Here is a 133,844-nt window from a genome sequence, read left to right on the forward strand (position 1 = left end):
AAACCCAAAAACAATAAATTATTATTATTTTTTTGAGTGAAACGATAGCATTAGTAAGTTAAATGTTAGATTAGACATTGACAGGGTTCGAACCTAAGTCGTTATGCAAAGATACAACACATTTTCATCACTATGGTAAAGGATCACTTGCACAATAAATAAATTAAATTTTTAATTTAACTTACAAAGGTCAATTGCCACCAATATACAAAGATAAATTTTTAATCTTAATTCAATAACACATTTAATTTTCTTAACATTATGCATAAATAAATAAAACAACCGTGTAATTCATGACAAAAAAAAAGAGAAAAGGAAAACCGGTAATTTCATAAATTTAGTTTTTGACTTTGACCAATCAAATTTACCACGCTGGGATATTTTTTATTTATTTTTGTTGCACCACGCCGACACGCGGGGCATAATAAACAGGCAAAATATCTTCCAAAAAAAAAAAAAAAAATAGGAGGCCAAATATCCCCCAAAAAATGACACGTTTCTTGTTTGCACATTCACTATTCGACTCTTCGCATTCACAACCTAACCTACACCCAAACACCTCTCTCTCTCTCTCTCTCTCTCTCTCTAACCTTCTTTGCCGCACTTCTCCAATGGCCACCGACACACAGAAGCCCAGCGATCCCATCACCGCCTTAGAAGCCCCTAAGAAAACCCTAGAACCCTCCGCGGCCCCACCCACGGCCACAATTCCGGATCGACCCGATAACCCGTCCGCTGACACTCCATCTGATCCACCTCCGTCGTCCGAGGTTGCCTCCAAAGAAAACGGGTCCAAGGCTGACTCTGAGGATCCCAAGACTGACTCTGCCACCGGTGACGCGGCTGCTCCGGCTACCGCCATTGAGAAGAAGTTGCGCCGTGCCGAGCGGTTTGGGATATCCGTGCAGCTCACAGAAAAAGAGAAGCGCAACTCTCGCGCTGAGAGGTAATTGGGATTTGTTCTTTTGGGTCAATTTCTAGGGTTAGGGTTGTTTTTACGCTTTCTGGTTTTGTTTATATTTGGTTAATTGAAAGAGTAGAAAATCACAGAATGCATAAATAGGCCCTTATAAGCAGTGTTAAATATTAGTTCATGATATTATAGATTGTGATTTTATTAATTAGGTTGCAAATTGTTCAATTACAATCTGATAAAACGAATTGAAGGATGATATACCAAAATTAAATCTAAATTAGGATCTTAACTTCACTAAATATAATTTATTTGTTTGAATTAGATGAGGATTGGACTTAATTTAGTTGTAGTGACAATACATTCGTATATTATCCCCTGAGAAGAATTGCGTTTCTAAAGAAGGTGTTTGATATTATGTCAGGTTTGGTACTGTTTCTACATCACACGGATCCGAAGCATCTAAGAAATCAGAGGACTTGAAGAGGAAGGCTAGAGCAGAGAGGTTTGCGTTCCTACATTACAGAATTCTTCAATTTGAATTTTAGCAAATGTCGGGTTATTTGTTTGTTTTGTGATAAAGATCGTCATTAGTTTCTTTCTTGTAATCAGGTTTGGGCTTCCTGGCCCTGCTGTGGTGGGTGATGAGGATGCAAAGAAGAAGGCTCGTCTTGCTCGGTTTGCTCCTAATGCCAAACCAGATGCTAAAACTGATCCTCAGGAAGAAGAAAAAAGAAAGGCGAGGGCTCTCAGGTATGCAGCACCGCAAGCTATTTATTCATTATTTTAATAGATCGTTAAATGTTTTAGTAGCTACTGAAGCCCTGATGGTTATATTTTCTTTATTTTCTCCGTTGAGGTTTCTTTTTTCAGTGTTTTAATTCTCATAAGACCATTTATATTATCTTTCTAGGTTTTCAAACACCTCGAAAGGTTCTCTTACTCAAGTGAATGATAAGGGTAATGTTGAGCAGGTAAAGAAGCTCTTGATTTAATTTTTTTTTTTTTTTAGAACATTTTGAATGACTTTTTTCCCCTTCTTCATTCTGCTTCTTGCAGCTGATTTTTGTATTGTTTTTTATTTTTTAAATTAGAAGGCAGCCATAGCAGGCAGCGCTGGTGGAGAGGTTTGAAGAGAAGTTTCATTTCTTAGTAGTAAGTTAAATTTATGAAATTTGGGAGATAGGTAGCCAGTTTTAATCTACTTTCGATTCTGCTCCTGTCTTGTTTGGCATACAAGTGTTTTATGATTTTGTTACTTGAGGTGCTTCAGTTTTTCTTATACTTATGTTTCTTTTGCAGGTATAGGATTCTAACATTTTGTCGTTCCCTCAGAGCCGTCCGTACCCATAGATATCTCTGATTGCATGGATTATCAGGTGGAGTATTTTTCCAATGGTCAATAGGTATCTTCGACAAGTTGCTGAACTCAATTTGGCAGTGTAGGGGAGTGTTATTTCATGCTTGGTTTGGGCTCCTTTCTCAAATTTCCTGGTGAGGCTTTCAATAATCAACAATTACCTACTTAGTGTTAACCTACCCTGCAATTTTACCAAGAATGTCAGAAATTCAGTATTTACAATCTAGGGAAATTTAGTACTAGAGGATGCTTTAGTGGCAACTTTTGGTTGGTCACTTATCCAACTGATGTATGACACAAAGATAATATCTTGTAATTGTTTAGCTTGCATAAGCATGATGCAGTGTTGAACAGCAGTAATATGAGTTTGGTTTGCTAAGTCTACACCTTCTGAGCTGTTAGTACCTGTGCTGATAACCAACTTCAACCATTAATGTGGGGTCTAGGTCTTAGTTTTCTAATCAATCGATCCTTGTAATATTAGTTATTGGTGGTCAAATTATAAACTTTTGATGCTGTGTTGAATGGTAAAAACATGTTAATTAAGAATCAAAAGAGTCGAGCTCATGCACAGTTGAAGATGGCTGCAATAATGGAGTTTCGTTAGGGTGCTAGATATCTAGTTTGTTACAGGACCTGCATAATTTTTTGACTTGTGTGCTAGCTTAAGTGAAGTGGGTTTTTTTTTTTTTTTTGGTTTTTTTTTGTTGTGGTGGTGGGGGGTGTGGGGCTTATTATTGACTATATTACATGACAACTCCTCTTCTCACCATCGTGGTTCCGATTATATTAGTTCATATTTCTTAATGCCACTGTGTCGGATCAGATTAGTTGAGGTGTATAGGCAAATCCTACCAAGTACTGCTGTCCAACACTGCCATGAAAAACATGTATAAGATGGATATAACTGACCTGAAGCTAACTTTTGCTAGATGGAAATCTTAATATGTATTAGTTATTCATATTTGCTGAACAGAGGATTTCTCGAGATTGTAGTGTTAGAATTTCTGATATTCTTGGTCGGTGATTTTGGGGCAAGTAAACAATTTGGAGGTGGTTGTTGGTTTTCTTAAGCCTTGCTGGGTGAGTTCTGCAATCTACAGGTAGGATACCAGGAACGGATTGAACTCGTTAATACTCCGTCAGTTATTGCTGTGTAATTTTTAAATTTTGCATAGGTAGGTTCCATTGGAAAAACATGTAGAAGCATCCACCTCATGTGGAAAATCATGTTTTGTATTAACTTAATTTTGAAGGGAATCATAAAATGTTAGTTTATATTCTTCGTCTTTTAAGTTGTCAAATTGCTAATTTATATCTCTGTTATTGTCGTGTTGATGGGTGCTTACTCCTGATGAGTTATTTTTCATCGGATATCTAGTCGGAGTTTTTTTATCTGATATCTAGTCGGAGTTCCGTATGTATAGTGATTTCTGCTCGCCCCTTTCTTCCACATGCACTCTCCTGTCATTGTTTCCGTCCCTAAACCGAACTTATAACCTGTGAAGTGTGAACAAATCAAAGGGCGGAAACGATGAGGGAGGGGTGTTCTGAAGGGGAAAAGAGGAGTGTCGAAATTCTTACCCGATTCACTGTTCCACCGGTGGTTGTGCATGTGAACAAGGGAAGCTGGTATTTCGAAAACGACAATTATAGTTTTAGGTGTAGTTTAATTATTGGGTTTTCTTTTTTTTTTTGTTTAAAAAAAAAAAAGACTAATGACATGCAAGTTAGATGCGAGTTAGTGCATGTTTGTCGGAAGAAGAACACGGTGGTAGATGACATTGCCAATTGGAGATATAATATGGCCCTTGGGTACTATTATTTTAAGAATTCTCCTAATTGGATTTGAACTCGATTATTTGATAGAGGCATTTTAGTCTTTTTATTGGCTACCATTGTGGTAATCATTTGGGTTAGGACTCGATCTTAGGACGTGTTGTGTGAAACATTGACTTGAAATTTATCGCCAATGTTTAAATTACCTTTATTAGTCTCAAAACTCAAATTTGCACTCTGATTTCATGGTTTGATTTTAGATGGTGCCGGAACCCTCCTTTGTTGCGGTGTTGTAATCCTTTCCAAATATTGTACGTTGCCCCCTGTTATTAATGAAATTGCTCTCAATAAAATACTTTTTCCGGTTCCTACGTCTGTCTAGATTTTTATTTGAAAATTCGAATCTGGTCTGTCTAGACTTTCATTTGGAAATACGAACCCATCTTGAGTGTAAATGTGAATGTTTTTAATGTCATGTCATTTGAGTTTTTTTGTGTTGAGAAATTTTTCATTATGACTACATGTTTTAATGGAAGTGATGAGAAATTTTATTTTTTAAGTTATTAACCTTTTAGCGCACATATCTCACTATTTGTATAATGACATATGATGTACCATCCATTGTACCCATCACAAAAAATATCTCCTTTGTGCGCGTTGGAAATCTGACAATTCAAAGTGTCAAATCAAAGTTACTAAAACACGTATTTTTTCGAATCCGACAAATAGTGTGTCAAATCTGAAGGCTGAAGTGCATACTGGGGTTCTAAATTTGTTATCTACCTTAGCATAACAATGAATATGATTACGTATAACCCCATGTAATTGGTTATTGGGTTTTAAAATCCGAGATGGGGAAGTATGATGCGAAGATTAGAAAGTTTTTTTTTTAGCGATATTCTAACTTAATCTAAACAACGGAACACAAATTTGAGCTTCGGTACAAAGTGGGGAATATACTACTCTTGCCTCACTTAGCTACGCTCAAATATGTAATCCGATGTTAAAACTATAGATTGCAATTTACAAGAAGGAACCGAGTTACAGAAATATTTTTGGTAAAAGCACTTGGTTGCCATTTCCCAAAACAGGATAGCATTATAGCAAAACGCCGATCTAGAAACTAGAAGCTGGGTTTTAATGAAAACTGAGACTTGCGGGGGGAGCTTCCATTTTTTAACAGGCTTGGATTTAGAAACAACACCACCACTGTGATGTCGTCGTGAAAATGTCGTCGTACTCCGGGCTCGATAATCCTCAAGTCTGTGTACCTCACTTCCCTTTTCTTGGCTGCTGCTTGTAGTGCAGCTTCAATCAGCTTCCTTGCTATTCCCTGCACAACAAAGTAGAAAATGTTCACCATTAAGCTCATCTTGCAAGTGATGATACAGTGGAATCTAGTCCTTTTTCTGCTTTTTTTGTTTTCTTTCGATTTTTACTCTCGGTTTCTTCTTCTGCACTTTTCTCATTGTTTCGGTCCTTTAATTGTTCTTTGAAAAGAGGAGTGTGAAAATCACTTTCAGAAAAAGTGTGCAGAAAAAGTGTTATACAGATGGTGGAATATGACCTTGCGGGGGTAATTGTTGACAATGTCGACGGCGTCATGGTTGCTAAGATGCTCCCACAGACCATCAGAAGCAAATATGAGAAACTGATCTTCCGGTCGGAGTTTAATTACTGATACTTCTGGTTCCGGGATTAGAATTGGCTTGAGAAAAGGTTCAGGTAGCCTATATTTTAGAGGTAGAGGCTCTCTGTTGAACTCTGCGTTCTTTAAGTACGCGTCACCAATTGATCTCGAAACCTGCAAAGTAAGGATTTACTTTCAGTACTTGAGCTCAAATCTCATGGACGACAATTTTGTTGGATAAAAAAGGAAAGACGGGTACCTGAATGAGGCCCTTCACGCGCCAAACTTGGTGCCTTAAAACGACAATCTTTGAATCGTGCGGATGCAACGACCGCAGCTCCTCTCTCACTGATTCTATGCTTGCATTGTGCTCTGCAGATAATTGAATAGCCGTGACTTCTTTAGTTTCCCTTTCTAGTTTTCCTAGAACCACTCTAGAGTCCCCAACATTTGCTGTGTAAAGCAGTCCATTGCATATTATCCCCACCAAACAACATGTTCCTGTTAGATGCAATTTGTGGCTTGCTTTGCCACTGCTTCTTCACCACCGATAGAAAACTCTCCTCCGTTGCCAAGTACGCCTTCTTGATCACGTTTTCCGACATGCATCGATGCTCAGCTGCAATCCCTGCTTTTCCAATTAGTGTTAGAAACCGGTTAGTGATTTTAATGTTCATCTTTTAGCCTCTACAAGCGCAAAAAAAATACTAAAATATTCAGTTTGGAGTGCAGACGGCTAAAAGATGGCTCATGAGGGAAATTAAAAAAGAGGAACACTTTGAACATACTTTTTAGATTGCGGAAGAGATTTTCATTGACATATCTTGAAGCTTCAGGCCCTCCATGTCCATCATAAACTCCAACGAAAGTTCCCAGACCAGATTTTGTTCCACATAAAGGACCGGATTCGAGCTGGCTTTGATCCTCGATAACAGAATTGGCCTGAACGGCAGCCATTGAGAATTTTCCCCAAGCATGCTGCCCAAAGTCGTTGTACCACAACAAACCATCAACCTGGCCGCTGGTTTCCCCACCACGTCGAGGTCCATCATCCACTGCAGATGGCCTCCAACATGACCTAACCATTTTTCCAAGCAACCACTTTATAACACACAACAAAACTTTTGTATCATATCATTGTCCAATCGAGCCGGCAATAAAAAAATTGACCAAATCGATATCGAGAGGAACGAGAGCAAGAATCAGACTTAACCCCAGCTCAAGTTTCTGTTTATGTTCCAAACCTGAAACCCCATTCTCAAGATTCTTATACCCTTCAAAACCAACCATTCATATGAACAAAAATTTAAGAAAAATGCCAAAGGGGTATGGGGGGCTAAGGTCAAGTCACAAATGTGTCTTGGGACCAGAAGGCAAATAGTTTAAATGTTTGTTCAGAGAATATGGAGGCCTGCTGGTTCTGTGTATCTTGAATTAGGGTTAAATACTTCCGGTTTTTCGATATGTGCCATTGTTGAGGAGCAAACTTAGCTGTAAAAGCACATACAGATATGGAAATTGCAGAGGTTGGTCTGAAATCAGAGTGATCAGAGGGAGCACTAGATAAGAAAAGGGTTTGGAGTTTTTTGACAGGAGATCTTCAAATTGTGGTCAGATGAGATGTAAGATGGGAAATAATAAGATATTTTGTGATACAAAGCTCTGACATGGTTTTTCTTCTTGTTTTTTATGTTTATTTTGGGTTTGTAAGAGACCTTCCAATTCCATGGTGGAGGTTTTCAGTTCTGTGTGACCTTTATTAGTAAGTAACCCAAAATTTTAGGCAACATTTTGGGCAATGAAGATAGTTAAACTTTAAGGTAAACTGTGAATACGCGTAAATAATTACCATAAATTTAAACGCGTTTGGTATTTTTATTTGGGGTTATTTCTAGTTTAGTCGAAGCACCTAACTTTTAAGTAGTTATTTGTGACCTTCGCCCTAGTGGATCTTGCACTCTCATGAGGCTGAATAAATCCAATTATCCAAGCTCTATCTTTTTCAGTAACAGATCGGTTTTTACCAATCAAACCTAACAATTAAGGACTCATTTGGAAATAATTTTAAAATGACTGAAATCGCTTTTAAAGAAAATGTTTTTAGGTTCAAAACTTTCATTTTTACTAAGAATTGGTTCCAAAAACACTTTCAAACATTTTAAAATGCACTTCCAAATGAGCTCAAAGAGTCATGGTCTAATTTCAAACACAATCATCGTTAATGAGTTAAGCATGCAATGATTTCAAACCAGGCCATGCTTAATCTATTTTATCACTAGTTGATTTAGACGTGATTAAAGCATTGTACTTTCTCTTATGCATTCAAGTTCAAATCTCTCTTCTCAAATTTAAATTAAATTAATATAGTGCTCGAATAAAAAATACCCTTTCACTATAGTTCTTCTCCAACTTCTAATTCTAATCTCTCTTCTAAGGGGAGAGATTGAATATTTTATAATTGATAAAAGTTGCTGTGTATTATGGGGTCAGTTGACTTGAATTGATGTGTATATGTTTCTTGATGGGTGGTTCTTGGTTGGCAGTTTTCATAGATGTAATGAGAGAAGAAAAGAAAACTCAGTGGCCCATGATCCCATGCTCTAGCTAGGTTGGCACATCAAAGATGAAACAAATTTTTCAATGTTTTTGAAACACGGGATAATATAGTATGTGTTATTATATAAGTAATAAGATACTTGTGTTAAAAAATTAATAACTTGAATAATAAAACTTTATTTCACTTGTATAATTACTCGTGATGTACTACTTTTGTTCTGAACACAATGAAAAATTCTCCAAATATGATGCATATGCGCCCTTTTTGTGGATGGGGAGGCCCCTAAATACATGCATATAGAGGTTCTAGTAATTCAAAAGGCCAAGTTTTCATTTTTTTTTTTAAAAGAAAATATTTTAAATTACTTATATTACAAATGATATAACTAAGTTGAGTTAATTTGTATGGGAGACGCACTAAGGTGAAGAAAAAAAAATCCTTATTCATCATGCCAATCACCATGTGAACTATAAAATTATGATCAACTAATTCAACTTACGGATGCTCTAAACAGGGTAAGTATAAGTTTTACATTTTGTCCAATGCATCAAACTATAATAAAACCATCAAAACTATAAAAACTAAACATTTGTACATATACAAAAAAGTGAGAAGGCGAAGTTGAATGCAATGTATGCGTGCATATCCGAATTTTTGTTGCATGTTCTCAATCTCAAGCAAAAAGAATGGATCCGTTTTCTTTGGCATCACGAGAAGATGATTAAAGCCCAAGGTATGACAAATTTTTCAGTGTCTGGTGCATCAAGTGTCCTATGATTAAGTGCTTGAAATTTTTTTTTTTAAGTATCCAACCATTTGTATTATGATACTTGATTGATCCAACAGTATTTCCGACACCCTTAAAATCTCTCATTTATAATCTACAAAATATAATTTAAATAGATGATCACTTTGACATCACTGTTATCTTTAGTGTCGACCACCATAGATAAAGCTGCGGCCTAACTTACCACTATGGTTGCCGTCCAGTAATGGCTGGGTCTACCCATTTCGAGTTTTGTTACAATAATTTCATAATATCACAAATCTGGTTCAACATACGTGGTAAAAAAGCCCAAATGCTTAGCACCTATCATCTGATTGAAAGATTAAGTCACGTTTTATATTAACTTTAATTTATCAGAGTAGGTGGAGTTTGGCCATTGGTTACTTTCTGTGGACTAATAAGATCACTTCCAATGGAAAATGTCAAATTTTATTTTTATAGTTTTTATTTTTATTTTTAAAAAGTGAGACAACTGGTAATAAGTTACGATTATTCACTCTTCCTGGCTTAGAGAGGCTATAAGGAATTTCACACTGCTCGTGACCGCAGTCAAGTAAACTCACCAACTCAGAATATTAAAACCAAGACCTTCCATTTTTTTATATTTATTTTTATAGTTGATGTGGCAAAATAACATTTTGTAAACTATTCCAACCAAGATTTTAAATTAAAATGTCTTTTAGCTATTAAAAAAAACCAAGTGCATCAGAATTTAATAATCAAATAATCAACAAGTGGAGAAAAAAAAATGTGGGGCCAACGTTAAAATAAAAAAAATAAAAAATTGACGTTGCTTTGAAGCCAGAAAATCTTCTTCTTTTTTTTTTTATTTTTTAATTTTTTTTAATTTTTAATTTTAATTTTAATTTTTATAAAATAGTCCACCTAAAATTTCTATCAAGATTACATGCGGCGGCGGGTTATGTTCTAAAAAATTTGTGATGGTCAGGTTGTGGGAGCGGGAGCCTTCAAATAATCAACATTACATTTGGTAAGGCAACGGGCCTGAAAGAAGGGCTTAAGTTTGTTCAGTCCAAGGGCTTCCAAAAGCTTTTATTTTTATTTTTATTTTTAAACAAACGATATTATCTACACTAAAAAGAAGATGTTAGCTTAGCTAATGGGCTAACAGAGTAATGTGGTTTAAATTTGTATTTGACAATAATCAAACCTAAGACATTTCACTCATAAGTGAAGAATACTACTACTAGACCGTAGTATTAAGTGGATTGATCAGTTTCCTAATTAAGGGATGCTTATTACTTTCATCTCGTTCCTCTAGTTTATGTATTAAATCTCCCTTGTATTCAAAGAATTGAAATCTCATCACTCAATATTTTCTCTCAATAGATTAAGGGGAATTGTATAGACTTTGGGTTTGAAAACGACTACATATGATTGAACCCAGGTTCGTTTTCTCTTGTTTTTTTTTTTTTTTTTCTTTTCCGCTGATGATCCATTTTTCTGCAAACACAAAAAACTTCTCCTTTATTTTTCAAAGAATTGTGCTAACTAGGATAGGAAAATCCATGAGAATGGAGAATATATTGCTATAGCATTATCCCTCAAAGCTTAGTCAAATGATACTGACATCGGCTCTGACGAGGGAGGGGTGAATTCTCAAGTGGAGGAGGACTCAGTTGGGTGATTGGAGTCTCTTTTTACTTTTATTTATCTTTATAATAGATTTTCAATTTTTATGTAATTATGAAAGCATTAAAAGGTAAATTATAACTAAGAAATCATAATAAATCTTACTACATGTCATATTTTGATTGAATTGTATTGTCATTAGCCCAGTGACACATTGAGCCCCGCACAAAAATGAGAGAACGAGACCTGAAGGTGGAAATATAAAACAAAAACTAAATAGAAAACTTGCTACAATTTATTTTCATTTTTAAATTTGTCACTTTGTAACTCTTCCGTGTACATTGGTCCAGTTTCCACCACTCTTTCTATCTTTGGCCGTCCCTCTTTTATCCTTTGTATTCCCCTTTTTTCTCAACAAAAGAAAAGAAAAAAAAAACCAAACACGAAAATTAAGTGGCGAATTGTTTTAGCATATAGGGTGTTACTCTTCAATTCGTTGTATTTTGTATACAAATATTTTCTCTTTCTAGTATTCTAGCTTAAAGTAATAATATCGTTTATAATAAAAGATTAAACATGAAATATTTATTAAACGGGCTCTTATATTCTTGTTTATAGAAAATCAGAAGTTTACACTTTATATTATTACTAGCTTTGTGCAAGTTTGTGCCTTTTTATTTTTAGGGAGTTTTAACGAAAAACCCGCGATACTGTTCACTTTAACGAAAAACCACATTTTTACGCTAAAAAGTCAAACCTGGTACTATTCACTTTACCCTTTATTTTGTCATTATCGTTAAAACTCAAAGTTTTCAAGCCATTTTCATTAGTTTTCCTTTTTTTTAAGGGAATCTTAACAAAACACTCATGGTACTATTCACTTTTAACGTTAAGGATATTTTTACCTTGAAAAGTCACTCATGGTATTGTGATAGCCTGCCCCGAATTATTTGTAACGTTAGTGTGAAAAGACGATTTTACCCCTGTACGTTAATTAGCGTTGTAGGGTGTTTGTTTTGTTTTTGGTTGGTGGGCTACCATCTGGACCACACACTCACACACACCCATCTTTTTTTTTCCTATGACTCTCTTTCTCGGATTTCTTCCATTCCTTTGCAAGTGTACGGACAAACTTCAAAGCCAACTTTCCACGCACAGATCGAAGGTTTGAAGGTTGGTTTTGGACTCCTAGCAAGCCCAAGAACTCATCCATACCATTTTTAGAACTTGAAACCCTCGAAAACCCTAGAACCCAGTTTTCGTGCACTGTTCATGCACTCGTGATTGCAAAGGTTTCATCGAGTTTTGAGGTTATAGGGAGTTTTAGAACCTTCTCACGAAGCTCGGGGAACAAGTTTGAAGGCTTTTGGACGTTGGGATAGCGAGTTCTAAGGTTGGCCAGATTTTGTGGACTTTCTTCGACGAGATTCCAGCGTTTTTGGTGCTTCAAAGTGGTATAAACTTCTTCTCCTTGTCTTAAGCTTCATTTTGACATAAATTTCATGGAATTTGGTTGAGAAATGAAGAAGATATGAAGTTTTGAAAATTTTTCCAGTTTCTGGTGACGCAGACGGCAATCAGCGGCGGCTCCGGCAATGATCACCGGAGAAGACAAAGAATATTCCGTCAACTCTGACGGAATATTCCTAACGGCATTTAACGGTATATTTCATTCTTGGACGGAATATTCCCTAACGCCGTTAAGGTCTCCGTCAGTGTGCCTGGCACGTGCCCGCGCATGACCGGCGCGTGGGAGGTCGGAAAATTATTTTAAAAATATGGGGGTGTTCGTGGGATTGAGTAGAGCATGTTGGTGTATTCAAACACCCCATTTGAGCAATGCATGAGAAGTTATTACCTAAGGTTGGTTATGTGCGTTAAATTGACGGTTTTATAGTTGTTTCACATATAGGTGAGGACTATCCGAAGGACGAGCACAGCCACGCGAGGCTCGGGGCTTACGACCCTTCTACGTATCAGTGAGTGGGCTTTTGTTTTAGTGTGTGTATATATATATATATTATGATTGGTATCTTTCCAGAAATTACATTTAAATGGTTTTATAATTGAAATGCCATGTCGAATATCGTCGATATTATTATTGTGATTGTGTTGGTTATGCTTTGGTGATAGGGACGCTCAGGTAAGTCAGGTGAGTATATTGTTAGTGATAGATGTGGTGTTGATGAGATTGAGTTATAGCTTATATTCCTGCACCTCGGTGATTGTGCTCCGCCGGAGTAGGGCCTAGCCTTCACGTGATCGTTCACCTCCCACATCGTACGCTCACCTTGGATCCAAGGCAGTGCGAGTCTGTCGTACAGACCACTATAGGTGGTTTCGACTCGTAGGTGACTTGCGATACATCGCACAGCCTTCACGTGATTGTAGCACTGAGCGTAATTAGATACACCAGCCTGTCGTATAGATCACTATAGGTGATTCCGACTCGTGTGCAGGATAGTAGTTGAGGGCTATAGATTTAGCCGTATAGGTCACGTTAGGTGACTCCGGCTGACGCACTGATATTATCGGCATATTATGATTTGTTTTATCTCACCTGCTTGATGCTTATACCGTTTGATTGGATATTCTGACACGGCATATTTTTGGCATGACATATTTGAGCTTTATCGTTTTTAGCATGATTTGATATACGAGTGCGTATAATATTTACTTGATATTGAAATGGTTTGAAAAACAAACTTTGTTTTTGCCCACTCACGTTTTCTGTTTTGCGCCCCTCCAGGTTAGGTAGTGAGGATGTGGGTGACGAACATGGCATCAAGACAGTTCTAACAGAGCACCTTCCATGTAGGATTTTCTAGTGATCACTTGTGTAGTGTTTGTTTATTTTGGACTACACCTAAGATACTTGAACTCCTACTTTGCGTTTTTCCTTCCGTGTTTGTCACTAGCACTCATTGATCTTTTTATTGTAAATTATCTCGTCGACTTTATTTCCTTGTATTTTCACTCTTTTACTTCCGCATTGCGCACTTGGCTACGTCACCTTCACGTGACAGCCAACACACCCCAATTTTTGGATCGGGGTGTGTCAGTAGTATTCATTTACACATTTATTTTATCCTTTTCATTAAGAAAATTGTTATTGGCACTCCAAAAATCTCATTCTACATCCCAAACTTTCTATATTTGGAAAGAAAAATACACTTATGAGGAGTGTAGAATGAAAGTTTTGAAGTGCCAATAATATTTCCCTTCATTAAAACAAAAGTTTTTTAAAACTTTTCGTTAGTTTTTTTTTTTTTTTTTAATTGTGCAAGAGTCCCAATTGTTGGATTCAATATATTATTTTTCGAAAAAAGAATAACTTTTACATATAAAATTTAGAATTCCATTGTATTGCATTGCATGTGTGCATTCTTGATCATGTGATGGGCTGCATGTCAAACCAAAGCACCGACTTGACTGCAAGCAACACTGGGGTTTACCAATCTCTTTGTTCTTTTATGGCCTTTTTTGCCCACTCACGTTTTCTGTTTTGCACCCCTATAGGTTTTAGGTAGCGAGGACGTGGGTGACGAACGTGGCATCGAGGCAGTTCTGACAGAGCACCCTCCATGTAGGATTTCTAGTGATCACTCGTGTTATGTTTGTTTATTCTGGACTGCACCTAGGATACTTGAACTCCTGCTTTGCGTTTTTCCTTCCGTGTTTGTCACTAGCACTCATTGATCTTTTTATTGTAGATTATCTCGTCGACTTTATTTCCTCGTATTTTCACTCTTTTACTTCCGCATTGCGCACTTGGCTACATTACCCTCACGTGACGGCCAGCACGCCCCAATTTTTGGATGGGGTGTGTCAGTACTGTTCATTTACACCTTTATTTTATCATTTTCATTAAGAGAATTGTTATTGGCACTCCAAAAATCTCATTCTACACTCCAAACTTTCTATATTTGGAAAGAAAAATACACTTATAAGGAGTGTAGAATAAGATTTTTGAAGTGCCAATAATACTTCCCTTCATTAAAACAAAAGTTTTTTAAATTTTTCATTAGTTTTTTTTTTTTTTTTAATTGTGCAAGAGTCCCAATTGTTGGATTCAATATATTATTTTTCGAAAAAAGAATAACTTGTACATCTAAAATTTAAAATTCCATTGTATTGCATTGCATGTGTGCATTCTTGATCATGTGATGGGCTGCATGTCAAACCAAAGCACTGACTCGACTGCAAGCAACACTGAAGAGGAGGGGATCCATGTCTGGGGTTTACCAATCCCTTTGTTCTTTTATGGCCATTTTTCACTCCATGCACAGATCTTGGCACAGGGCCCAAGCTTAATTGTCAATAGAGGAGCTTTGTTCTCTTAACTATTAAGACCATAAACAACGGTTGAGATTTAATTCGTTCTTGAAAACTAACATGCAGAGAAAGAATCATGCGTTGATAGAAAATGATTTCCACACTCTTTTTTCTTTTAATTGTACTCTTCTTTTCCATAGCTATTGAAATGAATAAATTAAAGAAAAATTAGAGAACACACGCGAAGAAAGAAGTGTAAAAGGAGAGAACAGGAATGCGAAAATCATTTTCTATAATCAATTAGTTTTGTTGAGTGGCTTCGAAAAGTGAAAGTTTAAGACCAATGATAAGAAGTTTTGAGTGCAAATATCACAGCTACAGGTGTCGAGAGATTTTGGCCAAGTCCCAACAAGAAAGTCTTTAATATACAGGTCACAAGAATCAAGCTGCCATAGCCAACCACCTGCTAAAATTCAATTCCACTCAAGAGATTGCTACAATATAAAGTAGAGAAAACCAAAAGAAGAAAGTGGCCAAGAAGTCGGGGTCCAAATCAGAGCATCAATGTTGCAACAAACCCCACAATTCACATGCCCTCTATGAGTGAATGTACCAGATGTAACAACTTTATTACCCACATCCACAAATATTAATCCATCCAAAAATACACGTGACTAGAAATTTATCAACTTTTTCTTTAGCACGCTTACATACTTCATACTCCGATATTTAGAGCCATGCAATTCAAACAGTAAGTATAACTAGCACTAATCATTTCATCTCCATAGGATGTCACATGAGCATTAATGATCACTATTTGCATGTTTGAGATTGGTGATCAAACGGACCAAATCAAATCATATGCCTCTTCTCCATTGATCTTTGAAGATTTTCTCTGGTATTCCTTGTGGCATCATAAGATTTTCAGCAACTGGCTTCAATTCAGTGCTGGTGTGACAAGTGGCAGGCATAGTCACAGGTACTAATGCAAGTGTGTATCAACATAATAACCCCAAGTCACCATTCTCAATCTCTGTTTAAGGTTGAACAACTGAAAAAAATTTGCAAATTTTGTTCTAATTAGCTTAATAAGAAAATCCCAAAATGGAATGTCAAAGATTATTTCTAAACGCTAGTGATTTTAACACTCTTCTTTTATCTGCATGCACTTCTGAGCGCAGAAAGATTATTAATATTCAGTTTACAGTGCAAATGGTTAAAAGCTGAGTGTCAAAATCGCTACCCTAAGTACGGACACTAAACCTGATAGAACTGGTCAGGTTAACTGGACTTGCATACCTATTACCATCTTCGATCTTTGGATCTTCAGATTTATGACTTGGGTTGTGGCAGAACCCTTTTGGGGAAGAAGAACATTCTACGCTGGAACTAGAACTGGAACCAGAAGTGCTTTGAGAAGAAGTGTTTTCATCAGTGAAAGTGCTTTCATGGCTTTGCTCAGATGTGATGGAGTCTGCTGCATTTTGTCTTGATTCTTCTGGGATTTCTGACTCTGCAACTTTGGATTTGGCTTCATGGGTTTCTGGATGATTGGATCCTGATGAAGTAGTAGTGGATTGTGTACAAGATTTTTCACTATTTTTGGAGGAATTATTCAAAGATTCAAGCTTTTTCTTCAAATATTTGAGCTTCTTTTCCGCCTTTTCCTTTAGTTTGATCTCTTCTTTGAGCTGCTTCTGTAGTTCTACTAACTGTTAACATTTGAAACATTACAATGTGAATGACAACATACAGATATGTGAATATATAACTGGTTAGCTCTTTTGCGTTCCTAACATATTTACACTAAAGTTTTAACTTACCAATTAGTGTAATTGAAAAGAATAACAATTATGGATCCGATGTTTACTAATCCGTAATCGAAATTTGAATACATTTACCTTCTTGCCAATGAGTTCTGCATCCTCTTTTGCAACCCTTGAAGCTTGCCTCTCCGCCAGCAGTCTCCCTCTGAGGCACTCCAAAGTCCTCAAACTACCATCTTCTTCCATCTTGTCACTGATACAAAACCCATATCCCGCATTGTCAATTTTGATGAGAGAGAGGAGAGGAGAGAGAGAGAGAGAGAGAGAGAAACCCACCTGCATTTTCCATCTTCCATGCCAGTAGTTGCTGTCATTATTATTTTTAGGTGGAGAATATAGACTTGAGCAAGAACACAGCTGCTTGATTGTCAGTGTCTAGAAAACCAAGGACTGAGAGCTTTGGACCAGGTGGGCGACATATATTTAAAGGAGTGACAATGGCTCTTGTACGCAGGTTGGTAACCGTGATCATCTGCCCAAAGTGCGACATCTGTTATTTATCCCCCTCACCCAATGTTTTATTTTGTGGTGTTACCTCTTCAGTTTCATTATTTTGTTGTCTTGGTCCTCACTCCATACATTTTAGTAGGCCATGTTTTCCCTTTTTGCCTAGAGGCTCCTTCGCTAATAAAATGTCATTTTCCCTATATACTTCTAAACACAAAAAACTGGTACAATAATGATATTTTTACTTAACTATAACGAGAGAACTCGAGAAGAATTCTTCATGAGATCCCTTTAATCGCTGGTTGTTCAGGTATTGGATTGGATTTCCTGAAGTATTATGATACTCACATGCTTTTTATCCCGTATGTGTTAGAAAATAGCAAAAGAAATCAAAACTCGAAATAAGTTTAAAACTGGATTGGAGCAATGGTCCTTGAGCTTGAATCTAATTGGAGCACTGACCTCTCAACTAAATATCGTGATTATTTGTTCCTAAACTTATCACAATGTTCCTATAACAATGGTCCTTTAGGTAACTCCAGTACAATTGTTGCCTTTTTTTTTAGGGATAATTTGATATAGATCCAATTTTGTGAGTCATTACTATAATTAGTCCATTGCATTGAAATAGGTCCAATAATTGATATTCCACGTAAGCATATTTATAATTTGTACCATATTTATCCCTTAAACTTATAAATTGTAGTAAATATTCAAAATTTCTTAATTATATCATTATTTGTGATTTAACTAATCCCTTAATTGTAGGATTAGTTATAGCAATAAAATCTCAACCCCAAGTCCGTTTCATCCCTCCTTTTTTTTCTTCTTCTAAACAATTTCCTTGTTAGATCATGGAATCAATCATCCTCTTTCTTCTCTCATATTTCATGGGTGATTATTTTGTGTTCCCCCTCCAAATTCTTCAGGACAATTTCAGTTTTTACATAGCTTTCACAATTTTTTTACATATTCGTTCGGCAATACAGTATCAATTGCAAGCAATAATACAGTATCATGCTTTTATATTTGCTCTATTATATTTTGTGCGTATCATAAAGGTAAACTAAAACTTCGTATTTGTTCCTTTTTTTTTGTTAGTAGTTGTTCCTTAATAGAGGTTATTATATCATAGTTCTATTCTAATGTTCTGCCATGGAGGTTCAACATTTTCTTCCTATACAATAGGTAGTTTATTTTATTTTGTTGGTAGATTATATCTGTTTGTAGGTATAAAGCATTTTTCTTCCTATACAATAGGTAGTTTATTTTGTTTTGTAGGTAGATTACATCTGTTTTGTTGGTATAAAGTATTTTTCTTCCTATACAATAGGTAGTTACTAAATTATATCGGTTTTGTAGGTAAACATCATTAGGTGGTTACTAGATAATATTTTAGTTAGTATTTAAATATTCAAAATTAAAAAACTGAATAAATGATACAAAAATTAAAGAATTTAAATATTTTTATCTAAAATGGCAAAATTGGTATAAAAATATGTAATTGGATAACTGGACTTAGTTAAAAAATTACCTTTGTTTTTGGACCTAGATCGAAAAGCCCCATTTTTTTAACCCCTTTAAACCTTTGTTTTGAACAGAATTTCTCTCGGTGTTATTCAAAATGACCAATCTTCCACACTGTGACAATTTCAAGAATAAATACTCATTGGCTTTTAGTTCAAGGACAATAGCTCCAATTGACAGACCAATGCTCCAATTTTCTCTAATTTTAATATCCTTGTGTCAGTAAACAGAAGAAAAGTTAGAAACCAAAATAATTTTGATTCTTGCTCTAGGCAACAAGAATTTTTTAGTGTGCTGCGAGCATAGTTTTGTACACCAAATATCATAATACAATTGGTTATAATTTTTTTTTGGTTTCCAACTAATTGTATTATTACACTTAATGTATCCGGTCATATTTCCAGCACACTAAAAAATTTCTCCTAAGAAACAAGAAATTCCATATAAGTGTTTAGGGATGGTTTGATTTGAAAGACCTTGTTTATGCATGTTAAATCATAACCAAGGCTTGTTAGAATTTTCTTTATATAAAAAAAATGGTTTTAGTTCTCTAATGCAGAGAATTTAAGACCATTTAAAGTATCGGATATGTGAGGAATTAGACCCATGTAGTTCCACCAATATTACAGAAACATGAATATAGGCAGTGAAATTTGAAATGCATCGCTATCATCGATTTTAGTTTTTTCATGCAGAAATCTGGCTGTTACTGTCACGTGTACTCATCTCACTGAATTGTCTTGCTCCTCCTCGTCCATCTTGCTCATGATTTTGTTCTCATCATCTGTCATGCACAGTTTGGAATTGGACTCTTGTTTGTTTGTTTGTTTCTCCACGGTTAGCTTCGGAGATTGATTTAAATAGAACAGATTCACTGCTGTCACAACATCTTATTTTAATAAAATAATGTTATCTGTAAGTTTTTACCGCATGACATGAGATTGTTTGATTAAATTGAGACGTTACGTGCCGACAGACCCGTTTTATACAAGTTCATGTCTCGTAACAGATCCTTGACTATCCACGTGTCATTCAGCAGCTTATATTGCAGACATAATTAATAGAGCCGCGTACTCACATGCCTATGCTATGATGGACCAACATCTTTGGTAAATATTGAAGACACCCACCTCTTTTCTTAGTTTATACTAAAGATGATAACACACTTTGTGTGTGTAAACAATTTCATTTTATTTTTTGTTTTTGATTAAGGAGTGTGATTAGTTTTTAAAATTTTTAAAAAGAGTATGAGACAATAATGATGAGACAATTTCTCTTAATAAGAGCATATTTTTTCTTAATATAGGATAAAATAAGGATATGATTGTTATTTTCTCAAAAGGTACATAATTAATGTTTTGTCTTCCTTATGTAAATATTGTGAATCAAAAGTAAGGGTAAAATAGAAAAAATATGGATATGATTTTCATTTAAAAAAAAAAGATAAAATAGGAAAAAGAGGGATATGATTGTCATTTTCTCAAAAGAGACAAAATTACTGTTTTGCCCTCACCATTTCAATAGTATGTATAAAAAATGAGGGCAAAATAGGAAAAAAGGGGACCAAAAGTTGACAAGGAGGGTTCTCTTAATAGAATAGAAGATTCTATCAAATTCATAACTTATTTTTCCAAATGTAGAAAGGGAAGGGATCCTCTCCGGATCCCTTCTACCTAATCCACTCAATCCACAAATATGAACCCTTGAAATTTGATCCAGCGGCTACAAACAGGGACCCACTTTAAAAGTTATAATAACTTTAGCCGTTAAATCAAATTTCAAAGGTCCGAATTTGTGGATTGGGTGGATTAAGTGGAAGGGATCCAGAGAGGATCCCTTTCCATGTAGAACGGATTGTTTCAGTGACATATCTAATTAGACTGAATAGGATTCGAAGAGCTATCACGGTCATTCACATCAATTTCAGCAGGCAGGAAGGGCGCCGAAGCAAGCAAGGTAGCTTGCTTACTCTCCTAGTAGCGTATGTTGACGGCAAGGAAGGAGGCATTAGGACCATACTAAAGTAAAGAGGCAATCCTTGTAAAGTTGACAACTCCTTCTGATAGCTAGTATTTATATTTATTTATAATTTTGGGAAAAATGATTTTTTTTTTTTTTCCCATTACCAACTGTTCTATTTATGAGAATTAAAACTCATAATCTATTCGAACGAAGTAGAGGTGCTTAGGTATAAATCACAATCAGACGAAGTAGAGGTTTGCAGCTTATATAACGGGAATAATTTTGAAAGCATAAAGTGGCCAAGTCACGTCTATAATCATCATTAGATGTGTATGTTTGGTGTAATTTTCTTTACAACAATATATTGTTGGCGGAACAACAATTAGAATCAATTAAATTAAGGGTTCTTTAGATATAGACCCTTGAAACTCCTATTTTCCAAATAAAAACCCATCTAAATTTAAACATTCAAATAAAACCCAAATTTCAAATAGCCTACCATGTAGACAAATATATGACCAACTATTACAATACAATTACAACTTATGCCATAGAATCCTAATTTGGTCAATAAATGTTATTACTCATCCTAATTATGATGAGCAATTAAATCCATATGGATATTTTACCTTTCTTGTATCATAAATATTAGCAACATATATAAATTAATTACCAAATTTAAAAGAGAAAGACAATCTTGTACGGAAAAATAATATTGTTTTGAATTATGTAATTATACTTACATACAAATTAATTTACCTACTTATAAAATATTATACTAATAAACCTGCATTTTGAATCATGCAATTACCTACATATAAATATTATACTAATTTACCAACATTTAAATTAATTTACCTACTTATAAAATATTATACTAATTTACCTACATTAAATTAATTACCTACTTATTAATATTATAACTAATTTACCTACTTATTAATATTATACTAATTTGCCTACATTGAAATTAATGTACCTATTCCAAATTATGAAATTAGTATTATTATTTTCAATTAGCACGTTATAACATTTGAAAGTTAATACATTGAATATACAATGAATGGCATGAATTATTTTGTAAAATATATAAAATTAATTAAATGGATATAACAAGTAAACTGATCCAAAAACCCCATCCAAGTATTAATAGGGGTAGTTTAGGCATTCAAAAATACACATTTGAAAAGTCAAACTAATTAAAGAATTTGTTTGATTGAGGTTAGTCAATGGGCTTTATTCAAGAAAACAAAAGGAGATGGGTTTTAGTAGAGGAAAATATAGTTTCAAGGGGTAATATCAAATTTTCAGTTAAATTAATGGATAATTTCTAATACATGTAGTTATACATACAAAATAGATATGTATATAATCACAAAGAATAAAATTACAGAACGCAATGAACTAACGGATTTTGCTGAATGAGGCTTGCGGATTTGCAATGTCCTTGAAACAGAATTTCACCTCTACTCACTGCTTGTAGTTCTTTAGGCGTTTGCTCCATCAGGATTCAACTAGGCGTCTGTTCTATCAGGATTCAACTATCTATGATCAAGGTTTTAGCACCAAAAATTTGATTATGGCCAACTTCTGTGTGTTTCTCTCTCAGGAAGTATGTATGAATAAGTATGCAAAATTGACGTGTTTGATGCAAGGTTAGAAATATATAAGTAGTAAGATGGCGTTTCATTGTTTGATTCAAATTCAAACAACCACAATTGTTTGAAATAATCTGAAAGTTTAAAAATTAAATAATTAATCCCTAATAAAACATTTAACCAATCAATGTTTTAATATGGAAAAATGATGTAATTGGAATTTGTGTCTTTGTCGGCCGAGCTCCAAATAGGGTTCGCAATACCTTTTCAGAAAGTAAACGACGTCATGAGCAATAGTCATCGCCCTGCCATGATGCACGATGGATTTTAGCCATCCAAGGTCGTTTATCAGTCCAAAAACGCATTTCAAGTTTTGTAATGAAAATTGGACTTTCCGTTTCACATCCCTTGTTTGTTCTAGATACTTCCATACCTTTCTAGGGTTGAAATCTTAACTCAAACATTGTTCTTTAACACCAACATATATTACCATAAGAGATGGATGAATAAATTAGTATCCGTCCGTTGTTGTCTTTAATCTAGTTGTAGGAGGGTGGTCTGAAACAAATCTATGCACTTCAACTTGAACACTATGACGGCTAACCTGGCTATACAACTGAAGATTTCTCATCATTCAAGAAATTCAGACTTAAAAATATTAAATGATACTTCGGTGTGAAAATTGAAATCATTGTATTTCATATACTATTCATAGCAAATCATTTTTGTTTTAAAGTTTTGAAAACTAATTAGCTTGGTTTGCACTCAAAGAAATGGCTAAGCAATTCTTTAAGTATTTGATCATGCGCCATCAATACTTCTGCTTTTACCAAACTTCATTTCCCTACTGAATGTTTGAAACTCTCTCTCTTCTCTCTCTCTCTCTCTCTCTCTCTCTCTCTCTCTCTCTCTCTCTACACACACACATATTAGGAATGCAAAAACTTTAACCACGCTCATTATCATTAACCGGACCAGTCCAATTATTTTGAGTGGGGCCTGGGTTTGGCACCTTTTATGTCCCTTAACTTGTTTATATTTTCAATTTAGAATAAGAAATAATTATTTGGAGAAGGATAACAATCCATCACAAATTGAAATCACAACTATATACTCTAGTAGAACTGATGTAGCATTAGATGAGTTGGACTACACATAAGAGCTCAATTGTCTAACTATACTATTATAGCGTATTAGCCTCAACTTAGAGCAATTGGAGTGAATTGAGAGTCCAAGACCCCTTATGTAACTAACTATACTATTATAGCATGTTAGCCTCAACTTAGAGCGATTGGAGCGAATTAAGACTCTGAGACTCTTTATGCAACTAACTAAACTATTACGGCGTATCAACCTTAACTTAGAGCGATTGGAGCAAATTGGAGCAAATTGAGAGTCTGAGACCTCTTATAGGAAACAAAGCTTCAACAATGAAATCTAGAGGATCTCTAAACCATCTACAACAACTGTCAATATGTAACCAAAAGCGCACAAGGCAGTCAGTAGCTTTGTTGACTCTTGGTGACAAACATATGTAGAATTATTTCCAGTGATTTGAAGCAATTGTAACTTCATGTCCTCATTGATGCATTCATAGAGATGAATATAAATTCTAATGACGTCTAAGTTGAAACAATCTAAACAAGAAAAAGAGTAACACAAACACCGCAAAATTTAGACATATATTGTTTGAGGAATTGATGAACTTGAATTCATAATTAATTTATCAAAAGAATCCGACAAAACTAAGCTCTTGTTCTTAAATTGTAAACTTTGAGGACTCAAGTTACAACATTTGAAACTATAAAGATTGAAGTGGAGCTTCACCTAATCAACGGGCACTTAAATCTAGGGGTGTGCCTTTGAAAATCAAAACACGGATCAAATTGGACCACATTGAACGGTTTGAGTTTTGTAGTATTAAAACAATTTCGGTTTGAAACGAGACTGCAAGCCCAAAGAAGTTTGGTTTCGGTTCCTAATTTCGGGAACCGAACCGACACCAAACCAAATTGCATAATATAAAAAATTTAATTTAATAGCCAACTAAATTTGTTTTGTTTTCTTTCAAAATTTTCCAATGTGTTTTGTTACTTTCGTAGATTTTTTAAAGTTTAATCCACTAATGTAATTTACATTGTTTATATTTTTGTATTGTGTAGAGTTGACCAATTCGAATTCAAACATCGTCTTTCTTACTCTTAATCCACAACCACAATTGTTATAACTAAAACTTAAGGTTAGCTCTATACAAGGATTACATGCTATTTAGAACAAGATCAATATATATATATATGTGTGTGTGTGTGTGTGTGTGTGGGTGTTAACCACGTACCATTGCATTTATATATTTGTATATTCAAGGTTAATACTATACAATCGGGTCAAGCTTTTATGAATACCACGTTGAGTTGAATGAACGAGAGGAACCAGTTGTCCAAGGAAAGTCTTCGGGCTGGTTTGGTATTGTTGTGCTTTGAAAAAAAGCTGCTGTGAGAATAAGCGCTGTGCTGTGAGAATAAGCGGCTGTGAATAAAGCAGCAAATTGTTTGGTAACTTTTTTGTAAAAGTGCTTTTGGAAAAAAAAAGCAGTATGATAGTGTTTGGTAAACTTTTTTGTAAAACAAGCTGTGACTGTGTGAAATGACCAAAAAGGGATAATACTAGATGTGCTATTAATTTATTTTCTTAACAAATAAAAGTGAATTACTAATATATTTTATTTTAGAAGAAAAATATTTATAAACTTTATCTTAAATATTAATTAGTATGACAAACTACTTTAATAGAAATATTTTAGAGTGAATAGCTAGGATTCATTAGTACAATATTGTTAATGTGATTGACATTGTGGGTTTGGGTTTTACATGTCCTTTTAAGAGAAAGAACTACAGACATCACAAAATCTGATTGACATTGAATTTCAATATTTGAAGATTGGGTTTTATACACAAAGATCCTTTCTTTTTTTTTTTGTTTAAATTAACACTTGAATTAAACAAGAAAACAAATTTAAGTAAATAATTCACTCAAAATTCTTAAAAGCTAGGCAGAGATAAATTTATGCCTATCATCATCTTGAATCCCAAACGATATCTGCCGAGTCATCTTTGGATCTCTCAGGGATAATTGGCAGAACAATGAACAGCAGAAGAGGAAGAAGAGAGGGATTTTTCTTGAAAATCTTTTCGAATTCCCCATAATACTTCACCACATTCTTTCATGGAGGGTCTTGACGGTCTTAGAGGTGCAAGGCACTGTTGAGCTAGCAACAGGATTTTCTCCAATACCATGGTTGACGCCGGATTTCTCCGTAGCCTTGGATCCATGACAAGTATCGCATCTCCTCGTTTCAACATTTGGATTGCCTGCAGATGTAAACAACAATTCATTTGTGCTCCGATAATCTATAGGGATCGGAAACTTTCTTCACCAGTCTCATGAATTTGAAGCTAAAGGCACATGCATTTTCAATCATTACTAGAATTATACAACTACTAGTTGTAATTCGAATGATCAAATTCTTCTGTCTCTAATTTTGGAATTTGCTTTGTCGGTTATCTGATATGTGTTAACATGGTTAGGCTGATGTTTGGTTCGTACCACTTCTAATGCCTAATCTTTGTCTATAACACATGGGAACAGGACGTCGAAGAGGAGGATGAACTGAGCCACCGCACCTGTAGCGGTTTCATTTGATGAGTGTTTCATGTGCAAATGCAACACAGGAACATGGTGGATGTTACTAGAGCATGAATGACAAAATGTCTAAAGTTCAACAGAAACATGTGATGAATGTCGGAAGTCAAAGAAATCGGGGAGATTAACAGTAAAACAAGACTTTAGCGATGGCTAAATCATGTAAGGTGGAAATATGGGAAGATTTTACCGCAAAGCAACATACAGAAACAGACATCAATCCCAACAAATTTCCAGCTTCATGTTGGTTTAGTAATGTAAAGAATGCTTAATCAGTTATACTCTTACCCATCTTGCTGTTATTCTTTCATTGCTTGGCTTCTGTGGTTCGATGGGTCGTCTTCCTGTCATAAGTTCTACAAGCAGGACACCAAAGGAGTAAACATCACTCTTTTCAGTGAGTTGATATGTCTTGAGGTACTCGGGGTCCAAGTATCCTGCAGTTCCTTTTATTTGAGTTGAAATATGAGTTGCGTTTGGGTCTGCAGATGCTCGTGCAAACCCAAAGTCCGCCACTTTAGCCCGAAGTTTCTCAGTGATGAGGATGTTTAAAGATTTTATGTCTCTGTGGATTATCGGAGGATCTGTCAAATACATGAGATGTTTTATGTTGTCAAATTCCCAAGTCTAATCAAACTAATTGGGAAGCAAAATGAAAAAATCTTTATCGGTCTAGTACTCTGGATCGAAAATGATATACATACCTGTATACATGTGAAGATAGGTGATTGCATGAGCCACATCAATAGCAATGTCCAAACGTTCCCCAGTTTCAAGTTCATTTCCAATGATACCTTCATGAAAAGATGACTATTTTTATAAAGAACATTTCTGTATCGAAGTACTATGTTATTTCTTATCTAACTCTTTTTGTTATTTGAAATTTTGAAGTAACATTTCCAGTTTCTCAGCGGAACTTACATATTCCACCCGATGAACTTATGTCTAACAGATACTCGGGTAAGTTCATACACAAAATCTATCAGACTGCCCACTTAATTTCCAAATATTGAAGCTTTGAACCTACAATCTCAGTTGCATATATCAACAGTCTTAAAGTCCTTCTTTTTCTTTCCTGTTAACCAATTTGCTCCTACCAAAACTTTTTGTTCGTACTATTTTCTGGATATTTATACGAATCTATTTCATCACCAAAATATCATATTCCCCAAAACCCAGAATTCGAAAAACCCAATTGAAACAAGAAAGATACATAATTTGAAAACCCCAATTGAACAAAATCGAGAGAAGAACAAGTTTAGAGGAGGAGGATACAGTTCGGGGTCTTTTCGCCGGAGATCGTCGAACATCTGCTTGTAAGGTGTGCCAAAGTCGTAAACATTGGGTTCTCTGAGGGAGGGACCAGGGAGCTTGACGTGGGCTCCGGTGCCGTACGACGCGACGTCGAAGCCCTGCCGCTTGAGGAGCGAGTGAGCCTCCATGCTCCGATTCTGGTTCGACGAACACACCATGCTCCATACCCTCATCCCTTTGCTCTTCCCACCCCTCTTTCCCTAATCTCCCCATCCCTAATTTGAAAAATCCAAACAAATAAATGAGAAGCTTACCTGGAGAAACCTGGAGAACGAGAGAACGAGTTCGCTAGTTTTTGGAACGAGAGAACGAGAGAGAGCCTGAGGTTCGGGTTATGCGAGAGAGCTCTGAGGTGAAGAGCGTGCGAGAGAGTTCTGGAAAGGTGAGAGCGTAGGTGAAGGGAAAGGGAGGGCAGTTTTGGGTTATTCATATTTCATTAAATGTGTACACTGTTCATCCGTGTGTGGGTGAAAATAAGCTGCTTTTGGAAGCTGCAGATTGCAGCTTCTTGTCATCTCCTGGTTTTGGGCTTTTTTTCACCTTCAACTTTGAAACAAAGCTGCTTTTCAAAGTTTACCAAACACCAAAAATTTTCATAACTTTTTTTCATAGTAGCTTTTTTTTTAAGCACCTCAATCCCAAACAGGCCCTTCTACTCACTCATAACTCTATGTGCCAACTAGTGATAGCCCTAGTACCTTATGGAACGTTAGTCTTTGGTGAGCAGGGATATCTCCTTATACGGGCAACACCTTCAAGCAATCCCTGCTATCAAGGGATTTGATAATGCCCGCATATTTCTGAATACCAAGTAGTTGGATCACCCACTACTCTAGCACGTATGACCTTATGTCCTACTTTAAAGGATCTAAGTTCTTCTTGTTGAACTTGACTCTTAATTAATTTAACTTTATCACTATCTAAACCATATCATAAAATGTGAGAGTCCAAATAAAGAGTCCAAAATTTCAAGCTTCTAGTTCACAATCCTCAATGGCTTCTCATCCATCGGTTTCATTTTCAAAAGGTCCAAGGTCTTCACAAGTATTGTCACCTCAAGCTCCAATGCCTTCTCAAGTCCGTTAACAAGCTCAAGATCTCTTAAACCTTCGTAAAGTAAGTGTCCAAAAAGAAAGGGAAAGGAAAAGGGTAGGACGATTGTTAGTAGTGACTTGAATTAATGTCATAAGGCATTTTGACATACAATTTTGTTTGAACTTTAATTTTAGTATGATTAACTTTTTCAATTGGGGTTGTACTAATGCCACAAGACATTTTGATGTTCAACTTTGTTTCAAGTTGAATTTGAGGTGGGGGGGGTGTATTCAATTGGAATTTTGAGGGATTTTAATAGATTTATAAATAATAGATTTTGTAGTTTAATTGATTTCTGGAGATTCTATATAAAATTTTGAGTACATTCCTCAAATTCTTAGGGGAGAGGCGAGATTTGAAAATGCTTAAAATTCACTATAAAATCTCTATAATTCCCCCGAATTCCCCAACTTTTCAAAATCCTTTAAAATCAGTTTCTAATTGAATATACCTTAAATGTTATAAAATCCTTTAAAACTTGATTAAAAACACCTAGACTTTCAGAAATAACTTAAAATCCTAATTGAATAGCTCTTCATTTGTAAAACGAATTAAAATCTCTCAAAATTCTAATTGAATGTGATCATGATTTTTTTTTTCTAGTTGAGTTGTATTAAAGCAAACATTTAGTTTGCAAATAACTAGGTTTTGAAGTTTTACGTTTGTTTGAATGTTGAACATTTATATAATGCCAATTTTTTAATGGGCCTACAAATTGGACCCAAACCAAAATCGAAATCTAATGGTTTGATTTGAGGGTAGTATTGGTACGATTACCATACTAAAATCCATGTACCAATTTCCATACCAAAGTTTTGATATGACAAAATCTATTACCATTACCGTGCCAAACTTTCGATATATCGAATTTTGGCATGGTATGGTAATAGTAATTACTACTTTGTTTTAGGCCATTCTTTTGGGCCAAAATTTGAATTTTTTTTTCCAACCCAATGCAAGGTCCAAACGTGTTTTGGCCACTCCCTTTGGGTTTCTAAAACCTTTTTATTTAATTATGAGAATTTTATAGAGATTCATTAAAGAAACAAGAAGTAAATAGATGAAAGAATTGCTAAAAAAACCCAATATCCCTAAAAAAAATAGCACAAAGATTCCTAAATTCCATCTATGCATTCTTTAAAATTGTACAAAAATTAACTTGATAGATGAAGCCAGGGAGAAAGACATCCCAATTTGATGAAGGAGAAGATGAGATGGACTCCGGAGAGAAAGAGTCGCCAGAACTGGAGCAACAGAGATGAAGTCGGTGGCTAGATTAGTGAAAAGATGAAAAGTTGCAGCGTAAGAAGACTTAGATTTTTTTATTAGAAAAAAAGAGGTTAGAAGGTAAGATGATTGGATACATGACTACGAAAAAAAAAATGCATATATAATGATAATAATACCTAATTATATATAAATGAATAAATAAATAATATAATATTAATAGTAGTGGTACGGTATGGTATACCACTGGTAATGATTTTGAATACCATTACTATACAAAAAAAATGTACAATACGGTACAAATACCATACAATTACTAATGGTACAAATTTTTTGACACAACTTTAATATAGTACAGTTAGTAATTCGATTGGTATGGTAATTTAACAAAAAATCCCACCCTTAGTTTGATTCCATTTTGGTTCGCATTGCAAAACCAAACCGAAATAAATCGAGCCGTTCTCACCCTTGCTAGAATCATAATTTGATGTAATTTTTTAATGATTTAAAAACGCAAGCAGTGATGTAATTTTTTTGAATTCTTGCCGCCCGGGTGGCGCAAACCACTAAATCGGCGCGGAGAGCAACGACAAAGTGGAGCTTCGTGGCTTTCCTGTCGAGTAAATTGTCGCCGAAGTCATATGCTTCTTTCCTCTTCTTACTTTTCGATCTCGTGAGATCGATACGACCTTCGCCTGAGGTAAACAACTCTACGATTTAACTACGATTCAAATCGGTTCATTTTTCTAGGGTTTTGATTTTTTGGGAAATTTATCAATTCAATTTCGTTTCTGCGTTGTGGATTTAGGGTCTTCTAGTGTTGTTGCGTGTCAATTGTTCCCATATGGAAGAAATCCCCTTCGTATTTACCTTTGACCTAATTTTCACAAGCTGAGTAGCGATTTATGTATCCCCTGTTATCTTTATTTTTCGTATTCAATTTATAGGTGTGGAATTTAGATTGATACATGTTTGCTTTGATTTTGGTTGGCTCAGTTCTTGGTCGACTCGATTATTTTCATGCCTACGTTCATGGTTTGCCTTAATTCATGATAGCTTAGTGCTATTTGTTGCTCAGTTATCCTGATACCTGGATTTAGGGTTGTCTTGCTTGGGTGATTTTGATACCTTGATTCATTGTTGCTGCGGTCTATTTTTGTTGAAGTTCTAGTTGCCTCAATTATCTTGATGTCTCGATCCATGGTTGCCTCGGTTATATAAATACCTCGATTACTGGTTGCCTGAGTTTATTGTTCGTTGAATACATTGTTGCCTCATCATGGTTGCCTCAGTTGTATTGGTGCCTCGTCATGGTTGGTTCAGTTAATGGTTGCCTCAGTTTATTCTTGAAAAAAATATTGTTGTCTTGATTAATGGTAGCCACAGTTGACTTCTCGATTAATGGGTGCCTCAGTTTATTGTGGGCTTAAGACATTGTTTCCTTGGTTTATTGCTGCCTCAGTTTCTTTGGTGTGTTGTTACCTTAGCTTATGGTTGCCTCACGGTTATCTTGATGCCCTAATTTATGGTTGCCTCAGTTATCTTGTTGCCCTAAGTCATGGTTGCTTTGGTTGTTTGGATGACCTGACTATTGTTGTCATAATTATTTTGACACATTGTTGCCCATATTCAACTCAGTATATTTTTCTCACAGCTGATGGTTGTCTATGATGTTTGATGCCAATTCTTGGTTGTCATGAACTCTCAGTTTGTACTGATGTAGGACGTATCGATTCATGGTTGCCTCAGTATATTGTTGTCACCACTTATACTTCCTTTGATTATCTTCATCTCTCAGTTCACTGTTTTTATTATGCATTCAATAATAGTTTCCCTCAGTTTATTCCGGGCTGGCCTCAGTTTTTTTCTCGTATATTGTTGCCTTAGATAGTCTCCTAAGTTATCTCAATGCCTTAGCTCATGAATGCCTAGTTATCTTGATTTCTTCATTCATGGGTGCTTCGATAATTTTGATGCCTTAATTCATGGTTGCCTCGTGTTTTTTGCTGCCTCAATTTATGGATGCCTCTGTTTTTGTTGCCTTATTTCATGGTTTTCTTGGTATGCTGTATCAACTCATAATTGTCTCAGTTATCTTGATGCATGGTTTCATGGTTCCATCGGTTGTATTGATTTATCGGTTAATTGCTTAGATTCATGTGTGCTACAATTGTTTTGATGCCTTGATTAGTGGTTGCGTTGGTTGATCATTAGTTTCAATCCACTGTTGTGTTCTGATGCCTTGATAATCACTTACTGGGAATATTTACAGTACGGGGAAGAAATTCAACCTAGGCCCTACTATTGTATTGGGATCTTGCAAAAAAGAGAGAAGATACTAGCATCGGTGATTGTTGCCTTCATTCATGACAGATCTTAATGCCTTAATTCATGGCTGCCTTGGTTAATGATGGTTTCGTTGATTATTGAGGCATTTATTTACTCTATTTTCATTTCTTATGATTCTATTCATGGTTGCCCCTGTTTTTGTTGCCTCTATTCATGGTTTCTTTGACTGTTTTGATTTCTTGGTTCATGGTTGCTTTAGTTTTGTCACTTGAAATCATGCTACCACAAAATATTTTGGCTTCGTGTGATGGCTTTCTCTCTTTATTACCTCGATGCATTGGTTCATTATAGTATTGGATTCAGTTATTTTAATTCAGGGATGCCTCGATATCTTGTTGCCTAATTCCTAATGACAAGTTCCTGTAACGTTTCTTGATTGTTTATATATGAAAGTACAAGTAAAAAGATGATTAGGTCACCAAACTTGTGAAACCCAATCTCTGCTTAGAAAACCTGCATGTGGTGTGCATCTTGAATAAAAAGATACAGAATTAGGCAAATTTTATAAAAATAAAAGAAAAGAAAAGAAAGAAATTTGGTGATTGTTATCCCGAAAGTATAGACTGTTTGTTGTATGGGTTTTGAACTTGCAACTTCTTCTCCTTGGTTTATTAGGATAGTTTACTCCCAATGAGTTCCTAACAATCTTATTTTATGTGGAAATTATAGTATGATCCGGATTTAGCATAAGTTATTCTTTGAAATGATCTCAATAGAATGCAGGAACTTTTTTTTTTTTTTTTTCACTTTCCAGTTAAAAATGCAGGAACTTTTACTGGAATGTCATTACCATAAAATCTGAGTTTCTATGGCAACAAGAAGGGAGCTTATAAGTTGCCTGCCTCTTTCTATTTATTAATTTTTCAACATTTCTACTCTTTGCAGAAAGGAACCGAAGAAAACTCACAGCTGCTATGAAATATATCCTGAAACTTTGCAAGGTTGGTAAATATGCCTCGTTCTCTGACCTCCTCTGTGTCCTTGTAATTTTTGAAGTGTTTTCTTTCATGGTATTTATCTGATGCTCCATTTAAAACTTTAGGTTTTTGTTTGTGTTAGTGATCCTTTTAGTTTTTGACCTTGCTCTTCTTTTAATTGGTCCTAGCCAGCTGATTAAATCCACGAATGTTTTTATTTCATTTGTGTTGGTGAGATTTATTAATTAAATGGACTGCCTTTTATCTTTCCTTAGCCCTTAGTTAACTTAGCCATTTGCATTATTGGGTACTAGTTTGTTTAAAAGTATTCTAGTTTAAGTGTGGGTGTGCGCTTCCAGGACTTTTCTGATATGTTTCTGTCATGTTTTATTTCATTGTAACATCATATCATGCACGTCGAAAATACGATAAGCTTCCCATAAGTTCATGAGATTGGGTAAATTATTTCATACAAACTCTGAGAAATGAGGATGGCCATATATCCTTGTCTGGCTGTCTGAATTTTATGATTTTATCTGACGTAAAATTGGTAGTATAGTTGTGATTTGGTCATCTAATTTATTTTCATGATGACCCATGTGTAGGATTTTCTAAACATATATAAAGAGATAAAAAATGTGATGTTATCCTTTATAAAAGTACGATAGGCGAGCAAATGATCCCACATACTGGTCTGAGTTTACATGCCCCATGTTTGGTGAGCAGGACACAAGTCTAAAACAAACAGGAGGGATTCAGAGACCCATGCTGCGATGGGTTTTGAGCGAGCCTCTTCTCTATTCTGTGCCTCGCTTTTCCTTCTCTTCTGTCCATGGTTTCGAGCCCGCCTCTGCGTCTGATGCTGAGTTTGGGTTTGGCTTAGCAAGGTATCTTCCTTTTCTCTATTTTATCATTCCTTCAAAAACTGCCCACCTATTTTCCGACTTATAGTTTTATCTGAGTTCATTTCGACTTAAGTTTTTATCGGTTTCCATGTTTGCTCCAAATTTTGAACTAGTTTGGTTTTCGTTTCTCTGAATCTGACTCTTTGGTCGATGTGCGTTGATCAGACCTACGTCCTAATATTTCAATCTGTTCTTGTGAGTTTTGAGTTCGGTTTCTGATTGATGGTAGGCTACTAATCTCATCTGTTATCTGCTGCCTTAGACAGGATTCCTTTTACCTCTATTGGGTCGGTTTATTGAAAATGTATTCGCTTTCATGAAATGTGAAAATCAAGTACAGAAGTAATCAGTGGTAATTGCAAATGAATTACCAAGTAATTAATTGCATCAAATATCTCTCTGTCTCTCTCTCTCTCTCTCTCTCTACTCTTATTTATCTAGCTACATATATATGCCTATAAGGCTGTAACCTAGACCACACGTGTCCATATCAAGTATTATGTGTGATTCTCTGCAATTCATTCATCACATCCATGCAAATCCACACAATCCCTTCACAGCCAAGAAATAAAATCCAGAATTCCACTCTGATCGTCACACGTGTACACGGTGATTATCACCATCATGCTACACTAATTCCTTCTCACCCCTCTTAACCAAAATCTCCCACAGCCGTTGGATCTCCCCGAACACATCGTCAGTGGGAAGCGTAAATCGGCAGCACGGACAAGTGTTCCTCTTCCTCAGCCACCGCAAAATACACATCCAGTGAAACAAATGCCGGCACGGCAGCTCACACACGTCTCTGTCCTCTCTCATCTCCTCTTTACATATCATGCACTCGCTCCCGCTGCTGCTTACCTTCACCGACGGCAGCGCCACCACCGCTGCTGGTGATGCCGCTACTTCTCTCCCCGCCTTCCCGCTATAGCAAAAGCCCATAACGCTGACAAATCTCAAGCACCTCGTCAGCACCTCAATATAAGAAACCAAAGCCGACCCGTTGTAGACTCCCATGCCGGAAACTGTTAGCATGGTGTCGGAGTACAAATTGGTTAAAATTTCGCGCCATTTTATAGTTGGTGCTTGGAGGGCTTCCGGGTTGTGCTGGTGTACTTCGCAGAGTAAGAGGAGGAGCAGAACGGAGTCGAGGTCTCTTTTTCTGACAACACGTGGCGGTGGTGGATTGTTGTAGGGGTGGAAGTGGAGTGTGAGGTGGTAGAGGGAGGAGAGGAGGTGGTTGGCGATGAGGACAGTCTTGTGGGGGAGGGGGAGGGAGTTGAGGCGGTGGAGGGTGAGAGAGAAGAGGATGGGGGAGGAGAGGAGGGAGGAGAGACGGTGGTGATGGTGTTGGGTGTGGGAGAGGATGGTGTGGGTGAGATCTGAGAGTTGGGGTGGGGTGAGGGTGGCCAGAGCAGCCATGATGGTTGCTGTTGTTGTTTCTTCCATTATGGGATCGTGTGCTTTGCGGACTTTTGCTTTTAATCTTTTTATAGAGCGGGGAAAAAATGATTTTGAGGATTGTTGTGGCTTTTTATGTGAATTTTTGCTTGGACTAATTTACCCATACTGGTCTCTTGTAATGACTATTGTACCCCTTTGATATTTGCTCCACTCTTGTTCTAAGTACTTGTTTGGTACTGAGGTGCTTTTATAAAAAGTGGGTATAAAAAAAAGTTGAGCTTAAAAAGGTGTTTGGTAAACACTTAAAAACAACTTATTTTCACGGTTTTGGATGAAAAGAAGCTAAAAATGTGAAGCAGTAAAAATAAGCTTATTCTCATAGCACAGCAGAAACAGTTTTTTTCCAAAGCACAGTAATACCAAACCAGCCTTAAATACTACAAAAAAGTGATTTTCACGTACATTTTTCTCCTCATGCGCTTCTTGCATTTGATTGAATAATCAAAGAAAAATGAATAGACAAAATCAAACAGAGGTATGGAGAAGAAGAAAGAGTGTCATAGTTATTTTCCGTGCTATATTAGTGGCCATGATATTTGTAATGGGTTCAAATCTTACAATAATCATCTCATTACAATCACAAAATCACGTTTATGTGAAACTATGGTCATTACATTCACATATATTTGAAATCTTAAATCAGCATTAGTTTTGTTAGTGTCAAGTCATAACAACTTGTTTTTGCATTAATGATTTTTCTTTACAGGTAAAGAAGATATCGAGAGTCGAACTCTGAATTTTATCCTGATCTGGACAAAACGAATGCGAGAATCAAACTCTTAACTTTATACTGATGTCAACCAAGAGAAGATCGAGAGGCGAGCACTTAATCTAATCACATCTTTGATGTGAATCCATCCTTCCACAACTGATATCAACCAAGAAAAGAGCGAGAAACGAGCTCTTAACTTGGTCGCATCTTTGATGTAAATCTCCCCTTCCACAATATCCAATGACAACAAATGCAATGTGAACGTGCATTTGGGGGTGTAAGGTAATGATGAATTGAATGAGGTCAGTGGGTATGTAGGTTTGTTTGTCCACAAGTTGTGTGTCCAGTTCAAACCCATTTGTCCTTCCTATATAATTATATCTATAACTTTAGTATAATCTTTAATTATTTTAAGAAAAACAAGTAGAAGAGGAAAAAAACCAATTGGCCCATGCATGGCTCGTTCTCCTTGTCCCCCTGCACTCTTAATAATGCAAATGTGACGACGATGCTAATATATCGTTTCGCTTAACAAGGATCTTGTCGCCTTTTACATTTACATCTACCGCCTGCACCTCCGGTTAATTTTCATTTGGAACTTGAGTAAATTGTGAGACTGGATCTGATAAAGAGAAATGCTAAGAAGATTCTTTCAAAAGTGAGATTTTCGATGAAGTTTTTGATATTTTATATTTTTGTACAATGTTTTATAATGTTTGCACTGGAATTGTGCCAAAAACATGAAGTTGCGGACAATCTACTTTTAAGAGAGTCTCCTTAGCATTTATCTCTGGTAAAATAGCCTAATAACCATTCAGTCCCTTGGTTTTGACTTCTCCTTTTGGTATTTGGGGTTGAGATTATGAGCTTGTTTGCAGTGCTTTTAAAAATGATGAAAACGTTGTTGGTGAAAATATTATTGGAACCAATCTTTAGTAAAAGTGCAAGTGAATCATTAAAAAAAAAAAACACTTGAAGTGCTTCTTGCAAGAAATACATAACTGGTGCTTGTTATAGACATTTCAAGTGCTTTTGGAATTCAAAAATATTTTCTCTAAAACGCTTTCAATTATTTTAAAAATATTTAAATTTAGGTGATGTGCCCTAAAACACTTGGATTTTTAATAAAAATATTTTTGGTAAAAACGCTTTTAAGCACATGTGTCGTGCATAAGTAATCCCGAATGAGTACTCTGTGACAATTAATAATGTGTTAGTGCAATAACACTTTGATGTAATGATGGTAGGATTAATGAGTTTTTTTATTTTATTTTCTTCTTCTTCTTCTCTCATAGGAGTTTTAAAAGTTTCTTTTTCCAACTAATGTATATTCAATTAACACACTATCCGTCGGTAAGAAAATTGTTATTTGTCACGTGATGTCATCGGTTGCAAGACAAAATCTCACCAATCCATTGGTTGAGGTATTATTCCACAAGGGGTATCCTGATCAGTGATCACCACACAATCAAACCGAGTGAGCGTAAAAAACCCTTTAGAGGAGACACAATGATAATCTTTGTGGCAACCAAACCATGATCAAGATACAGGGCCGCGGAGGTGCCGGAAAAAAATTATAATTCCATTGGATTCTGAAACAGCAAGGAAATATTGCAACTAACTTTAAAGTATGGATAAAAGTATGAACAGGTCCAAAAACTATTCAATATGTTTAAATAGAGTAAAAGACGAGTGTGATAAAAAGATATTTTGGTGTTACGACAACAACTTATATAACACATGTACATTGTTATTATAGTATTCCGTGTCAATGATACAATGCTAAGCGAAAAAACTTACACTTGTAGTTGTATAATTGTATTATTGGCACGGATTGCTACGGTGGTAGTGTACCCGTTCAATGTAAGTTCTATAATATAAGAGAGATCCCCAATCTACAAATCAAATTGCAAGGTAAAATAATTCCACCAACACTTCTGATGAATGAAGTTCTTTCCTGCTTCTGAGCACTTAAAAAACACGAATTCTATGCCACTATGGAAAACAGGGCATTTCTTGGATCCTAAGCTAGCTGATATGAGCCGGATTGGTGATCTTGGCTCAAACATTAACACTCTCCTCATCTAATTCATCCTGCAAAGCATACCCTTTTTCTTTCATCATCCCCAGCAATCCTTCCAGTGTTTCGTAGATCTCTTCGGTTCTTTCGTTTGATGTGTCCTTCACTATAAAGCTTTGTAACCCCTTACTTGTTTCAATCCAGCTACTGCCAGGAATCTTCCTCAGCCCAACTTCTTTCATTCTCTCCCTGACCTTATCAGCTTCTTCCCATCTCCCAGCCTGTGAATATAAATTAGCCATAATGATGTAGTTCCCTGTATTCTCAGGTTCGATTTGAAACAAGCGATCGCAGGCAAATTTTCCCAATTCAACATCACGAGAAACTGAAGCCCCATTTAGTAGTGCGCCCCAAACTTTAGCACTTGGTTCAACTGGCATTTTGTGGATAAAATCTGCAGCTTCGGTGAGTTTCCCAGCTCGGCTAAGAATGCCCACCATGCAGGCATAATGCTCAACTGAGGGCTGAATGCCATATTCCGGAAACATGGCATCAAAGATTTTCCAAGCCTCATCAACCACTCCAGAATGAGCACAAGCTGTTAATACCGCTGTAAATGTCACTTGATCTGGTTGAATCCCGCTATTCAGCATCTCATAAAAGAGGCCAAGAGACGTATCAGCATCTCCGTGGGATGCATAAGCTGAGATTATTGACGTCCAAATGATTAAGCTCTTACCTTTTGCTTGATCAAAAACCCTCTGTGCCCCGTAAAGAAAACCTGACTTTGCATAAGTATCGATAATAGCAGTTTCAACATAAATATTCCAGTCAAAATTGTTTCTAACAGCATAAGCATGTACTTCCTTCCCGACTTTCAGATTTGAGAAATACGATATTGTGGGAAGAATGCTTGACAATGTCACGGTATTTGGTTTGCAACCACATGCCTGCATTTCTCGAATTAAATTCAATGCCTTCTCGTGCTGGTTGTTCTGAACCAAACCTGAAATCACAGCATTCCAAGTACTTAACTTTGGCTTCTTACTATCTCGAAAAACATCCATGGCTTTGTCAACAAACCCGTGAAACATGTACCCCGAAACTAATGAGCCATAAGTGACCTCATCCTTTTCACTCATCTCATCAAATAATTCTTGAGCATAATCCAAGCTACCACATCTTGCATATAGCCCTATAAGAGCATTGCAAAGCAAAACATCCATCTCGATTTGATTCTCAATGACAAACTGATGAACCTCCATACCAAGCATAAGATCATTTGACTGTAAACATGCCTGCAACGCACTCACCACTGTCAACCCAACAGGCTTAAACTTCTCCAAGCCTAACATCATCCTATACAACTCTTTGCACTCATCATAATAACCGGCTTGAGAATACCCTGCAATCATCGAATTCCACGAAACAATATCTCTTTCCGGTATCCTGTCAAACAAAGCTCTCGCCAAACCAACCTCATCACATCTCGAGTAGTAAGTAATCAAAGAATTAACAACAAAAACATCCGAATCAAACCCACTACGCAGAACAAAACAATGTACTTCCTTAGCCAATTTTGAACCTGAAAGCAAAACCCCAAGAGCCTTCAGCACACAAGTCACAGTAAAATTGTCGGGCTTCGCTTGATCCGAACACGAAGACACCATAGCAGAAAACCACTTCAAGGTGTCGGCGTGCATATTGTTAATGGAATACCCAATGAGCATGGCGTTCCAGGAGAAAGCATTTGGGTGGGGAATTTGGTCGAACACCTTGCGGGCATAGTTGATATTATTGGTTTTGGAGTAGAAATTGATGAGCTTTGAGGCCAGGAAGTTGCCGGGCGTGACGGAGAAGAGGACGAGGCGGGCGTGGAGCTGCTTGGCCTGACGGACCAGGCGGTGCACCGTGCAGTGCTGGATGAAGTGCCCGTAAGCTCCGCAATCGAGCCCGTCGATTCCATGGAGGCTCTTAAGGGCTCGTTGGACGTAGCCGTTGGTGGTGGCCGAGATTTGAATGTTGAATGACTTTGATAACATCATTCATTTGTTTTTCTCATAAAAGCTTAAACTTGCTTGCCTTGTAGCTTTCTCGTGCCACGTTTATTTTAGCATCGTCCTTCGCTGTTTCTTCTTTACATTTTACAAGAAAAATAAAATAAAATAAAAGAAAAATAAAATCAATGGTATTTTCCTGTTCTTAGACCATCTCCACTTGTTGGGCTAAAATCCAAATGTTTTAACCCGGAAAATTAGCTTTTAGCCCAGAAATAGTTTTTCTACTCCAACCATTCTAGCATAAAATTTTAGCCTGGGATCATTAAAGAATGAACTTAGGCTATTTTTTTGTTAAATTAATTTTTTTTTTAAAAAAAATAAATATGTAGACTATCGTAAATTAATTTTATGAACATTTTAATCTAAAAAAATTTAAATTTCAATAAATATTGGGTGAAGTCCACTCCGATTTCTGGGCTAAATTTTGAAGGGAATTTGGCATTGGTTTAGCATTTAGCATTTCGTCCAAATTTTCCCCTTGGGTTGGAGTGGGTTTGGAGAAAAATTTTGGGGGGTAATTTGACATTTAGCTCACCATTGGAGTTGGTCTTAGGGAGGAAGATATACTCTTGTATTCTTGTTGTTAATTTCGTAACTTTTTCAACAATCTAAATAATTTATATTTGACTCATTATTTATAGATCATTCTTGTAAAATTTAAGAAAAATTCAAAGTCATTAAAACATCTAATTGTGATGGAGAGAATAGACGAATATAATTTTTTAAATAAATACTAAAATGAGTACTATTTAATTCAATAATTATACTGTTTTATATTCGAGTAATTTTTAATACAAATGATATTTTAAAAAAAACCTAAAAGATAAATAATTGGTTCGTCGAAATACATTGTAAAACAAACTTTCAAAAAATTCCTCAATTAAGCTTATTTGAAGAATATCTCAAATAATGTTTTTATTTCATCTTGACTTTTCTTTTTTCTTTTTTAAATTTGTATGAGAAAATAACTAGCATGTGATTAGGGGTGGGTGCGGATCGATTTGACACTTAAAATATAACTAAATTAACTAATATTAATCAATTTGATTTGGTTCGGTTTTGACCAATATAACCATTGAAACAAAACCAAACCAAACTCTTGTTAATTGGTTTGATTCAGTTTTTCTGTCGGTTTGATCTCTTCAAGATGGAAATAAAAAAGTTTAACATTTGAAGAGTTGAAATCTTTTGAACATCCACAAATCTCATGCATTTCAATTTGATTTAAAAGATAAGTTTTTTCAGAACATAAAAAGTTCATCAAATCAAATAGAACTAAGTTTCAATTAAATAAAATCTCATGCTAGCAAACGATTTGAATTACAACCTCGTATAAGCAAGGATACATATAAATCTCCTAATTGTTAGTTGCCATTACAACTTATAATATGTTGAGACTTATAACATGTGTATGTTTAGACCTCTAAATAAAAGGTTATGACACCTTGAAGTTTATCGTGTTTTCTTGAAAAAAACTTCTCAGATTTGAAAAATTACACCAACACCATTTGAAGTTTTAATTCACATTCACCTCACCTTTCTCATAACAAATTTACCTTTATAATTAATTACTTTTTTTTAACAATATAATTAATTACTTAAATAATAAAAAGCCATTATAAATAAATACAAAAACAAATCAAACTAAAAATTACATGACACAGTAAAAAACAAAAAATAGCAAAACCCTATGCATCTTCTTCTTCCCCTTCCATTTTTTCCTGACCACAAAAATTTTTTTTTTTTTTTTACCATCAATCAACTGTTGAGAATACAAAGGAATCTTGCTTATGCTTATACGGAGTTGAGTTACTTTTCATGTTGCCAGTTAAAGTTCCACCACAAAATCAAAGAAAAATGAGGAATATACAAAGGAATCTTGCTTATGCTTATAAGGAGTTGACATAAAAATGTGGCTTGTAACTTAGGTACGTCTTCAAGCTTTTGCTTGTACTTTGTATGTTGTTTATTTAATTCGAATGGTTTGAGCGTGAGATGTTGGTTCCTCCAGCTTCTCCATCCTTGGTGCAATTAGGGTTTTAGAATTGATAAAAAAAAAAAAAAAACTTGTTTTTCTTTATAAGAGTTATTAGGATTTTATTCGGAATGAACGTAGCATAAACAGGGAGTGATAGTAATGTTTAATTATAGTGTGTCGATTTATTAATAAATTTTAGTTTTAGGGAGATGATATACCTACCCACCAACACTATTTCTCCACCCACTTTTTAATGATACTTTTAATGACAACTCTAACCTTTTGCAAAATGACTTATAAGGCCATCTTTAACTATTTTATTCTTTTATTTTTGTATTAAATTCTGAAAAATAGAAGGAACATGAGCCCAGCAAGTTGAAACCATCGCACACAGCACCAACCAAGTTGAATCCACCGTTTTCCTCATCTCATATGTCAATTCCTTCCCATCCATTCGAAATCTTCATCAAACACCATAGACCCATTACAATTACCTTAAGAAACCTTACTCCTTTTCTTTTTTTCTCATACCCATTTATAGTTTCGGCAATTTGTGTGGAACTGTGCTCAGTTCATCTAATTGAGGTGGTTTTAATACCCATCTTCTACAATTAGTCCTCTACTTGAGTTGTAATTGTAGAGAGCGACTACGAGGTCGATTGAGGATGTTGCTCATCCTCATAGTCTTGATTAAATTAGAGACAGAGTTGGCTGACGGTGAGAAGGGGGTTGCTTGCCATCGAGTGGGTGGATGTGTGGCAGTTGCTAATTTTCTTTGTAAGGGATAGTTTAGGAATATCAGTGGGTGGGAAAAGAGTGTTTTTTATTTTTACCTTTTGAGTGGGGTGGGAAAATAGGATTGTGGGGTGGGTCTAGTAGCTCTTTAGTTTTATTATTAATTTCATCTCGTACTTGATGATAATTATACAAGAGAATAAAAAAATAATTAATATTTAAAATTTAATTTGGATGTAGAAATATGTTAGATGAGTTTAAATAAAATTTCTCTTAAACATTTTCAGATTGTTATTTGTAATATCGATTGAACCGAAACGAGAACCTCTGTTGTCTAAGATTGCATCTGTTCTTGGTAGCCCCCATTATTCTGCCATCACGCTCTGCATTGTCAAATCTTCCCTCTTAAGTCCTAACCCGTTCAATTGTTAGACCATTTTGACAACCATGGTTTGGAATTGGGTTACTTAAAAGAAAAATAGCAGAAGGATCATGATTTTCCTAAGATTTTACAGAAAATCATGGTCGAGTGTCAATTCAATTTGACAACCATATTTTAATTAGCACACTATTCCCGGAAAACAGATTGACACAAGGAAGAGAATCGGTTATGAACCATCTCGGCTCCCTAAAACCCATTCTAAAGTGAGAGAGAGATGACAAACTCTTTTTAAATTTTTGTGATATGAATTTTCCTCGATCTAAGCATGGAGATTGCATGATTATCTCAAAGTGGAAATGAATGGGTTTGGCTCTTCGGCGTTTGACGTAGCCATCGCTTGGTTCAATTGTGAAATGGAGATGAAAGTTCAAGAGACGAACACTAGAAGTGGGGAGGGAGGAGACTTTTCACCCGAGGGTAATTAAGTCTTTTTAATTTTAATATTTGTTAATTTTATAGAAATCGAAAAAGAAAAAACTATATTTCATTAAGTGGTTCTTAAAATGAAGATATTTCAAAATTTCTCATTCAAGTTGGGAATGTTATTTGAGAAATTTTATTATGGAGATGGTCATTCTTACATTTTTTTAAGGAAATTTTAACGAAAAACTTATGGTACTTTAACGAAAAATTACATTTTTACACAAAAAAGTTAATCATGATACTATTCATTTTACCCTTTATTTTGTCCTTATTGTTAAAACTCAAAAGTTTTTAAATCTTTTTCATTAGTTTTTCTTTTTTTTTATTGACTTTTTTTTTTTTTTTTTCACATGAGTGAGTGGTAAGTGAAAAAAGAAAAGAATAAAAAACATCCGCCTCGTAAATTACGTTCCTAGCCCTAACTATAAAATAAGGAAAAATATTCAATCAGGTTCACCTGAGAGAAGACACTACAGTTTAAGGGCAGAGCGAAGGAAAATTACAGTGGCGGTCGGAACTGGATCTCTACGTCTTCGCTCTTCTTTTCCGAAATTGATTAGGGGTAAGCTCCTTCAACCAAAACCCACTTTTCTAAAATGTGTAATTCTTGCAAATATGGCATCCTTTAATCGAACCCGTGGTTATTGTACTAATCTGATTGAAATTTTATGATATTTATTTGATATTTATTCGAATTTTATGATATTTATTCGAGCGTAATGGAAAATGCATTTGTTCAGAGCTCTTTAATTGATTGTAATTTTTTTTTTTTTGTTTGTTTGGAATAATTGGGTAGTGAGAGATTTCATGGGTTTTGATGCATTTTTGTATGTTTGGTAATTTTTGATAAATTGTTTTGGATGTAGAGAGTTGCGGCCTAAATCTTCATATTTGCAGTGTTATGGTTTCACCAAAATATTGGTATCTCAGATTTTACCAGGGTTTAATGCTGACTTACTCTTATCCTAACTTTACATTTCGGTTTTCGGTTTTCATTTTTTGTGTTAGTGATAGAGGGGAAATACATGGGACATGAAGGGTGAAGGATGGCAGGAGAGGTATCGAAGAAATATACAAGGAAAGGCGTGCGAAATGAAAACTAAAAACTAAAAAACCAAAAGCTATTTTAAGTTTATTTTCACTTTCAAGATTTTGTTTTCGTTCGTTCCTTCTTATTTTGCTTTGTGGATGTCTGAGGAAATTCTCAGTGAGAAATTTGTCAATATATTGCCTTGTGGAGGTTTCAATCTGCATTTGCAAGGAGTCTAGTATTTGTTAGTGTTGACGCTTCTATATGTCCAAACTGAAGCCCGACTAGTTTATTTGGCCAGTCTTACACCGTGTTTCCCTTTCATACTATTCGTAATTGTTGGTAACTTCCTTTCTATGCTTTCCTGTTCTGTTCTCGGGATGACGTGTTTGGTCCAATACTTCATGTGTTAATATCTCCTGCATTGCAACTTCTGAAAATGATACTCATTTTACGGTGAGATAAGGATGTCTTAATTGTTTATGATTGCAGTATTTTTGCATTTATGAGAAGGAGCTCTGGAAATGGAAAGTCCCAGCAACGATCAGAAAGTAGAGCCTTCGTCCGCAGTGGTTTATGAGTTACCAGGGGAGCCTGCTATTGTCATTGATGGAGTGCCCGAAATTCCATCAACTGAAAGCACTCGTTCTGTCTCTGATGCTGCTCATGATGCAGAATTCCGTGGAAATACTGACTTTGGTGAGTGGTTGGAAGGAAGAGAAGTGAGGAAGTTGTTTGGAGAGCAAAACTATTTTGGCACAGTGACTGAGTATGATAAAGAAGCAGGCTGGTACAGGGTGGTGTATGAAGATGGTGACTTTGAAGATCTCGACTGGACTGAGTTAGAACAAGTGCTACTGCCCCTAGACATTATGGTTCCCCTGAAAACAGTAGCCCTAAAAACTCTCAGGAAAAGCAAGAAATTCCTCCGTAAACCTCGGAACGTTATCGCTGGATCTCAAACACAAAAGGCCAAAACCAAGGGAAGTAGGGGAAGGAAGGCCACCTCAGCAATTGAAGGTGCTTCAAAGATTGACTTCAAAGTAGGTGAAGATGCTTCAATGGTGGACTCCAAAGTACTTGAAGATGCTTCGATGGTGGACTCCAAAGTAGCTGAAGCTGCTTTAATGACAGACTCCAAAGCACCTGAATATGCTTTAATGACGGACTCCAAGGCAATTGAAGACGCTTCCATGATGAAGTCCGATGGTTTGTAAAGGTTTCACAAAAGGAAGTTCAAAGGTCGATGAGGTTAGATTCTGATGGACATGAAACAGCTTGATATAGAGGATGTAGGTTTTGAAAATCGGTATTTCTAGAAGTTTGAAACAAACATTTTTAGACTTGAAAAGAGGATACTACTGACTTGTAAGGTGAACTGTGAGACGTACGTGAAATATTAGTCAGTGATAGTGTTGTACTGCTTAGGCTAATTGTATGTGTTGTATGCCAACAAGACTACATACTTAATGGATTTTGTGTTGGGATGTTCCGGATTTAAAAACGAAACCCTTTTTTTTGTTTTTTTCAGGGGCAGGATTTTCGAACTGGGACCCGCTCTTAATATTGGGAGGAGAAATACCAGGAGACTAAAAGCTAGTTGGTAAAACAACAAAGCCTTATTCTAGAATTAAGACTCTCCCCACGTACTTTTGGGGCCTTTAGAATTGCCTTTAAAATAAGTACTTTTGCTCATAAGTGTTTTTTTAATAGTAATTTTAATAGAACAAGTTGAATTTTAGGAAACCTTGGAAGGGCTTAGGAATGATGATTCTAATCATTAAACTCGATAATCGTGGATAATTGTCCGAATGGATTGAATTTGGATATGAAAATTTGAGTATATTTTAGATATGGAGAAAAACCGTGAATAGTTTTCGGTTATGGTTGGATATGGTTATAGGGTCTTCAATTTGTATCTTTTATCGAATCCGAATACAAACTGAATAATATATAATATAATTATATTAATATTATATAATAGACAAATTTTTTTACTTGGTATTAAGTTTTCTTGGAAAAGGATCTTCTCGGATTCTTTTTGTGGGGATCTGAGGGATCAATCAATCAATTCGTTCATCGTATATCGTGCGGTCAGAAATCATTTTAAATTTAAAAATTTAAAAATAAATATAAATAGTATCTAACGAAAATCAACGATGAACGGACGTGATTGATTGATCCTCAAGATCCCCAAAGAGGATCTGAGAGGATCATTTTCCAGTTTTCTTGGCAATTAACACAGGCCCTGCAATTTTTGTTTTCCTTTTTTCTTAGCAATCAAATTGTCACACTACATATTTCTAGCAAAGCTCATGGTGTTTGCTCACACGAATGAATGGAGTTCTCCTTCAAGCCTGTGTCAGTTTCAGGAAGAAACTTTCTCAGTCCGTTCTGCAAATACATTCATCTCACTCCAAGCCCTTCTTCTCTTCTCCCAAACTCACACGAACAACCCAAAAAACCAAGAAGCTACAAAACGCTCTCAGAGTTATCGACCTCATCACCCCAAAACCATCCCCCGCCGCGCGCCGCCGCCAAGGCCATCTCCGGCTCATTCAGGACTTTCTGCAGTCAGATTCCGACCACTTTACCTTCGGTTCTGCTTCCTCTGATCCAACAAACCCACGAGTAAAAATCTCAACTTTGTTCGATGAAAGCGTTTTGTCACACGCCATAAGCTCATGTGGGTCTTCTCGAAATCTTCATGGCGGGGTTCAGTACCACTGTGCAGCAATGAGAATTGGGTTTATTTCCAATGTTTATATTGGAAGCTCTTTGGTGAGTTTCTACGGGAGATGCGGTGAGCTGCAGAGTGCATATAAGTTGTTCGACGAAATGCCTGTGAGAAATGTCGTGTCTTGGACTGCCATTATTTCCGGGTTTGCGCAAACGTGGCAGGTTGATGTGTGCTTGCAGCTTTTCAGTGAAATGAGAAACTTTTTGGAACCGAATGATTTTACGTATGCAAGTATTCTGAGTGCTTGTACTGGCAGTGGAGCTCTTGGGCATGGAAGAAGTGCTCATTGTCAAACCATCCGAACGGGCTTTGATTCGTACATTCACATTGCTAATGCTCTTATCTCAATGTATTGCAAGTGTGGGGATGTTAAAGATGCGCTTTACATATTTGAAAATTTGGATGGCAGAGATAATGTATCTTGGAACTCCATGATTGCCGGGTATGCGCAGCACGGCCTTGCATTGCAGGCCGTCGATCTTTTTGAAGAAATGAAGCGGCAACGTGTGAAACCTGATGCCATTACTTTATTGGGCGTGCTCTCTTCGTGTCGTCATGCAGGTCTTGTCAAAGAAGGCCGGCTTTACTTCAATTCAATGATCAAAGAGCATGGTATTCATCCAGAACTAGATCATTATTCGTGTGTTGTTGACCTTCTTGGCCGGGCTGGTCTATTAGAAGAGGCTCGAGAATTCATTGAAAAAATGCCTATTCGTGCCAACGCAATTATATGGGGGTCGCTGCTTTCTTCCTGTAGGGTTCATGGGAGTGTGTGGATTGGCATTGAGGCTGCAGAGAGTAGGCTATTACTAGAGCCAGAGTGTGCTTCAACCCACGTGCAATTGGCAAACCTGTATGCTAGTGTGGGATGTTGGGATGGGGCAGCAAGAATGCGTAAGTTGATGAAAGATAAAGCAATTAAGACAAGTCCTGGGTTCAGCTGGATTGAGATTGGTAACGAGGTTCACAAATTTAGAGCAGAAGACTGTTCAAATCCCAAAATGATTGAAAGTATTGATCTCTTGGATAGTTTGGCAGACCACATTAAAACTTTAGCCTATGAGCCTGAAATGGAAGAGGAAGATTAAGCATGATTTATTTTGCTATCAAAGCGGCTAGCAAATAGCAATCGATATAAAATCTACTTTAAAGATTGATTTGTTCTGCTCGAAGATTCGTTCAGAGGTCCTTCTTTCATACAGGTTTTGAATATTAGGATCGATGTGAGGCTTCATAATGTCTTTGGTGTAAATAAATAGCGAGCTAATAACTTATTGTTCTAAATTTGTAGACACCACCTCGCGTTGCTCTGACGAGAGATGCTGTACGTACTTGTAGGTAATTGTATTCTTCCCCATTTTACTCTAAATAGCATTCTGAACTAGAATAGGTTTGATTTCTAACTCAGGAGAAAGTTTACCTTTAGTTTATAGCTTCGTTTGATTCTTTAATTTTACAACTGATTAGTGATTACTTTGGTTTGACAAATTTTTCTCAATGAGCTAATTTATACCTATGTTGCACTTCACCTGGTCATAACAATTCTAAGAGGCACCATCCATACCAAATGTCTCCTAGACAAGCTAAGATGGTTGCGCAATTTAGTCTTCAAGCTCGGTGTTTCTCTTTCTAGGTTAATCAATGGTATTTCTGATGATTCATATGGTATAATGTGTTATGTTTCGACCGAAAAAAGAAGAAGAGTATAATGTGTTATGTATTGACATGGGTTGACATGTGTAGCTCTTTTTCCTTCTTTCCATTGCATGAGGCACGGTATAAATTATGAAATCCTCTCTTACCTTCAACAAATTATTTCCCTACGCTTATGCTTCAATGGACACGGCCTGAACCATACAATACAAAAAGGCATGAACATTATAGAGAGCGCGAGTAATGCGAGTAAATCAATGGCACCATCCTGGGAGTGCCTATGCGGAATTTTCAGACAACATAATTCCTTCTCTTGATTGTTGCCAAGCATAATTCCTTCTCTTGATTGTTGAGGCTGCCGCGTTCAATCTCCCTTAGGGATCGCTCAAGTTCCTCGTAAATGTTCACGGGTGCGGATTGGGATGAAGTAGCAGCCACACCAGTTCCTAGCCCTAGCAGAATAATGAATAGCATACAAGGTGAATTCATTGGTACGTAGGTTGGTTTGGTTCGGTTTCTATCGGTTTTGGCTTGCTCAAGTGACCACATTATTGGTTGTTTGATTTAAAGAGAGAGAGACTGAGAGGATGGCGGTCAGAGTCTGTTTGTTTTGATTTATATACACAAAAGGAGGAGGAATTTGAGAAGCATGAAATCCTCATGGTATTAGTAAAAAGACGAAGAAAATTAAACAAAAGAAATCCTAATAGAAAAAGGACATGCATTGAACAAAAGAAATCCTAACAATCCTCCTAGTATCCCTCACTACAAGAACAATGAGTATTAGGGGCGGATATGTGGATTTGTCCCCATTAATTTTCATTGGAGGTGGAAATACAGATTTGTCTCTATGAAAAGTTACAGACGGAACGAAAAGTGTGCCCCTATTAATTTTATTACTTTTAGTGCAGAAAAAATTGCCTTTAACAATTTTAGCCAGAAGAAAATAAAAATATTAATCCAAACCCTAATTGTTTTCTAAAGTTAGCAGATAATTGTGGATTTCTAAGTGAAAAAAAATCACTCAAGTATTTGGCAAGAAAAGTGTGAGATGTTAATGTATGAATTGAATGGTAGGCCCTGCAGGTATTGAAAATACGTATGTGTCCATCGAGAGCTGAGGGCATGTTAAGTAACAAATTCTGATTACGTTTCACAATAAAATTTATAATTGCTTCCTGGTTATAGAAGCATTTTCTGAAAATGCACATGGTAGGTGCTTCTTCAAAAAACCTTTTCAAGTACTTACAAAAGCACTGAAATTTTAATATAAATAAATAACAGTTGAATATGTTTCTCAAAAAATTACTTTTAGCAAAGCTCTTGTGAGCATAAGTATTTTTTACATAAGCAATACTAAAAAGAAGAATTTAAAAAGTAACTAGGACACCGCCGCGAACATCACTAATCAGTAACACAATGCAATGTTGAAAAATATTTACACATAACACTATATTATTGGCAACAAACACCACAATAGCGGACCTAAAGGTGAATATGCAACTTGTAAGTAGACCAGACATTCGTGTCGTGTTTTCCGTGTTCCTGTTGTTTTCAGTGACATACCTGATATCTTAACGGGTCGTGTCGTGTAACACCTGTTAAAGTAAATGAGTAATATGACCCCCGAAATCGACCCGTTAATATTACCAAGTAGTATGACCCAACCCGTTATCCGTTAAAGAAAATATATTTTAAATTAATAAATAATGAAAATGTGAAACATAATTTGACCCCAAAAAAAAGAAGGAAATTACATAATGCTAAATTAGTATATGCATAGCACATTGTCACATAAAGTAAAAAATATTTGTCTTTCAAGTATTACATACTCCAAAATAAGAGCTAATGAAAAAACATTAGTACATTACTATAAAATACCAAATGTAAGGATATGCAAAATGAAGGAAGTTGTGTTTCAAGGTTGAGGAAACTTGCACGTTATATGCTTTCACATTTTTCAGATTTGAACATTAATGTTTACGAATTTTATTTATTTTGAATTCCTTAAAAATACTATTCATGAGGGTTTATATGGTTTTAAAATTCAAACGATGATGTACCCATACTCAAAGCGTAGACGATGCAATCACAAGCCTTTACATATTTTTTCACACTTGTAAATAATTATTATAATTTTTTAATGTGTTTGGTATTGTTAAATTACTTGATATTTTTATTTTTAATGTGTTTTATAATTTTTTAATCTCACTCTTTGCCTATAGTATACTACGAAAAGAAATAAATAAATAAACCTTAAATTTTATAAATTCATATATAATAATAATACAATAATACATATTTAAAAAATATACAATAAATACATATACATTATGGCTATTGTATTCAAGATTCTAAAAGACGCTAGGTGCTAGTCGGGCATGAACTGGGGCCTAGCGCCTAGGCGGCTAGGCGGAGGCATATAATTGCCTATTTATAATATATAAATAAGTGCCTATTTATACTTAAAAGACACATAATTGCATATACAAATTGTAAAATAAAATAACATATAGATTATAAAGTGCTAGAACATATTGAAAACATGGGAAACAAGCATATAATGAGTGTTCGTTCAAATATTCAACAAGTCTTTTACATTTTATTGAAAAAAAAATAGAATGTAGACGCCTAGGTGGGTTAGGCGAATATCTAAGCAGCTCTAGGTGCACTTTCTTAATTTTTAGAACAGTGATTGTATTTTATAGTAAGTTTTTTTAGTAGTTTAAAAAATTAAAATCATCGAAATAACTTTTTTCTTAACGTGTCGAAACGGTTACCCGCGTGTCACCACATGTTAAGGACCCGTTATTAACGAGTTCTCATCGTGTGACCCGATAACGACCTGATTAGTTATCATGTCGATCCGAAACCCGTTATTTTGTGTCGTGTAAGAAATTGCCAGGTTTACTTGTAAGGCCCCAATTGGTATTGCATTTTTTTGTCTTCACCAAAAACTAAAAATTAGGCAATAAAAAGGTCATTCCTAGTTCCCGCCAAAAGGCCTGGAATTTGGTCTTCCAAGTCTTTGCTATTTGTGGCCCTCACATTTACTAGCTAGCTATATCGTAATGCTTCCAGTTCTACTTTTCCCTGTACTTTTCTTTTGGGTAATTCGAACAAGGACAAACCTGAGGCTCAACGAACACGTAAATATTAGTTTAATCTTGAATAATTAGAAAACCATTTGAACCGTTCAAGCACGTAAATCTTATTTAAGTTTTCACCATGCAATTAGTCACTTTAACGAACTGCTTTAGTAACTTCACTAGTTGTCATCTGCATGTATAGTTATTCACTTGTTTCGTATCGAAGTAAGATCAAAAGGTCAAAAGACCTTAATTTCGTATTTGTAATTATAAGGCTTTAAGAAACAACAACGCGTGGTCCGGTTTTAGGTTGTGAAGCCTTAGCCGGTTCCAACATCCAGAATGAGGTCACTTTGTATATGTGCTTCAAAACTACCAATTTGGATAGAAGGCACAAAACTGGACCTACACCAAGCCCAAGAAGATCGAGCACAAGCACAAGATGGTGAAACCTTGCATTCCTCGAGAAGGCAACTGGTCCCAACGGAAGCTGAAAGGCTAAGGTACGAAGGCGTTGATGTCGAAAAAAGCGGCCGGAATTGAATAAGCCGGTCGTCTTGATGAATATGGTTGTATGCGTCAAGCCCTTAATTACGCCACTAGTACCCAGCCGATTCTTAGAGTTAATGAAAAAGGTTTCCAGCTGGTGGATTCGTGAAATCCATACAGTCAGAGTGGAAGGCCAAGCATTATTAAAATTGGGAGTTGTATGGCTTGCCCAAACAGTCTTCTTGAAAGACGAATCATGAAGATATGAATCAGGTTAGAAGTAACCAGTTTAGGATGGTTAAAGTTGTTGATTTCTCATAAAATAAAGGTGGGGAGTTTGTTAAGCAAAGACAAGATATGAGATAGAAGGAAAGCCTTAGGGTTTTATAGATGAGCTGGTATAGAGCTTAAGACCATCTCCAAAGGAGATGTCAAATTTTAAACATCAAAATGATAGTTGATAGTTTATGTGGCAATTTGACATTTTGTACAATATTTTGTTCCACCCGATATGTCAGATAATAATGTCATTTAATATTTTTTATCTTTTTGTGGAGTCTAATGATTAAAGCAACCAATCAAATATTTCAAAAATATAACAACATTTATTATATATTATGTTAATTTATTAAAATATCATTTAATAAATTTGACATTTGTTGTCAAATTTGACAGCAAAAGGCTTTGCCTTTAAATGACTCAGCGCCACCTAAGAAACTGAAAGCTCGTTTGGACAGAGTTTGCTGCCATTTTTGACATCTCATTTGGAGATGCTCTAAGGGGGTCTCTATCTAAGAGAATCGAGGAATAACTTCAGGGTATGCTTTGTATTTTTTGGCGGCTCCTTTGTCTAAAAAATTGGGCACGTGAGTAGCCGAGTAGGAGTTTGACGCGTGGCAGAAGAAAGGAAAAGTGTGTCAGGTAGAGGCAAAGTTGGTGTAAAATGGGATCGAGGCATTTAATGGAAGATACTGGGTGATTTAAAGAATGTTCACTTCTTAAAAACCTTCAGGCCAAGTGTCCATGGCCAAGGATTTCAAAAGCGAATGGGCAATGTTGGCCCTGAAATAGCGGGTTGGACTGATATAGGTTAACCCAAGGACTGCAATTCTCAACCTAGTAAATATCCTTCAGCTAGTGGGTTTTGGCACACGAATAGCATTAGTTCGAACGTGTCCTCATGGACGTAGGATTGTGAAAAGATTAAGAATAAGCCTTGGATAAATATGAATTATCTTAGGGATTCAAATCTCAAAGATGAATGCCTACATAATTAGACAAAGATGAATGTATCTCATAATGGGACTAGGTTCAGAATCTTGGTGAGAATCAAATTAAGAGGTCGAGATTGGATGAAGATGAAGTTTTGGCTGAGAAAGGATAAACGAATATCCAAGTAGATGCCAAGCAAACACAGTCTATTAGGACTCTACCTCAGCAAGCTTGATTATCTTGGAAGCTTGCCTATAAATAGAAAAGACTCTACAACATTGAAAGTCCTTTCAACTCAACAAGCAACTCAAAATGCTCTACGCAAAAACCTCCCTCTATGTGAAACCTTTCTCACACTTTTTGAGTAAAAAACAATAATATCTTAACCCTTCTGTCAAGACATCTTCAATTTGGACTAACAACACTGTTTGACAACCTAGCGACATCTTCAATTTGGACTATGCACTGGAGCTGTATAACCAAGCGATCAAGGAACATCTTCAGTTTGGATTAACAATGCTACTTCTAGTTGGTTGGTTATCTATCAAAGTCTCGATTAGTGAAGAGTTTTTAACTGATACACCAAAAGAGGTCACTTCATTAGGTTCCCAGCATAATGGAATGTTCTATGATTGGTTACTCTCAGATGCATTGCGGAATTCGTCATTCAAACGGCTGAACCAGGTTCACAATAAAAATGTTCATCCTCTTTGAGTACTTGTGTCTCTACAATCTGATACAGATTCGAAGCACCTATATTCTCACGTATATAGTTGAGGTAGTCAAACTTAGTGAATGATATCCTGAATTTTGCACTGATCTAGGCAACCTTGTTTTCTGGTTCTAGAACTCAATGCTGAGGAGTATTCCTTCCTCGGTTGTAATTGCTCAATTACAGAAGTCAGCAACGCATCAAATACCATTACCATTGCATCTATCTACTCGACCAACTGATCTCTATTGCAAGTTGGCACACCCGCATTCATAAGAAAGACATAGTTAACTCATAGTTACTCGGCCTGTGTGCCACGTAGGTGACTTTGTAATGTTTAGGGTCAACATACATACAATGATTGTGGGTTCAATGATGTTTGATGGAATTAATTAGATTAGCTTTCTAAGTTATGCGGTGAGACATGGAAGAGATGGTACAGGGATCAGAGGTTTCTTTTTGGTGATATGGAGGAGGAGGTGAAGGATGAAGAGGTGGTGGGCCAACAGCGGTCAACTGGGAGGATAAGGATGAGGAGATTTATTGGTGGTTTTAGAAGGTGCGAGGACTTTACAAGATTATTCCCTTTTTTCATTATGCTTTAATATATGACATTACTGGGATTTTAATAGCACCAATGCTCTATTAGTTGTAAGGACACATGTCGAAATATTAACAAAAAGACACAGAATGAGACAACCATTTTAAGATAGCAAACCCATGGCCAAGGGCAAAAGCCTGCTGGAGCTGCAAACTAATTTGGTCTTCCTATTCCTTGCTAGACACAATGGTAGTTATGGACTATTTTTGGTCTCCTTGCAATTATTGGCTATAATTCAATCAAGATAATGTTATATATGATCAGATATACTGTGTTTCGCATATGTGGAGCAAAAAATAATCCAAAAAATTATGAAGCTCACATATGGACTTCTATCTTGCAGCTGACAAGAATGCTCTTACTAAATTGGCGATGCCCGTATTTATTCAACGTGCAACCCTCTTGAACACCTAAGCTGCTGACTATGATCTCTTAAAGCTTCGATGCTTATTGCAAGAAGAAATTTAAAGGTATTAAAGGTATGATTAATAACCAAATCCTATCTCTAAAACTTTCCTTATTGAAGACCAAATCAATTAGGCAAGGAATCACAATCAAACCCAATCAGAGATTCCACGAGATAATTCCAAGGTACTATAATTAAATAATATATTTAGAATAATTCTCTCATCCATCCAACAAGGACACCTTGGCCAACTAGATGCCGACACATGGTGTGAGATCCATTTCCTTATGATTGGCCACATCTCCCTGTAAATACCCAATTTTCCAATAATTTCTGGTAAGCTTTTGCTACGCACTTATGCTCTATGCTCTTTCTCTTTTTAGAGAAATTAACAGTAGGCATTGAAGATCTATTGACCAAACCCTTCCCCCCCTCCCCCCCCCACTTCATGGGTGCATGGCTTTGGTGTCTTTGATCAAATGTGTTTAATTATTTTGTAGGTGCAAATTCATCAAGACTAAAGACAAGAAATTTTAATTATTTTGTAGGTGCAAATTCGTCAAGACTAAAGACATGAAATTTTTACTACACAAAATGGTGCTTTCATTGAGAGCCTAGTTTAATTCTCGAATAAGTTTTCGCAATTTCTTTTGGAACATCTCCCTCTTTGAATTTTTCTAGGTGCTCCCAAACTTTGAATTTCTAATTCCTTGATTTGCATGCCATACAGGAAGGAAAACAAGGTTGAAAATTTTTGAAACCATAATGAATGGTAAGCCCTACGTGCCTGGATATAGACTAAAGAATGGAAACCCTAAGTAACTGTGCATCATTACTCCTCATGGTTAAGCATAGTTGCTAGAGGCCCCTTGCCACCACAATGGACCATCGCAACAATAACTCAACATGCAAGCCCAGATGCTGGGCTTGACACCTAGGCCGTGTTGGCCCAGCTAGCAGATCCAACCCAAGGGGGCCTAGGCCTAAGCCATAACGTAGGCATATGCACAACATGCCGAATGCAGGCTTTAACAGCCTAGGAGCAAGCCCAAGCCTAGCAAGCTTAGTGGGTAGCGTCTGGCCCAACATCCAACTAGACGGGTTGGCTAACGAAGTCATCTGTGCCCGTACTAACGACTTGTACCTCTGACCTGGCTCTTGAGCTTCAGATTAGTTTGATTATACCAGGCAGATTGACTCACGGATTGGTGATTGAACCTGGGTTTTTCGCCCTATTTTCTAGCGATTTGACCCATCTAGGCTCAAATTTCGTACTTATGGTCTCTTTACTAGCACCCTCTTTAACAACATACCTTGGTGAATCAAGTCCTTGAGCACATCAAGACACAGTGCACTCTTGATGAGATGTTTAGAAGCAGAATGATGATGAATGAGGATTTTTGTTTCTAATAACGTTTGATAAGCAACCACTCAACTAATCATAGGCTGAGCATTTAGGCAGAGTGCACTTCCACTTTGTCCCGTTATGGAAATGTCCTATGTTGCCTTGGCGCTAGAGAAACATTTATTCCCAGCTTGGTATGCGGACGAGTGTGCACTCATAGTTGGGTCTACGCTTCGACGAACACTCAAGACCTGATTTCAAGCACAGTGTCTATTCGTGACTCAGTTCGCAAGAAGTTCTTTCCACTTTACACCAGATCATATATCACATGGAATGAGAAAAAGCTCAAGAATGTTCTGGTTCAAGTTCAACTGGTAGTCAATGTCAAGCTTAGTCACGAGCAACCCTTCACCAGTCAAAGATAAATGACGTGTACATCATGAGTGACGCTGACCTACATACCATCGCCGGAGGCACCACTACCCCAACTGAGGAAGATCCAATAGGAAGTATAGAGGCTTTTAACTGAGCGACTATGCGATTTCTATTGAATTTAGATCACATATGAAGTGCTTCAGATGAACGTGACTACATGAGCAGGTCGTATTTCACAAACGAGATTGAACAGACAGATCCACCTCTTAAGTTCACTATGCCTTACTTCACCTTATTAAAGGGGAAACGAGGATCTGTAAAGACACCTCAAGCACTAACGCAGCGCCACAACCCTCTATAGGAACAACGACGCCCTCATGTTCAAGATTTTTGCTACAACTCTACAGGACGAGGCGCAAGTGCTTATTGATTCTTCAAAGGAATGCTTCGGCTTTGGTTGAAAGAAAGCTTTATTCAAAGAGATCTTTGGCAGCGTATTAGTCTTCAAAGATTTGACAGAGGTTTTCATTTTGTGAGAATTTTAGCCCTTCAATGTAGAAATTGTCGACCTTGAATGTAGAAATTGTCGACCTTTATGCTTGTTTGAGGACCTTGTATTTATAGACTTCTCAAAGCTTGCATTTGGATGAATTTGGCTTTGATTTGTGTCTTGATTCATTCATGTGAGAATTCAAGCATGTTTTGTGTCTTACTTTCAACCACTTTACCTTGCTTGGCCGAATTATAAGGCTTTCTTGCTTATTTTGTGAGCAATCTTCAATTCTTGCTTGTTTTGTGAAGGTACTTTAGCCTTTTTTTTTTTTTTTTTTTTTTTTTTCTCTAGTTTTAGGAGCAATTTGGGTCCCTTGCCAATTTTAAGGAAAGATTCCCTTTTTTGCCGAATTTTAGGGAAGTTTTGAGCTTCCTTTGCTAGACATGTCATTGATGACTTGTCCATTTGTGATGAGTCATATGCTACGTGAAGCTTTGTGATGCACATTTTGTATGCAACCAAATTTACATGTCTACAAATGCCCCCACTTCAAGGCGCTTGTAGGCATGTGCTTGTCACATGTAGGAAACGTGTTTTGAAGTCCTACAATGTGAATGTTCTAACATAAGGGTCTTAAGAATTGATCTTGAATTAGTTTGCTTCTTCAAGGGTCGTAGAGGTGTATTTCTTGAACAAAATATTTCTTCAAGGGCCGTTGAGGCTTGGTCTTGAATTGAAGTGATGAATTTCGTCAAGAGCCGTTGAGGCGTATTTCTTGGACGAAACATTTCTTCAAGGGCCGGAAAGGCTTGATCTTGAATGAAATAAAAATTGTCTTCAAGGGTTGTAGAGGCTTGATCTTGAGTGAAAATGATAATTTTCTTCAAGGGTCGTTGAGGCTTGATCTTGAATGAAATTAAATTTTTCTTCAAGGGCATAGAGGCTTGATCTTGACTAAAATGAAATTTTTCTTCAAGGGCCATAGAAGCTTGATCTCGAAAGAAATGAAATTTTTTTTAAGGCCGTAGAGGCTTGATCTTGAAAGAAATGAATTTTTTCTTCAAGGGCTGTAGAGGCTTGATCTTAAAAGAAATTTTGGAAATGGATAAATTGGCACATACTTATTGTGCGTATTGATTTTCCATAATTTTGACAAAATACATTTGGTGTATTTTGAGACTTGGATTTTTCCTTATGGGTATATGAAAAATGCTTTTCCTTCCTTAAGTCGGAATCTCCTTCAATTTTGGCAATGAGGGTGATTTACTTCAAGGTTTTGGAAAACTTTGGTGATTTCCTTCAAGGTTTTGGAAAGCCTTGGTGATTTTCTTCAAGATTTTGGAAAGCTTTGGTGATTTCCTTCAAGGTTTTGGAAAGATTTAATGCTTGTCCTTAGGTAAGTAGGATTTGCATTTTTTTCGTTTCTTTTTTTCTTTTCCACGGCCAAGAGGGTATTTTCCCTTTTGGTTTGGGGAATTTGAAGAGTTGTCCTTGCTTTGGAGGGATTTCCTCTGTGAATTTTGGCAAGTGATAGGAGCATATTTATACGACTTAATTAGCTTGTTTTCTTGCATTTAATTAGCTAAACTATGTTAATTATAGTGTTTAAAGTTATTTTCGTGCAATTTCAGTTTTTAGTGTCAAAGTATGCAAAAAGAAGCAATTTGGAGCATTCTAGAGCATTTTTGGGCCAAGATTGGATAGTGCAAGCATGGAGGCATGAGGATGGACGAATTTGAAAGGCTTGAATTCAGTTAGGGAGTTGCAAGGGGGCCTAAAAACCTGATTTCTAGAAGGCTACATTAGAGCCACATGCACTTCCATCCTTCAAGCCATTCCACATGCAATTTCAACCTAATCCACATGCATTCGTCATCATAACCTAGCTGTCATTCCACCTTTGTGCCATGCTTACCCCTTTGTTCCAGCCACTCCACATGCATTTCCAACCCACATGCCCCTTTAATCATTCAAACATGCACCCTTTATTCTTTCATCATTCCAGCCACTCCACATTCATCACCAACACAATCATCAACAAAAGAACTTTTCCTAGCTGTTTTGCACATGCATTCCCTTAATTATTTCAACCACATGCACCCATAATCATTCACACCTTGTAGCCACATGCACATTCACCCCTTTCTCTCCCTATAAAACCATGCAATGCATTCATACAAACTAGTCCCATTCATTCACCATTCACGCCAGAAATTCATCCCCTCTCTATAACACATCCATACTTCACCATTCTTCATATTTTCTGCCCAAAAATAAGCCTTGAGGTCCCCTACATCCATCCCTATCCTAAACACATCATTCTACACCATCCATAACTCCCCATCCCTCCAAACCTATCCTTAGACCTTGTGCCACAACAAAGAGGAGGAGAAGAGTGCCTAAACGTTCATACAATTCAAGTTTGAGTTGTTGGAATTTTTAGGTGTTGCTTTTCCTCGATTTCAATTCTCTTTGTCTTGTACGTATGAGGAACTAAACCCCCCCTTGGCTAGGGGGGGATTCGAAATATATGTTTATGCTTGCAATATGATTTGATTACTTCTAATTACGTTTCATAAGTTGTGAATTCAATTTGTTTAACTGTTTAATTGATAACTTATTTATGTATGTTTATTGAGAGTGCACGCTTAATTTTCATGCATGAATATGACGCTAGAATATAAGTGAGTTTCACCTAATAGTTATGAACTTATATTCACAAGTAGTGGAGGTTGCTTATAAACAATCGCGTTAAATGAATTCTTGGCAAGAGTATCATGCATTCATAGTTACAATTGCCTCGTCAACACTTATAATTTTCATAGAGCATAATGATCTCTCATTGTATCTCTTCTATGCATTCATGTTGAGAACTATTGGAGAATGATTTGAATTGTCGCATGCATCATCCAATTCAATAACATAAGGAAAATTTGAGAGTTAATTAGTGCATCACGGTTAACTTGGGGTGTTGAGCATCATGGTTTATTGAGAAGCAATTGGAAATCGTTTTATATGCAAGTGTAACATGTGTGGAGATGAACCCCTTAGCTAGCCATCCCATCCATTCTATTCCATCAAATTCGTTTTACAATCTGTTTTGTTTCCAAGTTTCTGTTTTAATTTCAAATTCATCCAAAACCAATCCCCCTTTACTTTATTGTCCAAATTAGTTAGAAAGTGTCTTAGTTTGTGTTTATAAGTGTTTTGATTCAATTTGTTGCACAAATTCGTCCAAATTCACCAAGGTGCTCAAAACTGCCCAGAACAAAACTGCCCAGAAAGTGTTTTTAAGGCAGTTTTGAGTGTTTTGAGTGATGTTTGAGTCTTTTTGGTTTGTTTTAGTATTTTAAGCGTTTAGTTTTGCATTCTTTGAGTCTAGTTTAGTGTTTTAAACTTTATTTTACGTTTTTGAGTCAGTTTCCAAGTGATTTGCAATCCCTCCTAATCCCCGGTTAAGAACGATCCCTACTTACATACTTACTACAATTGATAAAAAGAGGGTTTAATTTGTGTGCGTATAATTCACGCATCAGCAAGGGGGCAATTTCCTTTGATGTTTTGGAAATTTTGAAGCCTTTTCCTTATTTCTTTGTTTCCTTGTCTTTTCTTTGCTGATTTTTGTTGAAATAGCATGCTTTTTTTTCCTTGTGGCCGAAATTACCTTGCCACTTTTGCTTGGAATTTGCTTCATTCTTTTGGTTGGAATGTATTTCCTTCTTCTGATTTTCCTTTTGCTATTTGGTATGTATTCTCTCTATAGCATTAGGAGGCAATTAACCCTTATTTATAGGATAATGGGTGTGTGTTTTTTGTCACACGACCCTTGCCGTGCACATTGACTCTGCTTGGTGCCGTGAGTTTTGGTTGTTTGGTGCTTGTTGTAGTATGTTACTTTTTACCGCGTGGTGTTGTGCAAAAGACTACAATGGTGTTACGCTGTGTAGTGCCTTTTGGTCACAGTTTTCCCTTGGTGGTGATGTTGCCGTGCGGTGCAAGAAACTGCTTGCGTAATCTTTACGGGGTTAGCATTTTGATTTTTTTGACACTGTAGCGTGCTTTGAAGGACCATCTTGTAGCTACTCTCTTTGCTGTGCTGCTCAAGCTTTGTGGCTGATTTCTTTTCATCGTTGTGACTTTGTCATCGTCATCCTTCAATGCTCACGGGGTTTGTATAGCATGTCTTTTGCTTTAGTGAAGCAATTTTTTCCTTCTTGCCACCCCATTCTTGTGCTTATGTTGCCTTGTTTGTTTTGTTGCAACGATGGTATTTTTCAAGTACTTTAAGAGCAATATCATCACCATTCTTGCGAAGGAAGGCGATTTGCAAGATAAGGGAACAACATTGATGCTTTGTGCGCCGTTGACTTGCCCTAAGGTGCTTGTTCTTCTTGCAAAAGACAACTTGATGCATATCAAGTTGTGGTCTTCTGAAGTATCTTGGGAGGTGACAGATTTTGGTCGACCAAATACAAAGAAGAAGGCGTGTACATCAAGGATTCTTATTTTGAATCCTTCGCACCATGTTCGTGACAATCCACCGACTTCGTTTGAGCTTCTTGGTGATCACATCCGTAGCGGAGCTATAACTTGGAATAGCACCTTGTCGACTATTGGAGAAGTCATCTTGGCTTTTTTTTTTTTTTTTTTTTTTTTGCTCATTTTGTAATACGGCTTTGTAGCCGAATTCTTCTTTTAAAGAAATAAAGTATTCACATTCTTGAATTTGCTCTTTATTCTTCAAAGTATTTGCGTTTTTGTTGATGATGTGACTGTACTTGAAGTTTTGAAGTTTCAAGTTGCCTACGTACCCTCGGTTAAGGAGGGATCAGTCATGACATAGTTCAAAGGAAGGATGGATTTTTTGATTTTTTTTTTTAATTTTGTTTTTCCGTACACAGTTTATGCTCTTGCTGGCCAGGAGCGTTGGTTGTCGCATTTAAAGCTCATGTGAACAAGGAGCATTGTTGCCATGTGCAGTTTAGGCTCGTGTAGGTGAGGAGCTTGTGTCGTGTGTAGTTTAGGCTTGTGCAGGCGAAGAGCTTTGTGCCGTGTGCATTTTAGGCTTGTGCAGGCGAGAAGCGTTTGTTTGTTTGGTTTATGGGTAGTAACGCTTCAAGAATCTGCCATTGATGGGGCCGATCATTAAGCCGTCTTCCGCCATGATTAAGTAGGCGCCGTTGGTGTAGACTTCTTGTATTACGTAAGGTCCATCCCACTTTGATGTGAACTTGCTTTTTGTCTTGTGAATTGTGATGATAGGCCTTCATAATGCCAAGACAAGCTCTCCAATTTGGAAAGACCTTGGATGGACCTTCTTGTTGAATACCTTGGATAGTCGTGCTTGGTAGCATTTCAAGTGTTGTTGAGCTTCGATCTTCCTTTCGTCGAGTGCTTCTAACTCTTGAAGTCGTAGCTTTGCATTTTCCTCTTCAGTCAAGCCTTCTTGTATAGCCATCCTTAGTGAGAGGATTTGACTTTCGACCTTTTTGTTCTTTCTTTTGCTTTCTCCTCGAGCTTTAGAGATTCACAGTGGCGTCGAACTCAGTGTCTCTGTGTTCTACTAAGCACTAATAGGGGGAGGATGGTGTTTGTCGTTTTGGAAAGGTGGAATGCTCTTAATCCTTTAAATTACAAGGCGGTTGCCACTATAAAATAATGACAGCCTTCATTCAAAGGAATCTCTATTTTTTTAAATATAAAAATTGGAACTAGTTGGCGGGCCTACTCTACATTGAACTTTAACGATCTGAAACGTTTATTTTTCAAGTCTTCATTCATAGATCATCCTTGCGAAATAGTAATTCAATCTCCGTTTACCCATTTGATTTTCTTGATGAAATTTCAATGTTTTTTAAAATACAGTGTTTGTCAATTTCTTTGACCTCAATTAGATACCTCAAACATTTCTGATTGTGCCAATATTTTGCAAGGATGATTAATAAAGTGCAACTTAAAAAATAAACTGTTTGGATTGTTGCCCCAAAACTAGACCCCTTTAGATAAAGGGCTTGATATTATAATATTACCTTTTTCTTTAAACAACTTATATTATGTATACTAAGGGGAAGGAGGATGGGCTTAGCCTTATTATGAGCTAGCAATAATATGTTTCAAATTCGTCTTTGTCAACCACTCACTTACAAGTGAAGAGTGAAGATGAATACAACTAGACTGTAATACTAAATGACAATAATATTACTAATATTTTTTTTTTTTTTTTTTGTAAAAGATTCGAGTGCAGGGTGTTAGCCTATACCTTTCATTATTCGGGTTGAAGGCACGTAAATAACTGAACTTATATATTCACAACTTCAATCCATACAAACAGCAACATATATAATAAAACCACCAGCTCGAGTACGACAGATCAGCTATGCACCCAATCCTAAAACAAGTCAGCCACCCAATCCTAAATTTATATTAAGATACTATTCGGTATTATGGTTTGGTAGTATTCCTCTTTATTTGGAAGTGAGAGATCTTAGGTTCGAATCTTGTGGATGACGAATTCGATATCAACTTAGGCTGCTAATTATGTAGTTTTGCTAAGCTCTATCTTCCCTTAATGTAAAAATATCGATGTACTAAAAAAAAAAACTTATCTAAAGATAGCGTCAATATTATATAAACATCAAATAAAAGTTCTCATGACATAAAAACCTAATACCGTTAATTTGTGCATTTAATACAAAGGGGTAGTGGAACCGTAGGTCAGGGTGGGTAATCTAGGTTCCTCTTTAATAGAGGTAGGATCTATCAACAATATAGGTGTCATGTTTATTAGAGAGATGATATAAATGGTGGTACACATTAGGGGTGGGCAAACAGGGTAGTGGAACAGCGGGTCGGGACGGGTACGGTGCGATTCCAATTTTTTTGGAGAGTAAACGGCGCGGAGTGGGGGCGAGGTGATGACAATTAAGAGGCAGGCCAAGTCCAAATATTGAGAAGAACGGGGCTTCATAATTGTGTGAATTTCTAGCTTCACCACTGTCTACAGCACTCGTCAACCATTAGCACTAGTCGTGGCACTGCTCGACTTCCAATTCTTTAACGGACACTCAGAAACCATTTTCCGAAATTGTTTAATTTTTTGTTTCTCCACTATAAATATTCCAACACTCACAAAAGATTTCATAATTGTTTGAATTTTTTGTCCGTCCCCACTCAAATTTTTCCAACACTACCACAAAGAAGGTTTTTTCTTTCTTTCTTTCATCGACTAATTTGGTCTTCCAACACCTTGCTAGACACTCTGGTCATTAAAATCTGGTTTCTTATGCCTTTTTAATCCCAAATGACTGCAAAAATCTTTTGGTATTTATGTTTGCACTCAAATGCATCAATATTTATATTTACCTGATTAGCTAGTTTGTACCCAAATTAAAAAATTGGTTTCCCAGTCACCAGATTTGCTAACAAGAAAATGTACCCAATGCAATAAGATTGTACCCACGCCTGGCCTTATAAAGGGGAAAAAACTTATTGAAGCATTTTTACAAACACTTGTTCATACCAGAAGTTTTCATAAACTCAAATATAATCTAAAACAAAACGCACGCATATTCAAATACAAATTGTCAAAATGAACACTTGTGGGGTTAAATATGAGTACGACTCAAATTTCGGTGAAATAATTGACCATACATATTTACGATAATATTGATGAATTTGAATGCAAAGGTAAAAATAAAAAATGGAATAGCTTGAATTGGGTGACTAAAATCTGGGAGTTGTGTTACAACCATCTCCAATTATTTTTCCCGTGAAAATGAGTGATATGAGAGAGAATTTATGAATTTTTTTTTTTTTTTTTTTGTAAATAAAATTAAAAAAAAACTAACATGAAATATGTGAATAGTAAAATAATGAAGTGTAAAAAGTCGAGAGACTTTGATCAAAAAACTAAAATTCAACAAAGTTTCAGTTATAGAGAATGGGTGATTAGGGACCGGAATCTAATCTCTATTAGTTTTTTATTTTTTTGGTTGGAGGGAATTTCTCTATTAGTTTAGTTAATGAGACCAATCAAATATTATAGGGTCCCAATATTATATCATATGTCAAAAGTTGAGGGGAAATTTGATATGCTTACCACAGCTGGCGGGGTTGGATCTCAACACATGCTTTTTCTTGTAGCAATCAAATATTGCATTTTATTATTCACCCTCTTGCTCTTTAAAAATCAGTTTGAGTACAAATTTGTAAGGCAAAGATTATTTTGTCAATAGTTTTTTAAAAGGATACTTGTGAAAGTGGTGGATTGATAAGTTGATAAGAGATTTTTTCTTCAACTTATTGTGTTTCAGATTCAAATTCTTTCAGTTCAGTATAGCTTTACAAAAGTAATATCGCTTATAATACGAAATTTAAATAAATTGAGTAGAAGAACATCTTATCCACAGCTTAAATCTAGCACTGAGAATTCCGATTTTAAATCTATCAGATTGGTAAGTAAGCAAAAGTAATATTTTCTCAATTCAACTGTGATTGTTCATTTCTCATACTATTGAGTAGTTCATATTATTGGAAAAAAAAAAAAAGTGTCACTAAACAATAACTTTGACATTTTGGTGTTCCAACAATTAACAATTTAAGAAATCAGAACACATTTATTCTACGTGTAGTTCAACCCTCTTGAAGACTTGAGTTGCTGACTTCGATCTCTCCAAGCTCCCTTGCCCTTGGCAAGGAGAAAGTCAAATGTATTAAAGATGTGATTAATAACCAAATCCTGTTGTTAAAGCTCTCCGTATTAAAGACCAACTCGATTAGTTAAAAAATCACAATTAAATCCAATTAGGGATTCTATGAGATAATTCTAAGATACTTATAATTAAACAATATATTTGGGATAATTCTTTCCTTCATCCAATAGATGACACACTTTGCCAACTGGACGCCGACACATGGCGCGAGATCCCTCTACTCATGGCCGGCCACAACTTCCTATAAATACCCCATTTTCCATCAATTTCGGGTAAGCCCTTGTTACACAAGTAAGCCTCCTCCAGAGAAACTAACTTAGGCATTAAAGATCAAAGACCAAACTCTCCCTCACCATGAACCATTGCCCAAACTTCCCCCCCTCCACTTTGTGGGTGTGTGACTTTGGTCTTTGATCAAAGTTGATTAATTGTTTTGAAGGTACAAATTCATCAAGACGGAAGATGGCGAATTTTTGCTACCACATTGTGCACACCAAGTAAATGAAACTTGGTTTCGAATTTCACATCGAAAAGACAACAAGAAAAAGCCAAAGAGTGTTTTCTATTTGCGGTCTGTACATATTTGGGTAAGGGTGCAGCATGGATGAACTACTCGTGGTAAGTTGAGTATGTTGAATTTTTCTTTTCTCCACTATAAAAATTCTAATGCGTTGAATATTTCGTTTCTCCACTATAAATATTCTCACACTCATAAAAAGTTTCATAATTGTTTGAATTTTTGTCCGTCCCACTCAAAGTTTTCCAACACTTCCACAAAGAAAGGCTTTTTTCTTTCTTTCATGGACAAAACTGAGGCTCAATCACTCGTTGATTCCAGAGGCAGGGCCTGTAATTATGCCCAATTGGACTGTGAGGACAAAGACCTGGGAGCTGCAGACTAATTTGCTCTTCCAATTCCTTGCTAGACACGGTGGGAGTTGTGGGCTATTTTCGGTCTCTTCACAATCACTGGCTATAATTCAATCAAGATTATGTTCTATGTGAGAAGATATATCGTGTATTTGTGTTTCGTGTGCATTCGTGTAAACGAAACTTGATTTCTAATTTCACAGCCAAAAGAGAGAAAAAAAAAAGAGTTTCTTATTTGGAATCTATATTTTGGTGAGGATAGAGCATGCACGTACTACTGGAGGCAGGCTGAGTTTGGTTAAACTCTTTCATGGCTTCATTCTGTTATGCATGAGCACACGTATGGGATCTGCAGCACTCTCCAGCACTAGTCTTGGAAATGAAACTGACCGCATGGTGCTACTCAACTTCAAGAAAAGCATCACTCAAGATCCTCTCCATGTCATGAGCTCATGGAATGAATCCGTCCATTTCTGCGGTTGGGTAGGCGTTACGTGCAACCATTACACCAGAAGAGTCTTCATGTTGAACCTGCAAGATCAGAAACTGACAGGCTCTTACCTCATTCTATAGGAAACCTTTCCTATCTTGCTAGAATCAACCTAGGAAGCAATAGCTTTTGTGGTGAAATTCCTGAAGAAATTGGTCGTCTGCAAAGCCTGCACTTTCTCAACTTGTCTCACAATTCCTTCAGCGGGAAAATTCCAACCAATTTATCCCAGTGTACACAACTAAAGACGATTGAGTTTGGTTACAATGAGCTTATTGGGTCAATTCCAAACCAACTCAGTTCCTTGTTAAAATTAAATCATATGGGGTTTGATACTAACAATCTCACTGGAACCATCCCGACTTGGATAGGAAACTTTTCTTCTCTGCATGACTTTGATCTTAGCTTTAACAACTTGCGAGGAAGCATACCCAATGAGCTCGGGCGGCTAACAAGATTGCGAAGATTCGCACTTCAAGGAGACAATCTCTCTGGTATAATCCCTGCTTCCATCTATAATATTACTTCCATATCATTGTTTGGTGTTGTTCAAAACCAACTGCATGGAGAGCTACCACCAAATCTCGGCATTGCCCTTCCTAATCTCAAAAAATTTCTCTGTGGCGACATCAAATTCACAGGAAATATTCCTGTATCATTGTCAAATGCTTCTAGACTACAAGATTTTGACATTATTATAAATGGTCTTACTGGAACACTCCCTGCTGAAAATTTTGGATCCTTACAAAGCTTAGTTTCGGTAGGCCTTGATCGCAATAGATTGGGAAGTGGGAAACCTGGCGACCTGAATTTTCTCAAGTTCTTGGCTAATTGTACTAGTCTTGAGCGGTTGGGTCTTTCCTATAATCAATTTGGGGGAGAATTGCCTGTATCAGTTTCCAACCTTTCCACCACATTAAGATATCTTATTTTGGGGACAAATTTGATACATGGAAGCATCCCTTTGGGTATTGGAAATCTTGTAAACTTGGTCCTGATTGGAATGGAGAAGAACTATTTCAGTGGTAACCTTCCTGAAGAAATTGGGAGGCTTCAGAAGTTGGAAATAATATATTTGGGTGGCAATAATCTTTCTGGGCCAATCCCGTCGTCCCTAGGTAACTTGACTTCATTGTTAAAGCTCAGTCTAGAATTCAATAGATTTGCGGGAAATATACCACCAAGTCTAGGAGACTGCCAACATCTATTAAAGCTTGACCTTTCTAGCAACAATCTAACAGGCACCATACCTAAAGATATTTTTGGGCTTTCGTTCCTTTCAATTTCTTTGAGCATGTATGACAATCATTTAACAGGTTCACTGCCGTCTGAAGTTGGCCTTTTGGTAAATCTAGTAGAGCTAGATTTATCAGGAAACAATTTATCAGCTGAAATTCCCACAACCCTCGGCAGTTGTATTATGTTGGTGCGCTTGAAATTGGAAGGTAATGAGTTTCAAGGAATAATTCCTCAATCTCTTAAAAGTTTAAGAAGCCTAGAAGAGATGGATCTTTCGCGCAATAACTTATCCGGGCAGATTCCTAAATTTCTAAGCAAGTTTAGATTTCTTAGGCATCTCAACCTTTCATATAACAATTTTGAGGGTAAAATGCCAGAAGAAGGAATCTTTTTAAATGCAACTGGCCTCTCAATTTTCGGAAATCCTAAGCTCTGTGGTGGCAACTCGAAGTTACATTTACCTGCATGCCCCAACATAAAGCCTCATTCATCTCGAGGCCTACTTGCCCAACATGTAGTTATCCCTTTAGCTTGTGCACTTGCCTTCATAATTGCTATGTCTTGCTTCATTGTTGCATGCTCTATGCTTAAAAAGCGAGGAGGTATACATGCAGCTTCACGTTCTTATAAGGATTGGAAATCAGGTGTTTCTTACTCAGAACTTGTTGAATCAACTAACGGGTTCTCGAGGGAAAATCTGATTGGTTCAGGAAGTTTTGGTTCTGTTTACAAAGGAGTAGTCCCTGGTGATGGAACTCTAGTTGCAGTGAAGGTATTAAACCTTCAACAACAAGGAGCATCCAAGAGTTTTATGGATGAATGCAAAGCTTTGAGAAGCATAAGGCACCGTAATCTTCTCAAGATCATAACTGCATGCTCAAGCATCGACAATCAGGGTCAAGATTTCAAAAGTCTAGTTTTTCAGTACATGGTGAATCAAAGTCTAGATGTTTGGCTGCATCCTAGAGAGGATGAGCAATCTCAAAGCAAGAGATTGAGCCTTATCCAAAGACTCAATATTGCAATTGACGTTGCTTCTGCATTAGATTATATCCACCATCGTTGCGGAACTTCAATTGTTCATTGTGATATAAAGCCAAGTAATGTTCTTCTTGACGAAGATATGGTGGCTCACGTTGGTGACTTTGGTTTAGCAAGGTTCCTATTGGAGTCGTCTGATGATCCCTCTCAAAGTCAAACCATGTCAACCGGGTTAAAGGGGTCGATAGGCTACATTCCTCCAGGTATGAGTTTCTATCACTTCTAGTGTTTTCTCTTCCTAATAACTTATCACTGGGCCAAATTAAGTCCTAATATAAGTATTGAATGGCAGAGTATGGCATGGGAGGTCAAGTTTCCATCTTCGGAGATATTTATAGCTTTGGAATATTGTTGCTAGAAATATTTACAGGAAGAAAACCTACAGATGACATGTTCAACAATGGTTTAAGCATTTGCCAGTTCGCTACCATGGCGATGCCTGACCATGCCATGGACATAGTTGACCCTTCATTGCTCATTGAATGTGGAGCTGTAGATGGCAGCCGACTTGAAGCAAGAAGGTTGGAGGAATGCTTAATTGCAGTGATTCAAATCGGAATCTCATGCTCTACAACATCACCGTCGGAGCGGATGCTTGTGGATGTTGCTGTCAACAAATTGAAGAAAATTAGAGAATCATATCTCAATTTAAGAGGTAGAGGCTAGAAATACAAATGTGAGTCCCGTTCTCGTAGACAGTGTTGTGCAAGAAAATTGTGATTAACCACCTTTCAATCTTAATCCAACAATGGAGGACTTAAGATCGAATGGTGGGTGACCACAATTGTGTTCCACCACGGCGTCGAGGATAACAGGACTGATAAATGTGGGGTTAAGTTTGTTGTATAATTAACTTCGTCTCGTGTTTGTGTGCAAGAAATCATTTGAATAAGGATATTATATGTATCAAATTTGTGTGACATCATGTAAGATTGAACTTAGCATTTCATATGGTAGAATAAGGAAAGAATGTTTCATTTGTTAATGGTTAATTTTCATTGAAGTCTATGACTCTGTTATCTTTATCCTGAGTTCACTGATGCAATTCTCCCACCATGCCATTTGAATGTTTCACAGGTAACACAAAAATCTCTTTTGTTACTGGTATCAATTTGACCCTCAATCAGTCATGTGGTGTTACTAATCCACATGCTATAATATAGTTGGACGAACAAATGTTTTAATATTCATGAACCGAAGATAGTGTTAATGACAAACGCATAAGTTAAAACATGAATGGAATGGTAACACCGGAAAAACTTTGTCACCATAAATTAAAAGGTTTCCCAATTAGATGTTTGAGTCAAAATCTTAAAGTAGCATATCATTTCTAAGAATTATCGGTAACATAGGATCTGATCCTAAATATTCTTCTACCCATTGTAACGTTCAGAAGTTAAAGTTCGGTATACTTGTAATTATAAAACGAAGGTTAAAAGAGATAATTGGCAATATCAAGGAATTATCAGGACTTCGGATTAAAAGCAAGAATGGGATACCCATTGCTACAAAAGGAAAGAACATTTCAATTGTTGAATTGAATCCAGTAAACAAAACACGGTCTCATAAAATACATAATCTTATTCTCAAACCAGGATTACTGGAGAATGCGCAGCAAAATCTGACCATCCTGGCTGGAGCCTTTGTTCTTCGCAAGTAATGCATATATTGCCTCAGTTTGAGAAGTACAGCGAACTGTCGCAAATTTAGAGGATTCTGGGAAAGACCTGCAACATAGTTTCGAATGAATAAAATAAAAATCTAGTACAGTAAAAGTATTTTACAAATGATATATATGCATATATGTCTGTCATTCACAATCTATTCAGCATACCTGAAAGTTATTGGAGGGAAGACAAATTGTATTCACAACCAGACAAAACTCGTTCTACATCTTCTGGAGCTGCAGTTTGAGGGATTCCTTCAATAAAACCTGATAATAGAGATCAAGTCCATTTCAGGTGATAGCAAATTAATTTTAAGCTAAGGTGTATTGGATTACATTCAAATATTGATGGCATATACTTGACGTAGGGGAAATAATAACTCCAAAATACAAAGAATCGACCTGCATATGAACATAAGGAGCCTGTTTCTGTTCGATCAATAGACTCAACACATATGCCAGCCTCAGTCACTCACTTTCTTGCGAAGGCTCATGCAAACATACTAAAACAAAAATTCACTAGGTTGCCACATAATAGTTCCAGAGATTCTGTTTTCACGAAGAAGCAACTGTATCCAGTTAATATTTATGTGTTATCCAGATCAAAAAACCCTACTTAAACAGAAGAATTTGAATTCATTAGGTTCAGCCTTGAAAGCCGAATATATGGCAGTCTCAGGATGAATATGTTATCAGTGTTTTAAGGCATCAATCCTGTCTTACTACTTGGTCCATTTCATTAAAAACAATAATTAGCATGCAATAGAAAACCTTGACTTACAGTTTTTCCATCATAGGAAGTAAGATCGTCCCACTGCGATCGGTTAGCCTGTCATTCACAAACCCAGAATCAGCCCACTACGACACAAAATAGGCGCGCACAACAATCATATGCTATCAAAGCATCCATGACACCATTACCCTCTCCAAAACCCTAAACCCTAACTTGCATATGGAAATGAAATTACAGAAATGCCCGCAGCAGCCGGCAGGTCAATTTATAATACCTGCGGTTGGGGTCGAAGAAATGGATCGATTGGTGAGGCATCCTGCATCTGATCGGACGGCGAAGGCTCCAGAGAATGATCAGAGGGCGGAGAGTCTTGAGGTGGGTTCTCCGCTTCCGTCGAGAACCGTCTCCCAAAATTGTGTGATACTGTTAAAAGGTTTGACGTGATTGCGGCGCAAAGAAGACCGAGCTTCGACCTTTTTGTTCTCTCTTTGCTTCCCCTCGAGCTTTAGAGATTCACAGTGGCGTCGGACTCTCTGTCTCTGTTCTACTGAGCACTAAGAGGGTGAGGATGGTGGTTGTCGTTTTGGAAAAGTGGAATTCGAGAAGTGCCCCGTAATTATAGCGAAATTATAAACTCTGCCCCTTGTAATTTATAGTAGACTGTTGCTTTTTTTTCATTATATTGGGTTTGAAATGTCTTGAGCTCGGCCTCAAACAATGAATAGTCTTCTATGAGCAGGTCCAAGTGAAGCTAAACAAGTGTACAATGTAGCCATAGGCATCGAGAGTACTATTTTTCTTTTTAACCAAGTGTTGCAGGGAAGAATAAATACATCATAGGACACCAACTGCAGAAGGGAATGTTCTTAATCTTTTAAATTACAAGCGGTTGCCACTATAAAATAATGATAGCCTTCGTTCAAAGGGATCCCTTTTTTTTAATATAAAAATGGGAACTAGTTGGTAGACCTACTCTACATTGAACTTCAACGATCCGAAACGTTTATTTTTCAGGTCTTCATTCATAGATCATTCTTGCAAAATGGTAATTTAATCTCGAAACCGTTTACCCTATTGATTGTCTTGATGAAATTTCAATGTTTCTTAGAACACAGTGTTTATCAATTTCTTTGACCTCAATTAGATACCTCAAACATTTCTGATTTTGCCAATTTTTTGCAAGGATGATTAATGAAGTGTAACTTGAAAAATACATCGTTTGGATCGCTAAAGTTAGATGTGAAATGGGGCCCATAACTGAACCATTTTTCCATCAAACAATGAAGACCCCTTTAGATAAGGGGCTTGATATAATAATATTACTTTTTTTTAACAATCTATATTATCTACACTAAGGAAAAGGAGGATGGACTTAACCTCACAATGAGCTACCAACCAATCTTGGTAGCAAGTTGGCACACCCTCATTCACAAGAAAGACATAGTTAACTCATAATTACTCGGTCTATGCTTCACATAGGCAGGTTTATAATGTTTAGGGTCAACAAACATACAACGACTATGGGTTCAATGATGTTTGATGGAATTAATTAGATTAGCTTTCCAAGTTGTGCGGTGAGACAGGGAGGAGACGGTACAGTGATCATATGTTTCTTTTTGGTGATATGGAGGAAGAGGAGGAGGATGAGGAAATGGTGGACCAACGACGATCGACTTGGATGATAAGGAGGAAGAGATTGCTAGGTGGTTTTAGAATGCGCGAGGACTTTATGAGATTATTCCATTATGCTTTAATATGGGACTTTATGAGATTTTAACAGCGCCGATGCTCTATTAGCTATAAGGACACATGTCAAAGAGTTCACAAAGACACACCGAAGGAGACAACCATTTTAAGACAACAAACCCGCGGCCGAGGGCAAAAACCTACTAGAGCTGCAGACTAATTTAATATTCCAATTCCTTGCTAGGACACAATAGGAGATGTGGACTACTTTTGGTCTCCTCGTAATCACTGGCTATAATTCAATCAAGATTATGTTATGTATGATCATATATAGTGTTTCGTATATGTGGAGCCAAAAATAATCCAAAAAATTATGAGGCTCACACGTGGACTTCTATTTGTAACTAACGACAATGCTCTTACTAAATTGGCGATGCCCACATTTATTCCACGTGCAACCCTCTTGAAGGGCTAAGCTGCTGACTACGGTCTCAAAAACTTCGTTGCTCATTGCAAGGAGAAAAATCAAAGGTATTAAAGATAGGGATAATAACCAAATATCTTTAAAACTTTCCTTATTGAAGACCAAATCTCAGGCAAGGAATAACAATCAAATCCACTCAGAGATTCCACGAGATAATTCCAAGACATTGTTAATTAAATAATATATTTGGGATAATTCTCTCCTCCATCCAACATAGGACACCTTGGCCAACTGGTCGCCTACGCATGGCGCAAGATCCCTTTCCCCATGGTCGGCCACATTTCCCTATAAATACCCAATTTCCACTAATTTTTGGTAAGCTTTTGCTATGTAATTATGCCTAAACTCTTTCTTTTTTCAAAGAAACTGACGTAGGCATCGAAGATCCATGGGCCGAACTCCCTCCCCTACTTTGTGCGCACGTGGCTTTTTTTTGGTGTCTTTGATCAAATGTGTTTAATTATTTTATAGGTGCAAATTCATCAATACTAAAGATGGCGGATTTTTGCTACACAAATTGGTGCTTCATTAAGGTCCTGGTTTAATTCTTGAAGAAGTTCTTGCAATTCCTTTCAGAACTTCCCCCTTTTTAATTTTTCTAGGTGCTCCCAATCTTTAAATTTTAAATTCCTTGATTCACGTGACTAAAGGAAGGAAAATATGGCTGAAAATCCAAAAACCACAACAAACGATAAGCCCAACGTGCCTGGACATAAACTAGAGAAGGAGACCCTGAAGTAGCCTTGCATCATCACTCATCGCAGTTACAGCTGCTAGAGGCCCCTTGCCACCACAATGGACCACCTCAGCAATAGCCCAACCTACAAGCCCATATGCTGAGTTTGACACCCAATCCGTATTGGCCCAGCCCAAGCCACAACGTAGGCTTAGGCGCGACATGCCTGATAATACTCCAGTAGCCAAGGAGCAAGCCCAAGCCCAGTAAGCTCAGCGGGCAGCGCCTAACCCAACAGCTAACCAGACGGGTTGGCCTACATAGTAGCCTGTGCCTGCATCAGTGACCGCGCCTCTGAAATAGCTCTCGAGCTCCAAACTGGTTCGATCGAACTAGTTGGCTTAACCCGCGAATCGATGATTGAACTGGTGGATTTCTCGCCCTATTTTTCGGCGATTTGATCTATCTGAGCTTAAATATGATGTCCCTTGACCAACACCCTCGCGTAGCAGCCCCCTTTGGTGAATTAACTCATTGAGCACATTGAGACGTAGTGCACTCTAGATTAGGTGTTTTGAAGCATAATGAGGATGAATGAGGATATTTCTTTCCAACAACGCCCCAATAAGCATCTCCACCTACCGGCCTTTGGCTTGCTTACGGTTGTTTCTTCTTTTATAGGTACACGAATTTGAGCATCTCCACCTTCTAGTGTAAACTTGGTTCCAACAATTGTGATTCCTTACTTGATTGAGTTGATTTACAATTAGGTTAGTAATAAAGATAGGATTCAGTTATTAATCCTATCTTTAATGCCTTTGACTTTTCTCCTTTCCATGAACATGAGAGTTTGATGAGGTTGTAATCAGCTGAGCAGGCAAACTACGCCCATTCCCTTATGAGTAGCTTTAGGAAACTAAGGGTCCCCCCTTATATTCTCGCTCCATTCGCAAAGGTCAATTGCCGACGTCTCCGCGGGTATAATCATGCGGGCCTCACTAATTTAATGAAGGTATTTTTGTCTTCTTCAAGTAAAAGTCCATGCGTCAGGTTCATGATTTTTTAGATTATTTTTTGCGCCACACATATCTCACAGGCACCACATATTTCATCTTGAGTGTTGTTTATTTCTATCTGGAAGCTGAAACTTCAAACAAGACATCCTTTAGATTTGTCGTTTGTTGTGGATGTTATGACTTTTTCGGTTTCACACTCACACAGATGCACGTGTCTTATAACATGAACGAATTGGTAACCTTATGGTGTGATGGTCACACTGAGAAAATTTCTCCCTAATATGGAATATGTGGTCGGGCAATTATGTGATACTATGTCGCAACATGATATAATAAGGAGAATCAAACGACAATCCTTCGCCAGAAAACTAGCAACCCTAGAATTCACTAGGAAGAAAGAGAGTAAACTCACATTTGATTGATAATAAGCATTGTACGTTCCAAACATAAAACCAGACCCTAATGTTCAAATAGAAAATAAAACAAACAACTAACAAAGTTCTAAAACTATCCCTAAACTTATAACGCTTTTTTGGAATAGTAAATGAAGGATTTTAGCCAAAATTGCATCGTTCTCTTCAAAACAACATATTATAGGCTCTATTACGATACCGATGACCAGACCTGCATTCTGCCAGCCTTGCTGTCAGTTTTGTGTCTTCCGAGCTGCTCTTCGATCCGCTTTGCCATCTATTTTACATCATACTATTAAAGGGTTTTCGTTTTAGATGTTTAGTTTAAGTTCCGAAGTAACTTATCATTTCAAAGCTTGTTGGTAATTAATCCAAATTTGATCGCCAATAATATTTTACGCATTTGATTGTTATTTTTCCATGGCCCTTGCTAGTTTTTGTTTTTGGCTTTTTTTTTTTTTTTTTTTTTTTTTTTTGCATATTATCAGCTAGAGATTAGAGTACATGAGATATAACAATGCTCAAATGTTTGTAAAGCACTTTGGGATGACTGATGAGACTTAACTAATAAAGTAATTAGTGCTTTAATCTTTGAAAGATGGCCCATGTATTGTTTGAACTAAGAAGGGCATTTGTTTAATTGTTTTTCTAAAGTTAGCAGATAATTGTGGATGTCTACGTTAAAAATCACACTCCAGCAATTGGCAAAGGAAGGAAAGTGTGCCAAGCGAAGGTATGAATTGAATGGTAGGCCCTGCAGGTATAGAAAATAAGTCCACATCAACAACACCTTGAGTGTGAGAACAAGGAGGCATCGATAGATATGGATCGAATTTGATCTTCCGAGTCTTGGCTAGATGGGAGCTTACTCTCTGTGGTCCTCACATTTACTAGCTAGCCATCTCAAAATGCTTCAATTTCTACTTTTCTTTTCGGTCATTTGAACAAGGACAAAACTGAGGCTCAATGACCACATAAATCTTAGTTTACTCTTCATCAATTAGAAAACCATTTGAACCCTTCAAACACGTAAATCTTAGTTAAGTCATCATCAGGCAATCAACCAGTCGTTGATTCCAAAGAGTTACACCCAATTTGACTGTGAGGACAAAGACTAATTTGCTCTTCAAATTCCTTTGCTAGACACGGTGGGAGCTGTGGACTATTTTCGGTTTCCTCCCAAGTTATTGACTATAATTAAATCAAGATTATGTTCTATGTGATAAGATATATCGTGTATTTGTGTTTCGTATGCATTCGAGTAACAAAACTTGATTTCTAATTTCACAACCAAAAGAGAGAAAAAAAAAATTAAATAAATAAATAAGAGTTTCTTATTTGCGATCTGTATTTTGGTGAGGATGGAGCATGCATGTACTACTGGTGATCGGCTGAGTTTGGTTAAACTCTTTCATGGCTTCATTCTTTTATGCATGAGCACGCGTATGGGATCTGCAGCACTCTCCAGCGCTAGTCTTGGAAATGAAACCGATTGCATGGCGCTACTCGACTTCAAGAAAAGCATCACTCAAGATCCTCTCCATGTCATTAGCTCATGGAATGATTCCGTCCATTTCTGCGGTAGGGTAGGCGTTATGTGCACCCATTACACCAAAAGAGTCTTGATGTTGAACCTTCAAGATGAAAAATTGGCAGGCTCTTTACCTCCTTCTATAGGGAATATTTCCTATCTTACTAGAATCAACCTAGTAAGCAACAGCTTTCGTGGTGAAATTGTAGGAACTATACATGGTTAGTCTTCAACAAGGATCACAAACAACAATTTACATATAACATTACAAGAGTTGGCATTAAAAAAAAATTGACCATACCTGAGAACCCATCTGCCCAACAACAAAGACAGCAGCAACACCATCTGAAAAACCTGGTGCAGGCTGTGTTTACTGGTAATACATAAGAATTCTTCTACTTGTTTAAGACCTTATGTTCCAAAGGTGATAGAACCCTTAATCTCAGAACGATACTTCACAAGTAGGGAATTGGATTATATATATACACAGATTTCATCTGATTTCCATCTATCGTGGAAATCAGTTACTGCAGTTGTTGGTGTTAACCCAAGTCAATTTGCCGTTTCATCCACTCCATGATTTGATGCTCCACATGCAGTGCACTGTGCTTTACAGATTGGAATATGATTCCCACGTTAAGGATGTAATGATTATGCATAGTGGACAGCAAGGCCACTGCATGTGTATACTGACTGATGATTCATAGACAGCAAGGATGCAACTTCCAGTTGTTTTGTTTATTTGCATGCGTGTGTAGTAATCTATGAATAAAACTCTGCTGCAATTGCAGCAGATGATGATTAAAAGAAAGATAGTTTTATATATACTTATAATGTTAGTCAAGTCCAATTAGGTATCCAACATTCTCCCACATGGACACAAACTAACCATTATAATCAAAGTCATGCCTTTCACAACACTGATACCTCATGTGATCACATCAAGTTTCACGCATACTAACTTCCTTTCAACTACTATAATTAATTTAAATATTTGATTCCAGAAAATCATGTGTTTATAGACAACACAAGCACCCTGAAACCACAAATACTTAAAACTAATATGTAGAAAGAAACTTCAGACTTTTCAATGAATTTAAATTCCTTCATTCATTCAAAACAGTCATTTCATGGATCAACTTTGGAAGATCCTGATGCATTCATCGAATTGCATCCCTCGAATTATTCATGTCCAATTATCAAGACACTAGAATAGACATATACATGCATACAGTCAGCAACTCAGACAACCAATAGGCTCAACAAGCGCATATGATTCAGTAGGTCTTGATAGTGAACAACATAAATAACATTCGAAGACATATTTGAAATATACATGTGACTTACATCAAGTTTTTCTCACTCCCACACTTCAGCAGATTCTAGAGATTCAAGCACTCCCATCTTAGAGACATGATCCTTGAATACTCCTACTGCCAATGGCTTAGTCAAAGGGTCAGCTATCATTGAATTTGTTTCAATATGCTCAATCGTGATTTCACCCTTTCTCACATGTTCTTTCACTGATAGATATTTGATGTCCATCAACCTTGTTGCCTCAGACCTTTTGTTATTCTTAGAGAAAAATACTGCAGCTTTGTTATCGCAGTATATGGTTAGTGGTCTCGAAATTGAATCAACAATAGCCATGCAGCTGATTAAATTTCTTAACCACAAACCTCTCTTGGTAGCTTCAAAACATGCTATGAACTCGGCCTCCATAGTTGATGTGGCTAACGCCTTTTGTTTAGCACTTTTCCGTGATACAGCTGCTCCTGCCAAGAAAAACAAGTAGCCACTCGTGGATCTCCTGTCATCCACACAACCTGCAAAGTCAGCATCAGTGTAGCCAACTAGTTCCAAGTTCTCTACTTTCTTGTAAACCAACATAAAGGATTTTGTCCTTTGCAAGTATCTTAACACTTTCTTGGCTGCAACCCAATGTTGTTTACCGGCGTTCGACTGATATCTTCCCAACACACTGATGGCAAATGCCAAATCAGGTCTAGTGCAGACCTGTGCATACATCAAGCTACCTACTAGAGACGCATAAGGCTTATTGACCATGCTTTGTCTCTCAATTTCATTCCTCGGACATTGAGACTTATTCAACCTGTCTCCCTTTCCCTTAATTCTAGGAGATCAGTTATTGACATGGCCATGACTCCTAATTGGTTTGAACCCACGTTTAGGTATCCTTATCATGATATGTGTAAGTTCAAAACCTAACATGGTATAACTCCTAATTGGTTTGAACCCACGTTTAGGTATCCTTATCATGATATGTGTAAGTTCAAAACCTAACATTCTCCCACTTTTGAACTTCCACTTATCATGTTCCTTGTCCAACGTATTAAGCCAATCCCTTTGTGATCACTCAAGTCATGTCACATACTTTTATATGTTTAATAGAAGGGCAAAGCTTATTGTTAATCACTATTTATAGTATCTTGTGTTTAAGCAATAAGGGAATCCAAGGAATGTATTTGATCTAAGAGACAAGTGATTTAAGTTAGTTAAATTAACGAGACCTTTCTCTTATGTTCATTCCTAAAACGTTCCTAGCCATAGGATTGCCAATTGGGCATTGACAATCCGCTAAGGTTAGTATGTGTTATGTCGACTCAAGCGTGAGTATGAACTAGTCTCAAGTCATTTGGTGTTGGACACTAAGACAAACACATAGGTGCTCGAAAGAGTAATCGAGTACACTGAACAACGATCAAACAAGAGTTCGAACATACATGTCATGTGAGAACTCAATAGTTGCAATATGCAAAGTAGTCCTTTGACCTGAGGCATCATTGATGTCTAATGGTTAGGTCCTTGATCTTTGATTATGTCAACGGCATTCCATTGGAGTGTCCACGGCATTGTTGGGGTCAAGCTATCTAGTCATGTAGGCATATGAATGTACAACAAGGGATCTCTAACCTTCCATGATGGAAGGAGAATACTCTAAGATATGATTTGAGAGTCTTTGGCCAAAGCATATGAATATGACTAAGGAAGATGTTCCAAATCTTATTCAATTGAATCATATAAAGAAGTATCACATTGGATAGTAGACATGAAACAAACTATCACTTAAACAATGTGATTAAGAGTATTGTATTAGAGAAGGACCGTATTGCATTGTAGTTGTAACTGGATAGGTTCTCCAACCATTTCTACTTAGCTTGGGTAACCATGACATGCTGCTAGGCGTCACCCATGGTTTGTGGAAGCCCTAAAGATTAGCAAACACTAATTTAAGGGAGAATTGAAACGTGGTTTCAATTCACAATCGATCGTTAAGAGTAACATCGCCCACTACCTCGCTAATTGGAACCTAATGGATCGTACACCGAGTAAAGATATAAGTGAAGAAATTATATGAAATGGATAAGCAATTAAATGGTTTAATTGAAGAATGGTCAAGATTAATTAAATAGTTAATTAATTATACGAAACGTTCGTATTGGGCGTTTAAGTTAGTTTTGGGCTTCGGGGCACAAAAACGTTTTGGTCCACAAGGCCCATTATGTTTAAGTTGTATGACAACTAAAACAAAATGGGCAATTAAGCCCAAATACAACATATGGCCGGCCATAAGCTTCAAGGGTAGTGAACTTGGCTTAATTGCAAGTTTGCCACTCCATTGTGATGTGGTATAAAGACATCTTTATAGCCATTTCATCCTTAGGGTTTTTCTAATTGAATTTGGGTGAAACCTATTCTCTCATTTCACCTTAGGGGAGGAACATCTAGCAATCTTTCTTCCCTAAGTCATCCATTTCATCTTCACACAACATCTTTGGTGTGGAGACTTAGAGACACCAAACTTTTGGTGTTTTGGAGAACAAATCCTCAAATCCTCAAAGAAGAAAAGGAGCACTAAAAGGGAGGAAATCACAAGGAAGATTCAAGGAGCAAGGAGGTGACTTGAATGCCCTCCACTTGGGTGAATCCCTTGTGCAATCAAGGATGAGCTTCAAGGGTAAAGAATCTCTAAATTCTTATTCTCTTTAATTTTGTTAAAGAGTCTTATGGTTCACCATATACTAGGCTTTGAAAGTCATGGGTTTTATGAATTGTTTTTTAATGCATGCCTACTTTAAAGAGTTATTAGTTTGCATATGTATTCAAATGTTCTTACATGTTCTTAGCTAGGACAAAAATTTTCCTTCAAACCATACAACAACTCACATCTGCCATGAATAGCTTCAAAAGTTGAACCCCAGAAAATTAGTACTTCATAATTTGTACTAACACTCTGAAATCACATCCCCCAAAACTACTCATGCATGATATTAACAGAGCAAACAAACATATTTAACATGTCTATTATTTACACTCCCACTGATCAAACCAAACATCATTGTCAAGCCATTGTTTGGCTCCAATGATAAGCCTTTTACAATAACCAGCTCATTAAACCTCGGTTTGATTAGTAATTCATCATTTCAAACATTGCATATATATATGAAACAACATCAAATATGATACAATCATATTCGATCCTTTATCAAACTCCAATGAGTTTGCCTAATGCTTCCAACTGAGCCTCAATTCTGCCTTATGCAGATAAACTAGTCATTGAGTGAATAACCATGACATGCAATTTTATGTAACACCTTTGGGCAAGAGACATAAAATATCAATTATGCAATCTTAATCATGCATCCTTATTTGCAGAGCTATTTCACAAAAATTTCAAGTTACAACTCAAATCATGTCTTTGGACAAGGGATCAAAGTTGACTTTAAACTTTTATAAAATACTACACACTACATCACTGTTCAAGCCATTCACTATTTCTTTCTTTTGAAAGATTGGTCTTATGCAATGAATTGTCACTCACAAAATTCAATTAATAATCCCTTGAACAAAATTTCCTAATAATTCCCACTTTGGTGAAGATTTATTCAAACATTTGTTCAAGTATAGAGATTATTAGTGTTGAAAACCTGCATAAAACTTTAGCATTTCAATTTGATTGTAGAAATCATCCAAACGTCAAATGAAAAACCAATTTTCTACACAAGTAAGTTATAATTATAGATTATTTTCACATGTATCAGGAACCTTGCAACCTACCAGCCATATTCAAGTTCAACATAAATTTACTAAGCTACAATCTACACCAATGCCTATTGCCAATACATATTTAGATATCAAAAAATTGATTTCAATCATATACCAGATTTCAATCAGATATCGATCATCGTTTGTGAATCTGAAACAACCATGACTACCAATTCTAGAATGATAAAAGCGCAGCTTACAGTGTTTTAATCTCCAAACCATATATTCCTTTTCCTGCTGTGAATAAAACTTTGGCAGCAGCATATGGCATTAGAACAATTAATCATGCTATAGAAAAACTGTAGCAATCATCATACGAATTTTATACATGCATAAAGCATTAGGATTTCTTATCACAATAAACAAATAGCACAGGTTCATAGCCGAGGTAGAAGACATGGAAAAATCGTTGAAATGCATGCTTATAACATACCTTTAGTTAAAACTATAAGCAACCATTCATTCTTTATTGTACACCCACCATTACAAGATCTTTTCATGCAATTATATCAAGTATATGGCAGCACCATCTGCTGTCTTCTGACAGCACGCATGGGAAAGACTTGTGTAACACACATGGGAAAGAAGTCTGAAGGTTATACTTTAACATTAACAACATGGGAATGCTTCTGACAGCACACATGGGAAAGAATGAAAGCATTAGAGTGATACCTCAGCATCTGCTTCTGCCCGCATAACACAGCAGCGGCACAATCTCAAAACGTGAAGATTCCCAGTCCTTAAATCTATCCTGATACGCCAGTTGAAATCATCTGGAAAACTGTAAGGACTATCTTAAGAAGACATGGAAAACTTGAAACAATCATTATTGATTGTTAAATGCTTGTTTATATCACACCTTTGGGCAAGAGATATAAACTGACATTGACCTTCATTGTATAGCCATCATTCAAGGATCTTATCATGCAATTATTACAAGTCTTTGGACAAGAATATGGCATGATCTACATGATGCCATACACTGATTAAAACCACCAACAATTTATACATCCCCTTCTTTGGAAAAGAATGTGAACATTTCTTGAGTTTTAAACCACAACCATTCTTCCTTTACTGCAATCGAACAATTTTCTTAATTGTTCTTAACATTTACTGCAAACCAAACTGTTAGTATAGTAGCCAAAAAAAAAAAAAAAAAAAAAAGGATAAAACTCAAAGTGATATAGTTCCAACAATATACGGATCATTATATTGATCACAACAGAAATAGATGAAAAATGTATTCTCAGTGCAGCCAAACACGCTGCATATGCAGATCATAAAGCCACTTCATCTTCCAATTTTAAATAAATGGGATATAATCATACTAATAAACTAATGAAAAACATCATTTGATTAGTCACGTCCCAGAGCATGCACTCAATCTGTTGTTTAACGAGGAAACTTTACCAGAAGAATCACAGCAGCAGATAGCACACACACTGCAGTATAATTTTACCAAGATACATTCTCGCAATGTTCATTTACACACCATCAATTAGTGCATGAAAATAGTTTAGTTTCAACTTTACTTGCATGCACCCAAGGAGATCAAGGAAGAAAATTGAAATAAATAAAAAAAAATACGCATGCTTATGAAGAGAAAAATTTACAAGCATCCAACATTGCACAAAAACAAACCACTCAAAATTTCCCTTCTTTGTAGAATTTGCCTAATTCTGTGTCTTTTCAACCAAGATGAACGCCACATGCAGGTTCTCTAAGCAGAGATTGGGTTTCACAAGTTTGGTGACCTAATCATCTTTTTACTTGTACTTGCATATATAAACAATCAAGAAACATTACAGGAACTTGTAATTAGGAATTAGGCAACAATATATCGAGGCAACCATGAACCAAGAAATCAAAATAGTCATAAATAAATGCCTCAAAATAATAAATGAAACCATCATTAACCAAGGTAGCCTCGATGTAGGGAATTAGATGTTGTCATGAATCAAGGCAACAATCACCGATGCTAACATTAGGGGCTAGGTTGAGGCAATTTTCTTCCCCGTACAGCAAATATTCCCAGTTAATGATATAGGTATAAATGTTAAGATAATTAAGTTTGAATCCAAGTAGACTAACCATAGCTTTGATACCAAATGTAGGAACTATACATGGTTAGTCTTCAACAAGGATCACAAACAACAATTTACATATAACATTACAAGAGTTGGCATTAAAAAAAAATTGACCATACCTGAGAACCCATCTGCCCAGCAACAAAGACAGCAGCAACACCATCTGAAAAACCTGGTGCAGGCTGTGTTTACTGGTAATACATAAGAATTCTTCTACTTGTTTAAGACCTTATGTTCCAAAGGTGATAGAACCCTTAATCTCAGAACGATACTTCACAAGTAGGGAATTGGATTATATATATACACAGATTTCATCTGATTTCCATCTATCGTGGAAATCAGTTACTGCAGTTGTTGGTGTTAACCCAAGTCAATCTGCCGTTTCATCCACTCCATGATTTGATGCTCCACATGCAGTGCACTGTGCTTTACAGATTGGAATATGGTTCCCACGTTAAGGATGTAATGATTATGCATAGTGGACAGCAAGGCCACTGCATGTGTATACTGACTGATGATTCATAGACAGCAAGGATGCAACTTCCAGTTGTTTTGTTTATTTGCATGCGTGTGTAGTAATCTATGAATAAAACTCTGCTGCAATTGCAGCAGATGATGATTAAAAGAAAGATAGTTTTATATATACTTATAATGTTAGTCAAGTCCAATTAGGTATCCAACAGAAATTCCTGAAGAAATTGGTCGTCTGCAAAGCTTGCACATTCTCAACTTGCCTCACAGTTCCTTCAGCGGGAAAATTCCAACCAATTTGTCCCAGTGCAAACAATTGTGTGATACTGTGACGACAATCCTTATCTAGAAAACAATTAGCAACCTAGAATTCACTAGGAAGAACGAGAGAGTAAACTCACGTTCGATTGATAATAAGCATCAATCCTTACACCAATAAGATGTATTTATATGTTCAAAACATAAAACCAAACCCTAATGTTCAAATAGGAAATAAAACAAACAATTAACAAAATTCTAAAAGTATCCCTAAAACTTAAAACACTGTTTTGGAATAGTAAACGATGGATTTTTGCAAAAATTGCATTGTTCTCTTCAAAACGACATATTATAGGCTCTACTACAATATTGATGACGAGACTTGCATTTTGCCAGCCTTACAATCAGTTGTGCATCTTCCGAGCTACTCTTCAATGATTGAGTTTAAGTTCGAACGTAAGTTATCATTTCAAAGCTTATTGGTAATTAATCCATATTTGATCGCCAATAATCTTTTACAAATTTGATTGTCGCTTTTCCATGGCCCTTGCTAGTTTTTGGCAGATTAGCAGCTAGAGACTAGAGTACCTGAGATATAACAATGCTTAAATGTTTGTAAACCACTTGGGGATCACTGATGAGATTTAACTAATAAAGTAATTAGTGCTTTAATCGTTGAAGGGCATTTTAAAAAAAAATTATATTTCTAAAGTTAACAGATAATTGTGGATGTCTACGTTAAATTCACACTCCAGCAATTGGCAAAGGAAGAAAAGTGTGCCATGCTAAGGTATGAATTGAGTGGTAGGCCCTGCTGGTATAGAAAATAAGTATGAGTCCAAATTAACAAACATCTTGAATGTGAGAACAATTAGCCATCGACAGATGTGGATTGAGGGGATGTTTGGAACTGTTTTTGGAAGACTAATAACATTTTATGACAATTAGAAGCGTTTCTGATTAAATAAAATACATTTGACTCATAGAAATACTTCGTAAAAAGGTGCTTGTTCAAGAAATGCTTCGAAGTAAATTATAAAAGCAATTGAATTTAAATAAATAAAAAATTGAACTTTTTCTAATGAAAGTACTTTTAGTAAAAGTCTTTGTGAGTAGAAGTGTTTCTTACAAAAACAATCCTGAAAGGAAAAACTTATGAGTAACGGGGACACTGCTTCCAACATCCCTAAAAGGTGCATTTGGAACTTGTAAGTCCAAAATGCTTCAAGTTCTACTTTTCCCTGTACTTTTCTTTTGGGTCATTTGAACAAGGACAAAACTGAGGCTCAATGAACACGTAAATCTTAGTTAAGTCTTCATCAAGCAACAATCACTCGTTGATTCCAGAGAGGTAGGGTCTGTAATTATGCCCAATTGCACTGCGAGGACAAAGACCTAGGAGCTGCAGACTATTTTCGGTCTCCTCACAATCACTGGCTATAATTCAATCAAGATTATGTTCTATGTGATAAGATATATCGTGTATTTGTGTTTCGTATGCATTCCTGTAAACGAAGCTTGATTTCTAATTTCACAGCCAAAAGAGAGGAAAAAACAGAGTTCATTATTTGCCATCTGTATTTTGGTGAGGATGGAGCATGCACGTACTACTGGAGGCAGGCTGAGTTTGGTTAAACTCTTTCATGGCTTCATACTTCTATGCGTGAGCACGCGTATGGGATCTGCAGCACTCTCGAGCACTAGTCTTGGAAATGAAACCGATCGCATGGCGCTACTCATCTTCAAGAAAAGCATCACTCAAGATCCTCTCCATGTCATGAACTCATGGAATGAATCCGTCCATTTCTGCGGTTGGGTAGGCGTTACGTGCAACCATTACACCAAAAGAGTCTTCATGTTGAACCTGCAAGATAAAAAATTGACAGGCACTTTACCTCCTTCTATAGGAAATCTTTCCTATCTTACTAGAATCAACCTAGGAAGCAACAGCTTTCGTGGTGAGATTCCTCAAGAAATTGGTCGTCTGCAAAGCTTGCACTTTCTCAACTTGTCTCACAATTCCTTCAGTGGGAAAATGCCAACCAATTTATCCCAGTGTACACAACTAAAGACGATTGAGTTTCGTTACAATGAGCTTATTGGGTCAATTCCAAACCAACTCAGTTCCTTGTTGAAATTAAATCATATGGGGTTTGGTAATAACAATCTCACTGGAATCATCCCGACTTGGATAGGAAACTTTTCTTCTCTGCATCACTTTGATCTTAGCTATAACAACTTGCGAGGAAGCATACCCAATGAGCTCGGGCGGCTAACAAGATTGCGAAGATTCACACTTCAAGAAGACAATCTCTCTGGTATAATCCCTGCTTCAATCTATAATATTTCTTCCATATCCTTGTTTGGTGTTATTCTAAACCAACTGCATGGAGAGCTACCGCCAAATGTCGGCACTACTCTTCCTAATCTCCAAAAATTTGTCGGTGGCGGCAACAAATTCACAGGAAATATTCCCGCATCATTGGCAAATGCTTCTAGACTACAAGTTTTTGACTTTGCTAAAAATGACCTTACTGGAACAATTCCTGCTAATCTTGGATCCTTACGAAGCTTAGTTAGGCTAGGCCTTAATAGCAATAGGCTGGGAAGTGGGAAAACTGGCGACCTGAATTTTCTCAAATTTTTGGCTAATTGTACTAGTCTTGAGTGGTTGAATCTTTACAAAAATCAATTTGGAGGAAAATTGCCCGTATCCATTTCCAACCTTTCTACCACACTAAGAAATCTTTATCTGGGGGAAAATTTGATACATGGAAGCATCCCCTTGGGTATTGAAAATCTTGTAAATTTGGCCAATATTGAAATGGAGAATAATGATTTCAGTGGTAGTCTCCCTAAAGAAATTGGGAAGCTTCAGAAATTGGAAGACTTATGTTTGGGCGACAACAATTTTTCTGGACCAATCCCATCATCTCTAGGTAACTTGACTTTATTGACAGAACTCTATCTATACAACAATAGATTTGCTGGAAACATACCACCAAGTCTAGGAGATTGCCAACATCTACTAGCACTTGACCTTTCTGGAAACAATCTTACAGGCACCATACCTACAGAGATTTTTAGGCTTTCATCCCTTTCAATTTATTTGGTAATGTCAGACAACAAGTTGACAGGTCCAGTGCCATCTGAAGTTGGTCTTTTGGTAAATCTAGTAGAGCTAAATTTATCAAGAAACAATTTATCAGCTGAAATTCCTCCAAGCATTGGAAGTTGTATTATGTTGGTGCGTTTGTATTTGGGAGGTAATGAGTTTCAAGGAATAATTCCTCAATCTCTTAAAAGTTTAAGAAGCCTGGAAGAGATGGATCTTTCACGCAATAACTTATTCGGGCATATTCCTGAATTTCTAACCAAGTATAGATTTCTTAGGCATCTCAACCTTTCATATAACAATTTTGAGGGTAAAGTGCCTGAAGAAGGAATCTTTTCAAATGCAACTGCTCTCTCAATTCTTGGAAATCCTAAGCTCTGTGGTGGCAGCTCGAAATTACATTTACCTGCTTGCCCCAACATAAAGCCTCATTCATCTCGAGGACTACTTGCCCGAAAAGTAATCATCCTAGTAGCTTGTGCACTTGCCTTCATAATTGCTATGTCTTGCTTCATTGTTGCTTGCTCAATGCTTAAAAAGCGAAGAGGTATACCTACAACTTCATGTTCTTATAAAGATTGGAAATCAGGAGTCTCTTACTCAGAACTTGTTGAATCAACTAACGGGTTCTCTAGGGAAAATCTGATTGGTTCAGGAAGTTTTGGTTCTGTTTACAAAGGAGTAGCCCCCGGTGATGGAACTCTAGTTGCAGTAAAGGTATTAAACCTTCAACAACAAGGAGCATCCAAGAGTTTTATGGATGAATGCAAAGCTTTGAGAAGCATAAGACACCGTAATCTTCTCAAGGTCATAACTGTATGCTCAAGCATTGACAATCAGGGTCAAGATTTCAAAAGTCTAGTTTTTGAGTACATGGTGAATGGAAGCCTAGATATGTGGTTGCATCCGAGACATGATGAGCAATCTCAAAGCAAGAGATTGAGCCTTATCCAAAGACTCAATATTGCAATTGATGTTGCTTTAGCATTGGATTATCTCCACCACCGTTGTGAAACTTCAATTGTTCATTGTGATATGAAGCCAAGTAATGTTCTTCTTGACGAAGATATGGTAGCTCACGTTGGTGACTTTGGTTTAGCAAGGTTCCTCTTGGAAGAGTCTGATGATCCATCTCAAAGTCAAACCATGTCAACCGGGTTAAAGGGTTCGATAGGTTACATTCCTCCAGGTATGAGTTTCTATCACTTCCAGTGTTTTCTCTTCCTAATAACTTATCACTAGGTCAAATTAAGTCCTAATGTAAGTATTGAATGGCAGAGTATGGCATGGGAGGTCAAGTTTCCATCTTTGGAGATATTTATAGCTTTGGAATATTGTTGCTAGAAATATTCACAGGAAGAAAACCTACAGATGACATGTTCAACGATGGTCAAAGCATTCGCCAGTTCGCTACCATAGCAATGCCTGACAATGCCATGGACATAGTTGACCCTTCATTGCTCATTGAATGTGGAGATGTAGATGGCAGCCGACTTGAAGCAAGAAGGTTGAAGGAATGCTCAGTTGCAGTCATTCAAATTGGACTCTCTTGCTCTGCAATATCACCGCCAGAGCGGATGCTTATGGATGTTGTTGTCAACAAATTGAAGAAAATTAGAGAATCATATCTCAATTAAGAGGTACATGCTAGAAATATAAATGTGAGTCCCGTTCTCGTAGACACTGTTGTACAAGAAAATTGTGATTAACCACCTTTCGATCTTAATCCAACAATGGAGGACTTAAGATCAAATGGTGGGTGACCACAATTTTTTTCAACCACAGGATCTAGGATAACAGGACTGATAAATGTGAGGTTAAGTTTGTTGTAAAATTAACGTTGTCTCATGTTTGTGTGCAAGAAATCATTTGAATAAGGATATTATATGTATCAAATTTGTGTGACATCATGTAAGGTTGAACTCAGCATTTCATATAGTAGAATAAGGAAAGAATGTTTCATTTGTTAATGGTTAATTTTCAATGAAGTCTATGACTCTGTTATCTTCATCCCGAGTTCACTGATGCAAATCAATAAAGTGTATTGGATTACATTCAAATATTGATGGCATATACTTGACATAGGGGAAATAATAACTCCAAAATACGAGGAATCGATCTGCATATGAACATATGGAGCCTGTTTCTGTTCGATCAATAGACTCAATACATATGCCAGCCTCAGTTACTCACTTTCTTGCGAAGGCTCATGCAAACATACTAAAACAAAAATTCACTAGGTTGCCACATAATAGTTCCAGCGATTCTGTTTTCACAAAGAAGCAACTGTATCCAGGTAATATTTATGTGTTATCCAGATCAAAAAACCCTACTTAAACAGAAGAATTTGAATTCATTAGGTTCAGCCTTGAAAGCCGAATATATGGCACTCCCAGGATGAAAACGTTATCAGTGTTTTAAGGCATCAATCCTGTCTTACTACTTAGTCCATTCCACAAAGCAAGCAATTTTGTTGCATGAAGACCAACTCCGAACATGACCAACTTGATCAAACATTTCATTAAAAAAATAATTAGCATACAATAGAAAACCTTGACTTACACTTTTTCCATCATAGGAAGGAAGATTGTCCCACTGCAATCGGTTAGCCTGTCATTCACAAACCCAGAATCAGCACACTACAACACAAAATAGGCGCACAACAATCATATCCTATCATAAAATCCATGACACCATTACCCTCTCCAATTTATACAGGGGCCCATCCTGGAAATCACCTTAGCTGCATTACAAAAGCTTTCCATGACTGGAACTGCACTACCCTAACAACCAAAATGCATACCCAAATCATCAACCAAACAATTTTGCAGCATCTAATCAGATTTATCTATTGCATTGCATAACAAATTATCAATTAATAGAGAATACGCAATTTACATTCCCATCGGCGTGAAGGCTCGACTGTAATCAAGTTTAACATCCTCCAGTCTCAAATTACAGCCTTCCAGCATATTCACGACATCGGTCTTCAGCGTATTCCTCGAGATTCCGAGCAGCTTCCCATACGCCAAACCTGAAAATATCATATATACACATTACCACATTCACCATTTGAAATTAATCACAAAAACCGTAAACCCTAACTTATGGAAATGAAAAATGTCTGCGGCAGTCGGCAGGTCAGTTTATTATACCTGATGTTGGTGTTCAAGAAATGGATCGATCGGTGTGAGGCGTCGTGCATCTGATCGGAAGGCGAAGGCTCCCGAGGCTGATCAGACGGCGGAGTCTTGAGTTAGGTTCTCCGCTTTCGTCGAGAACCGTCTCGCCGGTTCGCAGAGGACCGAAGGGAGGGTACGGTTCTGCGCCACGGCCATACGGGCGGCGACGTTGGACGTGATTGTAGCACGACAGAGACCGAGCTTCCACATTTTGTTCTTTGGTGGTTGACTGGTTGTCGTGTTGAAAAAGAGGAATTTGAGAAGTGCCCGTAATTGTAGCGAAATTATAAATTTTGCCCCTGGTAAGCTAATAGTGGGCTGTTGCTTTTCCTTCATTATATTAAGCTTGGGGAAAGCCAGGTTTGAGCTGTCTTAAGCTTAGCCCAAAAGAATGAATAGTCTTCTATGAGAAGGCGCAAGTGAAGCTAAACAAGTACAATGTATGGAAATTCTATCATGCGGACTCTAACGGTGCACGTAATAAATAAATAAATTTTGTATGTTCGTCGAAGTAACCATAGGCATCGAGAGTACTATTTTTCTTTTTACTCAAGTGTTGCGAGAGAATAAATGCATTATAAAACACCAAGTGCAAAAGTGAATATTCTTAATCATTTGAATTACAAGGCCGTTGCAACTGTATAATACTTGAATTGTTCGCTTATAATGAGACTAAATGCCACTAAAGCCTCGTTTGGCACGTTGTATATGACCATCGGATAATACTAATAATACAAAATCGGTGTTTAGTAAATTTTGTATTAAGAGCAGTTCCATCATTGCTAAGGCCTCCCGGGCTATTCACTATTTAATCCACTCAGTGAACAGTAACTACTCTTAATGAGTAGTAACTACCATTTGCATCTCCATCCCTACACTGACTGAATAGCCATAGCAATAGGCAATAAAATATTAGTAATTTTTTTAAATAATACAAAATAATTTTATTTATAATTTCGGATATGATTTTTAATCGGTTTTGTTGTACCACTTTCTATTAATTAAATATTAAAAAAAAAACCAAAAAACCAAAAAAAACCACCCACACCCAAATCCCTCCCCCCGGCCCAAAGCACCTAAACCTTCCTTCACCACCTCACTGCCGCCTCTCTTCCTCCATCTTCACCATCCCAACCAACTCAGCCCCCATCAACGGTCCCGATCTTCCTCGCTCCCTAGCCAAACTCTCTCTCTCTCTCTCTCTCTCTCTTCGCCCCCCCCCCCCAAAAAACAAATCCCAAATCGTGCGATCTGGGCGCGCGAGTAGAAGGAGGGGGATCGCGATCTGGGTTTTACATTTTTTTAATTTTTTAAATTTTTTTTTACTTTTTTTATTATTTTTTTACATTTTATTAATATTTTATATTTTTATTAATTTTATATTATGGCTGACGTCGCCCTGACGTCAGCCTTTTGTCACATTGCCTTCAGGCTCTCGGGCTGGCAACTCATGACGGGCCTCTTCCATGGGCCCGCTTGGACTCCATCGCCATCACATGCTAGACAACTCCCTCTAGCTATTTGCCCTGTTCCAAAGCCAGTCCACTAGGCAATAGCCCACGGTGAAACTACTCTAATAAGCACTGGATTATTTAATCTGGCCCCATCATTTTAATACCACTCACACCCGCTTAATTATTCACTCCAAAATCTTGGTATTATTAGTCGGACTTTGCCAAGGAAGAATCATGCCCATTTTTCTCCAACCTGTATCGCCATCTGCTCTTAGGCATCGCAACCTCTGATCAGCAGATAGGAAAATAGATCCAAAGAGATGTCAGATCGAACAATTCACACCAAGCTGATGCGAACAGAGTACCAAAGGTAGCTGAAGTAAATTTAGAACCTAAAATTTGAGTTTTACGTTTGGAGTATGTCGATGGGACTCAGCATCGACAAACTCCTTTGCTATGACGCTTTAACGAGACCCCAAATAACCGTGGGACAACCATGCCCTCCCTCCGCTTCCTTTGCTCTCTGCTATCTAACAAAATCACACCACCAAACCACTCTCACTCTCCCCTCGTCCTGCTCGACTGCAACAGTGTCTCTTTTAGTCAGCAAAATCATATCCAGCATCTGTGTTGTTTGCTCTCTGCCACTGGTTCAAAGGAAGACGAGGATGTTCCTGTGCCAGAGGAACGGTGGGAATCCTGCCCAGGCTTTGATGTTCTTGTTGATGGAAAATCAAACAAGTTGGGTTGTGACGTTGATCAGGAGTGCTTTCCAACACTTCACGAGGAGCACAGGGAGCTGAATAGCCGTTTCCTGTGCCATTTGAATTACATGACCTTGCAATTATATAATATTGGCTTAATTAGATGAATAGTTCCGTGATGATATGGTAGTTGAAAGATAGCCTCTATGGTGTGTTAGAGTATATAACAGAATCCTTTAGATTGTGACATCTGTCAATATTAGAGTGTGTTTAGATTACTAGAGTTTGTTAGTCCTAACCGTAAAGATTAGGATACAATTGAGCTTGTTGTAAGAAGATAAGACTATATAAGTCTGAAAAGAGTGAAATTGACTATTAAGAAAATATACGATAAAAGTGCTTTCTTCCTCTCTGAGTATCTCCTTCTTCTTTCTTCTTAGTTCTTCATGTTTCTACACCATGTTTGACATCGTGTGGCTCACGTTGGTGACTTTGGTTTAGCAAGGTTCCTCTTGGAGGCGTCTGATGATCCCTCTCAAAGTCAAACCCTATCAACCGGGTTAAAAGGTTCAATAGGCTACATTCCTCCAGGTATGAGTTTCTGTCACTTCTAGTGTTTCTCTTCCTAATAACATATCACTAGGCCAAATTCAGTAATGATGTCTCTGTTGAATGGCAGAGTATGGCATGGGAGGCCAAGTTTCCATCTTTGGAGATATTTACAGCTTTGGAATATTGTTGCTAGAAATATTCATAGGAAGAAAACCTACAGATGACATCTTCAAAGATGGTCCAAGCATTCACCAGTTCGCGACCATGGCAATGCCTGACCATGCCATGGACATAGTTGACCCTTCATTGCTGGTTCAATGTGAAGATGCACATGGTGATCGAATCCTAGTTCAGGCAAAAAGGTTGGAGGAATGCTCAGTTTCAGTGATGCAAATTGGACTCTCATGCTCTGCCATACCACCGTCAGAGCGGATGCTTATGGATGTTGTTGTCAACAAATTGAAGAAAATTAGAGAATCATATCTCAATTTAAGAGGTAGAGGCTAGAAATATAAATGTGAGTCTCGTTCTCCTAGACATCATGGTGCAAGAAAATAGTGGTCAACCACAGTTTGATCTTAATCCAACGATGGAGGACTTAAGATTGAATGCTAGGTGACCACAATTTTCTTTGACCACGAGTTCTAGGATAACGGGACTGATAAATGTTATCCAGGTAATATTTACATGTTATCCAGATTAAAAACCCTACTTAAACGGAAGAATTTGAATTCTTTAGGTTCAGCCTTGAAAGCCAAACATTTGGCACTCTCAGGATGAATATATCAGTGTTTTAAGGCATCAATCCTGTCTTACTACTTGGTCCATTCCACAAAGCAAGCAATTTTGTTGCATGAAGAGTCATTCCGAACACGACCAACTTGATCAAACATTTCATTAAAAACAATAACAAGTATGCAAAAGAAAACGTTGACTTACAGTTTTTCCATCATGGGAAGTAAGATTGTCCCACTGCGATCGGTTAGCCTGTCATTCACAAACCCAGAATCAGCACACTACGACACAAAATAGGCGCACAACAATCATATCCCATCAAAGAATCCATGACAGCATTACCCTCTCCAATTTATACAGGCGGCCCTTCCTGGAAATCACCCTAGTTGCATTGTCAAAAGCTTTCCATGACTGGAACTGCACTACCTTAACAACCAAAATGCACACCCAAATCATCAACCAAACAATTTTGTAGCATCTAAACAAACTTATCTATTGCATTGCATAACAAATTATCAATTTACTGGAAAATAAACAAAATATAGAATACGCAATTTACATTCCCATCGGCGTGGAGGCTCGATTTTAATCAACTTTAACATCCTCCATCTTCAAATTACAGCCTTCCAGCATATTCACGATATCGGTCTTCACGTTTTCCTCGAGATTCCGTGCAGCTTCCCATATGCCAAACCTCAAAATATCATATATACACATTACCACATTCACCATTAGAAATTAATCCCAAAAACCGTAAACGCTAACTTGCTTATGGGAATCAGAAATGTCTGCGGCATTCGGCAGGTCAGTTCATTATACCTGCTGTTGGGGTTCGAAGAAATGGATCGATCGGTGTGAGGCGTCGTGCATCTGATCGGACGGCGGAGTCTTGAGGTGGCTTCTCCGCTTCCGTCGAGAACTGTCTCGCCGGTTCGTAGAGGACCGAAGGGAGGGTGCGGTTCTGTGCCACGGCCATACGGGCGGCGACGTTGGAAATGATTGCAGCACGAAGAAGACCGAGCTTCCACATTTTTGTTCCATGGTGGTTGTCGTTTTGAAAAAGAGGAAATTGAGAAGTGCCCGTAATTGTAGGGAAATTATAAATTTTGCCCATGGCAAGCTAATAGTGGGCTGTTGCTCTTCTTCCATTTATATTAGGCTTGAGGAAAGCCCAGGTTTGAAATGTCTTAAGCTCAGCCCTAAAGAATGAATAGTCTTCTTTGAGAAGGCCCAAGTGAAGCTAAACAAGTATACAATGTACGGAAATTTTATCCTGCGTACTCTAAAGTTGCACGAAATAAATAAACAAATAAATTTTGTATGTTCGTCGGAGTAACCATATGTATCGAGAGTACTATTTTTCTTTATATCCAAGTGTTGCGGGGAAGAATAAATACATTATAAAACACTAAGTGCAAAAGTGAATGTTCTAAACCATTTGAATTACAAGGCCATTACAACTTTATAATATTACTTGAATTGTTCGGGTTGAAGAGACTAATACTTGAACTTATGTGCTTCTTCTGTTCTTCACAACTTCAATCAAGTGCAAATGTATTCGCAAGTTCTGATGGAATGTCTCTTGGTATCCATACAAACAGCAATATCGAATAAAACCACCAACAAATTATATTCGATTATTTCTGGATTTCTCTTTTTTTTTCTTCGAATTCTCTCGCGATTAGTGATATATCAAACTTAAATAAAGATTGCTTCAATATTATATAAATATTGGACAAGATTTCATGACATTCAAATCTAATACTATTAAATTGTACATTTTAATAGAAAAAATATATTAATATCATTTAATTTGAACATTAGTGTATTGCCATCACGTTCAAGTATAATAGAATTAAGGTGCGTTTGTTTACCCTTCATTAAATTTCACTAGACTAGACTACACTATGACTTAGTGAAATTTTGTGTTTGTTACCAGGAGAGATTAGGTTTAATGAGATTAGAAATTGATGGGGACGAGAAGCATTTTTCTCAAAAAGGTTAAAATTACAACATAGAGATTACATACCGAAATACTAAATTGTTTCCCTATGTTTATGCTTCAATGGACGCTGCCTGAACCATACAATACAAAAAGGCATGAACATTATAGAGAGCGCGAGTAATGCGAGCAAATCAATGGCACCTTCCTGAGAGTGCCTATGCGGAATTTTTAGATAACCGGCAGCTCTGTTGAGGTGGCTCCTCCTCGTCGCCGGGGAAGAAGAGTTATCATTGCCTTGCTTGTTGAAATTGTTATTTTGGAAAGAATTTGCACAAGAGTTGTCATTGCCTTGCCGCTTGTTGAAATTTTCGTTCTTGAGAGACAGAGAATCCTCGAACCTGGCCTTGAGTATTGCCAAGCGTAATTCCTTCTCTTGACTGTTGAGGCCGTCACGTTCAATCTCCCTCGGCGATCGCTCAAGTTTGTTGTAAATGATCATGGGTGCGGATTGGGATGATGCAGTAGCCACACTAGTTCCTAGCCCTAGCAGAATGATGAATAGCATACAAGGTGAATTCATTGGTACGTAGGTTGTTCGGTTCGGTTTCTATTGGCTTTGGCTTGCTCAAGCGACCACAGTATTGGTTGTATGATTTAAGGACAGAGAGAGACTGTGAGGATGGCGTTCAGCATCTGTTTGTTTTGATTTATATACACAGAAGGCGGATGAGTTTGAGAAGCATGAAATCCTTGTAGTATTTTAGTAAAAAGACGAAGAAAATTAAACAAAAGAAATCCTAATAAAAAAAGGACATGCATTCAACAAAAGAAATCCTAACAATCCTCCTAGTATCCCTCACTACAAGAATAGCGAGCTTATACGTGGATTGGTCCCTATTAATTTTCATTAGGGACGAAAATACAAATTTGTCTCTATGAAAAGTTATATACGGAACAAAAAGTGCCCCAACTAATTTTATTACTTTTAAAAAACCTAAAAATTAAGCAATAAAAAAGTCATTCCCAATTCCCACCAAAGGGCCCGGAATATGGTCTTCCAAGTCTTTGCTATTTGTGGTCCTCACAATTACTAGTTAGCTATCGCGTAATGCTTCTAGTTCTACTTTTTCCTGTACATTTCTTTTGCGTAATTTGAACAAGGACAAACTTGAGGCTCAACGAACACGTAAATATTAGTTTAGTCTTCCATAATTAGAAAACCATTTGAACAATTCAAGCACGTAACGACATAAATCTTAGTTAAGTTTTCATCATGCAATTAATCACTTTAACGAACTGCTTTAGTAACTTCACTGGTCGTCAATCTGCATATATAGTTATTCACTCGTTTCGTATGGAAGTAAGATCAAAAGGTCAAAAGATCTTAATTTCGTATGTGTAGTTACAATTAAGAAACAACAACGCATGGTCCGTTTTTAGGCCGCAAAGCCTAAGCCGATTCCAACATCCATAATGAGGTCACTTTGTATATGTGCCAAGACTGGACCTACGCCAAGCCCAAGAAGATCAAGCACAAGCACAAGATGGTGAAACCTTGCATTCCTCGAGAAAGCAACAGTCCTAATAGAAGATGAAGGCTAAGGTACGAAGGCGTTAATGTAAAAAATGGCCGCCGAAAATGACTAAGCCGGTCGTCTCGATGAATATGGTTGTATGTGTCAAGCCCTTGACTACGTCATAAGTACCCAGCCGATTCCTAGAATTTATGAAAAAGATTTCCAGTTGGTGGATTCGTGAAACCCATACAATCGGAGTGGAAGGCCAAGCACCATTAAAATTAGGAGTTGTGTGGCTTGCCCAAACAGTCTTCTTGAAAGACGAATCATAAAGATATGCCTCCATCAATGTTTTAAGTTAGGGTTGGGATGGCGTTTAAGGCATGAATCAGGTTGGAAGTAACCAGCTTGGGATGGCTGAAGTTGTTGATTTCTCAGAAAATAAATGTGGGGAGTTTTTCAGCAGACAAGAAATGAGATAGAAAGAAAGCCTTGTGGTTTTATAGATGAGTATGTAAGGAGCTTTAGGGGGTCTCTGTCTAAGACAATCAAGGAGTAACTTTAGGGTTTGCTCTGTAACTTCGGGGTTTTATAGATTGTAGGAATCAAACAGCTTTGGTCGGTCTTCACGCTGCCTAATGATTTTTTTCAATGATGGTATGATTTCTGAGGTAGGCCTACTAAAGGAAAAAACTTTTGGTGGCTGCTTTGTCTAGAAAGTTGTAGCGCATAAGCATCTGAGTCTAAGCCTGACGAGTGGCAGAAGAAAGGAAAAGTGCGTAAGTCGAGGCAAAGTTGGTGTAAAATGGGATCTGAGATGAAAAATTGCGTAAGTCGAGGAAAAGTGCGTAAGTCGAGGAAAAGTCAGAATTTGAGATGAAAAATTTAGGTAAGACTCGATACTGTCTCGGTCTCGACATAGAGCACTATTCGGATGAAATCCTAGTACATAAATCGAACTACACCAGAAGGTGTTGTGCTGCTTTAATAAGGATAAACTGAAGCCTTTGACTACTCCTATAATCGTTCGATCGCTAGATGCAAAACGAGATCCCTTATGTCCAAAGGGGGATGATGAAGAGATTTTGGAGCCTAAAGTTCCTTATCTAAGTGCAATAGGCACTTTATTGTACTTAGCTCAATGCACTAGACCTGACATCTTCTTCGCTGTTAATCTTTTGGCAAGATACAGTACTGCACTTACACGCAAACACTGGACTGGCATGAAAGACATCTTTCGTTACCTTAAGGGTACTATGGATATAGGCTTGTTCTATCCCTACGGATCCTCAAGTGATGTTGCACCCTCTGTTTCTCAAGTCGATTCTCGCCTTGTTGGTTATGCTGACGCATGATACTTATTTGATCCGCATAAGGTACGTTCTCAAATGGGTTATGTCTTTACCGTTGGAGGCACTGCAATATCTTGGAGGTCAACTAAACAGAACTTAGTTGCCACTTCGTCTAACCATGCTAAAATTCACACCTTAATGAAGAAACTCGGGAATGCTTTTGGTTGAGAGCAGTAGTGGGCCATATTTGAAGCCATTGATGTCCCTACGACGATCTTTGAAGACAACGCAGCATGCATCGAACAGCTCAAGAAGGGTTATATCAAAGGAGACAACACCAAGCACATCGCGCTGAAGTTCTTCTTTTCACATCAACAACAAGAGCATCAGAAGATTGAAGTCATGCAAATCGTTCACAAGACAATCTGACCGACCTCTACACCAAATCACTGCCAAAGATGGCGTTTCAGAAGCTTGTTCATGGAATTGGTATGCATAAACTTTCTGAGTTGTAACATTGCTATTTCTCTTTGGAATTATGTCAAACTCAAGGAGAGTATCCTAAAGAATACTTGCTTGATCTTAATGTACTCTTTTTTCCCTACGATTATGAGCATTTTGTCCATTGGGTTTTTGCTACCTAACTAGGTTTTAACGAGGCACCCATCTTGCGCTGGTCATATCCCTAATGACGTCCCGTAAATGTTTCTTTTGACTTTGCATTTCTCATACATATTGTCACGCCCCGATCCCGACATACATCCAGGATCGACACGTGACGTCACCAAATACCCGTATATCTAATATACCCCGCCTTCTGAATATATACAAAGTATCATTCAAGATCTAGATGCATAATAATTTTTCGTATACTTTATGGCAACATCTAACCTCTTTGTTAGACTATCTACGTACCCTCATTAGGGATCAAGCCATTCGTAGTTCAACTTCTCTATAACTCGACATATAACACGATTCGTTCAAGCCAAAAAGGCATAACATTCCTCAATCAAACATTTGGACTTGACAAGCATGAATTATTCAATTCAAGCTACATAATAACCCACATGATAATCAAGGTTTCTATTTCATCCATCATATACATCATTATGTTTCAACATAATCGTGCAGGCGGTGATCACCCAACGCAGATATACCAGGCATGATTAACCCTGAATACATAGGGTCCCCCATTGCAGATATACCAAGCATGACCGTCTATATACCTCTCCTACATGGTGCAATAACTTCAACACACAACTTAACCACATCTCAACCACTATAAGTTTCAAGGTAGTCATCTACACCATCAACTTCTCAAGGCCATCACTAATATGCCACACAAGCATATAGATGCTACAACATACTTCAAATAGGATTCTAGGATAACCTTATCATAAAAATAATCATACACATCAATCACAGTACTAAAAGATAATTAAACTCAAATATATCCCAACCGTCATCAGTACACAAGCCAATTCATGTTTAATAACAAAGTCTATGGCTAATGTATAAAATCACATTTCAATAGAAATCCCATTTATAAGACCAATACATATTCACATACGATATTAATAAAAGAAAATAAGTTAATATCCATATCTCATATACTCAAGTCACTCTCTAAGCCCACTAGACTTCAATTAGTCCCCCGTAGTACTAATTTTAGTATTTAGAACGTTTCAAGACATGTTAACCAAAAGTCAATTCTCGGTCAACAATAGGATCCACAACGCTACAAAATTTGATCCAGAAGATCTGCACATTATAATCTAGATTCGTAACTTCCTAAGGTGCACATTATTCTCAAAGAACAACATACTAAAATCTCATCGCGATCCGACAGTCGGATCTCCACCAATTACTAAAGTTAGGTGGCGATCAACAATTTATTTTACAAACTTAGAAATCCAATTCGGGAAGATCCGTATGTCGGATTCCCTATCCATAAGTTCCTAACATACTCAAATATTACTTATTATAATGTCGTAAAGTTTGGTGACGATCCAACGGTCGAATCATCGATTTATATTTTGACCTATTCACATATCGAAATGAAGCTAAGTCCAGACAATCAATTTACGTCGTACGGATATCAAACATGAACTCATTGTATCTAAAAGTGCTTAAAAAGACATCATCGGCCCACAGGCCACACGCCACCGTATGCGTCGCCGCACTTGCCAGAAAGTTCAACTATTTAAAAAAATTCTCAAAAATTACAGAATTGAAGATCTCAAATAGTAGAATAAACTTTATACCTGTGGCCAAATCCAATTTGGCCTAGAAAGACTCCAATTTTGCTAAAACCGTACGGAAACCCTAGAATGGGTGTGTTCGATTCGACCTCCAAACTTGCTCCGATGCCTCCATCACTACTTGGGCTTTGTTCCTTGTCTCAATAAGATGCTATGGGTGATGGTGATCGAAGGAATTTGATTCAAATTTACTCGCTCGAAGACGAAGAACTCCCGCGGCACCCATTAGGATTTTTGTACCAAAATACCATCAAATTTCTTTAAATTTTTGGTGAAACAGGAAGAGAGAGGGCCAAGGTGATGATTGGGAATGGTTTATAATGGTTTAGAGGTCCAATTCATCGGAAAATTGGATGAAAAACGACGAGGAACCGCCGAAATTTCACACCGGTTCGAAATCGGGTCACACACGTTGGTAACGGGTCTGCTTGGTTGGGTGCTTCGCACCTCCTCTTTTCCCCTCCTTTCTTGCTCTCCTGTTGGTCATCTCTCACCACCTTTTTCCTGATTGGGCAAAAGACATTTCCTTCCTCTCTCCCATTTGGGCAGTAGCCCTTCCCTTTTGATATCTTCTATTTTTTTTTTTTTTTTTTTTTTGCTTCTCTCATTCCTGAGTGGTTAATTCCCTTTAACTCAGATAAATATGATTGGCCTCTTTCCCACAAGATGAGAGTTTAAAATAAATTTAAAAACTATCGTTTAACATCATAACTTCAAACGTCCATAACTATATCGTTAAAACCTGGACTCGCAAACTGCTTTCGTCTTTGCGTTCGTGATCTCAACATCTATTCAACAATATAAATAGTGACCTCGAATGGTCTACAGATTTTAAATAATTAATTTCCCAAAAATAATATAAATCTCTATAATACCAATGTGTAGATTATAATAATGAAATCTAGGAATGGGATTTCACACATATTTCCTTAGACTATGGATTTTGTCCCTACTCGGGTTTTTGCCATAGCCTTAGGGTTTTTTAGTGAGACTTACTGATGCAAGTTCCTACCTTATTGAGAATAAGCGTTGTTCCTTATAATCAATCCTGACGAGTCGACTTCCTCAACTTCTGCATGATGCTAAATCTACCTTGAATATTTACACACTCAAGGGGGAGTGTTGTAAATTGTCATAAGTTAAGCGTGATTGTGTAAATCCTAGATTATATTTGATTTTAGTTATCATTTCCTATTACAATTTGTATTCATTGGGAATGAAAGAATTTCTTTTCTCCTTTTTACTACTATAAATAAAGGCAATATGTAGGAAGGATAACATACACATTCCCTTACAATTCTACAAACGCATCTCTCTCAATCTCTCTACCCTTGCCGCCGGCCCCCCTTAACCTTGTCATATCAAATAGGCTACAACATGCATTTTATTATTCACCTTCTTACTCTTAAAAATATTGCATTATTTGTCAATTTTTAACCTTTGACATTTTAATTTTCAAACAATAGGAATTATGAAATAAAAATATTTTTTTTACAAGCGATATTATTTATACTAATGAAGTGGGATGGTTTAAGTCTTATAATAACCTAATAATAATATTGTTCAAATTCTTTTTTTACAAAAATTAAACCTAAAATTTTTCATTTATATAATATCAAAAAAATGCAACTAAACAATAATATTAAGCGACAAATTATTCTCCACGAAACTCAGTTCCTTGGATATTAAACAAGTAAACATGACGTCGGAAGAATTGAGGGATCAATGCCATGTCATTGTCAATGTTAATGCAAAAATAAAGTCAGACTCACCAGCTCACCGACTTGATCAACTCTCCTCTCTCAGCGGCCCCGCCACATCAATCCACGCAGCCCGGCCCCACCGGCACCCAGTTGTCCCACACAGTGACCCGCTGTAGTACAAGCCGTTCCCAGTCCTGCCAGTCCTTTCGTTACGGCCGCACCCAAATCCGTTCGCGACAAAATATACGGAATCTACAATTTAATAGTACTCTCAATTAATCATTGACTAATTTTGTCCCCAAAAAAATTAATCATTTATTAAAATACTGACTAATTCCCCTTACTAAATAGACAATCGCACTATTCCTAGTTCTTTTTTTTTTTTTTGTCGAACAATAAGATTTTATTAGATTAAATATTAAATTAGCTATTAACGGAATTTAAACTCACGTCGTTATGCAAAAACTCAATATATTTCCACCACTATGGTAAATGACGACTTACCTATTCATAATCCTTTTAGACCCATTCAAATAATATGTAATTGTTTGTTGAGCCGAATAAATGGGTTTAGAGAGAACCCAATAAAGGATAAGAACATCAAGACATTGGGCCGGCAAACTAGCTCAAGAAATCCCAAGTGCCACTACGAGAATGAAAAACGACCGCTAGCAAGAGACCACTTATAGCCCTGGATTGTCTACCGATAAGAAGAGACAAGCGAAAAACATAAAGTACTTTCCGACTGCTCAAGCCAATTGGCAAACCTAGAAACTTTCTAGCACAAAACTTTGGACACAAGTCAATCCAGATTTTGGGACCATGAACCTTAGGCCCCTAAAATGTGGCACCATGGATGCCTAGAACGACCGAATGCCCACAACTTATGGTGCTTAGACTATCCGAATCAATACAAGAGGCCTTGTCAGATCGGAGTAAGCTAGTCAAATCAGGCCTAAACTAGCTAGATTAGAGCAAGCTAGTCAGGTCGAGCCCACCAAAGATTGATCATACTAATTTTGTTAACCTTCCAATTTTGAGTGCTAACAACTGTCATACGTGGAGCATGGTAAAGCCACTGGCTGGGACGGTGGTGGTGTTCCTGGCGGTTGCCTTGTCATACGTGGAGAAGCTGGGTTTGTTTAGAGAGATGATTTACTCCATTTTTAGAGCCTTCGTTCAGCTTTCGATTATCGGGTTTGTTCTTCAGTTCATCTTCACTCGGGACAATGCCGTTTGGATCGTTCTGGCTTACCCTTTCATGGTTTGTAATTGTCTTTTTCGTGCTTACTTTTCTTGCCATGTGTTTAGTTTCCGAGAAAATTTGATTGTTTGGTCAATACTCAATAGTCAATAACCTTTGATAAATTTAGCTTTTGAAGCATGTTGTTGGGTTTTTTTAATTTCTTTTTTTTTTAATTTTCTAGAAGCAGAGGCCTTTGTTTTTCTTCTGCTTCAATTGAGAAATTTAGACACATAAGTAATTGTGTTTCATGCGGTTACATTTATAATCACTTACTTTTAGAATTGATATCAAGATAGAGCAAAAAGAGCTACATTTTTCATCTTTTGAACTACCTTTTATATTAAATCTAAGCGTGAGTGACATAAACTGGATGTATGACACGGTTTAGTACCCATTATTGTCTCTTGACTCTCATTAGTGTTCATATATATCTATATCCGATTAAAAGTTTATAATCGGTTTATTTGTTCTCGTCTCGTTATATTGCCACAACATCAAATTGTAATAATTGTTGGAGCAGTTTTTTATGATCTTTATGTGATTGTTGCCTCTGCAGGTGACTGTTGCTGGTTATACAGCAGGGCAAAGGGCTACGCACGTCCCAAGAGGGAAGTATGTTGCTGGAGCTTCCATAGTGGCTGGAACTTCAATCACAATGTTTCTGCTTCTTGTGATGAGAGTGTTCCCCTTCACTACAAGATATATTATCCCCGCTGCAGGAATGATGGTCGGAAATTCAATGACGGTAACTGGGGTTACGATGAAAAGGCTTCGAGATGATATTCGAACTCAAATGAACTTGGTAGGTTAATTTCTTACCCGAAGAAAACCATATTGATACCAAATCCGTCTCTTCATTTCCATATAATTTTGGGTGCTGTAGATTTTGGCCCTTATAATTCATGATTCCTAGATAAAAACCCAATACATATAAACGTCCAATAAAAGCCAAAATTTAAAATCTGCAGCCACATCGAAACACAATTGACCTACTAATACAATTTATTTACACCTATGCCACTTTCTCAAATCCCTAAATTTATTCCAAATTAAAAGTTGTAGAAAAAGTGAAATAAAACATATAAAATGTTGTATTGCATTAATTGTATCCATATTATACCAAAAATTTACCTTTTTGTGATATATATATATATATATATATATATATTGCATTAATTGGGAAGTAACTTAATTTGTTCCAATTATTAAAAACAATTATACTAAATCCATATTATATGTTTTGAATCAAATAACAATTAGGTGTGGTAATAGTAGAGAGAATAGAGAAATGTGTAATTATGGGTATATGTTATTCCACCCTATTGTGCCTTTATTTATAGTTAATTATTCACCCTTTTAGGATTACAACTCTAATAGGATATTAACTACTATAGGGAATATAAAAGATATCCCTAGATATGTTAGGATTTACACAATCACATTCATATTCCAATAGGACTGCAACACTCCCCCTTTAGTGTGTAAATACTCCAACAAATGGTGCATCAGGTCTTCAGTGATTAAGTAAGTATAATTGATGAAATCGTCGACACAATGAGCAAATGCGAGTCTCAAATCAACGGAAGAATGCATAAAAAAGTAAAACTCACAAAACCTTGCTATGATAAAACCGATAGACTAAGGAGAAAAGTGAGAAGTTGCATTAAGTCAAAACTATGTGGAGCTATGTCAACTTGCGTACGTCTTGTGAAGGAAGATTTGTGAAAAACATGTTCATTTAAGCAACATCAATAGCATGCAATTAACAATTAAAGGCGGAATCATGCTTGTATGCACTTAAAACAAAACATTTACCCATGAAATTCAAAGCCTAGTAGATAGGTGAACCAAGACTCAACTCAAAACAAAGTGAGTTGAGAAATCAATACCTTTGTAGATTCCTCTTTGCATAAGCAAAGGCTTATCACCCAAAGAGAGGGCCTTCATTCCTTGCATCTTAGATCCATGGATTTGGATGGATGAAAAGGTTTCTCCAAGTTCCCAAAATTGAGAACCTCTAATGATTCATCACCAAGGCATAATGAAGAAGAAATGAGTGACCTTGGAGGAGTTTGATTGCTAGATGATCCCTCCAAGGTAGCCGAAATTTTTGAGAGAAATGAGAGCTTGTGTTCTCATCCTTTCCCCAAAAATAACCCTTAGTAAATTTTAGGCTATAAAGTCCTTTATATAGTCCCTTCAAATAAGTGACCTAATGGACCAAAAGCCCTATTCTTTTACACATGGCCGGCCTATAGGTTTATTGGGCTTTCAAGCCCTTTGTTTTATTCAAGTTGTCATACAACTTGAGTTAATGGGCTTGACATTCAAATCCCATTGGGCCTTGCGGCCCAAAACTAACCCGAGGTCTTTAACGAACTTATTCGTTTGATTAATTAACATATTAATTAATCCTAGCCTTAGATAAATAATTAAACCATTTAATTATTCTTACTCATCTCCGTTGTTTTTTCAAACTCTACCTTACTCGATGAACGATCCATTAGGTTCCTTTTAGCGAGGCAGTGGGCGATTAAAACTCTTTCTAATCGATTGTGAATTGAAACTTACTTTCAATTCTCCCGTTAGTGATAATACACTTTTAGGGCTTCCACAAACCATGGTTGACGCCTAGCAGCATGTCATGGTTACCCAAGCTAATCAGAAGAGGTGGAGAACCTATTCAGTTTAGGATTACAAATGCAATACGGTCTTTCTCTAATACAATACTCTTGACCACATTGTTTGGTTTGATAGTTTATTCATGTCTACTATCCAATGTGAATCTTGTACTTATATGATTACCGTGAATGTGATCTGGAACGCATTCCAACATCTCATTCATACTCTGGCCAGAGATTCTAAATCATATCATAGAGTATTCTCCCTCAAACAGTTTGAAGGTTAGAGATCCCTTGTTGCGCATTCACTTAACTCCATGGCTAAGTGGCTTAACCCCAATGATGCCATGGACACCCTCATGATGGAGTGACTTTGACATAATCAAAGATTAAGGACCTAACCACAAGACAACTGTGATGCCTCAGGTCAAAAGACTAATTTGCATTATCCCAACCATGAGTTCTCATGTGACATGAATATGAAAACTCTTTGTTGATCGTGTTCAGTGAACTCATTCTCTATTGAGCACCTACATGCTTGTCTTGGTGTCATTCACACCAATGACTCGAGACTAGTCACTCTCCCTGAGAGAAGACATAGCACGTATTGATCTTAACGGACTGTCAATGCCCAATTGGCAATCCTATGATCTCATGAATCTAACTTCTTTAGATCGCATTCTCCCAATCACATATTCCTTGGACTTATCGTTTAAGCATATAACATTTATATGAGATGGCTCAAACAATAATGTTTGCCCTTAATATTAAACTAGATTAGTTTAACATGTGAAATGTCCATAAAGTATCATCATATGATTGGTTTTAGGGCACATTTCCAACATCTTGTTGACCAAATGATCAGGTATACCACGCGACGTATCATCCTCTCTTAGATGCATGTAGAAGAGCTCACATGGGTATGATCAACCCAGGATGGGTGCCTCGTTAAAACCTAGTTAGGTAGCAAAAACCCAGTGGGAAAAATGCGGACTCTCTTTGATGCACACCGGGGTGTTAGTGTGAGTGATCGGTCAACCGGCCTAATGAAGCAAAATAAGTATGCAATGTACAAAAATTCTCTTTGCGGTCTCTACTAGTGCATATCAAGTGGGGTTGGCCAATTGACCACCCCGGACGAAGCAAAATAAGTGTATTACGTTATCGAAATTCTCTCTTGCAGACTCTAATGATGCACCAGAAAAATAAATAAGTTTTGTACATCTGTCAGAGTAGCCATAGGCATCGAGATTACTATTTTTCTTTTTACCCAAGTGTTGTAGGGAAGAATAAATACATCATAGGACACCAACTGCAAAAGTGAACGTTCTTAATCTTTTAAATTACAAGGCAGTTGCCATTATAAAATAATGATAGCCTTCATTCAAAGGGATCCTTATTTTTTAATATAAAAATGGGAACTAGTTGGCTGGCCTACTCTACATTGAATTTCAACGCTCCGAAATATTTATTTTTCAAGTCTGTATTCATAGATCATCATTTCAAAATGGTAATTTAATCTCGAAACCGTTTACCTATTTGATTGTCTTGATAAAATTTCAATTTTTCTTAAAATACAGTGTTTGTCAATTCTTTTGACCTCAATTATATATCTTAAACATTTTTTATTTTTCCAATATTTTGCAAGGATAATTAATGAAGTGCAACTTAAAAATAAATCGTTTGGATCATTGAAGGTTGATGTGAAATGGGCCCCATAATTGAACCCCGTTTCTATCAAACAATGAAGACCCCTTTAGATAAAGGGCTTGATGTAATAATATTTTTTTTTTTAAAACAACATATATTATCTACACTAGTGGGGATGATTGACTTAACTTCATAATGAGCTAGCAATAATATGTTTAAAATTCATCATTGTTGACCACTCACTTACAAACAAATAGTAAAGAAGAATACAACTAAACTGTAGTACTAAGTGACAATAATATTACTAATAAGTTTGTTTGTTTTTTTTTTTTTTTTTCGTGTGTGTAAAAGATTCGAGTGCAGGGAGGTAGCTATACCTTTCATTGTTTGGGTTGAAGAGACGTAAAGAATTGAACTTATATACTTGTTCACAACTTCAATCCATACAAACAACAACATGTATAATAAAACACCAGCTTGAGTACAAGTAGACAGATCAGCCACGCACCTAATCCTAAAACAAGTCATCCACCCAACAAATTATATTCGATTTTCTCTGGATTTCTCTTTTTATTCAGATTCTCTCTTAAATATTATGTGTATCAAACTTATATTAAGATACTACTCACTACTATGGTCTGGTAGTATTTCTCTTCACTTGCAAGTAGGAGATCTTAGATTCGAATCTCGTGGATAGCGAATTCGATATCAACTTAGGTTGCACATTGTGTGGTTTTGCCGAACTCCCATTCCCCTTAGTGTAAAAATATCGATGTATTAAAAAAAACTTATATAAAGATAGCGTCAATATTAAATAAACATCAGACAAAACTTCTTACGACATTCAAACCTAATACTGTCAAATTGTGCATATAATACAAAAAGTGTTGATATCATTTAATGTGAACGTCGGTAGTGCTACACTTATTATCTATGTACTATCATTTATATCATCTCTTTAATAGAGGTAGGGTCCATCAACAAGGTGGATGTCATCTTTATTAGAGATGATATAAATGGTGGTACACATAGATGGTAAGAATTTCATTTTTGGTAGTGTAATACAATCACGTTCAAGTATAAACTATCTTACAATTACAGTATAATATGATGTCTATAATGTAAAGATGGACCTTGTTATAATAATACCAACGTCATTTTGTATAATTAGTTATAATGTTACGATTAATGTATAAAGTTAGAATATAAATTTGAGTGATTATAGTGTAACTTTACATTTCTTGTAATTCACACGTTAAATGCTAACTTAGGTCATAACGTTATTATACATTAAGATGACAATACCATTGAATTAGAACATTGTATAATTTCATGACGTCTACTAGCAGCAGCGTACGTCCATATTGTAATAATATCTCCATAATATCATCATCAATATTAATAATGTAATGCATTCATGTCTAAGTATAATAATATACCCTGATAATGACAACAAATGTGTTTAGATTTCCTGAAAAAGATTCTCGCCGGATCTTTTTCATAAAGATCCTAGGGTTCCCGTGATCATGACTGTTCATCATACATCGTGCGATCAGAAATCATTCAAAAATCAAAATTTAAAATTAAATATAAATAATACATAACGAAAACTGACCGCACAATGTACGATGAACGGTTAGGATCACGGAATCCTCAGGAAAAGGATTGGGCGATGATCCTTTTCCAAGATTTCCTAATTGGAGGAGGATTCTCTCATCTCCTAATCTCTCTCCCTTTCCCTTCCTTCTTATTTGAATGGTTACGATTTAATCAGTCAACATCTTATATTGATTTTTTTATAAAGATAAAAAGATAAAAAACAATATGTAAAAGAAGGGGAGGGAAGGAAATGAGACCTACTCTTTCCTAATTGGTCAAGCCACAATTGGAGGCCCGTTCACGTGGATCTTTGTGCAAATAATTAGGTAATGGGACCAATAAAATATAATATCATATGTAAAAAAGTTGAGTGAAACTTTGATATGTTCCCTACAGCTGGCAGGGTTGATCTCAGCAATTTTATTTTAGAAAATAATTTTTTTAACAAACGTTATTATTTATATTAAGCACAAAAGGGCTTGGTTTAATCTTAAAATGAACTAGTAATAATGTGATTCAAATTTGCTTTTGATAAGAATCGAACTTAAGATCATTCACTTACAAGTGAGATGAATATAACTAAACCATAGTACTAAGTGACAAAAATAAACTTTCTTAAAATAAAGAGAATCTACAAAAGCACCCAGAATGCATATACACATTTTTTTCTTTTTTCCATTTCATTCTATTATTTTGAAAGAAAAAAAAAATCATTCTATTATTAACTACTAAAACTATTGCATTTTATTATTCAGCTTATTACAAAAGACCCCTCATTTACAAGTGAGATGAATACCACTAGACCATACTACTAAGTAGCAGAAATAAACTTTCTTAAAATACAGAGAATCTACAAAAACACATGGAATGCATACACACATTTTTTTTTCTTTTTTCCATTTCATTCTATTATTTCGAAAGAAAAAAAATCATTCTATTATTAATGACTAAAACTATTGCATTTTATTATTCACCTTCTTACTCTTAAATATAGGGCATTATTTGTCAATTTTTAACCTTTGACATTTTAATTTTCAAACAATAGGAATTATGAAATAAAAATACATTTTTTTACAAACGATATTATTTATACTAACATAATAGGATGGTTTAAGTCTCATAATAAACTAATAATAATGTAATTTTAAATTTTCTTTTTATAAAAATTAAATTTAAAATTTCTCATTTATAAAATAAAAAATATTACTAAATAATAATATTAAATGACAAATTATTCTCCATGAAACTCCGTTCCTCCAATATTAAACAAGTAAACGTGACGTAGGAAGAATAGAGGGATCAATGCCATGTCGTTGTCAATGTTAATGCAAAAATAAAGTCAGGCTCAGCAGCTCACCGACTTGATCAACTCTCCCCTCTCATCGGCCCCGCCACATCAACCCACGCAGCCCGGGCCCCGCCAGCCTTTACCACTCGCCCAGTTGTCCCACACATATCCCGGCTGTAGTACAAACCGTTCCCAGTCCTGCCAGTCCTTTCGTTACGGCCGTACCCAAGTCCATCCTATTCGGTGACAAAATATACGGAATTACAATTTAATAATACTCTCAATTAATCATTGACTAACTTTGTCCGAATAAAAAATTAATTATTGATTAAAATACTGACTAACTCCTCCTTATTAAAAAGACAATCGCACTATTCATAGTCTTTTTTTTTTTTTTTTTTTTTCCATCAAAGTCATCGATAGAGTTTGAACTCATGTCGTGATGTAAAAACCCAACAACTTTTCACTAGTGTGCTAATGGGTCAATTGCCTATTCATAGTCCTTTTAAACCCATTCAAATAATATGTAATTGTTTTTTTAGCCGAATAAATGGGTTTGGAGAAAGCCTAGTAAAAGATAAGAAGATCAAGACATTGGGGTGGCAAATTGGCTCAAGAAATCTCAAGCGTCACTATGAGAATGAAAATGACCGCTAGCAAGTGACCACTCATAGCCTTGGATTGTTTACCAATAAGAAGAGACAAGCGAAAAACAAAATGTACTTTCCGACTGCTCAAGCCAATTGACAATCCTAGAAACTTTCTAGCACAAAATTCCAAGGACAGGTCAATCCAGATTATGGGACCATGAACCTTAGGCCCCTAAAACATGGCACATGGATGCCTAGAACGAACGAATGCCCACAACACATGGCGCTCAGTCTATCTAAATCAAAATGAGAGGCTTTGTCAGATCAGAGTAAGCTAGTTAAATCAAATCCAGCTAGCTAGATCGGAACAAGCTAGTCAAGTTGAGCCCATCAAAAATTGACCATATTAATTTTGTTAACCTTCCAATTCATAGCGTTAACAACTGTCACGTAGAATTATTAAAACGTACGTACTAGTAAAAAAATGGACAACATAATTTTGATACCATAATATTTTAAACGAACTGACAACAATGGTGATACACCATCTAATACAGATGTGTCCTACTCTTATATTTTTAGTGCATCGACCCGTAGTAAAGTACATTTGCACTATTCACCCATAAAAAATACATTTACACCATGTTTAAATACGTGACGACGAGATGACAATCATACTAAAAAATTTCATGCGAAAATATTCTCTTAAAAAATCTTGGAGTTGTCAACTCCACCACATCATTCGAACTTCAGGGGGAGGTCGTTTCCTCACTCTATCTCTCTCCCTCTCTCCAATCCACATATTACTAATTTCTTCACGCAATATCCGAATTTCGTATCAACTATCTCACAAATGGCGTCACTCATCTCGGCCACCGCGCAAAACCACACAGACATCGCACAGTCCAATTTCATACAAGGCCTATTTGCCGACCAGGTTCTTGTTTCCTTGCGTGAATTTCTGGCCAACATGGACTTCTCATGGATGGTGGACTTTCTCAAGGGCATGGTGAAGCCGCTGGCGGCGACGGTGGTGGTGTTCCTGGCGGTTGCCTTGTCATACATGGAGAAGCTGGGTTTGGGTAGAGAGATGATTTACTCCATTTGTAGAGCCTTCGTTCAGCTTTCGATTATCGGGTTTGTTCTTCAGTTCATCTTCACTCGGGACAATGCCGTTTGGATCGTTCTGGCTTACCTTTTCATGGTTTGTAATTGTCTCTTTTGTGCTAACTTTTCTTGCCATGTGTTTGGTTTCCGAGAAAATTCAATTGTTTGGTCAATACTCAATAGTCAATACCCTTTCCTAAATTTAGCTTTTGAAGCATGCTGTTGGGTTTGTTTAATTTTTTTTTAATTTTCTGGAAGCAGAGGCCTCTGTTTTTCTTCTGCTTTAATTTAGAAGTCTAGATACAAAAGTAATTGTGTTTCATGAGTCCCGTTCTCTCGGTCACATTATGATCACTTATTTTTAGAATTGATATCAGGGTAGAGAATAAAGAGATACCTTTTATATGATCACTCATTAGTGTTCATATATATATCTATTTCTGATTAAAAGTTTATAATCGGTTCTATTTGTTCTCGTCTCGTTATATTGCTACAACATCAAATTGTAATAATTATTGGTGCAGTTTCTTTACGATCTTTATGTGATTGTTGCCTCTGCAGGTGACTGTTGCTGGTTATACAGCAGGGCAAAGGGCTAAGCATGTCCCAAGAGGGAAGTATGTTGCTGGGGCTTCCATATTGGCTGGAACTTCAATCACAATGTTTCTGCTTCTTGTGATGAGAGTGTTCCCCTTCACTCCAAGATATATTATCCCCGTTGCAGGAATGATGGTCGGAAATTCGATGACGGTAACTGGGGTTACGATGAAGCGGCTTCGAGATGATATTCGAACTCAAATGAACCTGGTAGGTTAATTTCTTACCTGAAGAAAACCATATGGATACCAAATCCGTCTCTTCTTTCCATATAATTTTTCCATAGACTAACTGCTTGTTTCCAAAAGCGCTTTCTTGTAACCAAAAGCTCTTCTGACATTGTTTGGTAGAAATACCTAAAAGTACACTAGGAAACACTTCCAAGTGTTTTTTTTTATTTTTTTATTTTTTTATTTTTTATTTTATTTCCGGAGAATTATAAGTATTTTCTACAGAAGCAGTCTTGACTCTCGACGGGGCCCTAAGAGGCCAACCTTGTGTTCAAAGTATTTACTAATTAGTCTTGCATATTATATTGTCCAATGTTCACGATATAGTAATGTGCAGATGGATAAATATTTAGTTAGTTCGAGTCATTTTCCAGTTGGAAATCTGAAAATTGGCAACAATGTCAATGAACTGACTTGGATTACCGATTTTTTTTTTTCAGGTAGAGACAGCGTTGGCTCTTGGCGCAACGCCGCGCCAAGCAACGATGCAGCAGGTGAAGAGAGCTCTGGTGATTTCTCTGTCTCCAGTTCTGGACAATGCCAAAACCGTCGGCCTCATCTCGCTTCCCGGTGCAATGACTGGCCTCATAATGGGAGGAGCCTCCCCTCTGGAGGCCATTCAATTGCAGATTGTTGTGATGAACTTTATGATTGGTGCAACTACAGTTAGCAGCATTTCTTCAACATATCTGTGCTGGCCTGCCTTCTTTACCAAAGCTTATCAGTTAGAGACCAAGGTTTTCACTTCAGAATAGGGTTTTTGTAATGTTATATTGTACAATATTTATCAAATCAGCGCTCTGCTTTTCTCTTAGGGCTTGTTGGGTACACATACATGATTCAAATGTGTAACCTAATAAATTAAAATGCTGAAGAGATAAAATATAAAAGTATCATCACCTAAAAGATAGAAGATGGATTACTCATGAGGAAAACTCGTTCATTCCAGTCCTCCATAAAACGGTAGGATTAGAAGGGATGACTATCCTTCATAGCTAATCGTCTTCTAATCCCCTTGAACAACCATTCACTTCTACTATCAATATATCTTGAAATTTTGATAGTTCTCAATTTCAGTTAAATCATGTGCGGTGAAAGAGCCTTAAGTGACAAATATACATATACATCCATCATGTTATTTAATTATTTGGGCCACAAACACATGATATTACGCGTGGTTGTAAAAGAACAACATCGCTTACCAACAAAAATGATAAAAGGAATAATACCATTGATGTAATAAAGTAGGATAGGTAAGTTCAACACTCTTCCTTTAGCCTGCACTCTACTCCTCCTACGATTTTAGATACAATTTCAAAATATTCATCTTCGACTACAAATGGCCAAAGAAGAATGCCAAAATGGCTCCATAAAATAAGCGTCTTAGATGCTCGTATGAAAAGGCATGCCACGCCAACAGCTAGAACATGAAGGTTGAGATGATCGGAGTTGAGGTGGTGGCGGTCAGATGTTTAGGCTAACCCTAGTGTTGACGATGGTGACCGCCACCGCCACCATGAGACCCTTGACCGTGTCTCTGATTATTTGGGGCTTGATTACCCTTTTGACCTTGTCCGTGATTAGTTGGGGCTTGATTACCCTTTTGACCTTGACCTTGTCCATTTTGTCCACGGGGTACATGATGACCCCCACCCTTATTACCCTAAAGAGTAGAATAGCAACCAGTTAATTATCTTCGCAAAATACAAGTAACTTTTTATTACAGTGATGAGAAGATGGTTAGTGTTTGCATGACGGCATGAGTGGTGATTAATCTAACAAAATCTATTATTTGAAAAAAAATAAAAAATTATCTTCGTAAGATCAAGTAAAATAGCAACAACAAAAATTATATATTTCTTGTAACGAGTTAATTTCATCTAATCCTCTATTCATTTAAAAGAAGAAAAAGGATTAAATATCGCATTCAATACCAGAATTTAGTTTCTTATCATTTCGGACAAAAAAAAAAATCTAATTTCATCTAATCCTCTATTCATTTAAAAGAAGAAAAAGGATTAAATATCGCATTCAATACCAGAATTTAGTTTCTTATCATTTCGGACAAAAAAAAAAAAAAATCATTTCTTTACTATTGAAGTTAGATTCTCATTCTCCTTTTAATGATGTTATCATGCTTAAGCCTAAAGTCAAGTTATTAAAATTACCTTTCGTTTCATCAAATGTTTGCCACCTGAATTTGAAGCCTCACCATTAGGCGATGATGGTGGTGGCGGCCGAGAAAGCGACGATGCTGGTGGTGATGGCGCAGTCGTCGACAGGTTATGATGAGCTAATTGAGATAAAGGGATTGGGTTAAAGGGATCCATGCCGACCCAATTTCCAGGAGGATAATATTCACAAACAACTAGCAAATTTCCATTGGAGCATTTGTGTCGGGCGCATCCTACTTGTTCAGTGTCTTTCCATACAATCTGCGTGTAATGTGCGCATGGTTTATCTGGCTCGCACTCGCGCTTTTCTTTGTTGTAGTACACCTTCTCATGTCCCCAGTCATGCACTGCCTCCCTCGGCAGCCAATGCGCTTTGTAAGCCCAGAACAAGTTCTCCCCCATACCTTGATACGATGAATGCTGCATTTGACAGTCGTGATGATCCTGCTTCATGGCCCAGTCCTCCGCCAACTGGGCCATCGTGTCGTTCCACACCAACGGCTTCATCTTCTCCTCCCTTCGGATCTCGTTATGGGCCATGAGGAACTCTTGGACCAGCGCCGGTCGAGGGTACTCGGTGAAGTTGTCCGTGTTTGGTTTCAACGCGGTGGCCAGGTTATTGAGAAGGCTATTCGCGGTGTTGGCAATGCCCTTGACTGCCTTGCCAATGTGGTCGGCGGCATTGGCTATTTCCTGTGATTTATCATTGGGATTAGCATTGGCGTTTGTTGCGTCAACATGGTTGACATGAAGAATGTGATCTCTCAAGTTGGCCGAGACCGCGAGGATCAGGAGAGAGATGGTGAGTATTATGGTAGCGAAGGTCCGACCTCGCGGCATTGCGTGGTTGTATGTGGAGTTTTTGAAGGTGGTGGTTAAAATCTAGGTAGTTTAAATCTTTGATAAGGGTGACGTGACGATGTAGGGCTAATTTGGTTCAGTTCGGTTCGGTTTTGCTTTGCTAGCTCTCAGCCTCTAAGAGCAGCGGCAAGAGAGAGCGACCATGAGAGGACCTAAGAGGGGTTTTATTTGGTCTAGTTTGCTAAAAATGACCGTACAACTCCATCAACTTTCCCATCATCCCATGCCTAATTTTGCTAGCTCGCAGCCTCCACAATAGTTATGCTATTTTAAGGAGGATGCTGATGGAGAGCCGCAGTTTTTGGGACGTCTTTCGGTCAAATGGTCAAATTGTTGTTTTCATGCAAATGCTTGTCCGTCAATGACATGCAAGCACCTGAAAGAAATTGGTATTTTTTGCGTCCTGAGTGATATGAAATAGGATCCTTTTCGGATTTTTTTTGTGGGGATCCAGAAATTAATTAATCGTGTTCATTCATCGTACATCGTATGATTATAAATTATTTTAAATTTAAAAGTATTGAAACCGATTCTTGTATAGGTCACAAGTATGGGTCGTAAAACATCACTCTAGCTAAGTCATGGGTTAAAGTGATTTTCTCAACCCTACTCTTGTGGAAATACCTTGTCATTCCTACTTGGGTATTTTGTCAATCTTTTTTCCTTGTCTCTAGGAACCACTTTCCTTGTTATTAATATTTGTCTTGTCCACTTGTTAGGACTGATTTGCGAGTGGGTTGTAGCTGTTAGCCGTCTTGTATTTCTATTTTTGGCTCTCTATAGTTGCCTTTTACTCTTGTAAAGTTTACAATGAAATATACAACAAAGATTTGAAATCAAAAGTTAACAAAAATTTAAAATTAAATATAAATAGTACTTAATGAAAACTGATCGCACAATGTAAGATGAACAAATAATATTGATTGATCATCTAGATTCCCACAAAGAGGATCCGGAAAGGATCATTGACCGAGTGATACTACTCAATACATAATTAGGTTGAAATTTGTAACTTGTTTTATTTTATTGTTTTCATTTTTTTACACAACGATATATTGAAAGAGCGTGAACTTACCTAGCCCCACAATGAATAAAGCATAATTTGACATCAAAATTCATATTCAAAAAAGTCGAACCTAAAACGTATTTACCAAAATGACCTCTAATTTTATAAATTAAACTTACGTATCAAGTCCGTTACTTTAGATACTGGTAAATAGGTTTTAGATTCCAACATCATAGACATAAATTGTAGGGGAATGTGTTATGTCATGGCCAATATGGTCATGAACAATATTGTTGGGGCAAGGACGGATATGATCTTTAGATGATAAAGAGAAGGTTTTTTTAGCTAAAATGATCCATGAGATTTGTATAACACATCACTTTGGTTCTTGAGATTGAAAATCAATAGAAATGGTCCATGATATTGTCCAACATCCATTATTTTGGTCCTTTCATTAAAAACTTCGTTAAGTGTCCCAGAGCTCTTGACCGAAAGTTTGTGCAATTTTCAAAGCTTCGTAACTCGATTGTTTCTTAACCAAATTCGATCCATAATATATCAAAATGAAGATAGGAAAGTGTATAACAAAATTATACCTATTTCGAAGCCCAATGATTGTTGAAGATGGTAGGAAAATAGCCTGAAAGGTGACTGATCCGCAGGAAAACTGGAAAACTCGCCGGAAACTGAGTAAACTTTAAACGTTCATAACTTCTTCAATACTCAATGAAATCGAGTGATTCAAAAACGAAAATTATACTTGTCGATAAGAAAAAGACAATGTTACCTTTTTTTTGTGGCTAAATCGCCGTGTTTTGGCCGTAAAATGGCTCGAAAGTGGCTGTCTTGGTCTCAAGTTAGCCATTTTCGAGCCGTTTGTCGAACAAACCACGGAGAATTAGCCGTTGAAAAAGGTACCATTCTCTTCATATCCTTGAGAAGTTTGATTTTTGTTTTTGAATCACTCGATTTCAATATTGAAGAAGTTATGAACGTTTAAAGTTTACCCAGTTTCCGTCGAGTTTTCCAGTTGACCAATCACTATTTTCCGGCAATCTCCGGCAACCATTGGGCTTCCAAATAGGTATAATCTTGTTCTAACACTTTCCCATCTTCATTTTGATTATTATGGGTCGAATTTGGTTAAAAAACGATTGAGTTACGAAGCTTTGAAAATTGCCCAAACTTCCATTCAAGAGCTCTGGAAAACTTAATGGATGGTGGACAATCTCAGAGACCATTTCTATTGATTTTCAATCTTAGAGACCAAAGTGATGTGTTATGCAAATCTCAGAGACCATTTTGGCTAAAAAGCCTAAAAAGAATGAACTGTTCTGATTATGATGTTTGGACAGTAAAGGTTCGTTAATTGTAGGTGGGATGACAAGTAAGTCCCCCTCGGGAGACACTAGCATTATCCTTAATTTTCTGTATTTTATGCATGTAATTATCAGATGGAACCTGGTGGATATAAAGATCTCAACAAACAAGGGTACGGGCTGGAAACAACCACCCTAAGCACCGCTCTCTTCAAGAAAGGCCAAACTTGCGGGACTTTTTCCGAGGTGATGTGCGTGGATGATCCACAATGGTGCCTACCAAGCAGCACTAAAGTGACAGCAACCAACTTTGTCCATCCGGTGAGTTCAGTTTAGATTGGTGCAACTCTCCTCATGAACACTTTGATGTGTACCAACCGATGTCTGAATGCCAGAATAGTTCCGATTCACTTTCAACGATTGACATGCTCTTAGAGGAGAGGGATCAAGTGTGAACTTACGGGAAACCCTAATTTCCTACTTGTGTTGGCATATAACGTTGGAGGGGCTGGTGTGGTGATGTGGTTGATGTAAAACCAAGGGCTCAAAAACAGGTTGGATACAGATGAAGAGTAACTGTGGACAAATTGGCAAACTGGAGGAGGTCTTCTAGGTCAAAGTTTGTCGTTCCAAGCAGCTACGAGTGATAGCTAGAAGGATGGTGATGTCTCTTGATGTTGCGCCAACAAAGTAATCATTCCATCTTATTATTTAATCTTTTAATGTTACGAAACATATAATTTTATCGCTTAAGTAGTAGTCTTAAGTTTGATTATAGATGGAGAATTCAATGTCAAATTATTGTCGCTGACTCATTTTGTAGCTTAACCTAAATCTTCCACTATCGTTGTATTTAAGAAAACATATAAGTTTATTATTTAATACCATGCAAAATATTCGAAGAAAATGACATCACTACGGCAGAGTGATGAACTGATGAATGTCATCCAACTTCGCGTAAAATCTCGGTTGTTTTCGGGGGTGACTTATCTCCTGCACTGTACTGACGAACATGGCCGCCCACATAAACTGAGCTAATTCCGGGAACCTTTCGATCGCATGCCCTTGTTCTTAAGATCTTGCCTCAGTTGCCTTGTCTTGCTTTCCATCCAAAGTATACACGTTCCGATGCAGAACGTGATAATCTGTGTTGTGGGGGTCCATTCGAACGAGTTGCAGCACGAATTCACGGAGCTATAGCCTTCAATGGACTCTGTAAGATCCGAGAAGAGCCTTAATTAAACTCGTTTGGAGGCATTGGTATTTGCATAATGGGGAATTTTAGCCAGTTTAAAGCATATCTAATGCGTGCATAATGGCGTAGGCAAAAGTTTTTTTTTTTTTTTTTTTTTTTAAGTACAACGATATATTTTACACTAAGGGGATGAGGAGTTTGCTAAACTACACAATAAACAATCTAATTTGGTATCAAATTCACCTTTTACGATATTCAAATATAAAATCTCTTACTTACAAGTAAAAAGAAATACTACCAGACTGTTATACTGATCAACGACAAAAGTACTATTTATCCCTGAATGACAAAATTTAATTTCATATGGAATATATCTAGCCTAGCTAAAATAGCGCAGGGATCTTCAAGGGGCCAATTTAGCCCCGGCCCTTGCCCAAAGCTCTTGAAGGGTCAACTCAGAAAAAGACTGCCCATAAAAATTGGTCACTTGACACTTTTTAAGCACAGCGCATGGATCTTCAAGGGGCCAATTTAGCCCTGGCTCTTGCCCAAAGCTCTTGAAGGGTCAACTCAGGAAAAGACTGTTGATAAAAATTGGTCACTTAACACTTTTTAAGCACATCTCACACCATTACAACAACAACATTTTGAGAGGGCTACGATTTCACGAATAATACATTTTGAGAGGCCAAATACAACCTCTAGCCCCTGTCCTTTCCACTAGACTTGCTTTTAGAGTTTGGTTATTTAAGAGTGTAATGATAAATTTTAATTATAAGTTTAGTTGCATCTTGTCTTTAAAAGTAAATTGCAATTGTATAATACAATATAAAATGATTTCCATCGGTTGTGGAATCCTGCCCAATCCAACTCTCCTTAAAATGATTTAGGTGGTTTAGTTTCCGCATTTTCTTCAGTGAAAATGAGTTTCAATAATGCTAGCTCAAATTTATTGCGTTAGCTAACAAGTTGCAGTACAACTCGACAAACCCATGCAAAGCCTAGTGTAGAGACAAAAAACATGAGTTCAAATTAAATTTTATATATTTTCTAGTCTCATTTTCAAACGTCTCAAAACAAAAAAATAAAAATCTTCCGCTCATCTAATCTCATTTCCGATGATCTCAAAACACAGGAATGAAAATCTTACGCTCATCTCTATGATGAGTAGACATGGAGTTTAATTCTCAAATAACATAATATGTGAAGCAAACGTCATATTAGGATTGAAAGTCATGTTTATTAATTCATAATTTGAATTGGAAGAATTAATTAAATTGATGAGAACCGAGATTACGAAGTCCGAATCCGGGTCCGGTAATAAAACGTGGGCAAACGACTCTCGGGCAAAACCCGCACAACGTGGCATGATCTGAGAAGTGGTGTGCGCACTACGCCCCAACCCTACCCCAGAGACATCAACCCCTCGATAGCGCGAAGCGCGAACTGGTAACGGTCAAACCCGGCTTTTCGTTTCTCTCGTTCTTTCTCCTTCGGACATCGAGCTCGCGGAAGCAAAATTTTCGAACAAACACACCAGTAAATCACCGCCACCGCACTTTTAATCTGACGAAATTGCCCCTCGCGGGGTGGTCTCAGGGAGGAAAGGAGAGAGGAGCTGCGTCGCGCGCACTCCCCCGCCGTTTCTCTGTTCGATCATCAGTTCTTCAAAAATTTCGAAGAAAAGTAAAGCGTAATTTAAATCGCTATTAAGCTCGCCATGTCGATTCGGGAGCTGAGGACGTCTATGGTTTCGGTCAATTTGTTCACCTTCTGCGTTTTCCTCGGCTGCTTTCCAGGTAAATTTTCGTTATTTTCTCGGGAAACAAACAGGATGTGACGATTCGACGCCTGTTTCATGTGAAATCGATTTGCTTTTGCGTATGTAGGGCTTATATTATCGGCGATCGTGACGCTGGATTCGATCGTGATATACAACACGCACGAATTGATAAAGGCCGTGAAACCGAGGGTGTATTTCGAATGCAGAGGGGAGAACAAGACGGAGTTTCCAGACGTGAAGGAGAAGAACGTCACGTATAAATTCAACGGCGAAGAGTCTTGGCAGGTGAGAAAGATTTTCGCAATTTCGATTTCGTTTAAGTAATTTCTATTTGCTCTGTTTTACAATTTAGACTATAACATTGTGAGATTGGGATCATTCAATATGTAAAATAACTCGCGATGCTGATTGATGGTCTAACAACATAACATAGGCATGGCGATATATTTCTAGAGATTATTTGTATGTTTGTGACAGGAAGCTGTTGTTGAGCTAAATTTGGCTAGGTGTCTAATGGGATTACGATTGTTTTTGTGCTTTCAGCCACTGACAGAGTTTTCGGGTAAGAAGTGCAAGCGATGTGGACTGTACGAGGCGGATACCTTTAAACCAGATGACAAATTTGATGAGTGGGAGTTGTGTCCTTCTGACTTCAACGCCTCTGATGGAAAATACGTCCGGTTCAATAACAAGGAATTCAACGTTACCTTTTGGTGCCCAAAATGTGTACCTGGTTCACCTGGTGAGTGAGAGTCTGTGCAGTTACTTGTTTTTAGCCCATTTACTTCTTGCTAGTTTCATAGTTTTGGATGACAGGCTTTTGTGCTTAAACTGGTTAGAACTAAATTCACGTTCATTCCGCTTGTACCTAGTTTGGCAGTTTTGGAAAGCAAGGGCTTTTGTGCTTAAACTGCATCAAATTAAATTCACTTTTAGACGACATATAGATACCATTTATGGCCACAACAATTCCGTTAATATAAGTCAATCAAATGTATGGCTAGTAACCTCCGGTTGATTCTTATTTGCAGTTAAATGCATTTGTTAATGTGGGAATTTTCGTTTGGGTTTTTGGCGTCCATGCATTTGCATTTGTATTCAAGCCACTTTGTACTTAGTGTTCATCTTGTAATTCGAATTCATTTTTGTATGTGTTTGCAGCTTCCAATTCCCCTACTGCGCCGCATAAAGAAGAAAAGGAGAGGGAATGCATATTGTTCTAATACTTTTAATCGTTGTAGCCGTTTTGGCATTGTGTATTGTCGTTGGCTTTGTTGCATACAAGTACTGGCAAAAGAAGAAGAGAGAGCACGATCAGGCTCGTTTCCTAAAACTGTTTGAAGACGGGGATGATATTGAAGATGAAATGGGGCTTGACCATATAATCTGATTATAAACAGTTAATTTCTGTACCTTCTTTACAGTAAGTTCATCTTACAAAATTTTGCTGTTGTAAAAAGGAAAAGGAGAACAATGTTGAAGCTAAAAATATACTGTGCAGCATTTTACTTCGTCGAAATTACGAGTTATATGCTTGTGTTGGTACTGTCCGATGCACAAATGAGACATGCAAAAGATCAATGATCTCAAAGTTCATAATACTGTTGCCAAATCATTGTTCACTACATGTCTTTCGATTTATCGATACAAGCAAGGCCAGTAGCCGAAAAGACTCTCAAAAACGCTAATCTCTGGCACGTCGTACGGACATGTAACCCTAGTTTCTTGCCCAATGTAGTCTTGAGACTCCGTTTTCCCTCCACATGCAAACCAAAGATCGCTCCAAGGATTAGAAAGATCAGAAGCAGGGTGGCCTTCCTGAGTGAATTCTTCATGCTTCGGTTGACTTTCATGATGTTGTTCACTTTGCCTGGAGTCTTCTCTCTCGTTCAGCTCGGTGCCATCTTCATTGCTGTAAATTCCATTGTCAACGACGTAGCCATCTCGCCAACAGTCACCAAACGAGTACTGATAATCTCTAAGCCAGTTTCCACATCCGTAATATGGCGGCTCTTTGCCATCATAAGCCTCCTCCTCAAGTTCATCCTCGTTCCAGGCACAGCTTGGGAAATATTCACCCTCTGCCGTCCCACGCAATGGAGATGTTGCAGAAATTGGGTAGACAAAAGGGCATGGATACCATGTTGCATCTGACGACAGGTTTTCGCCATTGCCAGTAACAACGTAAGTGGTATCATATGGACTGAATTCGTTGTCCATTAGCTCGAGCCTTGTTTGGATTCAAGGCTCCAACGAAACTTGAACTTCAAGGATTCTAGAGTTGTGACAATGAAGGAAAGGCTAGAAAATATTATACTATGTGAAAAGGTTGTCTATTGATAAAAGAAAAGGGAATACAAGCATATCAGACTTTGATCAAGATTCCAATTTGATCTTCGAATTCTATCGAAAACTGCACTAACTTTGGCCGCCTGCTAGTCCTTTCCGGAATCAAATCCCTTCTTTTCGTATGTAAAGAATCAGAAAAGATTGCATCAAAATTTGGCCGGCAAAGCATCTTTATCGAATTTCTTCTGCACTGAGAAAAAAAAAAGAAAAAGGTTCACAGCTTCCACTTGCTGAGAAAGAATTTTCTCGGGGTCCAAACAGTCCCAATTACTATCAAAGTGGTTGGCAGCTTGGCATAGGACTTTCTAAAATTTCCCTACCAGAAAAATTCTCGCTGAATCCCATCTAACGAAGAACAGAAAGAAGTCGATATGGCGGAAAGGCGAAATGGTTCATTTCATTGTGGTTTACAATTACACATAACATATGAATTCCACCAGAGATGGAATCTGTAACATGACATTGAGTTGCATTCTAAATCACAATGATTAGCAACCGAAATCGAAATTATGGACCTAAGACAAATCGCCAAGACTTCACAGATTCTCAAGGGAGGCTGGTTGTGTCTTGATCCCCGTCAACGAAAATCGGGCGGTGCGCACGACGGATAAACCTGACAATCTCAGCAAACCGCCGGCGACGGTGGTTTGGCAATGCCGGAGACGCCACATTCTTGGTTCTTGGCCTCGCAGCATCATCTGTCAATGGAGGCATTGGCACCAGCGGCCCTTCAACGCCGTGAACAACGCAAGAATCGTCGACATGGAGATTCGGGGCGGTGACAAGAACGTCGTTGAACGAGACTCTTCTGCCGTCGGTGCCAAAAACAAGCCGTGTGTTGTGAGCAGGGAGGGTGGTGTTGAGCGGGAGCTTGAGGAGGGCTTGGTAAGGCAGGGCGCCGGAGGTGTAGACGTGAGCGCGGAGGGTGGTGGGGCCGAGCACCTTGCCTAAGAGGGAGTCGTCGGGTGGCACGAAGCAAGTCACTCTGGCGGCGGGGGTGGCGGTGATGTTTTGGGAATGTAGAGCGTGGGCGAAGATTGTGAAGCCGGAAGACGAGAGGGAAGTGAGCATGGCGTCAGAGCAGACGGCTTCGATGGCGGGAGTGATTGCTGCCAAGAAGGCTAGGAGGAGTAGAATCGACATGGCTGGAAATTTGGAGAGGGAGGGAGAAAGGAAAGGTTTCCTGAACTTGTTGGAAGAGTGGAGGTGGTGGTGGTGGTTATGAATGTGGTTGAAATAACGGTTTTAACAGACTGGTGGACTTGGACAAAGCGCGAGAGTTTTTACTGGCGTCAAATCATACGTCCACGCAAATTTCTCACGCCCCTCACTCTTTGAGCGCTTAATCACAAAATCCCCACTTGTGAATGTATTTTTCTAAGTCTCTAACGCATTTGAAAACGTCGTTTAGGGCAATTGGTCAATATAATGTTCTTATATGCTTGTATTTGAGTTCGAACTAGTATACCCTCCTTGTTCACCTGTGTCTGATTGGGGTGCGGTTGGTTCTTCAAGAGGATCGCCCCAAAGCCCGTTTCTCGTAAATTATAGTAATCTAGAATATTTTAGTGTTAGCATGGTTTACTCCACTAAAATAGATAACAAATGCAACAAAAATAACAATAATAATAATGAACAAAAGGCAATGTTAATCAAGTTGAGTTCTTTCTGCAGTATCAATTCATTTCAAGATGATTTTGGTACATAAAATTGGGGAAAGCCTCAACATTGTACATAAGTGCTGAACATAAAAGCACACACAAATAAGCACTTTTGAATCCGAATTCATCGTCGCTTTCGACGAGCCTACATTGTTCCTCTCAAAACCTGCAGGTGCTGAAAAACTCGCAACCGATTGAGGAACTCCTGAAGGTCCATCAAAATTGAAGCTCTGCCAAAATCTGTTCACCTCCATGCCTGAAAGCCTATTGATTTGCAGCTAAGCCTGTCACAATTAGCGGTGCAAATTGCACTACATTTAACTAGTAGTGCTGCTGGAGCTCTCTACTGCACTGTTGAAGTTAACCAACTCTTTGGAATGGGGACCGTAAACTGATTTAATTGTGTCCCTGCAGCTCCTACAACCAAAGCATTGAAGCATGAGCCAAATTAGAAATGAAAATACGCACAAATAGAACCGGTCCAAGCGTCTCTAAAATAAAACCGGACCGACACTAATGTCGTAGTGTCCCTCGAGTTCTATTAGTGAACAACCGTTTGTAACGAGTTTTATTTGTGTGTATTTTACGAAACTAATTAGAGACATAAATAATAATAAAAATAAGACCACCTGCAGGCCTCCTTGTTGAATTTCTTCTCACTAAACCCATACAAGGACTGAAACACCTCTGCCTCCACACGGCAAAAATATGGACGTTCTGTCAGGACACCTCAAAAATCGAAGTAAGATAACAATCCATCCAATACAAAACGGTGCGTTTCAAATATAACCAAAGAAAAAAGCCTCACCGTCGTAAATCGAACACTTTCGCGTGCTTTTATCAAAATTCACACACCACCCATCTTCTCCGACCATGCTTCTGTAAAGCTGAAATTCATACAAATCAAACTCCAAATTTTGACGAAATTCATGAATTTCTCGGAGATTTTGAGAAATCAAACCTCGATGTCGGAAGGGTTGGTGAAAATCTCTTCCGGGGTGGCAAAGGAGGGGCCTTTGTCGAGTTTGCAGCAAGCTCCGCAGCCCTCCACGCACTGCCACTTCTGCTCCTTCCTTTTGGCTCCGAACCCGACACTCGTCGGCGGTGTCGGATTCGGGACCCGGGTTTTCTTTTCCTTGGCCTTCTGGCGTGGCCGGCGCGCCATGCTCACTATGTCAAGACAGTGCAGAGCCACCGCGTTGGACATGTTTGGATAAGAGTTAACGGTGGCGGTGGTTTCGGTTTGTTTGGTAACTTGGACTCACAGCGGTATACATAATCTATTTATTTCCAATCACAAGTTTGCCCTTGTTAAAATACGGAGCTTCAACAATTACTCTCTACAGCTAAGGGTGTTATAGTAAATTCGAAATTTTGCCTATGTAAATTTATCAAGGACGCATTTCAAATCGAAAATAGGATCTTGCTTATTGGAAAATTATATGCAAATAATGTGGAGAATGGGCAATTAAATTATATTATATTGCTGACGACGTTTTATCACAATGACAGAATACAATTATGTTTATGTTTTTTGACTCCATGATTCATCTATTCTTATTAAAACTAATTATCTAACTACAACAAGTGGTTCAGCAGCAAGAGCGCATACAATGCTTTATCATTACATGACCAAATAGTTAACCAACTTAAGGGTTCATTTCAACTAAAGTTACAAAAATAAAGTCGCAAACCAAACAACCCAACAACCGCCCTATCTCACCACCCACTTCGTCGCCGGCACCCTCCTTCGTCCTCGCCGTGGAGCACCATATATGGTGTCAAGGTGACGTTCACACAGATCCGAGTTACGTCAGGCAGTGCATCTGCATTACGACACACTAGTACTGGATTATTGATTGACGGAACATTTGACATTTGACGTGTGCTTATTGTAACTACGGCTCTTTCTTTGTAATTATGTTGTCTTGGTAATGAATTCATAATTGTCTTTGTACCTGAGACGAGCTGTGGGTCTTACACTTAGAGAAGACGCAACAAGCACATATCGAACTCATTCATACAATTCAAAATTGGTTGCATTAGGTACATGCTGAAGAAGCATCTCAACTCCCAAGATTTGTAATGTAGAGTGCGCAATCCGATTGTAGGTACGGACTATTGCGATCATTGTTTGTTTTAGCCCAAATTCGCCATGTATCACAACAGTGCAAATCGCATAGCGAACCGGAAGAAAGAATAATTTCTTTTCACCATAAAACGAAAGAATACGAAGATCCATTGCGTAGCGGTAGACATTCATTCGAAACTTGCACGATGTAGCTTGCTGTATAGAATTAAGTTGTTTTCAGCCCAAAATATATGTTCCTTCGTTATGCGACAGAAACCCGAATTCTGAATAACAAGATACATTTTTACTAGACTGTCCGACAACACAACATATGACCAAAACTAGTCCGACAAGAAAGAGAGAATACCAAGTTAAATACAATCAACAAGAAAACTAACATTTATATTAAAGTTTACCCGAGCAAATGACATTTCTTTTCCCCAGAACCCTAAGGTGACTCGCTGCCTCTGGGAGTGCGACGGTTGTCATCATCATAATCAGCGACGGGGCTCCGATCAGGACTGGGACTGCGACCGCGACCATCGGCTTACAGAAGGGCTTGGATACTTCCTGACAACAGGGCTGTCTCTACCAGGGCTAACAGGACTTCTGCTCTTTAACCTGGGGCTAACCGGACTTCTACTTCTTACCCTAGGGCTGTAATCAGAGCCCTCTTTCTCCATTTCCATCCTACCATTTCTGGGGGAAGGGCTACGTCTCCCACGAGGACTGTCTACATCAGGTGTCAGGCTGCGCTTCCTCCCTCCTTTTGAGGGCAGTGGACTCTTCCTGTAAGAAGGGCTCCGTGATCTGTCATAGCGATCCTCACTTCGCCCTCTCCTTGCTGGGGACCTTGAACGGCTGCCATAAAGAAATGATCTGGTTGATAAATATAAATATATGGAATATGTAGACGTATCCCAAGGAAAATCATGCATCTGAATCTAAGTTTGTTTAACATCAAGCCTTCCATACCCCAATCACGTAATTCGCTTAACTCACTACAAAAGTCCAGATAACTAAAGTAAGATGTGTAGGATGTTGGCATATAACCATATCAAAATTAAAAATAGCACATGCTCTAATATCATAAAATTCCTCATAGAAATTATCAGGATCGAGAGCATACTCACCTATAGCTGCGGCTTCGGCTGTAACTTGGGCTACGGCTTCTTCCACGGCGAGAACGTGATCCAACTGGTGAGCGACTCCGCCCGCGACTGAAATACAAGTTGAGCAATGTGAAATAAAGGCTGCTGCAGATATTCATCCAAAAATAGGGAAGAGGAATAACAACAAACAATGAAAAAAGACTTTATAACAAGTACCAACCTTAATTCCTTTGGACTATTTTTGCACTGCCTTTCAATATGGCCTCTTTCTCCACAGCGATAGCACTTATTCTTCCAGTCCCCAGCCTTGCAATCACGAGCCCAGTGGCCGTCAATGCCACAATTAAAGCAACGTCCAGATCCAGGAGTAGGACCTCTGCCTAAATATTCCCGCGAACCACGTGGTGCCTTCTCCAAAGTAACAAAGAAAAAACTATCAGTCTGATACAATAAATGAACAAACACAAACCTGAAAAACTAACACAACAATATAAGGGGGCGTAGATATGACAGGATTTAGGTGGAAGATCAAACAAGATTAAGAGTACAGTAGCTAGGCAAGCAACCACGAAAGTACATGGGGCATTTTAATTCAAATTGAAACAATCCAACTATAACATGTATAGGTATTTTACTCGGAAAGAAACATCCAGCTAATAAACTTACCCCTTTTGCAAATTCTACAATGAGACGACTTCCATCAAATTCCCGACCATCTAAGCTATATCTTGCATCATCAGCATCTCGAGGATCACTAAAGTCCTATTATCAGAAGGTGAGAGCAGAAGCCACAAAAGGAACCATCCATATTTGGGTCATATGATCCATAAGCGGATCTCAAGAAAACATTGTAAGCAAAAAAATCAGAAAGAAGAGGAAATAAAAACTTACAACAAAAGCAAACTCCCGCTTCATGTCCACATCACGTACTCTGCGTAAACGGTTTCCAGAAACAGTAAGGCTATCATTACTTTAAGAACTTCAAGTGTATGATACTTCGCCCGTCACAGACAAACTAAACACCAGATTGAGACTGTTGCCATTTCGATAAAACAAGCAATAAGACTACAGAAAGAATCGCCAAAGTCTCCTATACACTCGGCAAGATTTTCCACCAAGGCCACACTCGGCAAAATTTCCACCAATTCCACCAAGGTCACCCTCCCACCATAGACCTCCAAGTAAGGCCACCAAACCCAAGAAACCTTCAACAAGATCATTCAAGTTAAGAAAACACTTGGGGCTAAAAGCTCCCACACACAAGCTGAAAAGTTACATTAAACCAAGCACTAAAGCAAGCTTGGCAAGAAACCAAAAGGTCCCCAACCTTTTGGTGGAATATTTTGACAGCTCTTACAAACTGATCATGATTTAATAGATTAGTTTAACATTACATTTAAGTAATAAGACGCATTAGGATAACCATTGTGATATCAAATAAATTGGATAAACAGCAATTTTGTCACTCAAATCGCATTCTAAAAATAGACCTTAGTTATTACCTTCCATATCTGTTGAACAGCCGTTCTAGATCACGTGAACGTGTGCGCGAAGACAACCGACCAACATAAAGACGGGTGTTGCCATATCGATCATCATAACGAGGCATTGTCAAGCTGCAGGAAAATTCGTTATCATTATAAGCACCAGGCCCTATGTGAAACCTTGCTAAAATTTCAAAATCAGTAATTTAACATTAATATAATAAAACAATAAACAGCAGAACATCTTAACACTCTCGATTGTATCGATTAATGAATTTTCGAAACGCTAACAAGAAAAAGACCCAAATCATTAGTATCCACAAAATTTGAATGGAACCCAATAAATATTCACACTACACCAATTCTTCATCTTGAGCAATCCAACCATAAACCAGCCCTAAAGACGCGCTTTGCTTTCACAAATAAGAATCCCTAATTAGTAATTACAACCGGTAATTAACCTCGAAACAAACCCACAGAATCCACTAATATGTAGCTCAACGCAGAAATTCTAAAGAAAATTATCGCATAAACATATCGAATCAAATTTGAACACCATCATATGGAATAAAAATCCAAAATTTGTGAAAAAAATTCCCCTGAGAAAGAATAATAAACGAGAAAACCTTAAAAAATTCCTAATTTTATGTTGTTACAGGTGCGTACCTTGAATGCTTACAAAAATCCCCAAATTTCGATGTAACCCTAATCACGCTCGCGGAACACAGTGAGGGAGAGTGGGGGACTCCGCATAATTTATAGAACGAACCGACCGCTTGGACGGCCACGATACGTTTTCAATAATCGAACGGTTGTAAGGAAGTAGGACGTGTTTTGGGTACGTGATATTACCGCCAAACAGATTATATTGGGCCTAAAATGGGCCTGGCCTTTCTGAATCAGTACAAATAGAGGTTTATTACAACGCTCGATCCCTAGTTTTGGTAACCACTCATAAAAAGCACTTCCGCTAGAAGTAACTTTTCTTGTGAACACATTGAGATTTCTATCAAAAATCCAAAAGCCCTTGAAGGTGCTTTCTAAAATAGCACATGACGGGTGCTTCTTAAAAATCTTCCACGAGCCACAGCTATAACACTGTTTGAATTGGAGAAATAAATTTGGAATTTGGGTAAAATTAGAATTCATAAAAAGCACTTCCGCTAGAAGTAACTTTTCTTGTGAAGTAACTTTTCTTGTGAACACATTGAGATTTCTATCAAAAATCCAAAAGCCCTTCGAAGTGCTTTCTAAAATAGCACA

The 133,844-nt window shown here is 37.2% G+C and overlaps 16 protein-coding genes, 4 long non-coding RNA genes and 2 pseudogenes across 28 annotated transcripts; 9 read left to right on the forward strand and 13 right to left on the reverse strand.

The window, feature by feature from the left end:
- The first annotated feature begins 506 nt into the window (after positions 1–506).
- Positions 507–2,657, forward strand: LOC103933979 (protein MODIFIER OF SNC1 11). Of its 2 annotated transcripts, none has more exons than XM_009343684.3 (6): positions 507–946; positions 1,338–1,418; positions 1,526–1,666; positions 1,827–1,887; positions 2,008–2,068; positions 2,216–2,657. In XM_009343684.3, the coding sequence occupies exons 1-5, from the start codon at positions 612–614 to the stop codon at positions 2,044–2,046; spliced, it is 657 nt and encodes a 218-aa protein (XP_009341959.2). In that variant the 5' UTR covers positions 507–611; the 3' UTR covers positions 2,047–2,068; positions 2,216–2,657. The 2 variants fall into 2 exon arrangements, with proteins under 2 accessions (XP_009341959.2, XP_009341964.2); XM_009343689.3 differs by having other exon boundaries at positions 2,011–2,068.
- Positions 2,658–4,917: 2,260 nt separating this feature from the next.
- Positions 4,918–7,411, reverse strand: LOC103933964 (annotated as a pseudogene).
- A 7,930-nt stretch (positions 7,412–15,341) lies between these two features.
- On the reverse strand, positions 15,342–17,252 carry LOC103933957 (osteocalcin 2). Of its 2 annotated transcripts, none has more exons than XM_048567648.1 (4): positions 16,997–17,252; positions 16,796–16,913; positions 16,138–16,606; positions 15,342–15,945 (listed from the first exon to the last, which is right to left on the reverse strand). In XM_048567648.1, the coding sequence occupies exons 1-3, from the start codon at positions 17,032–17,034 to the stop codon at positions 16,139–16,141; spliced, it is 624 nt and encodes a 207-aa protein (XP_048423605.1). In that variant the 5' UTR covers positions 17,035–17,252; the 3' UTR covers positions 15,342–15,945; position 16,138. The 2 variants fall into 2 exon arrangements, with proteins under 2 accessions (XP_048423605.1, XP_009341935.2); XM_009343660.3 differs by having other exon boundaries at positions 16,194–16,606; positions 16,997–17,247.
- A 7,899-nt stretch (positions 17,253–25,151) lies between these two features.
- Positions 25,152–27,563, reverse strand: LOC125469751 (annotated as a pseudogene).
- A 2,440-nt stretch (positions 27,564–30,003) lies between these two features.
- LOC103933952 lies at positions 30,004–36,468 on the forward strand. The gene is made up of 4 exons (XR_007252066.1): positions 30,004–30,289; positions 32,824–32,879; positions 33,582–33,742; positions 35,931–36,468. It is a non-coding gene; the product is annotated as an uncharacterized LOC103933952 (long non-coding RNA).
- On the reverse strand, positions 33,749–35,249 carry LOC103933941 (E3 ubiquitin-protein ligase SGR9, amyloplastic-like). Its single transcript, XM_009343646.3, has one exon. It carries the CDS (start codon positions 35,207–35,209, stop codon positions 34,388–34,390), a length of 822 nt encoding a protein of 273 aa, XP_009341921.2. The 5' UTR covers positions 35,210–35,249; the 3' UTR covers positions 33,749–34,387.
- Positions 36,469–37,613: 1,145 nt separating the features above from the next.
- LOC103933929 (pentatricopeptide repeat-containing protein At2g37310) lies at positions 37,614–40,098 on the reverse strand. The gene has a single exon (XM_009343635.3). The coding sequence runs from the start codon at positions 39,999–40,001 to the stop codon at positions 37,998–38,000; it is 2,004 nt and encodes a 667-aa protein (XP_009341910.2). The 5' UTR covers positions 40,002–40,098; the 3' UTR covers positions 37,614–37,997.
- A 3,918-nt stretch (positions 40,099–44,016) lies between these two features.
- Positions 44,017–46,128, forward strand: LOC103933916. 3 transcript variants are annotated; one of them, XM_048567513.1, is made up of 3 exons: positions 44,059–44,156; positions 44,603–44,652; positions 45,117–46,128. In XM_048567513.1, the coding sequence occupies exon 3, from the start codon at positions 45,149–45,151 to the stop codon at positions 45,839–45,841; it is 693 nt and encodes a 230-aa protein (XP_048423470.1). In that variant the 5' UTR covers positions 44,059–44,156; positions 44,603–44,652; positions 45,117–45,148; the 3' UTR covers positions 45,842–46,128. The 3 variants fall into 3 exon arrangements, with proteins under 3 accessions (XP_009341898.1, XP_048423470.1, XP_048423469.1); XM_048567512.1 differs by having other exon boundaries at positions 44,071–44,156; positions 44,603–44,672; XM_009343623.3 differs by lacking the exon at positions 44,603–44,652 and having other exon boundaries at positions 44,017–44,156.
- A 746-nt stretch (positions 46,129–46,874) lies between these two features.
- LOC103933907 (pentatricopeptide repeat-containing protein At2g37320) lies at positions 46,875–48,533 on the forward strand. The gene has a single exon (XM_018644137.2). The coding sequence runs from the start codon at positions 46,959–46,961 to the stop codon at positions 48,450–48,452; it is 1,494 nt and encodes a 497-aa protein (XP_018499653.2). The 5' UTR covers positions 46,875–46,958; the 3' UTR covers positions 48,453–48,533.
- Positions 48,534–67,270: 18,737 nt separating this feature from the next.
- On the forward strand, positions 67,271–71,373 carry LOC103933867 (probable LRR receptor-like serine/threonine-protein kinase At3g47570). Its single transcript, XM_009343568.3, has 2 exons — positions 67,271–70,293; positions 70,383–71,373. Exons 1-2 carry the CDS (start codon positions 68,133–68,135, stop codon positions 70,754–70,756), a joined length of 2,535 nt encoding a protein of 844 aa, XP_009341843.2. The 5' UTR covers positions 67,271–68,132; the 3' UTR covers positions 70,757–71,373.
- Positions 71,374–71,568: 195 nt separating this feature from the next.
- On the reverse strand, positions 71,569–72,915 carry LOC103933895. Its single transcript, XR_001951923.2, has 4 exons — positions 72,764–72,915; positions 72,538–72,585; positions 71,925–72,023; positions 71,569–71,817 (listed from the first exon to the last, which is right to left on the reverse strand). It is a non-coding gene; the product is annotated as an uncharacterized LOC103933895 (long non-coding RNA).
- Positions 72,916–78,134: 5,219 nt separating this feature from the next.
- Positions 78,135–91,263, forward strand: LOC103935040 (probable LRR receptor-like serine/threonine-protein kinase At3g47570). Its single transcript, XM_048567585.1, has 3 exons — positions 78,135–79,149; positions 86,122–90,482; positions 90,572–91,263. Exons 2-3 carry the CDS (start codon positions 87,770–87,772, stop codon positions 90,928–90,930), a joined length of 3,072 nt encoding a protein of 1,023 aa, XP_048423542.1. The 5' UTR covers positions 78,135–79,149; positions 86,122–87,769; the 3' UTR covers positions 90,931–91,263.
- Positions 79,455–80,671, reverse strand: LOC125469784 (secreted RxLR effector protein 161-like). The gene is made up of 2 exons (XM_048567586.1): positions 80,596–80,671; positions 79,455–80,520 (listed from the first exon to the last, which is right to left on the reverse strand). Exon 2 carries the CDS (start codon positions 80,360–80,362, stop codon positions 79,655–79,657), a length of 708 nt encoding a protein of 235 aa, XP_048423543.1. The 5' UTR covers positions 80,363–80,520; positions 80,596–80,671; the 3' UTR covers positions 79,455–79,654.
- On the reverse strand, positions 82,607–85,901 carry LOC125469786. Its single transcript, XR_007252011.1, has 2 exons — positions 84,222–85,901; positions 82,607–84,113 (listed from the first exon to the last, which is right to left on the reverse strand). It is a non-coding gene; the product is annotated as an uncharacterized LOC125469786 (long non-coding RNA).
- Positions 91,264–91,790: 527 nt separating the features above from the next.
- On the reverse strand, positions 91,791–92,724 carry LOC125468050. The gene is made up of 4 exons (XR_007252010.1): positions 92,449–92,724; positions 92,192–92,327; positions 91,994–92,076; positions 91,791–91,903 (listed from the first exon to the last, which is right to left on the reverse strand). It is a non-coding gene; the product is annotated as an uncharacterized LOC125468050 (long non-coding RNA).
- Positions 92,725–94,868: 2,144 nt separating this feature from the next.
- LOC125469785 lies at positions 94,869–96,614 on the reverse strand. Its single transcript, XM_048567587.1, has 4 exons — positions 96,480–96,614; positions 96,263–96,342; positions 96,125–96,172; positions 94,869–95,594 (listed from the first exon to the last, which is right to left on the reverse strand). Exons 1-4 carry the CDS (start codon positions 96,520–96,522, stop codon positions 95,415–95,417), a joined length of 351 nt encoding a protein of 116 aa, XP_048423544.1. The 5' UTR covers positions 96,523–96,614; the 3' UTR covers positions 94,869–95,414.
- Positions 96,615–105,704: 9,090 nt separating this feature from the next.
- Positions 105,705–106,695, forward strand: LOC103935031 (protein ALUMINUM SENSITIVE 3-like). Its single transcript, XM_009344799.2, has 2 exons — positions 105,705–105,902; positions 106,441–106,695. Exons 1-2 carry the CDS (start codon positions 105,705–105,707, stop codon positions 106,693–106,695), a joined length of 453 nt encoding a protein of 150 aa, XP_009343074.2.
- Positions 106,696–114,312: 7,617 nt separating this feature from the next.
- LOC103933858 (protein ALUMINUM SENSITIVE 3) lies at positions 114,313–116,380 on the forward strand. The gene is made up of 3 exons (XM_009343558.3): positions 114,313–114,836; positions 115,301–115,546; positions 116,007–116,380. Exons 1-3 carry the CDS (start codon positions 114,486–114,488, stop codon positions 116,319–116,321), a joined length of 912 nt encoding a protein of 303 aa, XP_009341833.2. The 5' UTR covers positions 114,313–114,485; the 3' UTR covers positions 116,322–116,380.
- Positions 116,381–116,514: 134 nt separating this feature from the next.
- Positions 116,515–118,712, reverse strand: LOC103935019 (peptidase inhibitor 16). Its single transcript, XM_018644120.2, has 2 exons — positions 117,735–118,712; positions 116,515–117,229 (listed from the first exon to the last, which is right to left on the reverse strand). Exons 1-2 carry the CDS (start codon positions 118,578–118,580, stop codon positions 117,050–117,052), a joined length of 1,026 nt encoding a protein of 341 aa, XP_018499636.1. The 5' UTR covers positions 118,581–118,712; the 3' UTR covers positions 116,515–117,049.
- Positions 118,713–123,542: 4,830 nt separating this feature from the next.
- On the forward strand, positions 123,543–125,269 carry LOC103933850. Its single transcript, XM_009343547.3, has 4 exons — positions 123,543–123,920; positions 124,011–124,189; positions 124,448–124,646; positions 125,066–125,269. Exons 1-4 carry the CDS (start codon positions 123,842–123,844, stop codon positions 125,125–125,127), a joined length of 519 nt encoding a protein of 172 aa, XP_009341822.2. The 5' UTR covers positions 123,543–123,841; the 3' UTR covers positions 125,128–125,269.
- Positions 125,270–127,899: 2,630 nt separating this feature from the next.
- On the reverse strand, positions 127,900–129,326 carry LOC103933843. Of its 4 annotated transcripts, none has more exons than XM_048567572.1 (4): positions 128,876–129,326; positions 128,723–128,801; positions 128,544–128,601; positions 127,900–128,322 (listed from the first exon to the last, which is right to left on the reverse strand). In XM_048567572.1, exons 1-4 carry the CDS (start codon positions 129,119–129,121, stop codon positions 128,232–128,234), a joined length of 474 nt encoding a protein of 157 aa, XP_048423529.1. In that variant the 5' UTR covers positions 129,122–129,326; the 3' UTR covers positions 127,900–128,231. The 4 variants fall into 4 exon arrangements, with proteins under 4 accessions (XP_048423529.1, XP_048423527.1, XP_048423528.1 ...); XM_048567570.1 differs by having other exon boundaries at positions 128,544–128,631; positions 128,876–129,317; XM_048567571.1 differs by having other exon boundaries at positions 127,900–128,331; positions 128,876–129,311.
- Positions 129,327–130,267: 941 nt separating this feature from the next.
- On the reverse strand, positions 130,268–133,398 carry LOC103933828 (serine/arginine-rich splicing factor RS2Z32). Of its 2 annotated transcripts, none has more exons than XM_009343519.2 (7): positions 133,248–133,398; positions 132,600–132,713; positions 131,989–132,028; positions 131,764–131,859; positions 131,318–131,505; positions 131,119–131,205; positions 130,268–130,846 (listed from the first exon to the last, which is right to left on the reverse strand). In XM_009343519.2, the coding sequence occupies exons 2-7, from the start codon at positions 132,704–132,706 to the stop codon at positions 130,501–130,503; spliced, it is 864 nt and encodes a 287-aa protein (XP_009341794.2). In that variant the 5' UTR covers positions 132,707–132,713; positions 133,248–133,398; the 3' UTR covers positions 130,268–130,500. The 2 variants fall into 2 exon arrangements, with proteins under 2 accessions (XP_009341794.2, XP_009341801.2); XM_009343526.2 differs by having other exon boundaries at positions 131,989–132,302; positions 133,248–133,264.
- Positions 133,399–133,844: the final 446 nt, after the last annotated feature.

The sequence above is a fragment of a genome, unplaced genomic scaffold, assembly GCF_019419815.1.
Source record: "Pyrus x bretschneideri cultivar Hongxiangsu unplaced genomic scaffold, Pyrus_bretschneideri_v1 Contig45, whole genome shotgun sequence".
Lineage (NCBI taxonomy): Eukaryota > Viridiplantae > Streptophyta > Magnoliopsida > Rosales > Rosaceae > Pyrus > Pyrus x bretschneideri.

Coding starts and splice junctions, on each gene's coding strand:
- LOC103933979 (XM_009343684.3), top strand. CDS start 612: ATGGCCACCGACACACAGAAGCCCAGCGATCCCATCACCGCCTTAGAA. Junction 947..1,337: donor CGCAACTCTCGCGCTGAGAG/GTAATTGGGATT, acceptor ATATTATGTCAG/GTTTGGTACTGTTTCTACAT. Junction 1,419..1,525: donor AGGAAGGCTAGAGCAGAGAG/GTTTGCGTTCCT, acceptor TCTTGTAATCAG/GTTTGGGCTTCCTGGCCCTG.
- LOC103933957 (XM_048567648.1), bottom strand. CDS start 17,034: ATGACAGCAACTACTGGCATGGAAGATGGAAAATGCAG. Junction 16,914..16,996: donor ATGGAAGATGGAAAATGCAG/GTGGGTTTCTCT, acceptor GTTTTGTATCAG/TGACAAGATGGAAGAAGATG. Junction 16,607..16,795: donor CAGAACTCATTGGCAAGAAG/GTAAATGTATTC, acceptor AAATGTTAACAG/TTAGTAGAACTACAGAAGCA.
- LOC103933941 (XM_009343646.3), bottom strand. CDS start 35,209: ATGGAAGAAACAACAACAGCAACCATCATGGCTGCTCTGGCCACCCTC.
- LOC103933929 (XM_009343635.3), bottom strand. CDS start 40,001: ATGATGTTATCAAAGTCATTCAACATTCAAATCTCGGCCACCACCAAC.
- LOC103933916 (XM_009343623.3), top strand. CDS start 45,149: ATGGAAAGTCCCAGCAACGATCAGAAAGTAGAGCCTTCGTCCGCAGTG.
- LOC103933907 (XM_018644137.2), top strand. CDS start 46,959: ATGAATGGAGTTCTCCTTCAAGCCTGTGTCAGTTTCAGGAAGAAACTT.
- LOC103933867 (XM_009343568.3), top strand. CDS start 68,133: ATGGGGTTTGATACTAACAATCTCACTGGAACCATCCCGACTTGGATA. Junction 70,294..70,382: donor GATAGGCTACATTCCTCCAG/GTATGAGTTTCT, acceptor ATTGAATGGCAG/AGTATGGCATGGGAGGTCAA.
- LOC125469784 (XM_048567586.1), bottom strand. CDS start 80,362: ATGGTCAATAAGCCTTATGCGTCTCTAGTAGGTAGCTTGATGTATGCA.
- LOC103935040 (XM_048567585.1), top strand. CDS start 87,770: ATGGAGCATGCACGTACTACTGGAGGCAGGCTGAGTTTGGTTAAACTC. Junction 90,483..90,571: donor GATAGGTTACATTCCTCCAG/GTATGAGTTTCT, acceptor ATTGAATGGCAG/AGTATGGCATGGGAGGTCAA.
- LOC125469785 (XM_048567587.1), bottom strand. CDS start 96,522: ATGTTAAAGTTGATTAAAATCGAGCCTCCACGCCGATGGGAAT. Junction 96,343..96,479: donor GCCTCCACGCCGATGGGAAT/GTAAATTGCGTA, acceptor TTGTTAAGGTAG/TGCAGTTCCAGTCATGGAAA. Junction 96,173..96,262: donor GCCTGTATAAATTGGAGAGG/GTAATGCTGTCA, acceptor TGTGAATGACAG/GCTAACCGATCGCAGTGGGA.
- LOC103935031 (XM_009344799.2), top strand. CDS start 105,705: ATGGTAAAGCCACTGGCTGGGACGGTGGTGGTGTTCCTGGCGGTTGCC. Junction 105,903..106,440: donor TTCTGGCTTACCCTTTCATG/GTTTGTAATTGT, acceptor TTGCCTCTGCAG/GTGACTGTTGCTGGTTATAC.
- LOC103933858 (XM_009343558.3), top strand. CDS start 114,486: ATGGCGTCACTCATCTCGGCCACCGCGCAAAACCACACAGACATCGCA. Junction 114,837..115,300: donor TTCTGGCTTACCTTTTCATG/GTTTGTAATTGT, acceptor TTGCCTCTGCAG/GTGACTGTTGCTGGTTATAC. Junction 115,547..116,006: donor TTCGAACTCAAATGAACCTG/GTAGGTTAATTT, acceptor TTTTTTTTTCAG/GTAGAGACAGCGTTGGCTCT.
- LOC103935019 (XM_018644120.2), bottom strand. CDS start 118,580: ATGCCGCGAGGTCGGACCTTCGCTACCATAATACTCACCATCTCTCTC. Junction 117,230..117,734: donor AACATTTGATGAAACGAAAG/GTAATTTTAATA, acceptor TCTACTCTTTAG/GGTAATAAGGGTGGGGGTCA.
- LOC103933850 (XM_009343547.3), top strand. CDS start 123,842: ATGTCGATTCGGGAGCTGAGGACGTCTATGGTTTCGGTCAATTTGTTC. Junction 123,921..124,010: donor TTTCCTCGGCTGCTTTCCAG/GTAAATTTTCGT, acceptor TTGCGTATGTAG/GGCTTATATTATCGGCGATC. Junction 124,647..125,065: donor ATGTGTACCTGGTTCACCTG/GTGAGTGAGAGT, acceptor ATGTGTTTGCAG/CTTCCAATTCCCCTACTGCG.
- LOC103933843 (XM_009343536.3), bottom strand. CDS start 129,121: ATGTCCAACGCGGTGGCTCTGCACTGTCTTGACATAGTGAGCATGGCG. Junction 128,632..128,722: donor AAAGTGTTCGATTTACGACG/GTGAGGCTTTTT, acceptor GTGTCCTGACAG/AACGTCCATATTTTTGCCGT. Junction 128,332..128,543: donor TTCAACAAGGAGGCCTGCAG/GTGGTCTTATTT, acceptor CTTTGGTTGTAG/GAGCTGCAGGGACACAATTA.
- LOC103933828 (XM_009343519.2), bottom strand. CDS start 132,706: ATGCCTCGTTATGATGATCGATATGGCAACACCCGTCTTTATGTTGGT. Junction 131,506..131,763: donor TTGTAGAATTTGCAAAAGGG/GTAAGTTTATTA, acceptor ACTTTGGAGAAG/GCACCACGTGGTTCGCGGGA. Junction 131,206..131,317: donor AATAGTCCAAAGGAATTAAG/GTTGGTACTTGT, acceptor CTTGTATTTCAG/TCGCGGGCGGAGTCGCTCAC.